Source organism: Physcomitrium patens, chromosome 2, assembly GCF_059467195.1.
Source record: "Physcomitrium patens ecotype Gransden chromosome 2, ASM5946719v1, whole genome shotgun sequence".
In the NCBI taxonomy this organism is placed as follows: Eukaryota; Viridiplantae; Streptophyta; class Bryopsida; order Funariales; family Funariaceae; genus Physcomitrium; species Physcomitrium patens.
The window spans coordinates 15,057,708-15,201,886 of NC_143411.1; the positions used below are offsets into that span (position 1 = coordinate 15,057,708).

The following is a 144,179-nucleotide window of genomic DNA, read 5'->3' on the forward strand; positions in this document are numbered from 1 at the left end:
TTCGGCGCCGCCTTGAGTCTAATATCTCTTCCACCTCAAATTCTTCATTATTATCTATTTCTATAGGAGGCGGTGGCATTTGTCTTCTTCCTTGTATATCCACTGTCTTATATGGTTCAAGAAGAGACACGTGGAATACAGGATGGATCTTCATTGACTCTGGTAGATGTAACCGATATGCAACTGGGTTGATCTGTTCAGAAACAAAAAAGGGGCCAAACCTACGATAGTCCAACTTGTCACAAGGTCGAGTAGTCTTGATATTGCGACGAAGTAGCCATACCTTATCATCCACGTTGAGTTGTGGTTGCTCCTTACGATATAGATCTGCGTTTATCTTTTGTCGTTCTTGAGCTTCTTTCAATTGCGTCTTCATTATTGCATGTAACTCTGACAACTGATTTGCCATATCTTCTGCTGCAGGATTATCAACTTTTGAAAAATCAAAAGTATCAAGTCGTGGATGATAGCCATAATTGGCAAAGAAAGGTGTTTGTTGCGTGGAAGAATGTACCGTATTATTATAAGCAAACTCTGCCAATGGCAGAAGGGTTGTCCAATCATCTTGTTGGTAGTTGATAGTACACCTTAAATATTGCTCCAAGACTTGGTTTACGAGCTCTGTTTGTCCATCAGTTTGAGGATGGAAAGCCGAAGATAGCTTTATGTCCATTTTTAAAATCTTGAAAAGGGTCCTCCAAAATCTTGACACAAATTGAGTTCCCCTATCCGATATGACATCTTTAGGTAATCCATGATAGCGATAGATATTATCAATGAAAAGCTTAGCTGTTTCTTCACCTGTGATAGATTTTGTACATGGCACAAAATGTGCCATCTTGGTGAAACGATCTACTATCACAAATATAGAATCATAAGATCTTGAGCTTGGAACATCTGTGATGAAATCCATAGAAACAGAAGACCATGGTTGCTCTGGTATAGGTAATGGCTGAAGAAGTCCGTAAGGTCGATGACGAGGAATTTTTGATCTTGAACAAATATCACATGATTGTACAAAGTCTTTGACTGACTTCCACATTTGTGGCCACCAAAAATCTCTTGATATGAATTCCAAAGTCTTATTATATCCAAAGTGCCCTGCTGCTGGAAAGTCATGATGTGCTTGAAGAACACGTAAACGTGCTTCTCCTTCTGGAACATATAGGCGTCCTTCAAAATATAATAGATTATTCTTGAACTCGAACTTAGAAGGATCATGAGACTTAAAAGAATTATTCTCGATATCATGAACAAGAGGGTTTGAGGACGTACTGGACTGGATTTGCTTGAGAAAAGTTGAATCAACCGTCAATGTTGATTTCATTGCTCGGAGATGAAATTGCTCCGGTTTCAAGAGGACCGTTCTTTGTTGTTCAAAAGCTGCATCTCTTTCTTTTGGTGCAAAATAAGAACGTCTAGACAGGGCATCGGACAAACCTTGTTGTTTTCTTGGCCGATAAGTGATAATGAACTCGAATCTTGATAAAGACATACTCCAACGAGCTTGACGACGATTCAATACGCGTGTTGACATGAAATACTCGAGGTTCTTGTGATCTGTATACACAGTGACTGGACTAGAAGCGCCTTCTAGATAATGACGCCATTCTTGAAAGGAATCCACGATCGCAAGAAGTTCTTTATCGTGGATCTCATAATTGATCTCGGCTGCTGAGAATTTTCTTGAATGAAAAGCTATCGGATGAAGTTTGTCATCTAATCCCATTTGTGATAAAACTGCACCCAAGGCAAAATCTGATGCATCTGTTTCCATAAAAAACTGCCTTGGAAAAGTCAACACGATATAAGACTGGTGCAGAGACAAACGATGTCTTCAAGGCTTCAAATGCTGCTTCCGCTTCTTGATTCCATTGGAATTTATCTTTACTAGTCAAGCGTGTAAGTGGGGCTACAACTCGTGAGAAATCTTTGATGAAGATCCGATAGTAATTGGCAAATCCCAAGAAACATTGGACATCTCTTACTATCCTTGGAATCTTCCAATCCATGATTGTTTGGACTTTCTTAGAATCCATCATGAGACCATCATTTGAAATGATATATCCTAAAAAGTCAACTTGAGTAGTGTAAAATACACACTTTTCCATCTTGGCGTACAATCTTGCATCTCTAAGTTTTTGTAATACTTGACGAACATGTATTTCATGTTCTTCGACGTTCTTAGAATAGATCAGGATATCGTCTAGATAGCAGACGACAAAATTGTCTAAGAATTCACGAAATAAATCATTCATGAGATGTTGAAAAGTAGCTGGTGCATTCGTGAGTCCAAAGGGCATGACATTATATTCGAAATGTCCATACCTGGTTCGAAACGCAGTCTTCCATTCATCTCCTTCTTTGATCCGTACTAGATTATATGCTCCTCTTAGATCTATTTTTGTATAGATCTTAGCTTGATTCAACTGGTCAACGAGTCCTGATATCAAAGGTAATGGATACCTGTTCTTGTGTCATGGACACAAAATACAGACTTGTAATCTAACAAGAAGTTCAAGAAGAAGTGGCAGAACTAGATTAAACAGATGAGTACAAGAACAACACCAGAAAGGTGAGCTAGAACTCCAAGAGATGTGTTGTCGAGACTGAAGAACTCTTCAGCCTCGACTCCTATATATACTACTGGCTTATGGTTCTAAGGAAGCGCATCAAGAAGCTTCCTAAGAACTATGAAGCTTCTCAAGCAACTACCTAAGAGCTAGGAAGCTTCTCAAGTAACTTCCTAGAATCTACTAGAATATTCTAAGAATCTTCTAGAGCCTTATAAGAGAATCTTTAGGGAATCTTCAAAGAATCTTTAGGGAATCTTTAAAGAATATTCTAAGAGAATATTCAAGGAATCTTCTGGAAGTTTCTAGAGACTTCTTTCTAGAAGGTTCTAGAAACTTATCTCTAGAAAGGTCTAAGGACTATGTCCCTAACATCACCTCCTCCTTTAGCTTCGAGGTCTCGGAGAAGCAATGTTATCGTCAATCAATACCAGCGCAAAAAAATGAAGATCTGTCGCATAACCTCTGCTATGAACTCCAATTGTTGTTCACGAGGCAAGTCATTCAATGGTCCTTGAAGCCAACGGTAGTGGCTTACGCCTTCAACTTCTGACCAAGCATGAACCTCCGTGTCTTCATTGTGAAATTGTCGTGCAAACACTCCTTCTGGCTAACCATTGTAGGCAGGCTCGACCTCAAATACAATCACCAGCGATCTGTTGCTCGGAATCCTTCGACGTCGTCGTGGTGCAGGCGGTTCTTCATCTCGCGGTCATCTTCGTGAGCTAGTTGCTTGAGATGACATGACAAGTGTAGTATCTTGGCTATCCATATTCAAAGGCTAAAACAATAAGAACAAACTTGGGCTACTAACAAAGTTCTATGCTATCTTGGAGAGAATGACTACATCAACTATGGATTTTGGTAGTGCTCTCTCCTCTTTTCTGTTTTTTGGATGAGCAAGCTTCAGTAAGAAGCTATCGTCGAACCGGCTTGGGTTTCTCAGGATATCGTCGATGAAACTCCTGTACCTTTTGCAACGCATTCGCAAGATTTTTGGCCGGCTCCCATGTTCGTTCATTAATATCGTAACCGCTCCAATGCACAAAGTATTTTAATTTATCCCGTCTTTGCCGTGAATCCAGGACCTTTTCTACCTCGTATTCTTCGTGGTTTTCTATTTCTATGCTAGGTGGTGGACATTGTACTCTTCCAGGAAAAGACGATTCTCGATAAGGCTCCAACAAAGAAACATGAAAGACAGGATGTACCTTCATAGTAGCTGGTAACTCCAAACGATACGCTACAGGATTGATCTGCTTCTGGATAACAAATGGTCCCAATCTCCGATAGTCCAATTTGTCACATGGCCGCTTGGTCTTAATATTTCGTCGAAGCAGCCAAACATTGTCTCCAATCGTGAATTTAGATGCCTGATTCCGAAATTTATTCGCGGACGCCTTGTAAGATTCTTGGGCAGTTTGCAATTGAAGCTTCAATATAGTTTGAAGTTGCGAAAGCTCCTTCACCAATCCTTCAGCTGCCGGATTGTTAATCGTTGACGAACTCCATAAGTCAAGCTTCGGATGGTATCCATAATTAGAAAAGAATGGCGTTTGTTGAGTTGACGCATGAAGGGTGTTGTTATATGCGAACTCGGCTAGCGGTAGATATGCGGCCCAATCATCTTGTTGATAGTTGATGGTGCAACGTAAATATTGCTCTAAAAGTTGATTCACCTGTTCTGTTTGGCCGTCCGTTTAAGGATGAAATGCTGAAGAAAGCTTGATATCCACCTTCAATATCTCAAAAAGAGATTTCCAAAACTTTGACACAAACTGGGTTCCTCGATCCGATACGATATCATCTGGTAGACCATGATATCGATACACATTATCAAGAAAGAGTCTTGCTGTGTCTTCGCTTGACGATGTCTTCTTGCAAGGGACAAAATGTGCCATCTTTGTAAGCCGATCTACGACAACAAAAATGCTGTCAAATGAATTCGATGGTGGTAGATCCGTAATAAAGTCCATGGAAACCGAAGACCATGGTCGGCGCGGAATAGGCAATGGCTGTAGAAGTCCATAAGGCCGATGTCGAGGATTTTTGGATCTTGAACAAATGTCACAAGATACAACAAAATCTTTCACATCCTTCCACATTTGAGGCCACCAGAAGTCGCGGGAAATAAGTTCCAAGGTCTTATTGAATCCAAAATGTCCCGCAGCTGGAAAGTCATGACGAGATTGAAGAACTCGGAGTCGTGTTGGCCCTTTTGGGATATACAACCGCTCTTCGAAATATACTAGATCTCCTTCCATCTTGAATTTATCATGACTAGCATGTTGCTTGATATCAAGGGCTAGAGAATCTTCAATGGTTGCGGCCCATACCTGGTCGAGGAAGTCAGCATCAATTGGTACAATAGCTGCGTTGAGTCTAAATTTCTCTGGCTTCAACAATATCGTGCACTGTTGATCAAATGCTGCATCTCCAGCCTTTGGCGCGAGATATGATCTCCTTGATAATGCATCGGACAACTCTTGTTGCTTCCCAGGCCGATAAGTAATAACAAAGTCGAACCTGGATAGCGACATACTCCACCGAGCTTGACGCCGATTCAAAACCCGAGTCGACATAAAATACTCCAAATTCTTGTAATCCATATATACGGTCATTGGATGTGCAGTTCCTTCGAGAAAGTGGCGCCACTCTTGGAAAGAATCTACTATAGCAAGGAGTTCCTTATCGTGGATCTCATAGTTGATCTCAGCAGCAGAGAATTTTCGAGAATAGAACGCAACTGGATGGAGCTTCTCATCTACGCCCATCTGTGAAAGTACAGCTCCCAAAGCAAAATCCGAAGCATCTGTCTCCAAATAAAAGGCCTTTGTAAAGTCCGGATGTACCAAGATTGGAGCTATAGTAAATACCATCTTCAAATCTTGGAATGCTTTTTCTGCAATAGGTCCCCATTCGAGCTTGTCCTTGCACGTTAACCGAGTGAGGGGGGCAGCAACTTGAGAATAATTCTTGATGAAGATCCGATAGTAGTTAGCAAATCCAAGAAAACATTGTACGTCCCTAACCGTCTTCGGAACTTCCCAAGACATGATTGCTTCCACCTTCTTTGGATCCATCTTCAATCCTTCCGTAGTCGCGATGAATCCCAAAAACTCCATCTCAGTTTGGTGAAATAAGCACTTCTCCAATTTGGCATAGAGTCCTCGCTCCCGTAGTTTTTTGAGTACCAGACGAACGTGCTTCTCATATTCTTCCTCGTTCTTAGAAAATATCAAAATATCATCTAGATAGATGACAACAAAATCGTCTAGATGCTCTCGAAAGATGTCATTCATCATGTGTTGAAAGACCGCTGGAGCATTAATAAGACCAAATGGCATGACATTGTATTCAAAATGGCCATACCTTGTTCGAAAAGCTGTCTTCCATTCATCTCCTTCCTTGATTCGCACAAGGTTGTAAGCTCTCCTTAGGTCAATCTTTGTAAAGATCCTTGCACGCCCAAGTTGTTCTAGAAGACCAGAGATCAAAGGCAGTGGGTAGCGATTCTTTTTTGTCACCTTGTTGAGACCTCGATAGTCCACGCACATCCGTAGTGAGCCATCTTTCTCCTTCATAAATAAGATTGGTGCCCCAGTTGGCGACTTCGAATGACGGATGAAGTTCTTGGCTAGATTCTCGTCAATGTACTTCCGCAACTCAATCAACTCCGTCTGCGACAAATTGTAGATTGGTCCAAAAGGTGGTTGTGCTCCTTCTTGCAATTCAATGGCACAGTCATAGGGTCGATGCTCTGGCAGCATATCAGCATTCTTTTTTTCAAAGACATCTTTGAATTTTTCATACTGCTTTGGAATAACCAAAGTCGGAGTTGCATCTTCTCAAGTCGGAGTTGCAAAGATGACAAGAGGTGTATTTTGCTTGGCTTCCTTCATGAATGCCCTTGCACCTATAAACAAGGATTTGTTTCTAGACTTTGTCTTGGCAGATTCTACCTTCAAGGAGTTTGTTGGAAATGTCACTTTCCGCAACTTCCAATCTATCAATGGATTATATCTATCAAGCTAAGATAGTCACAAAATGATAGAACATGAAGGGATCTTAATAACATTAAACACAATATTGCTCTCATGGTTTTCAAGACGTACCTTCAATGGTTTAGTTTCATGGATAACATTGCCCGAAGACAATGGTCGTCTATCTATGACTTCTACATAGACAGGCTTAAGTTTCTTTACAAGAGAAATATTGTGAAGCTTGGCAAACTCTTCATCTATAAAGCAAGCGGATGCACCCGAGTCTAATAAAGCATCGACTTGTAGTTCTTGAATACCCAGATGTAAAGGTACCATAAAACAATCTGAAGGTTGAGCTGAGAGAAAGGGACCTTGATTAATTTTGGATGTTGAGATGTCTAGCCGCACGGTCTCTATTGTGGCTGGGCGTCCTTGTTTTCCTGCATGCTTGTACTCCTGAGTCTTGTTATTTGAGGCTTCTGTTTCTTCCGACAATCTACAGCTTTATGGCCCGCTTCTCCGCAATATAAACACAAGTTTTGTTCAAACCGTCGCTTCCTTTCCTCAGCTGTGAGGGGTTTGAAATGTACCGCATCAATTTGCATGGGTTCAGGATCTGTGGAGTGATTCTCTGGACCTTTTGAAAATGTAACAAATGCTCCATCATTTCTCCAGCCTGATCGTCTTTCTTGTCGTAATTCAAAGAGGCGGTTGTCACAAATAATTGCCTGAGATATAAGTTCTTCTAAAGTATCCGCCTTAGGCATGGTGATCAATAAGTTCTTGACATCATCTCTCAGTCCATATCAAAATCGTGTCATGAACGCCTTATCATTCCAATCAAGATCACATGTAAGCTGTTGAAATTCTGCAGCATAGATTGCAGCAGAACGTGATCCTTGTCGCAAATTTTGTATCTTTCTTTCAGCCACTCTTTCTCGATTGCTATCTCCAAACGCAGCAGTAAGTCTCTCTATGAAAGCCTCTAGGTCGTACAATATTGGAGAATCCTTCTCCAATAGTGGAGCAAACCAAGAGCGAGCATTTCCTGATAGAAGAGTACCTATGAAAGCAACCTGGGTAAATCCATTCGGATAACGAGAAGGGCATAGGCGTAGGTAAAGCCGTACTTGTTGCACAAAACCTCGAAAGTTGGCTCTTGTTCCGTCAAACTTGTCTGGCATACTCGCTTTTGGTTCTTTCGTACTAATCCTTGAAGTATCTATAAGGGTCGTATGTGACACATGTCTTGCTTCTCTCAGTTGAATAATCTCTTGTTGTAGGCTATGAATTTCGCGTCTAGCTTCTTCGGTCACTAGATCAATTTGAGGTTCTTTACTTGAATTGCGAAGAAATGCAATCTCCTTTCGTACACTATTCATAAGAGCTTGAAGATCTGCAAGAGTTGCCACTCTATTGTCTACTTGTGGAGATGCACTGTCTATGACCTGGTCTACTTCCATATTTAGAGAATAGATGGATTAAAATTTTGAGAGAAGAAGAAATTACTATGTCTCTTGGAGAAAATTGTAGCACTACCTGTCACTAAAACCTACTCGAAGAAAAAGAAAAAAAAACACTAAACGATTTCAGTTTTAGAGGAGGGTAATCCGCAACCTCTAAAAATGCCTCAATGCTTTCGAGAAGAGGGGTAATCCGCACTCTATCAAAAAGGCAAAGCTCTGAAATCGATGTTAACAGTCTTTTCTACTAGCTATGCTAAACAAAAAGAAGGAATTAATATCAGTCCAAGAGAGGGTAATCTGCAACCCTTAGAACGCTCAAGTATCTCCAAAGAAAGGGGTAGTCTACTCTCTGCCTCAAAGAACTAAGCTCTGATATTGTGATTGAGAAAATATCAGTTTAGAGGAAGGTAATCCGCAACCCCTAAAGCGCTAGAATACCTTCAAGAAGAGGGGTAATCCGCTCTCAAACAAGAAGGATTCAGCTCTGATATTAAGATAAAGGTAGTCTCGACAAACTGTCACGGACACAAAATACAGACTTGAAATCTAACAAGAAGTTCAAGAAGAAGTGGCAGAACTAGATTAAACAGATGAGTACAAGAACAACACCAGAAAGGTGAGATAGAACTCCAAGAGATGTGTTGTCGAGACTGAAGAACTCTTCAGCCTCGACTCCTATATATACTACTGGCCTATGGTTCTAAGGAAGCGCATCAAGAAGCTTCCTAAGAACTATGAAGCTTCTTGAGCAACTACCTAAGAGCTAGAAAGCTTCTCAAGTAACTTCCTAGAATCTACTAGAATATTCTAAGAATCTTCTAGAGCCTTATAATAGAATCTTTAGGGAATCTTCAAAGAATCTTTATAGAATCTTTAAAGAATATTCTAAGAGAATATTCAAGGAATCTTTTGGAAGTTTCTAGAGACTTCTTTCTAGAAGGTTCTAGAAACTTGTCTCTAGAAAGGTCTAAGGACTATGTCCCTAACATCTTAATTGTGATCTTGTTGAGTCCTCGATAATCAACACATATTCGTAAAGATGCATCTTTTTTCTTTACGAATAGAATTGGAGCTCCTGCTGGAGATTTTGAATGGCGTATGAAATTCTTCGCTAAATTCTCGTCAATATATGTCTTGAGTTCAGCCATCTCATCTTGCGATAAACTGTAAATTGGTCCAAATGGTGGCTGAGTTCCTTCCTTGAGGTCGATTGAACAATCATATGGGCGATGCTCAGGAAGAATATCTGCATTCTTTTTCTCAAAAATGTCTTGATACTCCTCATATTGACTTGGAATGCCACTTGAAGTCTTTATGTTTTCAGAAATAGGTGCAGCATAAATAGCAAAAGTTGATCCTTCTTTTGCTGCGTGTATAAATACTTTTGCACCTATCAATACGGGTTTTACTATACTAGACTTATAATTTTTTACTTGGTTGGTAGAACTATTAATAACGCTCTGGAAAAAGTCAAGTTTACGCGAATTCCAATCTATTCGAGGGTTATATTTTTCTAGCCAGGATAAACCTAAAATAACTGGATTGGACGGGGATTTAATTATGTTAAAAGCTATGTAGCTATCATGACCATCTATTGTTACTTTTATAGGATGAGTTTTATGAGTGACATCTCCAGAAGACAATGGACGACCATCTATGACTTCTACATGTACTGGTTTAGGTTTCTGTACAAAAGGTATTTTACGACTTTTAACAAATTGTTCATCTAAAAAACATGCTGAGGCTCCCGAATCTAATAAAACAGAGGCTTTGTAATTCTTAGGTCCTAAATATAAGTCTATTATAAAACAAGAAGAGGGTTGTGAGGAGAGGATAGGACCTTCATTAGGAATTGTACAAGGTTCCAGCTGCATGGTCCCTATTGTAGCTGGACGAATCCGTTTTCCGACATGTTGTTTTCTTTGACCGTCGTACCCCTCATTTTATAGTTGCGTCGTTTCTTTGGACAATGTTGAGCAGTGTGCTTAGGTTCTCTGCAATATAAACATAATCCTTCTTGACGACGACGAATCTTTTCTTGCTCAGTTAGGGGTTTAAAACGTACCGCGTCAATTTGCATGTCTTCTACTTCCGAATGTACGTTTGGCAAAGATGTTGATGTTGCCATTGAGTAATAACGTTGAGGTTTCCGTGAATGATTTTCGGATCGAAATTTGAAAAGTCGATTATCACATTTTACCGCAAAATCGATTGCTTGACTCAAAGTTTGAGGATCAGGTAAGTTGAGCATCAATTTCTTTACTTTGTATTGCAATCCATAAAGAAATTGACTGATGAGTGCAGCCTCATCCCACTTGATGTCAATTGCAAGTTGTCAAAATTGTGAAGCATATACTGTTACTGAGCGATTTCCTTGTCGCAGAATTCGGATCTTATTTGTTGCAATACGAGTTGCATCGTGTTCACCATACATAGATCGAAACTCCGCCAAAAAAGCTTCCAAATTGTCCAATATTGGATTTCGTTGTTCAAGAAAAGACAAAAACCACGATAATGCAAAACCAGAAAGTAGAGTGCCAATAAATCTGACTTGTGATCCTAAAGTTGGATAGCTTTGCGGTTGAAGTTCAATTGCCAATTGTACTTGATTGATGAACCCTCGAAACTTTGATCTCGTACCATCAAATTTCTCGGGTAAGGCAATTCTTGGTTCTCTAGTGCTTATAGGGTGTTGTACAATTGGGGAAGGAACGTGATTTGTTGTAGATATTGAAGCAGCTCCGATCATCTCTATATCCCCACTTTTTGCTATTCTTGTTCTTTCCTGTGTTGGTGAATTGAGTTGATGCATCGCAAGCATTAACTCCCTCATTTGCTCTTGCATTTGTGCCATTGCACTCTTCATTTCAACAAGCTCTGCCATAATGACACTAAGAAGAAAAATTTGTTTGATACTGCTCAAGACAAAAGAAAAGAAAGACTTGATAACAAAGAAGATACTAAGAACAATATCAGTTTAGAAGTGGGTAATCTGCACACTTCTAATACGCTTATGTCTTGTTAAGAGAAATGGGTAATCCATTCTTACTCAAGAAAAACAAAACTCTGATATTGTAAGTGTACTCTTATCAATCTATCAAGGACAAAGACTCGATGAGGGAAATTATACACAAAAAGGCTATCTCGATATAATAAGTCAAAATATAAACAAGTAGGTATATTAAAAGGAAACTGGAATGGCTATTGCCACAAGACAAGAAACTAAAGACTCTTGAACCTGGACTAGAAGCAAGAAAGGAGTTGACAAGAGTGAAGAAGCCTTCACTCTTGTCTCTATATATACTATCTAACTAGGGGCTACGTGGCGACGTTCTATAGGACCTCCAATATGTGTTGACTTTGTAGGACACATGCCTTGACTTACAAGGCAAGTTTTTCTACGTGTGGGCCACATAGTTAGCTTGATCTTCAAGCTAACAACATGTGTGGCACATGGCCAATTTGTTGACCACGTTTCTAATCCAAAAAGTCAATTAAAGACACCTATGAAGTCAAAGCAACGTCTAGGAAGTTTCTAGGAAGCTTTTATATTAAATATTATAGAATTAACTTACTTTTATTTATTTTTACTTACTTCTACCTATTTCTATATGTAATTATTAGCTTACATGATTATGGCCGTGACACTTAATTATAAAGAAACTTTTGTTCTTGTAGTGAAATGGAGCACTATACAAATATTTTTAGATATTTTTGTATAAAACAAATCGCAAGTATATCATATGGATGTAAAAACTGTATTTCTTCTTAGAGAACTCAAAGAAAAAGTCTATATTATACAACCTCAAGGCTTTATAGTAGAAGAACAAGAATACTTAGTATTTTGATTAGACAAAGCTCTTTATAGGCTAAAACAAGCACCAAAAAAATGGTACAACAAAATTGACTCCTTTCTTAAAAATCAAGACTTTACACAAAAAAAAAAAAAAAAAAAAAAAAAAAAGATTATATCCTTATATCATTCACCATTATGAAAAAAATTCTACTTCTAGTCTTCTATGTAGATAATCTTTTATTCATAGGAAATTATATTAATTGGATTACTTGGTATACATTACAACTTGAATCAAAATTTGAGATGTTAGTACTAAAAAAATGATATGATAATCTATTTCAAGGCTGAAATAATCAAAGTACGACAAGGACTGTTCATGATACAACAAAATTATGCATTACAAGTAATTTGCTACTTCAACCTTGAAGGATGTCAATTTGTTTCTACTCCTATGGTTGAAAGACTTAAACTTACAATTGGTATGAATGAAGACACTGTTGATTCAATCTACTACCATTCTATAGTAGATAAACTTATATAATTAGGTCACTTTTGACCTAATGTTTCATATTCTATTGGAATTATTAATTGTTTTATGATGAAACCACAAGTTTCACATCAAATAACAACAAAAAGAATTCAAAGATATATTATAAGAACATTGAATTATAAAATACTCTACTACACAAATTCACCAATAAGACTATCAACTATATAGACACGGATTTGGCAGAAGATTGAACTGATGGTTAATCAATAATAGGTTTTGTTTTCAAATTAGGAGCTTGTCCAATCACTTGGCTTTCAAAGAAACAAATTATAGTTGCTTTGTCTTCATCAGAAGCAAAATACATGGACTTGTCTATAGCATCCAAAGAATAAGCATGGGTGAATAAACTCTCATGTGATTTTGTACTAAAAATTTTAAAACCAATTCCAATATTTTGTAACAATGAAGGGAGTATCAAAATAGCAATAAATATAGATATCAATCCATCTACAAAACATATAGGTACACATCATCTTTTTATAAGAGAAAAATATAAAATAATGAAATAAAATTAAATCATGTGCCTTCTTTAGAACAAGTAGCTAACATCTTCACTAAACCATTAGGATATGGCCTATTCAAAAAATTCAAATCAAGATTGAACATTATCCCTATTGAAGAAGCATAATCTTAACTACATTATTAACATCTCTTTTAAATTCAGCTATCCACTTCTTTCAAGCTTGAGACACAATTCTTTGGAATTGGAGAAGACATAATACTTGGTCACCAATTGTAGAAGACATAATACTCGGTCACCAATTGTAGAAGACATAATACTTGGTCACCAATTGTAGAACTACAAATTAATTTTGGGACTATCACTTTATGTAGAAGAGTCTCTAAAATTCAGTACAAACATGGGACAAAACTTGGAAGTGCCGATAATTGCACCAAATTGTTATCCAAAGTGCACCTTCTTTGTGATGAATATACCAAGATTCTGCAATTATCAAGACCATCTTTGCTAAGCTCCTGAAAACAAATTGATGCAGATTGCTCAAGCCCAGTAACCTCTCAAAACTCAAGAAATTCATCATCATTAATCCTCACAAAACAAACACTATGGAAAAAGAAACTCATGAGTAATAAAATATATGTGCATATAAATTGTCAAAGATGAATCACTATTATTATCTGCAAGAAGCTACCAGTTTTTAGAACTAAGGCTCTTAGAGTAATTGTAGTTCTTTTTGCAAAATCTTTTCGTAGATGATCTGGTAGTGAGGGAGGGTGTGGGAACATCCATCCCTACTTATCATCTACTCTAGATGATCATGATATGGACGAATTGAGATCCGGACTTAGTGCCGAACTCTCAGGAACTAAACTCGTACTTAAGACTGCGAGCTTACAATTGCAGAATGTAAGTAAGTTCAATATTTGGTCATGCTGAAATCTCTGTTTTATTCTTTTTCTCAAAACAATGCCACACGTGGTGGTTGGCGAATTTGTAAACGAGTATAGCAACAGTGACTTTGCATATTGGTGGAAAACGATCGATGTTTCGGTGTTTGTAGCGGTGATAAACTCTCTGGAGAAAACTATGTTGAAAGCCATTTGCATATTTAGGTTCTTTTTATTGTACATAAAGGAAGTGCGATATTCCACTCACTTTGTAAAATTTCCATGGTCGTCTTTTTTGAGGTTATCCTCACTTTGTATTTTGATCTGCTTGTTATTTCCCCCTTCCTCGTCTTCATTCTTCAAAGGGAACGCCTTAAACCTGTTTTGTTTTCCTCGCACTAACACTCCATTTGCTGTCAGTCTCATGCAAATGATGCTTGCTACTTGCACGAAGATGTATAGCTAAGAGCAGTGCATGGGTGTACAAGACGGCATCACATTGTAGGTTCATACAGTTAGGAGGATAATTTTTTTTAAAAGAAAAGAAAAGAGAAAATCTTTTTAGAAAAACACTTAGCAATTTGTAGAGAAGTACATGAAATTTCCACAGTTGAAAGCAATAATCAATTTTTCGAAATAGACAACTAGTGAAGTGAAGTGTAGATGCTCCCTAACTACTGGCCCATCCATTATTGTTCATTACAAAAATGTTAGCATTTTAGTTTGCCTTTCCAACCAACAATTCTCTCCAACAAGATCCAATCTTATGGACTAGATAAAAATTTACACCAGCAAAAACCTGGTCACATCTTATTCAAATGTTCACTCCCTGTTTTTGTTTTTGTTTTTTTTGTTTTTTTGTTTTTTTTTGTTTTTTCCCCTCTTAGGTCTGACGTGAGAATCATATATTTGTGAATGAATATGCACATAGTGTTACATACAGTGTCAACACTCTCAGTGCCAGACAGGATGTTGTGAATTTCTCCATTGTGCTTGAATACATCAGTCATTAGGCCGCTTCTGCGAATTCATAATCCAACGTCGCCAACACAGAGCAAGGGCTCTCAATAAAACTCCCTGCAACTACCGCTTCCTTCGAATTCGGGACCACATCACTCTGAATCTGTTTCCATTGTAACGTTGCCATTTTTCCATTCAGTCCGTCGCGCCAATGTATGGAGTAGAGAATGAAACACTGGATTGCGCGATGAATATTGTGTGCATATACTACATGTGTGGGAAGAGTGAGGTGAGAGGAGTGGCAAATGCTGCGTTGTTAGTCCTGATGAAACCTGAGTCTGGTTCTCATGCAAGTTCCCAGTTCCCACCCCAAATTTCCGCTTCTAATTTGTCGTGCTTCCGAGTTATTTTCCGCATTCGGACAGATTTGTTTGTGTTAAGGAATTTGTACCAGTAATTAATGACAGAATCGATAAATATTCCACTATGCCGTCGAAATGTTGTAATGTTGCACTATCCGGCAAGTACGTTCTATTCCAAGGCGTCGATCTTCTCCGCCTCGTAGAATGATTGTGCCGTAGATTACGGTAGGTGCTCGGAATCGCAGTGGTGCACCGCAGACGATCACATTTGTGCGAGGATCTCTGAGGTGTCCGTCGTTCAAGGGACGTGCACAAGTAGCTGGAAACCTAGGTTGATGTCTCGAGTTTACGTGAGTACAATTTCTTAGGGTTTTGATTGTTTCGTGCACCGTGGTTGGGAATTGTTGAATCGCATCTCCTTAGACATTTTTCGTGCTAGTAAGGCGTCGTGGGGCCACGCAATAGAGATTTGGCATGAACATGAGTGGGTGCCGTCCACTGACGCGCATAGTCCATGCAGTTTCCACGAGATGACAATCTTCCAGTGGGAGGGCAGGAATTGTGCAAAACAGGTATTCACTTTGTTGTACCAGTATATTGTTCTCAGAATTGTCAAGTTTCATTACCTTTTGCTGTAGAGTTGAGAACGATTAGGAGATTGGGTAAGAGGGGAGATGGAGTTGCACAAGTGAGCGATCGTTGGTGAGTATGTAGTGGAGTCCCTTTGAGGTGCACGATCTATTTAAACCTTGGTTTTTCTGAGCGAGGAGGTGGTGTTTCCTATCTCCCAGTCTAGTCACCTTCGCTGCGCACTTCTCTCTCTCTCTCTCTCTCTCTCTCTCTCTCTCTCTCTCTTTTCTTCTTAGACTATTGTTATTATTATTAAAGTATCTAAGATGGGCATAATCATCTTATTCGTGTGCGACTTTCAACCTTTCTTTGTAAACACCTATGTGCATTCCTTGAGCCCACGAGTTGATCATCGCAAGCAGACGTAGGGTCTCTGGCCATTTTATCATCCAAGTTTTAGAGTTTTCAAACTGCTGAGAGAGGTGCGGAATTTTACTATTGGTTTTTATCATACATGAATTTGCATACTTAGGCTTCAAAGCTCTCTTACGTTGAAATGTCTCCAACCATTCAGTTAGAATTTCAAGGAATCCTGGTTGTTGTTTCTACTGTCTAGGGTTGAGGATTTTTGGGGAACCAAGATCTTCAAGGTTCTGAAAAAGTAACTCACGATGGTTAGTTTGACGATAAACTGCAAAAGATTGTGTTGTGCTCCGGATCTGTCAGTGTGTAGATGTAGTTGGTGCGGGTTGAACATGAGGGAGGCCTTGAATTGGACGTTTGTGCCGGATTTGCATTTGTGGGTTTGTGTTCTACGCAATAGGGGGTGCTAATATTTTCTCAGAAGAGTGTGTGACTGATTGGCAATGTTGCCATGGTTGCAGCAGGTGAATTATGTGTTGGAATGTTGTTGAAGGGTAGATTAACGCCTGAAACTATCCCAAAAATTAAAATGAAAAGAAGAATTCGAAGAGAAATGTAGTCAAGAAACAACCTCTTGGACATCTGTTAATTGTCGTGCGCGTAATTTCAAAATTGGTGTTTGAAGTGGATCAGGAATTAGTGATGAAGGTTGCATGAGATGTAATTTCCCGTTTAATGAAAAGCTTGAAGGGCTCGCGAAAAAAGATTATAAAATGCAGTATGTTCGGGGCAAGGCGGTCCACGGTTACAGGGCATTGCATGACACATTCTACTCCATTAAGGTGCCCCATCTTTACTTATTTCCTCATACCACTAGTTATTCATGTTTCTTAAACAGTTTTCCATGATAAAGTGTTGCTGAAGTTGATCAATCCCTCATTTGCAAGTGTTTGTATCCATGTGTAGTGAAGGTCATGGTCTACAACTTAAAGGCATAAAGATTTTTTTGCGTGTTATTTAGACAGATGGTTTGAATTCGTGAATGTGATGGCATGATCTTCTCGACTATGATCGGCAATGTTACACTGATTCCACCTTCTGGGTTGTGTTACAAGTCCGCATTGTGTTTTCTTCTTCAGCTTTGATTCATTAAGGGTTGGTTAATTTGTGATTTGCTTCTATTTACAGATTGTTTGCCATACTCTTACGTGGCTTCAACCAAAAGCTCTTCTAGCTCAGTCAGAAAGTAATCGTGCTCCTGCTTGGTGTGCAGGCTGTATTTGAAAAGCACAACGTGGTTTTCACCATTGGAGCATCTCTGGCATCAGCGGGAGCTGCATGGGCAGGTGATCTTCCACTTCACTATTTAGCATCTCCTTAATGATATTTTAAAAAATACCTTTGTTTTAGTACTGAGAATTGAATGTACATGATAAAATTGCACGTAACTTGTGAGCTAGAAATCCTGAAGACAGTCATTTAACCAATTTGGTATGCGGAACTCACTTAACCAAGGAATTATTGAGCTTTTTAGGCAATGTGGAAAGCTCCATGTTCAGATCAAGCCGAACTCAAGTATTCCGGATCAGTTTGATTCGTGTATTTTGTGTTGGATAGGATACACGGCACGTCAATTGCATCAAAGGAAAGTGGAGGAGCGACTTAACTCTATTGAGCAAGCGGTAAGGATTTGACATTTTTGGGATGTTATAGAACATTGTCAGGCGTGGTTTCTTACCAAAGGTTGTGTCAAGCCGCTTCTCTCATTTGCCTAAATTGTTAGGGCAGGTGTGTTGTCATTTGCTTGTGAAATGTCTTGGTTAAGCATTTGTCCGTGAACCTGAATTTCATCAACCGGTGTCGCTGTAAGCTACCCTTCATATTTCCTTGAGCTTTCAACAACTTTTGCTGGGAGTCAGATGACTACAGTGCACAACTTGGAGGTGGAGCAAGTGCAGGCGATAACGAAAGGGATTGGTGTTAGCTATCCTGCTTGTGCAGCTACTGCTACTACTACTTTAGTTGTCGGGTAACAGTTTTCATTCGCATAATGCCCTTGAACCTCGAAATTAATTGACAGTGCACTCGGCTGGTAGATAGATTCTGTCATCTGATTTTGGATTAGTAAGAGCTGAGTACTAACAGGGTCTTGAACGTTGCAGGTATGCACTTGGATTTCGCGGTGGGCGTAGATATACTCTAAACAGAATACGCAAGCAACAACAGAAGCCGCTTGCCCTATCGAAGCTCAACGTGACAAAGCTGTCGAGGTTTTCTCAAGTTTTTCAAAGAGCGATTGTCCGTCCTTCCCGAGCAACTGACCCACTGCAGGCTAATTGTGATACGAAGCAGGATACCAAGCAGGAGCTCACATTGAATGCACTTGAAGCAGTGGGAGTAGTTGAAGCACCTAAACCAGTCATTAAATGATGGACCACTCCTCTTTTTGCTTTGCGACTAGCGTTTTATGTTTTAGCACCATTCTAGTTGTTAGCCTGAAAAGGCTGGTGTCCGGACGTAGTGTTTAAGAATCTTGAGTTCTCAGGTTTACTCAGGACTCGAAATATTTTTGTACAACTGAATCGTACCCATTGGTTTCTGACAGTAACGTTTGAATTATAGTTTATAGCTGTGTTTATTCCGCAGAACTGAGTGTACTTATTATAGTTTTGTAGCGATGGTAATTTATTGTTAACCGTCTAGATTTCTTAGGACGGTAGTTCAGCACTTATTTGTGAGCTGAAAACGTGAGACGGCCACTTGGAAGACATTCCTTTGATCATGTTGGCTTATACTTCAACAGATTAATATTGATTTTCTCCCCAGTATGGCAACCATGTGGATCTAGGCCTTGCACCCATCCGTCAAACGGATTATATTTTATGGCTGCCTCGTTGTTGTTGACTGTGTAATTCCACTAAATTTTGAGAGATGCAGAAGGTCATCATATGATCAATCTTCAACACCATGGAAGCAGGAAAATATTGATGTTCACGGGGTAAATGGATCCCATTAATTCTTGAGTTGCGGAGTTGATAGCATTGAGGTCATTTTGACGTTTGTAGTTTCTAATATTGTCCGAGGCAGCACGGCCCTCACGAACTGGAAATTACTAGATGAAGTAAAATTAGTCAGAAGCTGAAGCACTAGTTTCGAGAGTAACAATTGACAAATCAAAAGTCCTCCACTGTAAAAATAAGCTGACTCCCGAATCAAACCAAATGGTCAAGTGCAGATATTGTCATGATGTACAGTGCCCTGCATAATATATGAAGGGGAAGAGGACAATGAAAATGAAAATGAATGAGCAAGGGGACCTGGCTCGGTTGTGCTCCTTGCCTGGCCTTGCCGTCCAACATGTGCGAGAGAGAGAGTGCTTGTCTAGAGGGCAAGACCTCCCACTGTTCTCAAGCTCTTAGTAAGAGAGAGAGGGAGAGAGAGATATAGTGGCTCTGCTGTTTCGCAGATCCCTGATTCCTCTTGATCGTCGCTTTCCTCTTTCAGTCCTGCCCATCCTGAGCTTGTCATATCTTCTTTGAAGTCCCTTCGAGCCCCTTTTCTGTTTCCGTCCGCCTCTCCGCTCTCCTTGCTTCATCGTATTTCCTATTTCTCTGTCTGTTTTCTTCTACGTTCCCTACTGAAGGAAGTTGCTGTGGCTCTCTCGCCACTCCCAATTCGGTGATTGAATCGGATGCTTATCTCTTTTTCCGCTCCTCCATCTAGCATCTAATTTGTGGGCGTAGTTTTAGGTCATACTGCGTTTCATTGATCTGGCTTCCCCGCCCTGGTCGTCAGAAGCAGCATTTATTGGAATGCTATTCATGGCCTTTGGATGCCAGCGTTGTAGCAATACTTTGGCTTAAACGAGATTGGTGAAGTTGTCGTCACGATTTTTTTATTGCCTGGTTCAGTTCTGATGATTCTGGCTCTAACCAGGTTGAGGTGCCTTCAGAACTTTCAGCCTTTGGCAACGGAATCAATCGTAAGTCTGCTCATGTAGGCCTTTGAGCAATTAGAGAAACAGATTGAGCAATTATGCTGGAGAAGAGACGTGGTCTTTGATTGCGGATTCTTGCAGGTTTTAGCACTTCTGGTCACAACAAGGTGAAGGAAGTTCGACTGGGGAGCAGCTGTTGAAGTTTTTCATATTCAATCTTTCTTGTATCATTGGATCGTATAATTATGAGTGGTGGAGACTGGGCGGTGGAGGGAATTTGAAGTGACTGGTATATATATATATATATATATTCAAGTCGATCCGCTATGGCGCTTACATCAGCCGAGGACCTTTCAAGGGTCTATACTCTTCTACGTGATGCCCTGAGACAGGATGAGGCTACGCGCAAGCCAGCAGAAGCAACATTGGCTGCTTGTGAGGGTCGGCCTGGTTTTTGTTCATGTCTTCTGGTGAGAATAATTTCCGCTGAAGATCTTGATACATTTTTCTTCTAATTGCTTCTTTAATGCTTTGAAAGAAAGTTCAGCAGATGATCCCGTATTTTTCTTGCCTCCTTTTTTAGGGCTGATCTTAATCGCGTATAGCATTATCTAAACACGAATTTTCTTCTTCGAAAAGGTTGCTTGGTTGGTGATTTCATGCCGAATTGTCTGTCATGTTAATATTCGCAGTGCGTTTGCGGACTGTCTGGACTTCACTTGATGTGACTAATCAAATATCAGATATGGTTCTTGTATTTGTGGAGATTTGTATCCTTGAGTAATGTGGCAAATCAAATTGTGGTGTGGGGTTTATCACATGTACTTCCACTTTATTGCGTCAGAAACCCACACTTTAGGGTTTTGTGGTAAGTTGTGGGAAGAATGAAGTCATAGTTCGAAATGCTCATGCATTTGAGAGGATGTTGACCGAGTGATTCGAGGTGTCTCAGTCTGTGGTAACGTCTGCAAATACCTTGTAGCGTCTTCGTGGTCGATTCCAATTGGTTCTTTTTCAGATGTTTACTTTCACGTATCCAAATTCAGTCCTCGTGCCGGTGGGCAATGGGCAATACTCAAGGTTTTTGTTAAGTTCATTAAAAAGACATTTTAAATTCAAAATTTTCATATTTTAATATATTCTATGTTCAACTTAGATCATAACTTGAAAGCGAAAGAGAGATTTATGGTTCCGGGAAATATTTTTTGCTCTCTCCTATAAATTGTGTGTATCTTAAAGATGTAGAACCCTTGGCCTATTTTTTCGTTTGGAGTACTTCATTTATGATTCGAGGTGAATGTGAGTTTTATTTTTGGATTTCTGCCTGTCATCTTGCTGCTTCACTTTTTCAGATTTTGTAGCATCGTTAGCCGAGATTTTTCCTTTGCATGTTGGTGAATGCCTGCTCTAACTCTGTTATGATACGGCCACACTCTAATGGCAACTGTAGGAGATTATTGGTGCTAAGGATCTGGAACACCAAAGTGATGCTCGATGGCTGGCGTCAGTTTATTTCAAAAACAGTATCAACCGATATTGGAGGACTCGTCGTGATTCTCCGTGAGTGCTCACTGCTTGAACAGAATTCTATTTTCCGGAGTTCACGAATGGTATCTGAGTCGTTTACGAGATACTTTCTGCATGTTCAACTTTTCTTTAGGAATACGTATTACCTTTTGTATCTAGTAATGCCGCATATCCAAGAATCAGTGCTTATCTATTTTAGGCTTTCATGGTGTTTTTAAGTGCTGTCCCGGTGTCAGCCAGAGTCTTTGGACTAAATCTGGGCATAGTCCCGTTTCATGTCATAGGCTGCAATGCTGTCCATATGGAAAATGGCTTGACACTTTTTGGGGCTCACAGGGGCATAAGTGATGCAGAAAAACCTCATTTACGGAGCAGGCTGCTTGATTTGCTTAGAGAGGAGAATAACCAGGTCTGCTTTTTGTGAATGATTCTACATGAGTTCATCGTCCCCCCCTCCCCCCTCCTGCCCTAAGCGGGCTTCTTCTTTCTTGTGTGATGCAGTTTCTGAAGTGTACATGTTTATGTCGAACCATATCTAACCTACTGTTTGATGTGGCAGGTTGCTGTCCAATTAGCACTTCTTATTTCAAAAATTGCTCGATTTGATTACCCACGAGAATGGTACGTTGTCGTCAAGATGTTTTAATTTTTCAATTGCGGTTTGTGTTATGGTTGGCAACTATTTTTTCCCTTTTATCTTACTAAGTTATTGGATGAAACGTCTTTATTCTGCCATGCTGTAAATGCTCGTTGGTGTTTTTTCGTGTATTGTTGACTGGTATGTAGCGAAATGGGTCGCAGGCCAGAGCTATTCCCAACTTTACTGCAGAAATTGCAAATTCCCGATGTACTTGCAACTCAACGCATATATTTGGTGCTTAATCAAACTCTGAAGGAGCTTTCTACTAAACGTTTAGCAGCTGATCAACGTAATTTTGCGGAGGTATGTTACTTGAATCAGGCTTGTCACTTCCTTACATTGATTAAACTGAATACGAGTCGTATTTCTCTTGGTTGTCAGTTGCCAATTGCCAGTGAGATGCCAATGAGGAGTCCCAGTTGCATTGTTCCATTTAATTGGTCATGGTTTATGCTTATATTTTAAAAGATTTTAGATGTTCTGCTCAGCGAGGGTGCTGTAATCTTCCAGGTTTTTGATTATGCTTGGATGTTATTTTATTCCCTTGAGTGTCTTGGATTAGATTTTTGTATCTTCTTCCTCGAGCAATCTTTGTTTTGTTCATGCTTTTCTTTCTTTCTTTCTTTCTTTCTTTCTTTCTTTCTTTCTTTCTTCTTCTTCTTCTTCTTCTTTCTTTTTATTTATTTTTATAAAAGAAATATTAGTTTCTTATTATTGTCAATCAGTCATTCTCAGCATGTATCTTTTTCGTAAGTGACACACCAGCACACTGAACAGGAACATAGTTCAATGAAAGAGCATTACTTGTAGTAGTTGGAGCGACTTTCTGACTTTGGCAATTGCATCTGTCCATCGTGTTAAGTAAATGGCCATGCAAGTATATGTAAAGCATCGATTCTAGCTTGCTGTGCATTGCCTGCTTTGTATTTATGGTTTCCGTGTCGCAGGTGACAGCCCAATATTTTGAGTACACATGGCACCACTGGTGTACGGACACTCAAGTTATTCTTCAAGGTCTTCAGTCACTTGTCTCAGATCCTCAGAGTTTAATTATTGTTTCAGACCAAGATCAGGTATTCCAGCTGACATGCGAACGCTGGATGTTATGCCTGAAAGTACTTCGTCGAATGTTAATACATGGCTTTCAAAACGATGCAAAGTCTGTTCAGGTGCGCTTCACTGAAAAGTTTTGAGATTGTCAAAATGAATTTTTGATTTTGTAGAGAGATACCACCTTAGCTGTTCCAACGAAAAGGTGTTGTAGCTTTCGAACAAAACTTCTCTTATGGCATGTGATGTTTTTTCTTAAGAAAAGGAAAATGACTGTCATTTAGGGTAAGCGAGTACCTACTCATGGATGTCTTCGAATAGTTTTCACTCTTGTATTTAGATTTGTTATGTACTCATTTCCGCTCTACATGACTTGTGCAGGAAGTAGGTCCAGTGAAAGATGTTTGTCCTCCATTTTTACAAGCAGTTCAGGAACTGCTGAAGTACCGTAAGTTACACTCCTATCCCGTTGCTAGCTTAGACTATGTTTGACACGTCGATCATACCAGCTACTCGGGCAATTTACATACTATCTTGTATTTCATCGTGACCCATTCTTCGAGAGCCAGGCATGAATAAGTTTGCATTTGTTGCAGGTACTGCGTTGAAACATGGGCAGGTTTTGCATGCTTTTGTGGATAAGGCATGCTTGAAATTAATGAAGATATTTGTAGAAGTTCAATCTACTCATCCTTACTCATTCAGCAACAGGGTCGTGCTTCCGTCAGTGTTGGAGTTCTGCTACATACAGATAACAGAAGTGAAGGAGGATAATGTACCTTTTGAGCCTTTCTTGATCAAGTGTATGATCTTTGTTCAGAGTGTTATCCAATGCGGTGCTTACAGACCCAACAAGACTGGTAGGGTAGTTGGGCAGAGCACTACTACCATGGAAGAAACTAAAGCAAATTTGGCAAGACAGGCCGAAGAAATAGTAATGTCTCTATTGAACAAGCAACGCTTGGTGGTACTATGTGAAATTTTGGTTCGAAGGTACAAACATGCTTTGACCTTCCCTGGGTTGGCTTTTGTGAGCGGAAACTGCTCGAATCAAAGCCTACAGCTTCTTGTCTTTTGTTCTGATTCTCCAGTGCTTAGTGCATGTGCTTAAGGTAGTTTCATTTTTTGTAGATACTTTGTACTCACACCTGCGGACCTGGAGGAATGGGCACAAGATCCTGAATTATTCCACCATGAGCAAGATCTTGTTCAATACAAGGAGAAGATACGGCCTTGCGCTGAATCTCTATATCTATCTCTATTTGAATGTCATCGAGAGGTATATTCTGATTTTATTTCCTCCTGACATCAGATCTTACAGATTTTTTGTTTGTGTGTTGTTCCCTGGGTTGTCTTTGCCACGCAAGAAGTCTTAAAATATGCTACTCAGTCCTCTAATATGACAGTAATTTTGATGACGTTTCTGGTATTTGTCAAGTGGTAGGTGTTATATAATATGTTTTCTCGAAGTCGAGTTACGTTTTAGGCTTGACAATAATGTGTGTGTTCTCTGACGTTATCTTGCATTTATTTAGATTCATGTGCCTGGATTGATTGCAAGTACGTGTATGCTTTTTTATGTTCCCATTCCTGTTTGATTCCAATCGAAGAACACGTCTTTACTGCAGCTTTTAGCTCCGGTGGTGGTCGGGATACTCAAACAGGCCTCAGAAGCATGTCCGGCTGTTGCTGGAGCAGATGTACAAATTACACCTGCCTTGCTACTGAAAGAAACTGCATACAATGCAGTTGGGGCAGCGTACTATGATCTTCATGATTATATTGATTTCAAATCTTGGTGCGTTGATCTTCCAGAAGTGATAACCTTCCCACGTTAGAAACTGGATGTCTTTAGGACAGAATCGTATTCGTAATTTTATTTATTTATTGATTTAAAGTGTTTTTTTGATTGCGCGATTCTTTTCTTTCAATATGGATGGTCTCGCTTTTGTATTGAGGAGGGTGTCTAAGAAATGGCTCTCGGATGCTCAGGTCAGTGACTAGTCATTTCGTCCATGGTTTTTAAGAACATTTAGATTTTATGTCCTCTATTAGGGTTTTAGAAGTTGGCTTTGTCGAAGAGTATTTTCTTTTCCACATTAATTTTCAAAAGTTAGTATTGTTGAATTCTGTCCCTGCTTCAGGTGGGAAGGTGCTCTTGTTCATGAAATGAGTAATCTCCATCCAAATGGTCGAATCCTCTCGCGAAGAATTGCTTGGCTCTTGGGAAAGTGGGTGAACAAGGTTTGCATTTCATGAGCTCGTGTTTTTATGAAATTTTCTATCGCGTAATTGTTCTGATTTTGCTTTATGTTTTTCAGTTGCTTTTACTGGACTTTTTTACAACTTGAGTGTAAAGACAATACGGTAGTTTATTCTTTATTGGCGCGGGGCTGACGTGACCACTCTTCTGAGCTAGTAGTGATAAGATCAGCTGATTCTGGGTACCGGGATTATGTTTGTAATAGATCAAAGGCGAGCTAAGAAAGCCTGTTTACAGTGCTTTGATAATACTACTGGGTCATGGTGATCTAGCAGTACAGGTACGGGTTCATTTTTCCTGTCCACACTACTGTCTCATTTAAATTGGATATAAGTCGGTGGATCTTAATTTTTCTCATGCAATATTTTATGGGCACAGTTTACTTGAATGCTGATTTCCACAAGGTTTGGCATTTCAAACTGAAACGGCTATTTTATGTTGGTGTAGTTGGCAGCGTGCCACTCATTGCAAAACTTAATAGACGACGTTCATTTCTATGAAGAAGAGTTCTTGGAATATGTGCCCACGTGTTTGGGGCTTTTGATCCAGTTCATGCAAAACGCACAAGAGTTTGACTCCAAGGTCTGGCATTTTAAGTCTTGCACCATCATTTGGTCCTGTTCAACCTACCTTCCAATTCCTGCGGTGCACGGAAAAAGCATCAATATTGATGCTTAGATTTGCCACATGTACAAAATTGGATGTATATAACAACCAGCTCTTGTTCTCAACATTTGTTTTTCATTTGTTGCAGCTCCAGATTTTCAACCTTGTGTCTCTTATAATTGATCGCCTTGGTGGGAAGATTGTACCATGTGTTGATAAGATTCTAGCATTTCTGCCTCAGGTAAGATGGGGTGTTTTACATGCAGTGAAAAAATTAGCTCCTTATCGACCACTTTGCGGATTGCGGATTCTGGGACTAAATGGTTAAATTGGTCCAATCATTAACTTATTTGTCCTACAACTCTACCCCTTACCTACGCCCGGTACTGTCATTTGTTGACCCGGGCATCATGTTTCTGAAAGGATCCTCACTTAGGTTAAGTAAATTTGAATTATTGTGCATCACTAGTATCACTCTAATTATAAAGCCGTGTTCTTTTGCTTGAAAATGGCTAATCGCGAACTGATGCCGAAGCATTATCATCTATATGCTTTTTGTATGCTGTGTCGATTTGTCCGATTTCCGATGATCTTTCCCTTCCTCACCTGTATCATTCAAATGATGATTGGATTCATGCATTCCAACATAAGAGGAAAAAATACTACAATGATGTCTCTTATAATGAGTTGTGCACAGGTTTGGCAAGATTCAGAGGGACAGAGCTTGCTGCAAATTCAAGTGATGCTTGCACTTTCGCGTCTGTTGGTTGCACTTGGACCACGCTCTTCAATCTGCTACGACATCCTTTTTCCAATTTTGCAGTGTAGTACAGATGTGAATCAACCTGATGAACTTAACATGTTGGAGGATGGTATGCAGGTACACACACTGAGTTCATTTACTAGTTTTTACTATCGCGGTCTTCGTTAGCCAAAACATGCGTTGTTCTAAATTCGTTGTTCTAAATGTCTGATAAAATGTGAAGTTTATTATTGTTGTAAAATAGCCTCGGGATAACCTTATCTATAGATATCTAGGGACTGCATTCTGGGATTTGAGATACTATTTGGCAAGGCATGGAGATGTGGGATTTAGTAAATTCCAAGTGTTTTGCACAACTATGTAAAGGACATTGTGCCATCAGTCTTTCACATTCTACGATAACATGTGCTGTTCGTGAACTTCGGAAAGAGTGATTATTCCTACATACATCAATTTGTCTGTATTGAATTTCTGCGATGTTTACAGAGAAATTGACTTGCTACGTTTTCACATTACATTTCTTAATCCTGTTGCATGGAGCTGCAGTTGTGGGAAACGACATTGAGAAATGCCGCCGTCATGGTTCCTCCACTTATGAATCTATTTCCTCATCTTGTTGCTGTTATGGAGCGCAATTTTGATCATCTTCAGGTGAGCTGGTGTTCTGATCAGAGTGTTGAAGCTTTAGTCTGAATTTCTACGAAGTGATGGCTTAGTACCAGAAACCTATTTTGCTGAAATTCGTTTGGTATACTAGTCAACCGCTAGAGTGTCTTGGTTGGCTCTAGTAGTTACTTCAAATTGATTTTTTTCATATTCAAATAGTAAGTTGACCTTAAATTTGTTCAACATGCATTGTATTAATGTCTTCGTGTGGTGTTTGGTCTAAATATGTGGCTGTTGTACATGCAGGCTGCCATGAATATCATTCAGAGTTATATTCTCCTTGGAGGAGCTAACTTTGTAAGGTCGAATGCTAGTGGTGTGGTGAAAATCTTTGATGTTGTTGTTGGAAATGTGAAAGAGAAGGGAATGTTGTATACCCTCCCTGTTATCGACTCTCTTATTCAGGTGTCTTACTTATCTTCTGTTGGTATGGGTTCTGTTCAATCTGATTAAGCCAGATGCACAGCTCTTGTTCTTTGGTTTTTTATTGATTTATATTTCAGGTTTACTATTATGGATATTATTGACACTGAATTTCCTCTTGTTTTGTTGTTTGAATATGAAATATTGTGTCGATTGTGTCTGTCCATATCGTATCTGTACTGAACATAGTATAAGTGATGGTTTTGCAGTGCTTTCCTGTGGACGCACCGCCTCTTTTGGAGGGAATCCTGCAGGTATAATTTTTGATGTCTTTTTTGTGGTTGTAACGAATTAAAGCATAGAGTATAGAGTTTGTTGTTTTTCGCCATATATTTCTAAATATTCAAAAGTAACCCCTTAAACACTTGCAGCCAAGGTGTGCACTAAAATAAGGCAACCCAAGTGTATAATGGTTAAGAGTCGGGGGTTTGTTATGTTGTGGCTTGTTTTCTAGTTAGATTTTCTTATTTCTTTTTATTTCTTTTGTTTCTTATTTCATTTATTTATTTTCCCTTTTCCATGAGGAGCTGTAGAAAGACTTGAGGTTTCACTTCAAGTGCAGTCTTGCTTGCAATTTTTTGGTTATGTTTCGCGGGAATATTATTTATAGTACATTATTGATGTGCAGTTTGTAGATAAGATATTACACAAATTCCTTCTAATGTTTCCACTAGGAGAGGGTTGAGAGCTTGCTTTGTTTGAATTATCTGCATCTTACAAGTCTCGTTGGAACGCAGAAACTCTTCGTGATGGTAGCAAGTGGGCGTGATGACGCTGATCTTGTGAAGGCATCCGCAGGAGCTGTGTTAGCAAGAGTTTTTGTCCAAAACAATGCGTTCTTTGCACAATTTACATCGCAACCATCTCTTTTCCTTGCTCTACAGCAATCAGGGATGGTTGTGTCGGACCAGATTCCACTTTTTCTCTTCTTTGATGCCTGGCTTGACAAGGTAACAATAGTTTTGTGGTTTTACTCAAAATTCTTTTTGTTTCTGTTCCCAGAAACTCGATAAGTAATTATTATCTTGTGGGGTTTTCATGATCCCACATTTGCTTTCTTTTGTATGATCCATGTTCTTTCACATGATTTACAGCATACAGTGTATGATTAATAGAGCAACTCTGTTTTTCAGGTGGATTCCTTGACGAGCATGCTAAAACGGAAGTTGTGTGCTCTTGCTCTTTGCATACTGCTTACAGTTAGCCAGCCACAAGTCCTGGACAGACTTGAACAGATTCTCAGGTATGCTTTAGTACTACATAATTTGAGGATTTTCTCTGTTGGACGTGCAATAGGAACAAATCTATTACGTCCTATTTGGTTGATTGCACATTGAATCAGAATCTATAAGATAGAATCTCATCTCACAAGTTTGCTATTCTGTTACTTGTCCTATTATTTGTCATTGGGAAGGTGTCGCAGTCCCCACAATAGATAGATCTAGGTCAGTTCAAGTATGCTTCCGCATTTGGCTTACTAAGAAACAGTGGATGAGATTGGATACTGAAAGAGACCTTAAACTGGAATTTAAAAACTGACTTTTAAGTGCTTGGTTGAAAATGTACTGTGGAAGTAAGATCTATTTTAACTACTGTGAAATTCCTCATCATGTCCTTCATGAACCACACACTGTTTTATACAAAATCAAGTTCGAAGAGATTGACTCTGTATGAAGCTCTGTGAAGCTTGCGTCCAGCAAGGCTATTTATTTCCGAACTACCTAGCATTTGGTGGTGTGCTCGTCTTGATTAATGTGTGTCTGTTCAAAATATATTTTGGCAATGTCTAACTCAGATTGGCATGTTTTGACTTGCAGTGTTTGCACCAGCGTCCTTCATGAGACTGCGGAAGAAAATAACGCCAGTGCATCAAGGTGTGGTTCGAGGATTTTGTTCTTTTATTTTTGTAAAATTCTAGTGCTTGTGTTAAAAGATGGTTTATATATTACTGTAAAATTTATCTAATACGAAATTTACTATTCAAGTGAAGATTCTCATGATCCAATTTTGGTGTGGCAGTTATGACTATAGCAGTGTAGAAGACGGATCGATGGGATCCGTGGAAAGTGAAGAATCCAGGAAAAGACAGGTAACATTTTTGAGCTTTTGACATCCCGGAGCAAATCAAGGGTGTTTTATTTGCTATCGTTGATTGGTACTTATTGATTTCCTTTATTGCTGCTCTTAATTAATCTGAAGTATTGCGGTTATATCTTGACAACTAATTGTGGATTGCAATATACAGGTCATCAGTGCAGATCCAATCGTTAAAGTTCCACTTGCTCCTTTTCTGAAAGAGAAGCTACAAACTTGTGCCCAAGTTCACGGTAACGCTGCTTTCAATATGACAATGGCTAAGCTCCATCCAACCCTTCTTGATCAGCTCCAAAAGCTTATGCAATCATGACGGCCCCAAAAATAGTCAGTAGAGTTATACGTGCCATGCTGTGCCTTGCTTAGCTGGTGTATTCATCCTCATTCAGGAGAGGAAAGACAAGGGATCTCCCTCATTTATATAGAAAATTACTACGGTGCATTTTTCAACTTGTTTGAGAGGAGACTTCTGCTATCAAGACCTAAATTTTTAAAAATCTGCAGGATTCACCTTGACCAGTAAGTTTTCGTTACCGATGCCATTTTATTGAGTCACTCTGTTCTACCAATCTTTGGGAGGACCTATGTTTTTGCTATGTAATAAAAACCGACAGAAAATTCGTTGGCTTGACGAGGAACAATTTCTTCCTCTTTACTCTTGAAGATGTATGTCTGTTCCTGATGCGATTTCTCGCGTGTTGCAGGTGCATGTGCTTCTTGAGTATTGGGTAGCATTACTTCAAATTTTGTGTTTGATTCTCAAGGATCGTTTGTAGCCTTTCAGCTCCGTTTTCACTGTGGCTGAGAATATAATAGGGTTGACTGTAGTGAGCGTCAACCCATCTTGGTGAGGAGCCAATTGGGGTGTCCCTCAAGTTCTCGTCTTGAAAGTCATTTAAGAGTTTACTTGCCGAGTTTTGTCCCGTTTATTCTGAGTGCAACACAATTGTGATTGGCTTGTAGGATTAGGTTCATTTGATGGGTAGAGTCTATATGGCTGTCCATCAGATTATATTAGTGAGTTAAAATTTTGCTCGCAGCCCTTTATTAATGAAAATCATTCATCGTGACCCATAATCATTTTCTCAGAACTGGTTTCTCAAACGAAAAGCAGCCCCTATCTACATAAGCGCAGGATATATGCCGTGTACACTTGTGATACCTAGAAGAGTAGCATCCTTAATTGATTGCGTCAAAAGGATGCTATCCTTGCCTGTAAGTGGCCAGACTTGGCAAGTTGCACGGAGCATGTCCTGCGGGCACCATACTGATTATTGGTTCCGAATTGGCTATTAATTAACTTCTAATTTATACATACCACCCACCAGTATAACCTCAATGGCGTTGCCCATCGTTCTGTTCACCCAGTTCCGAATCTTGAAACTTGCACGACAAGAGTGATGCCAGCATCCAGAGTCACTGGCCAATTGGGCGTGGCGAACAAGCGACGTGGAGCCACGACGTCTTTTTGAATATAAAAATAGAACTTGAGTAAGAGCAGACAAAGGGAAACCAGTGGGATTAGCGATGGAATATTGTTCAGGGGCATGTAAGTTAAATGGACAGAAGAATAGGAAGATACTTGTGATGTGATGCACAGAGAGGGGCAGGGCGCCATAGGATGGTATATCTGAATCCGGATCTGTTGGCCGGGTGACGAGAGCATAAGGCGGGTCTGATGCGGCGGGCCCCGCTAGCTGTCTAGGCATCAGGTGCTTCATTGCTTTAGAATTCTGCTTTAGCATGGAGGTACTATTGCAGCGTGGCTCCTGTTCAGCAACTCTTGTTCGCAGCGTCGACTTCGACTTCCAGGTCTGTCTGTCCGTGTCGCCTTCACTGTGGGAATCACCCGTTGCCCCTCTTGCGGTCGATTTCCTCCCTTTCCTGCTTCTCTTTCTCAGAATTTGGTACGGAGGGAGGGAGAGAGGGCGGGATCGAGACACCATGGTGCAGACGTTAATTGATGGGGCCCTAGGGCTTGTTACCACTTTGGAGTTTTACATGCCGGCTGCATGTGAGGGGTCGAGCCCTCGTTGGTCTGGTGTGCAATCCGTGAGGGTTGTGGCAGCCGTGTCGAGTGGGGCACCAGTACAAGATGCTACGGCTGCTCCGCCGGTTCGGCGGAACTGCTATCAGCTGGCACCGAGCACGCTGACGCTGAAGGCGAGGAAGTCGCGGAAGCGGGGGGGTGGAGGCCGGAGCAATGGCGAAGGCGGCGATGGACACGATGGCGGAAATGGGAACTACGGTGGAGATGGAAGCTGGGGCGGGAGTGGCAATGGCAAGGGAGGTTGGGATTCTTGGGGGGAGAGTTGGGACGATGACATTCGGCCTTGGAAACAGGGTACGAGCGCGTTGGCTCTACTTTACCAGGCAGCATGTTGGCTTTCATTGTCAAACTGCTTGCACTATGTGTTGACACTAGCATTTCGTTGTCCAAACATGTACTCCATGTGGTTGTCGGTACTAGGTGTGTACATAACTATTTCTTTGTCCAAGTGCGTACACAATGTTCTTTCATTATTACCCTAGGATCGGGTTCGGATCTGCTGCGTTGTGTCAGGGAGACGAGGTTCTGGTTGACAAGGTCGTGTATTGTGGGAGCAGTGGTGCTCTCATGTTGGTATAATGAAACTGGTTGATTAGGTTCGTAGATGTGGATTCTCATGGTTCGTGGCTTACAGATCCTGGAAAGAGGGATCTTTTGTTCACACCGACGAGACTTCCGTCTATCAATTGTACATATTCTATGCAGGCACAGTCATGAGTTCACTTATGACTGCCTTCGACAATCCGATCGATATTGCATTCCAATGGATAGAATGAGAGGATTCCCCGATTCGTTGACATCTATTATCGGCCTTGGCCGATTTCTGTGGGTTACTAGTCGGCTGACTGTGCGTCTGAGTTTTGGAGGAGCGAAGCAATCAACATCGTTTCGGCACCGCTTTGACGGAGATTTGCGCCTTCCGAAATTACATAGCGCTTCGGGAGACTATTAATCCTTAAACGGCTACTGTTTTCGCTGATACTTTTTTGCTTTAGGATTTTTTTTTTACTGAGAACACTCTCAGTATTTTATGTGCATACTTTGTGCATTAATTAGGGTGGATTGTTCGATTGATTAGGTTGTGATCAACGACTGAAAAGTTAGGTTGTGATCAACGACTGAAAAGTACTGTCTTTTTAGACCATGTAATTATGAAAGTTGTACTGAGGCAGTTAAATGTCATATGTAATATTTTCATCGTCTCTGTATATTTGCATATCATTGTTTTCGTCACACTTTCCAAGCATTGAAATTCAGTATTTTTTTAATGAGAAGGTGTTTTAAGTTTTGTACAATTCCAGCATAGGAACTCCTGAAAACCAGGTTAGTGCATCGTTATGTTCCTATATACAGATTCACACATCTGACCTGCACATTTGTGGCGAGGTAACGCTTTGCCGCAGAGGTCACAGAACGTTTAGAGGGCACCGTTCATTTACATGTGTCTACGAATTAGTCTTTTAATTTGAGGGAATCAATTGCTCTTGTACCTTTTTAACTTCATAGTGCTAATTGTTTTTGTACATGGAGAATTTTTTTGTCTCAATGTATGTCCCTGACTGTTGTAGAATCCAATCCAGAGTTTTGATTTATCCTCAGGTCTGATTTTGAACGTATCTCACGAAGAGGTCTGTTTTTTGCTTACATTTTCACGTCAGCAGTTTCGATGCTGATACAGTAGTCTATTTTCATTTTCAGCTGAGCTTGGTTGATCATGAAGCAGCAACTAAATACCCTAGAGCTAATGTTGGCCATTCGTGGTGTCCTGTGTGTGTGATTGATGGTAAAGAATGTCGTAATTTAGGGTAAGAAGTGTGGTAAGCACTTGATAACTCACCTAATTTTAGAACCTCTCCAGTATGGCTTTTGTACATATTAGTCTTGTGCAGTTACTCGACTCTGAAGAAGAAGGTTTAGTGTGAATCATGGATATACTGGTATGGGAATATACGTAGTTTGAGAGTGTTCATCTTACAATTATTCCATGTTTGAAAGGATTGTTCTTGATTTTAATATATAAATCTCTTAATTTCTGCTTTGCTTGGTAGGGTTCCTCGATTTTGATAGCAGCTGTCAGGTATTGTTGGTGTAATCAATATCTTCTGGTACTATAGGGTATGTACGTCTACAGCGCCACATGAAAGTGATGAGTAGTTAATTGAGATACTTTAGAAGATTTATTTTTTTCCAAGATCTTACTCCAAAATCAAAATTTACGAATTATGGTTAGGAAGAATGTTCATAGATGTGTTAAAAATTTATTATGAAATCTTGCAGCGTCTGGTTTTTTGTCTTCTCTTTAAACTTAGCAAATTGAGTTTCTGTTTTTGCACTACTCATTGAGTCGTGAAGGGCTATTGACGAGATGATCAAAACATTCTCTTGCATCCCTGAGAAAATTGTAACCACATTGTACGGCATTTTGGATTGGTGCAGTAATGGGAGAAAGTGATTTGACCCAAAATAAGTTAACTTTCCTCAAGCTGAAATTACATTTAGAGTGGAGGTCAATGTAGTGCTATAGAGGTATGAGCTAATCATATGAATGTGTCTACATATTACACAGTATTTTAGTAATTTATTTTGATGTTTTATTTGGTGATAATGTTAGTAGCTTAGACAAAAATATATAAGCTTCAAAAAATTATAAAATATAGATGTTCAATGATAATTATCATGGATATAAAGTTGCACAAATTATTATACTTTTTAGGTTGTAAAAATCTTTGATATTAAAAAAAACTTATGTTTTAAAATCTTTATTGAAAATATAAAAAGTGAGGAATTTATTAGCATTTAAAAGTGTATGTGAATGACCATAAATATCTCATGTGTCTGATTTAGAATCACATAATAGAAATTTAACCCAAAAGAAGTTTTAGTGCTAATTAAGATAAACAAATAAAATAAAGTAAAATAAAAGCTTTATTTAGAATTATAAAAAATATATATATCAAATCTGATATAGAATATTATTACAAAAAATCACTTTTATTTATATAATCCAAGAAATTTGGTTGTATCTTAAATGAAATCAAGGTTCTTTGTAATGCAATTCTAAACCTTCAAAGTTACAAGATAGAATGACTATATTCCATTGTGAAGGTAAAATTCACTCTTCAGCCTAAAATTAAAAATGGCATCAATTAAGATTTGCTTATAATTGGTGGTGTAAAGCAAATGATACAATTAATAAAAAAAATGAAGAACAAGCACATAACAAATTAAGGATATGCAATCAAGTATTTACACCTTCTAAAAACTAGTCATAGTTTGTTCATAGGGTTTTTATCTAATAAAAATATGTATATATATATATATATATATATATATATATTTCTAAATAAATATTTTATTATCTTTCTAATGGCATAAAAAATATATAAATCCAAATTAATATGAATAACTTATGAAGGTTTATGAAAGAAATAAAAAAATAGAAAAATTAAGTGAACTTGTAATATCTCAAAGATAACTTGTTTAAGCAATTAAAAGCTCTAGCATCACTAAGGTTTACAAGTATTATATATAGATGTCTTTGAGTGGCCACGAGGCTTTAGTCTTATCCTCTTACCTACATCTAAGGTGCTACAACCCACATGGGACATGTGCCACCTCTATTCTTACAATTCCTATACTAGTTATTGGACTTCCTATTTTGTACTAGTAAAACCAATTCTTTTATATTTTTGACTTCACCATTGTATTCAAAAACGCCCAATTAGTATTGTGACCCTAAAAAGGCCTTCAAATCTTGCTCAAATTTTTAATAATGACCCCCCAAAGTAAAAATATTTTTATAAATATTTTAGAAAAGATACTCAAATTTTTTAAATAATTTTATATATGAATTCCAAAAATATTCATAATTTTTTTAATACTATTATTAATTTTATTATTCATAATTTTTTTAATACTATTATTAATAAAAGATCCTCAAAAATATTATTTTATTAAAATAGTATTAAAAAAAATTAATAAAAGATCCTCAAAAATATTCATAATTTTTTTTAATACTATTATTTTTTATATCTTATTGATCTATTGATAATAATAGAATAAATTTAAATTAATTAAAAAAATTATTTTTAATATTAATAACTAAAAAAATATTTGATTCTTTTTCATGCTTATTCTATCTATTAACTAATATTTATAAGTTTTTAATAAATATTACATGTAGATAAAAGACAAGTTTACATATTGGCCTCAATAACTACATTCTAATTCATACAACTAAAAAATAAGATTAAACGAACTAAAATAATTATCTCCAAGACCTACTAAGACTTCATTTTTTATGATTTTTTGATTAATAAGACTCTTATAGCTCATAAATATTTCTAAATTCTAATAAATAATCAAATAACTAAATAGTCTTATTAAACTTAATATTTTATTTCTAAAAAAACTTGAAATCTTAAACATAATAATTTTATTAATTAAGATACATTGATAAGACTTACATCTATTTATAAACTTAATAATTTTTTATTGCTCATAAAAGATCCTTAAAAAATCACCTCTCTAACATTTTATTAGTCAAATTTGGAATAATTTAAAATCATTAGGTTAATATAAAAAGATATTTTATGGTTTTAAAGTTTATTTTTTATATAATATTATAATTAATTCAATATTTTTAAATATCTTGTATTTTAATTTATTATTGAATTAAAATTAAAATATATATCTAAGAGAATGTTAAATAGACGTAAGCTTTTACTAAAACTTTTCCATCCATCCTAACCATCATAAAAATAAAAATGACCTCTACATTCATTTTTTACTATTAGATATAGAACTAATGAAAATCAACCATATTCAACATGATTATTATACTCTTTATTATGATTACCATCGTGACTAGAAGGGTCTATTTAATATATATATATATATATATATATATATACATACACAAATTTCTAATAAATTACAAGATTTTTATTTTTTTATTTTTAAGATCTATCAATTTTTTTAATATATTTAGAATTATTTGTTATAAATTTTTTCATTATTCATTATCATGTTATAATTTTATAATTTTAAAAAATAAATTAAAATTTTAGTAATAATATAAGTAAAATGTAATAGCTTATTATACACATTATTATCAAAGATATAGATTTCTAAAAATAATTTAATTAATAACTAGATTATATAATTTAATATCTTATATCTGATTTTAAAGATATATTTGAATCTTTTGTTAAAAATCTCTATATGTACGTTATTGATTAAATTTTTATATATTTATAATTTTTTATTTTAATATAAAGATTATTTTTAAAATATTTTTGAATTAGATTGGTTGAAAAAATTCAATATTTGATTATCAAACGTTATTAAAAAGAAAAAAAATCATACCTTAACCATCTAATAAAATAATCAAAATTATATTTTAATTATCTATTCATAAGAACTACATGCGATATATTTAACAAAAAATTCAGAAAATGATCAGTTAAGAAGAAAATTGTAAAATATTCATGAAATAGAATAATACAAAATGATATTAATTTTTTTTATTAAAATATAATTTAAGAATAAAATTTTACTGTGAGATTTTGCAAAATATTTGATTTATACAAAATAATTTTACTTGTGCAGTATTCAGGAATATATATATATATATACATATGTGTATTTTATAATCCTTTAAAATTTGTAAATACAGCTCAAATCTGTTTGTAGTAGACATTGATGTATTTAGTTTCCTATGCTTTTATATTGTAAAACGTAAAGTCAAGTTGGTAATTTTATGAAAGTACATCATAACAGATCGAAAATACCTTTATTTTTACTTCAAATAATTTTATAAATGGAAAATTTTATATATTGTTAATGACATATTCTATAATCTTCAATATAATTGAAATATTTATCAATAAAGAATTAAGTTATATTTATATTTATTTATTTCTATATTAGATTTTTTAATTTTTTATCGTAAATCTAATATTTTTACACCTAAAATTTTAAATAAAGTATTTATTCAATTCAATAATAAAAAATAGATAAAATATTAAAATAAATATATTTATTTTACTATAGCTATAATACTGAATGTAATAAAACAGCATAACAACAAAACTAAGAAAGGTTTTTCACATACATAAAGAATAATAATAATAATAATAATAATAATACTAAGTTTAAAATTAAACTTTTTTTTTTTTTTTTTTTTTTTTTTTTTTAAATCTATCTATCTATCTATCTATCTATCTATCTATATGTATAAATTGCTAAAATAAATTATAGATAATATTTTCCTATTATATTTATTAGTTGGTTTTTTTAATTCAAGTGATCTTTTGTTAAATGGCATAATATCAGTTTTTTTTTATTATTTTTTTTGTGGAAATATAAATATTAGAATTCCTAGTATTAAAAATTAATCTACATAATTTTAATGGTGCATAATTTTAAATCAAAAAGAACTTTAATATAATTAAAAATAAGATGATTAATAATAAAAGCCCCAAATCTAATGAAAAAATTGCACAGGTAGATTTTATAAGAATTATTTTAATGAAATTTCTAAAATTTTAAAGATAGAATTTTGATACATATTTTTCAAATTATATAAATATATTTTTCAAATCATATCTTTGAATATCATTAAATAAAAGATTTGTACTTCAATACAACTTCGATTTTTTTGGATAAAGATGGTTTTTCCATTTTTTAAATTATAATATTTACTTATTAGTCATATAGATTCTACCAAATTATTTCTAAGATTATTGTTAAGATAAATTGTAATTCTTTTAGAACATAAACAGCCTCTTATGCTTTAGAGAATAGAAAAAAATCAATGTAAAAATAAGAAAATATTAAATTCACACACCTTTGCTATTACTATCATGTACCATATACCATGTCATATAAAAGCAAACATAAGTTGATTTAAGATTTACTTGGATTGATTTTTGATCCTCTCAAAGATAATTCTTAATTGCTCAATCAACACAATATTTAGATTTATTTTTAAAAATAAAATTATATTAAAAAGTTTTTTTTTACATAAATAATAGATATCTTTGTTTAACAATATAATTAAATTAAAAAACTAAAAAAATAATAATTCTTTATTTTTTGATAAATAAAATATTAATAAGAAGAATTAAAATGGATTGATAATATTTTTTATTTTTTAATTAAATTACCTTGAATTTTTTGTAGAATATTATTAGTTTTTATCAAGAAATCTTATAGATTAGCAAATTTCTATGGTAGTATAAAAAATTCTTTGATAATTGCAATAATTGTAGAAAAAATAGTATTTTGGAGAAACTAAAAACTTACAATAGTTTAATTGCTGAATGACAAATTGTCACAAACATATGTATTTACTTCAATAATTATCTATATGATTAAGTAGAAGTAGGTAAAAATAAATTAATTCCATAATATATTTTAGAGAAGCTTTCTAAAAGCTTCGTAGATGATGCTTTGATTTTATACGTGTTTGTAGTTAATTAATAGGTTAGAAACTTGGTCAATAAGTTAATCACATATCACATGTGTTGATAGCTTATAGAACAAGCTAACTATATGGTGTACATATAGAAAACTTACCTTACTAGTTAAGATATATGTCTTGTAAAATCAACATGTGTGAGAGGTCCTATAGAACATTAATACATAGCTCCTAGTTAGATAATATATATGGAGGCAAGAGTGAAGCATTCTTCATTCTTGTCTATGCCTTTCTAGTTTTTAGTCTTGTTTCAAGACTTTCTAGTCTTCTTATCTTTGGTAATAGCCATTCTAGTTTAATATATTACTATTTTTTAATGATTTTTTAATCTTTTTGAGTAATATAAGAGTGTATTGAATTTTTATTTTTTGACATTCTTGTCTTTGACAAAATTAAATATGGCTATAGCTTGTGTAATTTTATTGTTTTAAAATAACTCAAAAAAAATATGTCATCATCCAATTTATCAAAATTAATTGATATTTTTTATTTAGAGTTTTAGATATTAAGTTTTTGTTGTTGTTGTTGTTGTTGTTTTTTTTTTTTAATCATTTTTTTATATATTTATCTTCTTGCATTAAATTCAATATCTTATCATTTTTTTTATTCTGTATATCAATTTTGAAATCTTTAAAAATCTAAGATTTAAATTTTAACTAAAAATAATCTTAAAATTGATTAAGATTGTGAATTTATATAAATTTCTTGTGATGATGTAGAATTTGAAGTTAAAATTAAGATTTATTGGATTTTAAATTTAATGATTTATATTTAGGATTCATTTAATTTTGAAAAAATTATAGTAAGATTATTAGTGCAATTTTACACTATGGCCTTTTGGTCATGTGGACCTTAGACAACTCCACTTAAAATGGGACAAAAGACCAATATAAAATTCTATTAAAACATAATAAATATGACCTTTGGCTTGTTTGCTTGATTATAAATTGAGTTTCCATTCATGCCCAAGCTAATTTCTTATCAAGCAAACAACTCCTTGGTGCCAAAATTGTCACAAAGTGTTGCCATATCAAAACTTTTGACCAAAATGTCTATTGGCCATTTGCCTCTAGTATGAAGGCCAAATGGTCATTTTTTTTGTCTATTACTAAACAATTAAATATAGTGTGAAGTAGCCTTTAGAAGTTGGATAATATTAAGGTCAATAAGATTGCAGAGCATTTACAAATACTTGTGTAATCGTATATAAAGCAAAATATGTTATGAAGGGAGAGTGAAAATGGTGCGAATTAAAGATCCTTGATGAGAGCAGGTGATCCAATATTTTAAGGAACGACCTGCAGTGAGTCCCAAAGCAACAATTGGAAGTGTGCAGGATTAGCGCATGCATGAGAGAGAGGACATGATGATGAGAGACAACATGGATTGGGCGGAGGAGGAGCCATACTTGTCCATGCTGCTGATTGTACGAGTTCTTGCTGCAACACGTAGTCGGAGTGAGTATCTGGTGAACGAGATGCCATGCTTGCAACGCCCTTCGTTGATCACTTCGTGTTGTGCTGCTCCTACTTTTAGATCCACTTTGCCAGCGAGGATGTGCTGGAAGAGAATTTGAAGGCGATATTGCACCGGATATATGGGGAGTTCATGGTGCACAGGCCATGCGTTCACATGAGGATACACAATAAGTTTATATTTTTAATTCAGATGTTTATATTTGAGACGGAGAAGCTCAACGGAACCGGAAGAATCTGCAGAGAAGCTGCAAACAGTGGAGCACAGTGGAGTAGCATAGGGAGGGATCTCTCGTAGTTGCCCATGCCACTTTTCTATCGTCATGGAGACCGTGGAGCACGACGGGAAGCGCAACGCAAATAGAGTGGACCGAGCTCCATGGCCCACAAGCTGGTTTGGTGACGTCAAACTCGGTGGGTAGGAGCCATCAGACTTCTCTTTTAGTGACTTATGCTTTGACGACACCCTTTCCGTGCGCATGACCAAGGCTAGTTTTGACCAGGAGTACAACATTCGCCCTTTCACCGTCTTTCGGTGAAGGCCAAGGTGGGATGTTCCACCCAAGATGTCCCATGTGCCGTAGACTTGCAGCAATCAATCTGAACGTTTGGCAGCATTGCAGAGCTGGATCGTCAGCATCGAATGTCACGGTTATGAAGTAACTCAATCAACCACCCAAGGGGTTTGTTGCTCTTCGAGCATGTACAATTCTGGCTTCCCTCACCTGGAGGGACCTGAGAATATTCTGCTGCTGCTCATTTGTCTTCCATTCTTGCCATCAAATGCTTGATAATGAGGCTCATGTGCAGCAGATCCACAAGCTGCCGATGCTGATATGGATGCTGCAAGGAGTACAAAAACATTAGGCTTCCAGGCACTTCTGCTGCAAGGGGCATGAAGTGTGCACTTGGTTGTTCAAGTCCGCTGCAAAATTGCTTTGTCAGATTTGGATTTGACATTAGAAATCTAGTTCCTGGGAAGTCGATTTAGGTTTAGAACGAAAATAAACCGGTGCAAAATTTTGTATATTTGGAAAGTTTTAAAACCATGGTGAAAATAAGTAACACTTTCCAAATATACAAAATTTCTCAATGTGTTATATGGATCTAAACTAGTGTAGATATTGGATTTATTTTACTTTTTGTGCCTCAAGTATCAGACTGTTATTTAGGTACTGATTATTTGAAATTATTTGAAATCAAACAATGTGGTTTGTATTGATTCATAGGAGCTCTCTTGCTTTGAATAATGGCCTTTCAATGTGAAATATTATTTTTTGAATTTAAGTGAAAGTATTTGTTTGTTATCAAATGTTAGATAGAATAGGATACTAAATTATTTAGAATTTAATCAATATTTAGCTCTATTTTTTCATTAAAAATTTTAGAAACTTTTAAATAATTTGATTTCTTTTTCCTTTTTTCTTTTTACTATGCTATTGTAAACAAAGAAGGCACTTAAGGTTTTATGCAGGATAAAAACAAAGTTTTTTCTCAAATTGAAATTTGTATGAATGATTCTTTTAATTAAAAAAAGTTTTATTAAGAATAAAAAAATATTCTAACACAAGCTTTTGGATTCTTTTAGAATTAAAAATAATGCATGAAATTAATATAATATTTTATTTAATTTTAAGATGTAAAAACAAAGATATCCAAAAATATAAAATTTAGTTTTAAAATCTAGAAGAACTTTAAAGAAAAAATAATTATATAAAAAATTATATATATTTTAACATAAAAAATGTAGATTTAAAAATAAATAAAATATCTATTACAAAGAAATCTTAATTACAATATAATTACTTTAAGAATAATCTCTTAATATGAGCTAAATCTATTATATTTTGACATAAATAGATTTTGATAAAAATGGTTGATTATAAATAATTGATTTTTTTAAGAGATCTTATAATTGTCACATAATTGTTTTTATAGACCAATACTATTATATTGAAGACTTAATACATGTAGCAATAGACAACATTTTTTTTACATTATTGTAATTCATTCTATTCCTACTATAATATATATATATATATATATATATATATATATATATATTACAGATCTTGATCTTGCCCTTATAAAAATTATATCAAAGATTTAACATCAAATTCTCTTGTTGTATTTATTAAATGTGTTTTGATTCTTCAAACATAATAATTGAATAATAATTTTATTTTAACTAAAATAACTACTACTTATTAAATATTTTTGTGGTGAGGTTCATAGGAAAGAACTACCATATAAAAACAATTTGATATAATTTTAAAAAAAAAAAAAAACTAAATGTAACAATAATTTAAAAAAATATATATGTTATAATAATATAGATTATGTATTGGAACAATGTATTTGATGTCAAAATCTCTAACTTTGATGACATCATCATCACAAGTAGTAGAATATTATTATTGCAAGATAAACAACTACTACCATCTCACAAAAAATTAAAATATTTGTAATGGTATTTTCTTTTTATTTCTATAAAAAATAAAAAATAAAATGTTTTAAGCAAAATTAGAAATTATACAGGCATACCTCAATGTTGCAAAGAGTTTCTAAATGGCCAAAAGTTTCTTAATTGAGTGGTAGGTTTAGAATGAAAATTGCATGCAAATATTATAAAAGCTGGTCTAAATATTTTAATTTAGTGACAATATTAAATGATCAGAAATTTAAGACGATTCTTTAAAATTACATGTACATTTATGTTCAATGTATCTTGATGATGAAAAATATTTTTTATTTTTATTTTTATTAATCCACGTATAATTTTTAGTCATAATTATGAAACCAATACATTTTAAAACCTCCTTATAACATGCACCAATGTTCGTAAATATAATTGATTTCTCAACTTCTTTATTATGAATAGTAAGATTTTCAATAGAATAATTTTTCAATCTTTTTATACTATATTATGATTCTTTATATATATATATATATATATATATATATATATATTAAAAAACCATTATTATTCTTATATGTTTGATAATTTTTTCAAGTATATTATATTATACAATAATATTTATAAATATAACAAACTATTTAGCTTACTTATAATATATAATATTTTTTATAAATTCAATAAAATTTCTAATCCACATTCAAGTTATATATATATATATATATATATATATATTTTGTTAAATAATTTTATTAATGACACATTAAATATTACATGTATCTTATGTAATGAATTCAATTTATATATTTGAAAATAATATTTTCATAAGAATTAAAGAATATAAGAAATAAAATTTTTATCATTTAAAATAGACAATAATTTATCAAAATTATTTAATAAGTATTTTAATTTCATAACCTATTAAATTAAATATTAAAATTTAAAAAATATAATTTATCAAAGAAGTTCAAAAAAGTTTTTAATTTTATAGTGTGATATATTAAGCATTAGAGACAAACAAGTTAAATAATTTTAATATGTTTTTCACTTACACAAATGTAATATATTATGTATTAAAGATAAGAAGTTAAGCACATAACATATGCCACAACTTATTTTCAATTCAACAAGCTTCTCAGTCTCACAATGTGATATATTAAATAATAGAAATAAAAAGTTTAATATTTAATAAATTTTATAAATTATTGAATAAAGTCAAGCAACTTGTTAATCTCAAAGTGTGATAGACCAAGTAATAAAAATTAGAAGATTAACAACTAACACATGCTATAACTTATCAAACAACTTTTTTAATCTTATGATGTAAAAAATCAGAAATATAACATTCAATGCATTCTAAAACTTATCAAACAAATTCAAGCAACTTTTCAATATCAGAATATCAAATAAGAAGTATATACAGCATACAATGCATACTACAACTTATTAAACAACTTCAAGAAACATTTCAGCATCAATGCTAGATAAGAAGTTGCATACTACAACTTATCAAACAACTTCAAGAAACATTTCAACATCAATACTAGATAAGAAGTTGCTTCTACAACTTATCAAACAACTTTAAGAAACATTTCAGCATCAATGCTAGATAAGAAGTGCATGCAACCTACAATGCATACTACAACTTATCAAACAACTTCAAGAAACATTTCAACATCACAGTATCAGATAAGAAGTGCATATAGCCTACAATGTATACTACAACTTATCAAACAAGTTCAAGAAACATTTCAGCCTCACAATATTAGATAAGAAGTGCGTCCAACATTCAATATCACAATGTTAAACAAGCTTCTCAATTTCACAATGTGATACGTCAAATATTAGAAAACAGACTCAATCACAACAAAAGAACTCAGATATCAGAAGGGCAGAACTTAAATCTTATTGCATGCTACAACTTAATAGATAGCTATCATGATAAGCTTCTGGTTTGTATAAGTAAGAATCAATCAGTGTTGTAAAAGTAAGGGTTTGACTTGTGTGTAAGTCGAAAGAAGCAATCAGCAGATCTAATAGAGGCAACTGTCAAGGGAATTATACATCATCTTTCATATTAAAGATTACTTACAGTAAAGTTCAGTACCATGAACTTCAAACAGATGTACTTGACGTTGACGTTCTGCAGAGTTGGATATACATCAGAAGCGCAAACAATCAGCATGAGTTTGTTGACAGATAGGATGTCTGCAAGTGCAGGAACTTGATACTAATTTCGAGTTGGGATGCAGACTTGCGACCTATTCAGCAGGTAGGCGTTCCAAAAATCAGAAACTCTCTGGAGATTATTAACTGGAGCTGCATAATTCACAAAGGCTAGCAACCGCTTGATATCTCTTGAGAGGCAGATTCAGGAGATACAGACCGAATCCTAGTTACTTGGTGATCCCAACAACTCAGAGGGGCCAAAGGTCGGAACTGCCGGAAGGAGTCCGATGCTTGGGGATTTGAGGAATCGTGACATCTGATATTGATGGACTACATTCCAACGCTGAGCGCACTGGCCATTTCCTGGACTGCTGATTGATCGCATATGATACATGTTGCTGACGGAGCCACTGCAATGTCGACACGACTCTGCATCAGTCCATGCCGTTGCTGCCCGTTACGAGATATTCCTGCCTTGTTCCTCGTGGTCCGCAGTGTGTGTCGCATACGGCAGCTGACTATCAGTCGAAGGAATCAGTTGCAAGTGACCACAAAGTTCCCCAAAGGCTTCTCGGTGCTGGATGCGACACGAATACGCACCTTCTTTTCTTTTGTTTTCTTTTTCCTTAAGGTAAACAGAATCTATTCCAGCAGCAGTATACTCGTACAACTACAGTCATAATGGCGATTGTCATTTATCTCACTGGTGCAATTTGCCTCGCAATCTGTTTAGCTCCATCATTGCAACCCCCTAGACCCACTAGTGATTCCGTTATTAGTTGATTGCGCCACTGCAGGGGTCACATGTACAGGATATACATGACTTGACGAGAGACAAACCATCCATGCAACAGGTCATTTTTGGAAGCAACCAGAGTGATGACATTTTCAACGAAATTGGGGTCCCATGATCGCCGGAAACGACTTGATAAAGACAGCACTACAGTCTGGAGATCATGCACATGTGGATTCACGAGTCGCTCTTGATTAAAGTGTGATTCCGGCTACAATGCTACACTCTCCGGCTACAATTTGATCTTCATTTGTTTCTTTTGATTTTTTTCCCCTAAGAGCCAAAGGCTGTCATTGCAGACGGCAACCAGTACAAAGAATGTCCAAAGAAGCGGTCACAGAGTTTTAAGGATCCTAACAAAGGCATTCTCCGCACTACTGAGAACCATTTCATGACAGTCACTTTGTGTTACAGTGTGGACTCAGCAAGACAGACTTTCTCTTTACTTCAAGCTGGCAGGTTGTACCACGTTACTGTCATTGCAACTTCTCTCTGGATGGAGAGGTAGGGCGCCCATAATTGTAAAATTCTCGCTGTCTTGGCATCAATGAGTGGGTAGTCTTTCCCAGTGTGCACGAGTTATTGTAGGAGAAAGAACAGTTTGCCACACTATTCACCCATCCTTGCTTTTGGAATGTAGTCCATCAATATCATCCTTCCAGCAGAGCTAATTCAAATTCTTTGCATCAATCTCTCCAGGGTCAAGGCGACCAAATCATTTTCATCCTGAAATCTTTGCTTATCTCATGCCACACAGAACCTTAAAAAAATTATTCAACTATTTGTTTGTGATATCTAACCATAACTGCCCAGATCTTAACTTGTATTAAAGACGAGTTTTCAACCACACATTGCAGACATTAAAAATTGTCTCCTACTTTTTAATTGCTCACTGGTCTATGTTAATAGTATGATGGGTACAAAACTCAAAGAGAACTTCAAAATTCAGAATGATTGAAAGATCAGAAATTTTTCAGAGGTATGAACGAGCTTAAAAAAGTAAACTTGTCTCATGAATAGAAAAGTGATGATTATCAGAACGATAATTCAGAAGCTGCCAACATGTTTGTTGATTTGCAAGATCACGTTATCCGGCTGAAATTATGTTCATGATAAGTATAGTTTCAAATTCTTTTAAACACTCAATTTGATATATATATATATATATATATATATATATATATGTGTGTGTGTGTGTATGTATCTATGGGACAATTCATTCTTAAAATCAATGTAATAAATGAATAAATGAATAATTTAATAAATTGATAACAAGAGCAAGTTTTGGTGGAAGGTTTTCTGTCAATGATTTATGCAACTCCAAGCACTGCACCCATAGAATCCATAGACTGAATTATAAAGAGGGTTTTTCGTAGTATCTCCTAATTAACGATGTGTTCAACATCCTATCATCTTAATTAAAATGAATGAATTTACAATTGATGTTGGAATGAATGTTGAATGGATGAATGAATATATTACATTACTTTTTATTCTTATGATCAACTTTTGTTAAGTGATATGACTTGGTAATCGGTGAGAATCGAAATAATTATGTTCGACTGTAAATAGTAATATGGTTTTAGTAGAAAGTTATATGGAAATATTTTACCGCAAATTTGCTTAAATATGCTTCGTACACATAATGTCAACATTTCTTTCTTTTCTCCCTCTTTTATCTATCTTTTTCTTTCTCTCTTTCTTCTTCGATTTCTTTATTTGTTTATTAATGCAAGTTTTCCTCATCTCTTGGGGTTCCACCCATGTGTAACCAAGATCATCCACACTGGTGCACCGCATATGGTCCATGCACGGCAGGGAGATGGAAACTATGTGTCAGCATGCTGTAAGGCTGGAAGAGGGGCCTCAACTTTAGCAACCTAGACGCCTTGGGGGCTGGAGCTACCCGACTTGAAGCTATTCTCAGCGGAGGAGGGGGAGACGATAAAGGGAGACGAGGAAAGAAGGAAGGAGAGAGCCAGAGCCAGTCTAACATTCCTTTGTCCTGGATTCATCAACAGTGCTCCCTACAGGAAAGTAGTTGGATCCTTTGACCCTTCAAAAGATGTTTTCACTCTACCTTTTCCCTTTTGTTCTGCAGTGTAACAATGCTGGGCTTTGAGTTCCAAATTTTATAAACAATTGGATGCTGTTTCACATGTTTATTCCAACAATAATCTTTTCAACAAATTCTGGATTTCTGTTCCCCTCTGTATGAGTGTCTGTACATGTGTGCATACATACTTTCCGTATCTGTGTTTTTTATATAAGGAGAAGGAATAATATTTTTAAGTGAAGATAAATTTCCTCACATCAGCAACCTGAAAAATGTGATTTGTCACAACAAGGGTAGATACACATTCAAGTGTTTGCAATAGGGACACTGTTTTTTTTATAAATATTGGAAATACAAAATGTATAACTTCGAACACATTCAATTAATTGACAGCACCATTGTACTAATGTTACTTCAGAAATTTAGTTTTGATAATTCATTATACATAGCAATAAAGATTTTGATGGAAGCTCTTGTATTTCCTTGCAAGTAAGAGTTATTATAGAAAGGTTAGTGAGTGTTAAATAAATTATCATGTTTATTGTTATTATTATTATTATTATTATTTATTTTTTTTCTTAAATTAACCTGATAATTTTACAAGAAGAAGAAGAAGATAATTACTCAAGTGCAAAGATTGAATATGGCTTACTTATGTTGGTAGTTGGATAATTCATGTCAAGGAATTCTGAAATATTGTTTCACCTTTAAGTGTTATATGTACTTTTCTAATATGGCAAGTGATTCATATGACGTCATGTGTAATAGGTGGTAAAATATTGTTGGTTACAGCTTCTAACTTACCAACATTTTACCGAGTGTTGTAATTTCCTTGTTGCTGAATTAATTTATAACTAGTTTTTCATTAATAAAATCATTTTCCCGAAATTTTCATTCAATGGAAATGACGACCAATTCACAGACTATATATATATATATATATATATGAATGATTGCATCTTAAAATATCTAGAAGACCCACATATAAATATATATAGGCTAGAAATGGACACCTTATACACAGATAGCACCATCAAAACCTGAGGGCCAAGTTGATACTAAGGACAAGTCCAAAACAAGAGGGGTTTGTCTTTTGTGTGTTCCCTCGTTTGGGATTTTCTCCCATCTGAGGGAAATGTTTCGGAATGGAAAGAAAATTTGGACGAGAGGTTTGGGATGGGGACAAGATGCACCCTTGACCCTACCTAGGCCCAGCTGGCAACTTTGCGCAGCGTAGCTTTACAAGGAAATATAGACATTATCCTTTCCAAGCGATGAGGAGGCATTCTTCTCATTAAAGCAACAGAGAAAAGTGGAAGGGAAAGAGGAAAGGGGGAAGCGGAAGTGGTGAGCGAGGAGAGCCTGAGGAAGGCCATTAGCAATCAGTGGTGGCAGCCTTCAGCGATGGTGGCGGATGACGAGATATAGTCCTTTTTCCCTTCTTGGCCCTTCTTGACCAGCCTGCGCCGCTCCTCGTGTCATCACTTCTCTTCTACTCTTGCTGCCTCTACTCTCGTCTCCACTCCCGTATTCTACACTCAGCTTTTCTTTTTCCTTTCTTCCTTTTATTTTTTTGTATTCCTTTTCCTTCTGTCTTCGCTGCTACTTGTCTTTACTGTACTCTAATCTGTAGAATCCCAAGATGTGTCTATGGTACCGTCCTCTTGATTGAGAGTTCTTCAATCATACTTCTCAGCCTGGGATGATAACTCCTCACCATCCATCAATAGCATTGTAGGATTTTGGATAATTTGAAGATAGTTTGTAGATTGGCCTTGAATCTTATTGGCTCTAATGGGTTTTCAGTTATCTGAACATAAAATGGGTACACCAAAAAATTGCAGACTATGGTTTGAATTCACTTTTGTTTAATTTGTTTTTGGGAGCATACAGATCAGAAGTTTATTACAAAAAAAATACAATACTATATGAAGGTGTCTGGTAATTATTTGGCCTACATGCCAGGAAATTGTCAGTCACTACCTATGTTGTGTCAAATTCACTCAGGAAGATTCCAGTCATGGATTGAAATTGCTGATTGAGAAAGTTTGGCGTGGAATGTATGAGGGAACTTAGGGAACCCAAGCATCGGCTGAGGAAATCAACTTTTGATTGTATAGCAACTTTTGAGTCCCTTCCTTTTATCAAACAGCCTCCAAGACAATGCAATTTCATACCATTACAATGGTGGAAGACAATCAATTTGGTGGCAAGTTAGTACTACTTAGGGCCTTCTTCCATGCATGATTGGTGGGGAAAATTGAAGCCAGAGTCTAAAATCCTTCCTCAATTTTTGATACATCATCACTTTTAGTAATAGGGCTGGTGACTTGCCCTTAACCAATTACACAAAGCAAAAATGGTAGGTTGAATACTCCACCAATGCATTGGTAGAATTTTGACTTGCAATAGTAAGTCATTAGGTCTTTTTATGGCTTTCTATGAAATGTCACTTGCCTATTTAAGAAAAAAAATTTAAACACTTTTTACTTCTTTTGAACATTGGAAAGTGTGGTTGGAGGTGAAGAAGCTTGATGTGGATGTGGAGAAATTTGGAGCTTGTAGATTTGGAACTTGTGAAGGTTAAGCTAAAAAAATAAGGTTAATTTGGATTTTTCTTTATATATTTTAATATAATTCACATATTTTAAGATATTTATGTTTGTCACATAGTGCTTGAGCTTATAGTTATTAAGTAAGATTTTTTTATTTTTTGTTTTTTAAAATTGTTGTGAATAAAATTTTAAAAACTTTATCTGTATGTAATGTTTGCAAAACTTATCTAATCTTTAAGTGTGATATCATTTTGGAAATGACACTTAATAATGAAGAGTGAAATCATAATAAGGTTTTGTTTTAATTGAATATGCAAAAGACAGTTGTGCAAGTCATAGAATCAATTAGTAAAAGTTTAGGAATGTGATTTGGTTGGTCCATTTAAGCATGTCAAGAGATGGAAAAAAAAGAAAAAAGAAAAAAAAAGAAAAAAAAAACATGTGTAAGATTGTAATGATTAACATTCTTCAAATGTTTATTGCAATTTTTTTTTTTTTTTTTTTTTTTTTTTGTAAAAAATGGATTTTCAAAGATCTTTAATTGATCTCATTTAGAATTTTCAATTAGTAAATCTTGAAATATAATCATAAGATGAGATTGAAATAGAATAAGAGAAAGCTCATAGTGGTAAAGTTGGTAGAGTTTACAAAATTAAGAGATTGTTATTAGTAGAGACTTTATTGTTGTGTTATTATAAGAAGGTGGATTTTGTGAAATATAACCCAATCAAATTACAATATGTGCAAATGACTATGGGACCAAAGTAGTGGAAAGTCATAGCAAATGGTTTGTAGAGAATGAATATGCATAGAATCTAATAACAAATTCAAGATAAATAGGAGTGATTATCACCAAACTTCAAGAAATTACATGACTATGAAAAAAAAATATCATTTAGTTAGTTGAGTTATTTTTCTATGAATCCCTTGTACAGAAAAACCATCATGTAAGATTTCTAAAGGCACCACAAGATTAAACTATCTACTTAGTAATATTGGAGTGGTTTCTTAAAACTTTGTAGTTGTCGATACTTGAAGCTATCTCCTTGACAATAGAATGACAGCACCTTTTAATAATATATTATAAAACTTCTTAGTTGATTTTTTGAATATTTTATATAGAGATATTTTTATATTTATTTTATAAATAAAATATAAATATTTTTTGATATTTTTATACTTAATAATGATATTTTATGAATTATAGATAATAGTGAATCATTTATTGATTATTCTACCAAAAAATATTGCTTATCAATGAAGGCTTCAAATGATACATCAACTTCTATGGATAAGACTAGGCTTGAATTTCTTAAAGCCATTTATAGCAGATATGATCATGAAAATATTTATCACAAAGAAATTATAGACTTAGACAAAAAAATAAAAAATTGTAATAAAAAGAATTGTGCCATCTTGATATGATGAAACTTGAATGTAAGACAATAAATAGTTTTATTGCTAAGAAGCAAGGTTATGTAAATATTCTTTTTAATTTAAATGATGCCATGAAAAGAATTAATATATTTTTTTTTGAATAAGCAATATTTGGAGTCATCATCTATGACTTACTCATTTTAAGTATGTTCTATTATATCAAGAAAATGACTACTAAGAAATAAATAATATTTTATGTATAATTTTTTAATTGGCTATTTTTTATTTTATTTTTTTGATAATATTAATGATTGATTTTCTTAAAATTTACATTTATTTTTAGTTTAAAATTAATTACTATATTTTTTTATGAAGGTCATGCAACTTAGATAATTCCAATAGTAGACTTGAAATTGCTCTTATAGAGGTAGTAAGATCACCAATTGGAACTACGGTATAATTGACAACTCATAAAATATTTGAAAAGAGTCAAACAAGCAAAATACCAAGAGAATCAACCTTGATAATTTTAAAATATAAAATAAAAGCTGATTTTTTATTTTTTTATAATTTTTTATCATTCATTTACTTATGAAATTTGAATAAGTATTTTAAGAAGTATTTATTTATATGGTTGACAAGAATAATATATTTAGATCAAAGTGTGGTCTTTATTATATCAAACCACATACAATTTATAAGTAAAAATAATTTGTGAAATAAGTGATGTAAGAAGATTTGGAAGATTTTTGTCAATTTTTTTGATTATTTGTTTTAACTATTTTACATGTTTGTGATTTAGTATATAAAGAATCTTCTACATGGACTAATTAATATTATAGGGCGACTAATAAGTATGTCTAATTTTTTTTTCATTATATTGAGAAGACTTGAAACCAAAGACACTTATAATTCTATAGATAGAATTTTTGGCAATGATGACTCAATAAGTGTGAAATTTTATAAGTAATTTATTATCACTTTAATCGAAATTATTTTTCCTTTATATTTAAAATGGCTAAAAAAATAAGATTTATTTAAAGTAAAACTTAGGTTTGAAAATATCCATGGTATACTACAATGTTGTGGTGTTTTTAATTGTTTTCATGTCCTATTTGATCTATCTTATAAGATCCAAATCAATAGATTGGTACAATTATAATCATAATTATTTTACAATAATTTAAGAAATTGTAGATCATAAAGCTTAGTTTATAGATATTTTTATGGACATCCTTGAATTAATATATGATTCTTATATACTTCTAATATCAAATCACTTCAAAGATGTAATTGTGGAAAAATCATTGAATGGAAGAAGAATAAAAATTGAAGATATTGATATTATTAAGTTGATTATAGTCAACGCAAGCTATATTGGTGATAAAAACCTAGAATGAAACTTTTTAGATTATATGATGAGTTTAACTTTAAGCACTTATCTATATATATATATATATATATATATATATGATAATTGAGCATTTATTTAGAATTTTGAAAGGAATGTGGAAGATTTTACAAAATCCTATAAAAAATCTTGACTTGAAAAGAATTCCAAGCTTGATATTGGCTTGTTGTTTGCTCTATAATATTGTCATAGATAGAAATGATCTCATTGATAAGTCTATTATTTTTTGGAGATACCACAACTTAAGATATAGAAAAAAAGTAGTGAAAAATGTACCCAAAGTAATTGTGAACAACCACAAATTGTTAAGGATATAAATCTCAAAGAAAGAAAATCCTCAATACACTCTTTTATCACTGAAGAGAACTAGAAAGTCATTCAAAAGATGATATAATATTAACTAGAAAGGCTATTGCCAAAAACAAGAAGAGTAGAAAGTCTTGAAACAAGACTAAGACTAGAAAGGCGTTGACAAGAGTGAAGAAGGCTTCACTCCTGCCTCTATATATACTATCTAACTAAGAGCTACGTGGTGATGTCCTATAGGACCTCCAACATGTGTTGACTTTGCTAGCCACATGTTTTATCTTGTAAGATAAGTTATCTATGTACACGCCACGTAGTTGGCTTGTTCTACAAGTTACTACATGGAGATAACTTGTTCCACAAGCTACTAATACATGGTTAGCTTTTTGGCCAAGTTTCTGACCTACAAACACATCTAAAGTCAAAACCACGTCTATGAAGCTTTTAAGAAGCTTTTCTAGAAGACTTTATGAAATTATTCTATATTTATCTACTTCTACTTAATCATATAAGTAATTATTGAGGTAAATATATATGTCCATGATATTATCCTCTCTTCTAGGGACGAGTTCCATGAGGAGCGGTCTTCGTATGTTAAAGAAGTCCAAAATGCGGCAAATTATATTTGTTACATACTCCAATCTTTGCTCCCTTCGAAGATGGTTGATAGGTCCTCTCAACCATGTATAGTGTCCTATACTAGGGCAAGAAGATCACCCTGTTATTTGGTCATTGTTGAGGTGTTCATAACTTCCTTCAAATAAAATATTTAGAACACCGTTAGGAGTTGTTTTCACCTCTAATAAAATTACTAAACATCGAAAGTCTCTTCCAAGGTTTTGATACCAAATACGTTGTATCTCGCCATCTATTTGAAAAAAGACATGTCGTTCTTGAGGATCTTTATCTTGATTCCATCGTCTTGAAGGTTGTAACAATCACAATGTCTCGTTTGGTAAGTCCGCAAATGAAAGCTCTTAAGTTAAATCTGCTGGTTGTTGATGCTCCATCTCATCACAAATACATAGAAGCTATACTGAAAGATAGAAGGTAGAATATTATTTTCCTTTGATCTTGATTTATAGCAAAGGTTTGCTATTCTTCATGTTAGTTTTGATGGATGTCGTTGATGAAAGACTTCAACTTTCTTTGCTACATTTACAAGATTCTTTGATGGCTCCTATGTGCATTCACTAATATCATATTTGTGCCAATGAACAAGATATTCGAACCTATTTTGGTGCCACCTTGAGTCTAAGACTTCTTCTACCTCAAACTCTTGATTATTATCCACTTCTATAGGAGGGAGGTGGCATTTGTCTTCTTTCCAAGATATTCAATGTCTTATACGGCTCCAGAAGAGACACGTGAAATACAAGGTGGATCTTCATAGACTCCAATAGATATAATCGATAGGCAACAAGATTGATTTATTCACAAATAGGAAAAGGTCCTAGCCTACGATAATCTAATTTATCACAAGGACGAGTAGTCTTGATATTACGATGAAGTAAGCATACCTTGTCACCTATATTATATTGTAGTTACTCCTTGCAATAAGCATCTACGTTGATCTTTTGTCATTCTTAAGCTTCCTGTAATTGTATCTTCATTGTTGTATGTAGCTCTGACAAGCGATTTGCTAAATCTTCTGTCGTAAGATTATTAACTTTTAAAAAGTCAAAAGTATCAAGACATGGATGATAACCATACTTGGCAAAGAAAGGTGTTTATTGAGTGGAAGAATGTACCAAATTATTATATGCAAACTTTGCCAATGGTTAAAGAATTGTCCAATCATCTTGATAATAGTTGATGGTACATTTCAAATATTGCTCTAGAACTTGATTTATCTATTCCGTTTATCCATCAGTTTCAGGATGAAAAGTTAAAAAAAGTTTTATATCCACCTTTAGAATCTTGAATAGGATTCTCTAAAATCTTGATACCAATTGAGTCCCCCTATCCAATATAATATCCTTTGGTAATCCATGATAGCAATAGATATTGTGAATGAAAAGCTTAGCTATTTCTTTACATGTGATAGATTTTGTACATAGTATAAAATATTCCATTTTGGTAAAACGATCTACTATCATGAATATAGAGTCATAAGAACCTGAGATTGGAAGACGTGTGATGAAATCCATAGAAACAAAAGACCATAGTTGTTCTGAAATGGATAATGGCTAAAGAAGTCCATAAGGTTGATGACGAGGAGTTTTTGATCTTGAGTAAACATCGTAAGATTGTACAAAATCTTTGACTGCCTTTCTCATTTGCGGCCACCAAAAATCCTTGGATATTAGTTCCAAAGTTTTATTGTACTCAAAATGTCATGTTGTTGAAAAGTCATGAAGAGCTTGAAGAACACATAATCGAGCTTCATCTTTTGGAACATATAGGCATCCTTCAAAATATAATAGATTATTCTTGAATTCAAACTTGAAAGTATCATGTGACTTAGAGGAAGTATCCTTGATATCCTAAACAAGAGGATCAAAGGATATGCTTGATTGAATTTACTTCACAAATATTGAATCAACAGTCAATGTTGAATCAATAGTCAATGTTGATTTTATAGCTCAAAGATGAAAATACTTAGGCTTCAAGAAAATTGATCTTTGTTAATCAAAAGATGCATCTTCTTCTTTTGATACAAGATAAGAACGTCTAGAAAGAGGGTCTGATAGACCTTGTTGTTTTTTGGGTCAATAAGTGATCTTGAAATTGAATTTAGATAAAGACATGCTCCAACGGGCTTGACAACAATTCAAGACACGTATTGACATGAAATACTCGAGGTTCTTATGATTTTTATATATGGTAACTGAACTTGAGGTGCCTTCTAGATAATGACGCTATTCTTGAAATGAATCTACAATTACAAGGAGTTCTTTGTAATAGATTTCATAATTAATCTTGGCTGCTAAAAATTTCCTTGAATGAAAAGCTATTGGGTGGAGTTTGTCATCTGTTCCCATTTGTGATAACACGGCACCTACAGCAAAATCTGATGTGTCTGTTTCTATAAAAAATGTCATGGAGAAGTCAACGCAATATAAGATTGGTACAAAAATAAATTCCTTTAAAGCATCAAATGATGCTTCTGTTTCTTTATTCTATTCAAGTTTGTCTTTACAAGTCAAACGTATAAGTGGAGCTGCAACTTGAGAAAAATTCTTGATGAAGATTTGATAGTATTTAACAAAGCCTAAAAAGTATTGCACATCTCGTACTGATCTTGGAATCTTCTAATCCATGATAGTTTGAACCTTCTTAGGATCCATCATAAGACCTTCGTTGGAAATGATGTATCCTAAAAATTCAACTTTAGTAGTGTGGAATATACACTTTTTCAACTTGGCATATGATCCTGCATCTCTAAGTTTCTGTAACACACAACAAATATAAAGCTCATATTCTTATGTGTTCTTAGAGTAGATTAGAATGTCATCTAAATAGCAAACAATGAAATCATCTAAAAACTCACAAAAAATATCATTCATAAGATATTGAAAAGTGGCCAGTGCATTTGTGAGTCCAAAAGGCATGACATTATATTCAAAATATCCATACTTAGTTCAAAAAGAAGTCTTCCATTCATCTCCTTTTTTGATACGAACTAAGTTGTATACTCTTCGTAGATCTATTTTGGTATAAATCTTTGCTTGATCGAGTTAGTTAAGAAGTCCTGAAATCAAAGGCAAAGGATACCTATTTTTGATGGAGATCTTATTGAGTCCTCGATAATCCATATATTCATAGAGATTCATCTTTCTTCTTCACAAATAAGATAGGAGCCCCGACTGGAGATTTAGAATGGCATATGAAGTTCTTTGCCAAATTCTCATCAATGTACTCCTTTAATATAGGTAATTCATTCTGCGATAAGCTACAGATTAGTCCGAATGGTGATTGAGTTGCTTCTTGCAGATCAATTGAACAATCATAAGGTCAATGCTTGGGGAGAATATCTATATTTTTCTTTTTAAAAACGTCTTGGTATTCTTGATATTGATTAGGAATACCACTTGACGTTGTTTCACCATTAGAAATGGGTGTAGCATATATAGCAAAAGATGATCCTTCTTTTGTAGCATGCATGAAAACTTTTGCACCTACTAATAAATGTTTGGACATATTAGACTTATGTACTTCTACTTTATTAATGCGATCTTTGATTATACTATCAAGAAAGTTAAGGTTATGAGAAATCCAATCTATTTGAAAATTATATTTTTCTACCATTGATAATCCTAAAATAACCAGATTAAAGGGAGATTTTATTACATTAGATAGTACTATACTGTTATGATCTTTAATTGCTATATCTAAAGGAATAGTTTCATGGATAACATTTCCAGAAGACAACAAACGACCATCTATGACTTCTATATATACACATTTAACTTTCTTCACTAAAGGTATTTTTTGATTTTTGGCAAAATCTTCATCTATAAAACATGTTGAGGCTCTTGAATCTAACAAGGTAAAGACTTTGTAATTATTAGGTCCTAAATATACTTCTATTATAAAATAAGGTGAGGGGTCTGAGGAGAGGATATGATCTTTATTAGGTGTTGCAAATGATTCCAGTCGCACAATCCTTATTGTAGCTGGAAAAATTCGTTTTCCGACACATTTTCTTTGGTAATTGTGCTCCTCATTTTGTAATTGCATTACTTCTTTAGACAATGTTGAGTAGTGTATTTAGCTTCTCCACAATATAAATACAACTCCTCTTGGCAACATCAAGTCTTTTCTTGCTTTATGAGAGGTTTAAAATGTATCATATCAATTTGCACTGGTTCCAACTTTGACAAATATGTTTCAGAAAACTTGAGAGATGTTGCCATTACTTGACCTGTTCCTCTTCAACCAAATCTTTATTCTTGATGTCTTTCAAATAAATGATTGTCGCATGCAATGGCTTGAGTAATAAATTGTTTCATAGATTCTACTTTTGGCATTGCTAATAACAAATCTTTGACGCTATCCTTCAACCCATATCAAAATTGGTTGATAAGTGCTTTGTTGTTCGAGTCCATGTTGCAAGCGAGATTTTAGAATTTGACAGTATATATAGTGGTTGATCGTGATGCTTGTCGTAAAGATAAAAACTTGGTCTGTATTGCTCGTTCTCAATCACTTTCTTCAAATATCGTTGTAAACACTTCTAGGAATGAATTCAAATTATAAAGGAGTCGTGAATCTTTTTCCATTAAAGGTGTAAATCAAGAGAAAGCACTTCGTGATAGTAGTGCGTCTATGAATCCAACTTGGATAAATCCATCAAGATATTGGAAAGGATGCAACTTTAGATAGAGCTTGACTTGTTGCAAAAATCTTCAAAATTTTGACCTTGTTCCATCAAACTTCTCAAGCATACTAATCTTTGTCCTTGTCATACTTGTAGAAGCAAAACTCCATGAATTTGGTTGTGACGTTGATCTATTTGCTTCTTTTAACTACACAACTTCTTGTCGTAGACTCTGAACTTCTTCTATAGGCGTAGGCATAGTACTTCCATGCTTCACATTGGAAATACGTGAGATTTCCACTCTTAGAGTGTTGACAAGCTCATGAAGATTTGTCATAGTTACAAATCTATTCTCACTTCCGTTGAGAGTAGTATCCATAAACTTTCCTTCTATAGACAACTCAAATGAATTCAAAAGTTAAATTAGAAGAGGATAATCCGGAACCTCTAAAAACAAATACCTCAAAGAGAGGTAATCTGCTCTCTTTAAGGAAAGGATTAGTGTTAGAAAATAAGATTTTTTGTTTAAAGGTAGGTAGTCCACAACCTTCAAAATATAATAATAGAAGTGGAATAATCCACTCACTTCTAAAAAAAGATAAAAATAATATGTTAGCACTCTTGTCAAACTGTGAAGGACATGAATCTCAAAGAAAGAGAATCCTCAATACACTCTTCTATCACTGAAGAGAACTAGAAAGTCCCTCAAAAGATGATGTAATATTAACTAGAATGGCTATTGCCAAAAACAAGAAGACTAGAAAGTCTTGAAATAAGACTAAGACTAGAAAGGCATTGACTAGAGTGAAGAAGGCTTCACTCTTGCCTTCATATATACTATCTAACTAAGAGCTATGTGGCGATGTCTTATAGGACCTCCAACATGTATTGACTTTGCTAGCCATATGTTTTATCTTCTAAGGCAAGTTATTTGTGTATGCACCGTATAGTTGGCTTGTTCCACAAGCTACTACACTGAGATAACTTGTTCCACAAGCTACCAATACATGGTTAGCTTTTTGGCCAAGTTTCTGACCTACAAACACATCTAAAGTCAAAACCACATCTATGAAGCTTTTAAGAAGCTTTTCTAGAAGACTTTATGAAATTATTCTATATTTACCTACTTCTACTTAATCATATAAGTAACTATTGAGATAAATGTATATGTTTGTGACACAAATGGTAATTGTAAGAAATTTGTATCAATTAGAAGCAATGGCCATTTCAATAAATAAATTTTGAAAGGGCCTAACATTGCTTGAGGTTCAAACTTTGTTTTTTAAATTGATTTTTGGACTTGTACAATTTTCTTTGCATCCTCAATTGAAACAAAATCTCATTATGATCTTGCTTTTTATTGTTAAGTGCCATTTTCGAAATAATATCACACTTGAAGATTGGATGAGTTTTGTAAAAGTTATATATGGATGAAGTTTTTAAATTCATCCATAATGATTTAAAAAATTATACTTAACAACTACAAGCTCAAGGGATATGTGACACAAAATGAAAATGTATTATAATACGTAAATTACATAAATGAGGAAAGTAAAAGTATTCTTCTTCATGAATATATTGCAAGTACGCCCCAAATCACATAGTGCTTCACTCCCTTACACATGGAAGTGCAAAATTTGAAATTGGGTGGACTTTGATTTGAGGGGATCACTGGATGTGGGTAATGTCCAAGAATAACATTGTCCTCCTATTGAGCATGGTATGGTAGGAGGCCCTTACAGGAGTGGATAGGGGAATCAGTCTGGGAAGATTTCCTGTGCCCCATTGGATCAGGGGACGACTGATCACGCACACTCTGTGCAGAGTAGCAGCCGAGGCGATTATCACCTGCCGTGTAGCACATTAGTATAGAATCAGAAGTCCTGTAACTCTACAGTAATGTGCGTAGGGTAGGGCTGTAACTTTGGGGGTCGGTGGCGGGGCACGCGCTGTTGTGCGGTGGACAGGTACTGTGTTACCTTCCCCCCACTTCCCCACCGCTGCTCCCCCCCAATCCCATGATTCATCTTGCGGATGGCGGACAAGCTCTGGAGGTTGTCTAGTGGACTAGCGTTGCCTGGTAGATGGCATGTCATCCATACCCCATCAGCAGTGGAGACGCGTTGTGCGCCGCACTAGATACAACATAATAAAATGCGGTACTTACTACCAGGTGTGGGAAGCAAAGGGGACTGTGTCCATAGTCCGTCACCGTTGCAAAGCTCTGTTGGTCGGTGTATCTGGTGATGGAGCAATTATAAACACGGCGATGCACATGACCAGACGCCAGTCAACCGTCTTTGTCATTACGGTCAACCGATCGCTGTGCGATGCCTGCAACGTCCTTTACAGAGGACGAGCAAGACCTGTCCTTGAGAGTGCTACCGTGACACATGTCATGTTACTATCGTCCATTCGGAGCACCCAGTATCATCTAATTAGCGGTCGGAGGTGTGCCTTGTTTCTCAAGCGCCAACACTCGACAAGTACAGAGTTCGCGGAGATCATAGTTAGCTTCGGTTGTTTTCGTGCTTTGTCTTTCGAACTGGTGCGAAGTGTGACTCTAGAGTTGGTTGGAGGGTGGTGGGTCAACTGCCTATATATCTAAAATCGACTAGTACGACTTGCCGGCACTCGCTTGAATGGAAAGCTTGGCCGGCACCGATACCAGTACGTGCGGATATATTTTGAGCGTATCGTAATGATTTTGAGCTACAAGGAATCAGCAGCACCACATTTAAGAATGGGTGAGAATCTATCTGGGGGCACGAGATAGAGTAAAGCAGCGAATTGGAGGACGATTGCCTCTAATTCCACGTATTGGCGCGGTAGTTTTGTTCTTTCCAGGTTGTCGTGTGAACTAAACCTTGTCTCATGGCTAGTGCAAATCAACTGGGTTATAAAATGGCAGCAATCCACCTAGATCACAGTACCCAGTAACCAGTGAGCAAAGGAGGCAGAAGTGGAACTCGAACAGGCATAATTATATGCACAGAACAAGCTGATAGAGAAGAAGGGTACGGCAAGCGAATTAATTACATCACGATAGACAACGGCAGCTAGGATGGTGGACTCGCAGGGAGAGGAGCAGCGAATGGCGCGGGCAATGCAGGAGATAGAGAAGCTGGTGCAGGAAAATGCTGTGGTTGTGTTCAGCCAGAGCGGGTGCTGCATGTGTCATGTGGTAAAGCGTCTCTTCTGCAGTCTGGGAGTGGGGCCAACTGTGCACGAACTCGATGAACGGAAGGAAGGTGGCGACATGGAGAAGGCATTGCTGCGCCTCAACAACAAAGTTGCGCTTCCTACCGTGTTTGTGGGCGGCAAACTGGTGGGGGGCGTCGATGCTGTCATGGCTGCCCACGTGAGTGGGAACCTTGTCCCCCGCTTGAAGGAAGCCGGAGCTCTTTGGCTGTAGTCTCTCCCATTTTTTCGCTCTTTTGAACTGCTGGCATAGTGTGGACTTGAGGTAACCGTCCCTGTTGAGCTCTGGCTTCCTTGTAGTGAACTCCGACACATAGTCGACGGTGGGTAGTTGCGTCTGAATACCATGAAGATTTCTCAAGTCGAATTGCACGCATGGCATGCGGTACTGTCGACGAACTCTGGAACATCTGCTCACAACTTTTTAGACGATTATTGGAAAGGAAAGTCCCTTCCAGTCTTCAGTGATTGTCGGCTACTTATTTATAACTTGTACTACGTATGCTCATCGGTAGTTGGCTATGTTCGAAACGTTTTCCTCGTCCTCCACTGCAGGTACGGACCTCCAGAAAGACAGAGATATATAGATAGATAGAATAGCCTGTATACTCGTGTGCCGTATATTAATGTATACGCTGCAGTTTGTAGTACGGTCATCGTCCGTGATCGATTGAGCGAGGAGATCATGTGCGAAAATATAGATGAGACGTGTTGGGAGTAAAATTTGTTACGCGTGACTTCTCTAGATTTCGTTCTCAACATGCCCTTCTCATGTTTTGTAAAGAGATTGAATAGATATTTGGATCAGTAAGCACTGTAACTAATTTTAAGTATAAGATCATGATCAAGAATGAGAATAATGTGGAGCAAGTGTAGGGACGTATTGTCTGCCGTCAACTTCTGAGTCGTAACATTAGCAATGAGCAACTCTGTTACAATCGTGCAGCAGTGCCAACTTCCAAGTGTACTTTGTAAGTCAAACGGGGGATTCAACTGAATGATGGATGATTGTTAATAGAAACAGTGCAGTACATCTTGGGGAGTGAGTGATTCTGAAAACCACGAGTATTTAGAATAGTTGAAGTATGAAAGAAAGACGAAGTATGAAAGTCTGTATTTCAGAGAGGATGTTTGAAAATGGTTGGTGAGATTGCTTCTCCGCAGACGGGGGAGTTTCTGGCGCAGTGTTACCATGAGAACCGACTACCGTGGACGGCATTATTTTAAATACACAAGTTCATGTGAATTCGTGTCACAACCATCTACTTCAGAATAAGTTCGCATCTTAATCGATGTTGTCAAGTAGTACCCTTCTCATTCATACAAATTGGTTGCAAAAGCGGAATAAACTCGAATCTCATCCCAGCAATCTTCCCCAACTGATCCGCAATCTCAAATTACAAGTTTCTTCGGGTCACCAGAATAATCCTACGTGAAGAAGTTTTCTTTTTATCTCAATCGTGAGGAACAAAACATGATCACTAAATCTGAAGTTTGCTCCAAACTCAAACTGTCTCAACTCTTCTAAATTCAATGGATAATCATGTTTTTGCACATGAAATTGCTACAGTAACCTGTCTTTAACCCTGATGGAAGTATATTGTAGGAGAGTTACTGTATCATAAGATCACCACCATATTTCTGGTGCACTATATTTGAGTCGATTATTTTGACAACTGATCAGGAAATAAACCCGTATTCCTCATGTGTGCTTCGAGCTCTCCTTCGAACCGTACGTGGTCTATTAAAATTAGGATGAAACGAGTCCTTCACAACCCTAAATCTATCTGAAAATTCCTAGTCTCTCGACCTTTTTCCTCCACAACAGGTCCAGAGCGAATCCTGCACAGAGCGCTGGCCCGTGTAAGACAGCTCAATATTAGTACGAAGCAGTCAGTGAGTCACACTTTCTCCCTTCTTCTTGGCGTTTGATCCACTCATTCTCTCTATAGCCACATCTATATGCTTCGAGAACTTCCCCATGGTGGGGTACTAGTCCACAAGTCTGAAAAGATTGAAAACTGGAGCTGTGATGACAACCACAATACCTGAAGCTTTCCAGAAGTCACTCCTCAGAACATAGTTTCCTCTTGAATACTACTTGACATCTTTTCACCATTAGAAATAGGTATGGCATATAAAGCAAAAAATAAACTTTTTTTTGTGGCATGCATAAAAGCTCTTGCACCTATTAATAAGGATTTGGATGTATTAGACTTATGTATTTTGATTTGACTAATGGAATTTTGGATTAAACTACCAAAAAAATTAAAATTATAAAAAATCCAATCTATTTGAAGATTATACTTTTTTAACTAAGATAATTCTAAAATAATTAGATTAGACAAAGATCTTATCACATTAAATATTACGATGTTATTATAATCTTTAATTGTTATATCTAAAGGATCAATCTCATACGTAATATCTCTAGAAGATAGCAAACGACCATCTATGACTTCTACATGTATACATTTAGTTTTTTTGACTAACAATATCTCTTATTTTTTGATAAATTCTTTATCTATAAAACAGGCTAAGGCTCCTGAATCTAATAAAGCTAAGACTTTGTGATTTTTTGGTCCTAAATAAACTTCTATTATAAAATAATGTGAGGGATCTAAAGAGTTAATAGAACCTTTACTAGGAGTTATGTAAGATTCTAGTCACATGATTCCTATTATAGCAAGAAAAACTCATTTTCTAATACCTTATCTTTTTTGGCAACTATGCTTCTCATTTTGTCATTGCGTTATTTCTTTGGATAATATTGAGCAGTATATTTAGCTTCTCCATAATATAAGCATAAGCCCGCTTCATGTCGACAAGTCTTTTTTTACTCTAAGAGAGGTTTAAAATATATGGCATCAATTTACATTAGTTCTAGCCTTGATGAATAAGTTTTTGGAAACTTAGGAGCTACTGTCATTATTTGATTTATTTCTCTTTAGCCAAATCTTTATTTTTGATGTCTTTCAAATAATTGATTATCTGTCAAGGACAAGAACTCGATGTAAAAACAATTCAGACAAGTGAGCCTTCACTCAAAAAGAGGTAATAAAATATATATAAACAAGGATATATATTGAAAGAGAAATTGGAATGGCTATTGCCAAAAGACAAGAAGCAAGAAAGGACTTGACAAGAGTGGAGAAGCCTTCACTCTTGTCTCTATATATACTATCTAACTAGGGGCTACATGGCAACGTTCTATAGGACCTCCAATATGTGTTGACTTTATAGGACACATGCCTTTACTTACAAGGCAAGTTTTTCTATGTGTGGGCCACATAGTTAGCTTGATCTTCAAGCTAACAACATGTGTGGCACATGGCCAACTTGTTAACCACGTTTCTAATCCAAAAAGTCAATTAAAGATACCTATGAAGTCAAAGCAGTGTCTATGAAGCTTCTAAGAAGCTTCCATATTAAATACTATAGAATTAACTTACTTTTACCTACTTTTACTGACTTCTACCTATTTGTATATATAATTACTAGCTTATATGATTATGTCTGTGACATTACCCCCCTTTCTAGGGACGAGTTCCACGAGGAGCGGTCATCATATATTGAGGAAATCTATGATGCGACGAAATGTATTCGCCACATATTTTGATCTTTGTTCTCTTTGAAGATGATTGATAGAGCCTCTCAACCATCGGTAGTGTCCCATACCAGGGCGGAAAGACCACCCAGTTATTTGATCATTGTTGAGGCCTTCATAACTTCCTTTGAATAGAATATTTGGAACACCATCAGGAGTTGTTCCTATGTCTAGCAGAATCACCAAACATCGGGAGTCCCTTCCCAAAACGTGATACCAAACGCGTTGTATCTCACCATCTATTCGAGGAAGAACATGTCGTTCTTGAAGATCTTCATCTCGATTACGTTGTCTTGAAGGTTGTGACAATCGTAATATCTCATCTGGTAGGTCAGTAAATAAAGGCTCTTGAGTCGAATCCACTGGTTGTTGGTTTTCCATCTCCTAAGCGTCATTACTACAAAGAAGCTACAAACAAGAATTGAAAGTAGAATGTTATCTTGCCTAGATGTTGTTTCTTTTATAAAGAAGGTTTTCATCTTGATTTTAATGGATGTCATCGATGAAAAGCTTCCACCACCTTTGCTGCATTTGCAAGTTTCTTTATTCGCTCCCATGTGCATTCACTAATACCATATCCGTGCTAATGGATAAGATATTCTAATTTATTTCGGCGTCGCCGTGAATCTAAGACTTCTTCTACTTCAAACTCTTCATTATTGTCCACTTCTATAGAAGGTGGTAGAGCTTGTCATCATCTTGGTATGTCCACTAACTTATATGGTTCAAGAAGAGACACGTGGAATACTGGATGGATTTTCATTGACTCCGATAGATGTAAACGATATGCAATTGGATTGATTTATGCAGAAATAGAAAATGATCCCAGCCTTCGATAGTCCAACTTGTTACAAGAACGAGTGGTCTTGATATTGTGACGAAGTAGCCATACCTTATCATCCAAGACGAATGATGGTTGTTCTTTTCGATAAACATCTGCATTGACCTTTTGTTGTTCTTGAGCCTCTTTTAACTGCGCCTTCATCGTTGCATGTAGCTCTGATAAATGAATTGCTAAATCTTTCGCAGCAGGATTATCAACTTTTGAAAAGTCAAAAGTATCAAGTCGTGGATGATAACCATAATTAGCAAAGAAAGTTGTTTGTTATGTAGAAGAATGTATCGTGTTATTGTAATCAAACTCTCTCAATGGCAAAAGAGTTGTCCAATCATCTTGTCGGTAATTAATGGTACATCTTAAATATTGCTCCAAAACTTGATTAACACGCTCCGTTTGTCCATCAATTTGAGGATGGAATACCGAAGATAATTTTATATCCACTTTAAGAATCTTGAAAAGAGTCCGCCAAAATCTTGATACAAATTGAGTTTCCCTATTTGATATAATATCCTTGGATAATCCATGATAGCAATAGATATTATTAAGAAAGAGCTTAGCTATTTCTTCACCTGTGATAGATTTTGTACATGGTACAAAATGTGCCATCTTGATAAAATGATCTACTATCACAAATATAGAGTCATAAGAATTTGAGATTGGAAGATCCGTGATGAAGTCCATAGAAACAAAAGACCATGGTTGTTCTGGAATGGGTAATGGCTGAAGAAGTCCAAAAGGTCGATGACGAGGAGTTTTCGATCTTGAGTAAACATCACATGATTGTACAAAAACTTTAACTGCCTTCCACATTTGAGGCCACCAAAAATCCCTAGATATCAACTCCAAAGACTTATTATATCCAAATTGTCTTGCTGTTGGGAAGTCGTGACGAGCTTGAATAACACATAAACGTGTTTCTCCTTCAGGAACATATAGGCGTCCTTCGAAATAGAGTACGTTGTTCTTGAATTCAAATTTAGAGGTATCATGAGATTTAGAAGAATTATTCTTGATATCATGAACAAGAGGGTCTGAAGACATACTTAACTGGACTTGCTTAAGAAAAGTTAAATCAACAATCAATGTTGATTTTATTGCTCGAAGATGAAATTGGTGTGGCTTCAAGAGAACCATTCTTTGTTGCTCAAAAGCTGCATCTCTTTCTTTTGGAGCAAGATAAGAATGTCTAGACAAGGCATCGGACAAACCTTGTTATTTTTCTAGCCGATAAGTGATGATGAACTCGAATCTTGATAAAGACATGCTCTAACGAGCTTGGCGATGATTTAATACGCGTACTGACATAAAATATTTGAGGTTCTTGTGTTCCGTATACATGGTGACTGGATTGGAAGTGCCTTTTAGATAATGACGCCATTCTTGAAAAGAATCCATAATTATAAGAAGTTCTTTGTCGTGGATCTCATAATTGATTTTTGTTGCTGAGAATTTTCTTGAATGAAAGGCTACTGGATGAAGTTTGTCATCAGTTCCCAATTGTGATAAAACGACACCCAGAGCAAAGTCCGATGCATCTGTTTCCATAAAGAATGCTTTGGAAAAATCAACACGATACAAGATTGGTACAGAAACAAACGCTATCTTCAAAGATTCAAAAGCAACTTTTGCTTCTTGATTCTATTGGAGTTTGTCTTTACAAGTCAAACGTGTAAGTGGAGCTACAACTTGAGAGAAGTCTTTGATGAAGATCCGATAGTAGTTGGCAAATTCCAAAAAATATTGGACATCTCTTACCGTTTTTGGGATCTTCCAGTCTATAATAGTTTGAACTTTCTTAGGATCCATCATAAGTCCATCATTTGAAATCATGTAACCTAAAAAATCGACTTGAGTAGTGTGGAATACACACTTTTCTATCTTGGCATAAAGTCCTGCATCTCTTAATTTTTCTAACACATGACAAACATGAAGTTCATGTTCTTCTGGATTCTTAGAATAGATCAAGATGTCGTCTAGATAACAGACTATAAAATCGTCCAAAAATTCTCAAAAAACATCATTCATTAGATGTTGAAAAGCTGTTGGTGCATTTGTAAGTCCAAAAGGCATGATGTTGTATTCAAAATATCCATACCTAGTTTGAAACGTATTCTTCTATTCATCTCATTCTTTGATGCGTACTAGATTGTATGCTCCCCGTAGTTCTATTTTTGTATAGATCTTGGCTTGATTCATCTGATCTAGAACTCCAGATATTAAAGGTAGTGGATACTTGTTCTTGATGGTAATCTTGTTGATTCCTCGATAATCAACACACATCCGCAATGATCCATCTTTTTTCTTCACAAATAGAATTAGAGCTCCTACCGGAGATTTAGAATGGCGTATGAAATTCTTGGCTAGATTTTCTTCAATATACTCCTTGAGTTCAGCCAACTCATTTTGTGATAAACTATAGATTGGTCCGAATGGCAGTTGTGCTCCTTCTTGAAGGTCAATTGAGCAATCATAGGAACAATGTTCCGGGAGTGTATCCGCATTTTTTTTTTCAAATACATCTTGAAATTCTTGATATTGGCTTGGAATGCGACTTGAAGTCTTTTCACTGGTAGAAACGGGTGTGGCATAAATAATATATGGTGATTCTTTCATAGCAGCATGCAAGAAAGCTTTTACACCTATAAATACGGATTTAATTGAACTGGACTTATGACTCTCTACTTGATTAACTACACTGTTAGTTATAATTTTAGAGAAAGTAAGAGTTCAGAAAATCCAATCTATTTGAGGGTTGTATTTTTCTAACCACGATAAACCTAAAATGACTGGATTAGAGGGAGATCTAATGATATTAAATATTACAAAACTATTATGACCATTGATTACTACTTGTATACGAAGGATTTTGTAAGTAATATTTCCAGAAGATAATGGACGACCATCTATGACTTCTACATGAAGAGGTTTAGTTTTCTTTATTAAAGATATGTTATGTCTTTTAGTAAATTCTTCATCTAAAAAACATACTGAGGCTCCTGAATCTAACAAGGCAGAGACTTTGTAATATTTAGGTCCTAAAATAATATTTAATGTAAAACAAGGAGAGGGCTCTGAGGAGAGAATAGGACCTTTACTAGATGTTGTGCAAGGTTCCAGCCGCACGGTCTCTATTGTACCTGGACAAATTCGTTTTCTAACATATTGTCTTCTTTTACAGCCATACTCCTCATTTTGTAATTGCGTCATTTCTTTAGACAATGTTGAGTAGTGTGCTTTGGTTCTCCACAATATAAACATAATCCTTTTTGACGACGACGAGTCTTTTCTTGCTCAGGAAGAAATTTGAAACGTACTGCATTAATTTACATATCCTCTACTTTCGAATGTATGTGTTGAAGAGGTGTTGGTATTGCCATTGAATTATAGTAACGTTGAGGTCCACTTGTACGGTTCTCAGATCGAAATTCAAAAAGGCGATTGTTACACTTCACAGCAAAGTCAATTGCTTGACTCAATGTTTGAGGATCAGGTAAGTTGAGTATTAATTTTTTTATCTCATATTGTAATCCATAGAGAAATTGGCTAATAAGTGTAGTATCATCCCACTTGATATCAGTTGCAAGTTGTCAAAATTGTGAAGCATATAACGTTACTAATCGATTACCTTGTCGTAAAATACAGATCTTATTGGTTGCAACATGAATTGCATCATGTTCTCCATATATGGATCGAAACTCCACCAAAAAAGCCTCTAGATTATCTAATATTGGATCTCGTCGTTCAAGAAAAGATGAAAACCACGATAGTACTAAACCTAAAAGAAGCGTGCTAATGAATCTAACTTGCGATCATAGAGTTGGATAGCTTTGGGGTTGAAGTTCAATCACAAATTGTACTTGATTGATAAATCCTCGAAACTTAGATCTGGTGCCATCAAACTTCTCGGGTAGGGCAATTCTTGGTTCTCTAACATTTGAAGGGCGTTCCACCATAGGAAAAAGGACATGGTTTGGTATAGATGTTGAAGCAGCTCCAACTATTTCTATATCTTTACTTCCTGCCAATCTTGTTACTCCTTGTGGTGGTAAATTGAGTTGATGCATCGCAAGCATTATCTCCCTCAATTGCTCTTGCATTTGTGCCATTGCACTCTTCATTTCAAGAAGTTCTGCCATGATAGTACTTAGAAGAGAGAAGATATCTAATATCGCTCAAGACAAATAGAAGAGAGGACTTGAGAACAAAAAAAATACTAAAGATAATATTAGTTTAGAAGAGGGTAATCCGCAACTTCTAATATGCTTATATCTAATCAAGAAAAAGAGGTAATCCACTCTTAATCAAGATTAGACAAAGCTTTGATATTGTAGGTGTACTCTTATCAATCTGTCAAGGACAAGAACTCGATGAAAAAATAATTCAGACAAGTGAGCCTTCACTCAAAGAGAGGTAACAAAATATATATAAACAAGGATGTATATTGAAAGAGAAACTGAAATGGCTATTGCTAAAAGACATGAAAACTAAAGATCCTTGAAACTAGACTAGAAGCAAGAAAGGAGTTGACAAGAGTGAAGAAGCCTTCACTCTTGTCTCTATATATACTATCTAACTAGGGGCTACGTGGCGACATTCTATAGGACCTCCAATATGTGTTGACTTTGTAGGACACATGCCTTGACTTACAAGGCAAGTTTTTCTACGTGTGGGCCACATAGTTAGCTTGATCTTTAAGCTAACAACATGTGTGGCACATGGCCAACTTATTGATCACGTTTCTAATCCAAAAAGTCAATTAAAGATACCTATGAAGTCAAAGCAACATCTATGAAGCTTCTAAGAAGCTTCCATATTAAATACTATAGAATTAACTTACTTTTATCTACTTTTACTTACTTCTACCTATTTGTATATATAATTACTAGCTTATATGATTATGTCCGTGACATTATCACATGCAATGGCTTGAGTAATAAATTCTTTCAAAGATTTTACCTTTGGTATTGTTAGTAATAAGTCTTTGACATTATCCTTCAATTCATATTAAAATTGATTGATAAAAGCTTTGTCATTCTAGTCCTTGTTTGCAAGCAAGGTTTTGGAATTTAAAAGCATATATGGTAGCTAACTGTGATCTTTGCCATAAAGATAAGAGTTTAGTCTCTATTATTCTTTTTTGATCACTTTTTGCAAATGTGAGCATAAATACTTCTAAGAATGAATTCAAATCATAAAAGAGTCACAAATCTTTTTTTATTAAAATTTCAAACTAAGAGAGAGTACTTCTTGATAAAAGTAGACCTATGAATCCAATTTGAATAAATCCATTGGAGTATTGGAAAGGATGCAATCTTAAATAGAGCTTGACTTGTTAGAAAAAGTTTTGAAATTTTGATCTTGTTCCATCAAACTTCTCAAGCATATTAATTCTTATTCCTATTATACTTATAGAAGCAAAAATTCTTGGATTTGGTTATAAGGTCGATGTACATGCTTCCTTCAATTATACAATTTCTTGCCATAGACTCTAAACTTGTTCCATAGGTATAGGCATAGTACTTCTATGATTTATATTAAAAATATGTGAGATTTCTACTCTTAGAGTATTAACAAGTTCATAAAGATCTGCAATAGTTGTAAATTTATTCTCACTTCTACTAAGAGTAGCATCCATAATCTTTCCTTCTATACACAACTCAAACAAATTCAAAAAATTAAATTAGAAGAGGGTCTCTACAACTTCTAATAAAAATTTCTACAAAGAGGAATAATCTACTATCTTTAAAAAAAAGATCAATGTTTGAAAATAAGATTTTTGGATTAAAAAAGGATTATTTGTAACCTTAAAAATATAATAATAGCAATAGGATAAATCACTCACTTCTAAAAAAAGACATAAATAATAAGTTAGCACTCTTATCTAAATTATCAAAGATATGAATCTTGAAGAAAAAAAATCTTCAATACACTCTTGTGTCACTAAAGAAAACTAAAAATTCACTCAAAGATGATATAAGATTAAATTATAATGGCTATTGCAAAAAATATGAAGACTAAAAAGTATTGAAACAAGATTAAGGATTAGGAAGGCATTGACAAGAAAAAGAAGGCTTCATTCTTGCTTCTATATATACTTTCTAACTAGAAGCTATATTTCAAAATTCTATAGGACCTGTAATATAAGTTGACTTTGCTAGCCACATGTATTAACTTGCAAGGCGAGTTATCTATATATATATATCTATATATATATATATCACATAGTTAGCTTGTTCTACAAGCTATCAATACATGGTTAACTTGTTGATTAAGTTTCTAATCTACAAACATATCTAAAATCAAAATCATATCTATGAAGCTTTTAGAAAGCTAATTTAAAAGACTTTATAAAATTAATATATATTTATCTATTTCTACCTAATGTAACTATTGAGATAAATGTATATGTTTATGGCAATTTCTTCTATTGCTTCTTGATTTATACTATGCTTCTATTGTTGTTGTTGCAATTATTGGTTATCTCTTGTAATTCTATTAAATAGCTCCCACTCCAAAAAAGAATATATACTTTATTTTTGTCCTTTGATATTTACACTTCTATTTCAATCTACATCATAATATCCATGCAAAGTAATTTTTATCACCTCTAAGGCTTAATTTGAAATATAAATAGCCTTTTAAATACTTCACAAACTTTTTGATGGTTGTCCAATAGAATACTGTAGCCTTTGGTATGTATTGACTCACAAAATTTATTACATATGCAAGATCCACCTTTGTGCCAATCATTGCATATGTAAGTGAATCCATTGCTGCTTTGTATAGAACACCTTACATTTGATCTTCAATTTTAATAAATTCTTTATTCATGAGCTTTATCAACTTCAAATTAACTTCCAAAGGTACTCCAATAGGCTTATACTCTTCTATATTAAATCATTTTAATATCTCTTTAGTGTACTTGCTTTTGCTCATTGTAATGAACTTTTTAGCACAATCTCTTACAAATTCCATTTCTAAACAATAGTGAATCTCTTCCAAATTACTCATCTCATACTCTTGTTTTAATTCTTTTTTCAATCAATCTATCATCTTTAAGATATTGATTAAGTTAATAAAATTATCAACATAAAGGATTATAATCAATATGAACTGATTTTATTCTATTATATATATAGAATATTTAATCTTACTTCTTAAAAATCTTTTATTCACAAAAAATGTATTAATATATTGGTACTATATTCTTAATGATTATTTAAGCCTATATAAGGATTGCTTCAAATTATAAATAAGATGTTTTTTACCTTCTTCATCAAATCTTTAACTAATTAAAGGTTGATTTGGTAGAAGTTAAGTTAATTTTCTTGTTCCATTATACATAAATAAATTATATATTTTTTTTAAAGCAATCTCTTATTGCATAGCATCTATGGATTTTATTGTATCATATAAATTCAATGGATTAGTAAAAAATATAACATTAGCATATTATTTAATTACTTAAAAAATTATATAATTCTTATATTATTCACCAAGTTATTTTCTATTTCTCAAATAATATCTCATTTCATTTCATAAAGATTCATCTTCATGCATCCCAAGGTCTCTTCTAAGCTTGTCTTTTCTTAAAGTTGGCTTCTTTACATTTAGTGGTTGATATTTCTTATTATAATCATCTTCAAAATCTTAGTTGTCTTCATTTTTGATTCTAACAATTATAGCTATATTTTAATCTATCTTTATTGACTTTCTATATTAATTTATATTTCTACTATCTTTTTCTTCTTTCTTTGTTGGAATTATATATTTATCCATAAATACATCATTATTTTAATTTAGATAGGTCTTCACGTATTCATAAGTACTATTATTTTCTAAAAATTCTATATCTTGATTCTAAATGATCTTCTTGGTTTCTAAACTTATTGGCTTATATATCTTAGTATCTTTATAATATCCAACAAACACATATTTTGTACCTTTTGCATCAAGTTTGGACTTCATACAATTGAGTAATTTTGCATAAGTAATATATTAAAAAATATTCATGTATGAAATACAAGGTTTTTTTTCTACTCCAAGCTTCTTGAAGAATCATTTATTTGAGTGCAATTCTAGAATACATATTTCTTGTTTACACTATAGTAACAATGGCTTCTATCTAATATTCATGCCTAAAATTTTGTGTATAAAGCATATTCCTTGCCATTTCTATAAAAATAAAATTAGCTCTTTTACGAACTTCATTTTATTATGGAGTATTAAGAATAAAGGTTTGTCTTATAATATCTTGAAATTTCAAAAATTCATCAAAATACTTTGATATATATCCATCAAAAGGAGATTCTTCTTCATCTTTGGTACATGTAAAACTTCCTTCAAGTTTTTCTTAATTACAATCTCTACTATAATGGAGCCAAATTCAATAGTTTATATCATTTTATTCTCTTTCAACCAAATTTTTGTTGATGGAATTGCTTTATAAGTATCAAATAAATATTAGTATAATATCATGTACTTAGTAGCACCCAAATCTATAATCCACTTAGATATGGCAGCCATAGAAGTTCCTTCACTTACCACAAAAACATAGTTACTTACATCAAAGTTATCACAAGCATTATTTATATTTTTTTATCTCATTTTTTAACTTTGTAGAATTTTTTTATAAAATTTATTTAATTTTTTATAAATATAGTAATTTTATATATTAATTTTAAATTTAATATATTAATAAAAATAGCTTATTTTATCTTATCTTAAAAATAGAATCAAATCATTACTTTGAATCTCATTTTTTTTAATCTTGATCATTCTATGGAGAAGTCTTAATATTATATAATTTATGGTAAATTCTTTCATGTTAATAGACTTTAATGCCACAATGAAGTAGTTTTAGGATTCCAAAAGGCTCATAAGTAATGTCAATATAATATCCTTATTGTCAACTAGCTTATCAAGAACTATTAGTTAGTTTACAAGTAATATTAACTTGTTGAGATGAGCCATGAAGTCATCTCTTTCTTCTATCTTTATTGTTAAGAACTTTATTTTTTTCCATAGAATATTATTAAGGTTTTTATTTTCATAAATGTTACAAAGAGTCTTCATGCTTCCTTTGGTCTATTGCAAGTAATAATATGCAAAAAGTTGGCAGCATCAAGTTTTTTTGTATTCATTCTAAAAACATTTATTTTACAATATTTGTACTTTTTCTTTACCTTAACATCAATATTATCACTTGGAGGTTTATTAACAGTATATCAATAAAGCTCAAAATAGTTCCATTTTTTCCTTTTAATGTTAAAAGTTGTCACTTCAATATTTCTTAATAATTCTCAAGCCTTTACCTTCACTTGAAGCCATATCTAAAGAACAAGTATACCAAAAAAAATTAAGAAAAGATAAAATAGAGCTTTCAAAATCAAGAAAAAGAAGTAGCTGCCTTAAAACTCTTAAATGTCTTTTTTGTAAGTAAAGTTGTGATTTCATTCTTAAATTACTCTGAAGTGTCATAAAAAATACTCACAAAATATCTCTTATTACTATAAAAAGATATCTTAAGAAATTTAACACATAAATAAATAATATTAATATATTAATGATACAACATAGTAAAAAAATCTTTATTTAATTACATTGTTTGTATATCTATATTATATTTTATGTGCTAAAGTTATTAAAAGATTTTTTTTATGATAAAAAGATGTGATTTATAAAAATAAACGGGATTAAAGAATAGCAAAGCTTATACAAGAGGTTTAGATTGAATACAAGACTTGTGAGAAGTCTTATTAGTAAAGTTGAGAGTGATTGAAGAATGAAATCACTAATTTATTGTAAATTAAATTAAACCTCTATTAATTGAAAGTTTATTCTAATTTACAACAAATGAATTAATTATGAAAATTTTAGAGTTTTTAGCTCTTATTTAATCTAAATTAATTCACTATTAAAACTTCTTAATTCACTCAAGTAGTCAATCAACTTCTACCATTAAATCACATATAGTAAATCATTCACAAATTGCATGTAAAAAAAAATTTCCTTTCTTAACTCTTAATTTATGTTGTTTTTTGATTTTAATTTTATTTATTTTTATTTATTTTTATTTATTTATTTTTATTTTTAATTAAAATTCATTCATTAATAAAAAATCATCCATGAATAAAAATTCATCTATGAATAATCCTTCATCTACCAAAATTCATCCAAAAATTAATTCATCCAACATCCTATTGTCCAAACCCTAATTTTAATCCTAAATTATTTAAATCCTAATTTGGTTAAATCCTAATTTAATTCATCTAAATCTAATCTACTCGTGACATCACTACCCTGGGGTCATTACCAAGCTGGAAGGAGTGCCGCGCAGGTAGATGTGCTGTGAGTTGACTCCACCTCAATCTACCATGCTCCGCCACCCTTGCTTGTCCGCCTAGTTACATAGACAAGCTGTGACTGAGATTGTCCAACGTTTACCATGAGATTCCGTGCCTTGCATTCTCTCTAAGGTTATAACTCCAACACAGTCGGTGTCAATCTATAGCAACCGTATCCTTTTTCATTGACGGCTCTAACATGTCCTTGATAGTTCTAAAGTTTCTTGCAACTCCACGTAGTTGGCTGCCTCGAAGCACAATCAATATCACCAGTAGCTCTAAAGTCACAATTCTACCACAGCACTATAGGATAATAACAACCAACACACAACTCCAAATCTGTGGCCTTCTACAAAGTCACGAAGAGAAAGAAATAACAAGGACAACAATTCCGACCACCATAATTTTAACCTCCTTTGAGCAATTGAGGAAGAAAACGGAAGAATAACAATCGACGGTGCTACCACAACCTCCAATAGAACTAGAACACAACCGGCACCAAACTGCAATTATCCACACACAGAGAAAGATCACAATGCAAGAATCTCAACAATGTGATTATTTGGTACCTTGATCAAGGTTGGATTAGTGCGACCATTTACACAACGTTGAGACACCTGCCCCCAATAGACGAGGATATATATAGAATTATCTCAAATACAATGATACTGCCACCACCCCAATGGCCACCAATATGGTGTTTTGGTGAATAAAGGTGGCCAACTCAGATTGACAACATAAGGATTAATCAATTAGTGTTCAATAATACTGGAAATTTTTGCAACCAATCACAATGAACAAAAAATAAACACACTATGGCATTCTTAGAGTTGGCAATGCATCTAGTGACATGGAAATCAACACTTGTTACAAAGAAATACTGAGCACAATTGTCGCCTACCATAAGAGGAACAAACCGTATGTCACAAAATGGATGATGACTGCTCTAGGTGGCAACATCAATCGCTTTAGGATAATCGCCATAAGAGCTTCACTAACTCATTGACCGACAGGATCCACCTTACAGACCTTCTTGATAACCACTTCAATGTGTATTTTTCGCCTTCTCAATATGACACCCCATCATATACTGCGACTCCACCCCACCAAGGACCACTCAAGAAGAAAACAAATTGGTGCAGCAGGTACCGTCGCACTACACAATGCTGCAGCACTACAATCTACCACCAAGCACCAACTGCGAGGATATCGCAATCGCCTCCATAGGCGATGCAATCTCAATGGAATCATACACGCAAATTAAAATCGGTAAAAAAACCTCTTGAACAATGCCGTCGATCTTTTTGACCAGCCGCAACTACCTTCACCGAAAAGCAAATAGAAACAAAAAAAAAAAAAAAAAAAAAAAACAAGAGGAAAGAAGGCGATCGAGGTCCAGAACTACCCCTAATCCCATCTGACTCTATCCTAAAATCCGGCCGACATTCATCCCGCCGAAAAGATTATATTTTTTCTTTACCCTGTTTTCTTTTTGCTATATTTTTCTTTGCTTTCCTCTTTTCTCCTCTTCTTCTTTTTCCTTCTTTCCTTTTCTTCTTCTCTTTTTCCCTTCTTCTCTTCATTATTTTTTCTTTTTTTTTTCTAATCTTTTGATTTTTATCTTTTAATTTAATATGTATGTATATATATATATATATATATATATATATTAAGAACTACTAATAAAATAAGTTTTTTTTTTAATTGAGTTGAATCAATCCTTCTTTTTTAGCTTCCTATGTTAATTAAGAATCTACAACAATTAGGCTATTTTCGTTTGACCATCATCTAGTATTAGCTAACTATAGGATAAAAAAACCTATTTATCTTGAAAGATTATCTTCATAAATCCTATCCTAAGGTATATATTTGCTATCAGTATTCTATTTTATATTTTTTTCTAAAAATTCTACTATTATTTTATAAAATTTATGATTTAAAGTATAATAAGAATCTTTTTTATATTAAATATCTAAATTGACTCATATTTACCTACATAGAAGGCATTTTAGGTTTCTAAGGTAATAATACCTTCTTATTGATTTTAAAAGCTCAAACTTTTATTTTCTTAATTTTTTTTTGATATATATCTTCCTTATTTGAAAAAAAAAAAAAAAAAAAAAAAAAAAACTTTAAAGTTATAATACATAGTATCAAAAGGATAGGATATAAAGAGATTATAGAATAAGATGATTCTCATTTCCAACACCTATTATTTATAAGTAGTTGCTGTCATAAAATATAACTTCTATTTTTTGACTTTTATACATATGGTCCTAAGATCCTTTGGCATCTCTTTAACCATAAAGGTATCTTATATCAATAAAAATTACTCTTACTTAATATTGAATATTTTCTAATTAATACTTTATCTTCTTAACTTTGATTTTTGGCATTAAACCTTATTTTATATCCATAGGATGTCTTTTCTATATATCTAGAATCAACTTTTAGACTATTAATAACTTATCAAAAGTAATATCTTCTATAAAATAATTTATTATATTTTTACTTTTATTTATTTATTTATTTTATCACTTCCACTTTGCTATTGGTCAAAGGCTTTTAATCCTAATGCCTTCGTTAACATATGATGTCTATTCTTTATTAATATCTTTGTTAACAAATTTATAAGTATGTCTTCTATTACTTAATATTTCATATTAATTCCTCTCATTTTAATCTTCTTTCTTATAAGTAATGTTAATTATCAATATGCTTTATTCTTGAATGATATTTTGGATTTTTTGCAAAAGCAAGATATTCTTGATTGTTATACTCTATTACAATTGTTTCTATTTGTACTATTCCAATGTCCTCGAAAAATTGTCTTCGCCATATTATTTTCATTACACCATGGCTTACTGCTATATAATCTACCTCCATTGTTGACTTTATAATTATTAGTTGTTTCTTCTAATTCTATGAAATAGCTCTTAATCCAAAAATAAAAAAAATCTTATTATTGATCTTCTATTATTTTCATTTTTAGCCCAATATATATCATAATAATCATGCAAAATAATATTATCACCTCCAAAGAACAATCTAAACTACAAAGTACTTTTAAAGTACTTCATATTTTTTTTGATGGTTGTCCAATGGATTGATTTAGCCTTTGATATATGTTGACTCACAACTTTCATTTCATATGCAAGAGTCACTCTTGTACCAACTATTGCATATATAAGTGAGCTTATTGTTGTCTTATATACAACACCTTGTATTTGACCTTCAACTTGAGTAAATTCTTAATTTGTGAGCTTTATCAACTTTAAATTAGCTTTAAATAGATTTATACTCATCTATGTAGAATCATTTGAATACTTCTTGAATATACTTACTTTGGCTCATTGTAATGGTTTTTTCAGCACAATCTCTTACAAAATCTATTCTTAAATAATAGTAAAGCTCTTTCAAATCACTCATCTTATACTTAATTTTTAACTTTTTCTTCAATTAATCTATCATCTTCAAGATAATGGTTAAGATGATCAAATCATCAACATAGAATTTATCAATACATTAATATTAAATATCACAAAGAATTTATCAATATATTAATATTATACTATTGGAGATTGCTATCAAAGACATAAACTCCAAAGAAAGATAATCTCAATACACTCTTGTGTCACTCGAAAATACTTAGAAATCACTCAAAGGTGATAATATATTGAACTAGAATGGCTTTTGCCAAAGACTAGAAAACATGACAATTCTTGAAATTAGATTAGAAATAAGAAAAGAGTTGACAAGAGTGAAGAAGGCTTCACTCTTGTCTCTATATATACTATCTAACTAGAGGCTACATGGTGACATTTTATAGGACCACCAATATGTGTTGACTTTATAGGACACATGCCTTGAGTTACAAGGCAAGTTTTTCTATGTGTAGGCCACATTGTTAGCTTGGTCTTCAAGCTAACAATATGTGGGGCACATGGCCAATTTTTTGACCACATTTCTAATCCAAAAAGTTAATTAAAGATACCTATAAAATCAAAGTAGTATCTATAAAGCTTCTAGGAAGCTTCCATATCAAATACTATAGAATTAACTTATTTTTATTTATTTTTACTTCATGTACTTATTTATATATATAATTACTATCTTACATGAGTATGTCCATGACATTATCCTCCCTTCTAGGAACGAGTTCCATGAGGAGTGGTCATCATATGTTGAAAAAATCTATGTATTGAGATACATGTATATGCTAAGGAGAAGAAAAACTTCAAAAGACATGAAAAGAAGGCTTTTGGCATAATTGCCACCAATTTGGATGAAGCCTATTTTTCTCACATCATCTCTTACAAAAGTTCAGCAATAGCATAGAAGACTCTTTGCAACATATATGAGAGTAAGAACTTGTCCAATACCATCTTCACAAGGAGGAAGTTCTTCACTTGTAAGATGGAAGAAGGTGAAGATCTCATGGATTATGTCAATAACATAAAGGCTCTTGCAAATCAATTAACAATTGTTGATAAGCCTTTAGAAGAGGGAGATATTGAAGAAAAAAGAAGTCTAAAGGCTACAAACACTTAGCATCAGCAAGTATTGTACTCTAATAGAAGTGTGGAGGAAGATAATTCTTACTTCCAACACTCTTTACTTACAGGTGGTGATTTGCTTACCAACGATGCAACTTCCATCCATTTGATATTACATCTATTTCTACCTCTTCTTAGTAAAGCCTCGGTACCACTATAATAACTTACTTTACCTCTTTACTACCTTTTTACTATTAGCAACATACTATGCTTAAATTTTATGTGGTTGTAACTTAGCAAGTACTTGCTGTTCTTCAACACTCCCATTTTGTTAATATTCAAAAGGCTTTTAATCGTAATTTCTGAATTAAGTCATGATGTCTACCCTTTACTAATGCCTTTGTAAGCACATCAACAAGCATGTCATTTGTAGCACAATACTTCATACCTATTATTCGATCTTCAATCTTCTCTTGTATGAAATGATGTTGAACATCAATGTGCTAAGTCCTTGAATGATGCTTTGGATTCTTTGCAAATACAAGACATCCTTGATTGTCACACATAATGGGAGTTGCTTCTAGTTGCACTAGACCAATGTCTTCTAAGAGTTGCCTTATCCAACAGGCCTCCATTGCACAATGATTTATTGCCATGTACTCTGCTTCCATTGTTGATATTATAATAGTAGATTCCCTCTTGCAATTCCATGAAATGGCTCCCACTTTAATGAAGAATACATATCCCATTGTGGATCTTCTATCATTTACATCTCCAGCCCAATCCGCATCACAATAACCTTGTAAGTCAATGTTCTTACCACCAAGGCATAATTTGAAGTCTTTTGTCCGTTTTAAGTACCTCAAAATTCTCTTTACTATTTTCTAATGCATTGGTCCAGCCTTAGATATGTGTTGGCTTACAACACTCAATACATATGCAAGATCCCTTCTTGTAGCCACCATTGCATACACGAGTGAGCCTACTGCTGTTTTGTATGGAATACTTTGCATCTCACCTTCAACTTGTGTAAACTCCTCATTCGTGAGCTTCATCAACTTCAAATTTGCCACCAAGGGTGTTCTAATGGACTTGCACTCCTCCATATTGAATCATTTCAATACTTCTTCAATGTACTTTGTTTGGCACATTGTAATGGTCTTGTTACCACGATCTCTTACAAATTCCACTCTCAAGCAATAGTGCAATTCTCCCAAATCACTCATCTCATATTCCTTCTCTAATTTGGCCTTCATCTAATCCATCTTTTCCATATTGTTAGCCAAGATGATCAAATCATCAACATAGAGGATTACAATCAGTAAGAACTCTCAAGATTATATCACATACAATGAATGATGAGCTTCATTCTTTATAAATCCTTCATTTAAGTTGTCAATTTATTGGTACCATGCCCTTGGTGATTGTTTCAACCCATACAAGGATTTCTTCAATTTGCAAACAAGATGTTCTTTGCCTTGTTGTACAAATCCTTGAGGTTAGTCCATATAGATGTCTTCTTGCAATTTCTCATTCAAAAAGCCGTATTCACATCCATTTGGTGTATTTCCAAATCCATTGCTGCTCCAATTGCTACAATGGTCCTTATGGTGGTGAATTTGACAATGGGTGCATAAGTCTCATTAAAATCAATTCCAGCAACTTGTGAATATCCTTCCGCAACTAATCTTGCCTTGTGCCTCACCACCACACCTATTGTATCTCTTTTAGTCCTAAATACCCATTTACAACCAACATTAGATCGATTTGGTGGAAGAGGTGCCAATTTCCATGTACCATTGTCTATAAGAGATTAATATTCTTCTTCCATAGCTTTCTCCTACTTGATTGCATCTTCATACTTCATAGCATCACACAAAGACAATGGATGAGCAAGAAGAGCAACATTTTTATTTTCTTCACTTACTTGAAGGAAGATGTGATCCTTCCACTATTTGCCACGTTGCCTTCTTTCTCTCAAAGGATATCTCCTTTCATTGATTGAAGAACATTCACATTGTTCTTTTCCAACTCTTAAACCTTGTCGTTTCTCACTCAATGGTTGGAAGTCTTCATCATTATCATCATCCCAATCTTCAACATCTTCATTTCTTTCATTGCTGGTCCTATTAATTATAAGAGCCTTCGTCTTTTCAACCTTCTTTGGCTTTTCATCTTCATCATCTTCATTGTCTTCATCTTCTTGTTTCTTTGCTGAATTCAAAGATGTGTCTACAAACACACCATTATTCCCACTTGGACACATCTCCAAGTGCTGACAAGCACTCTTGTGCTTTAAGAACACAACATCACGACTTTTGATGATCTTCTTGGTTTCCAAGCACATTAGCCTATATGCCTTAGTACCTTCACAATAACCAAGAAACACATACTTTATACCTTTTGAATCAAGTTTGGACCTCATATAATTAGGTATTTTTGCATATGCAATACAAACAAAGGTCCTTATATGGAAAATGCAAGGTTGTCTACCACTCCATGCTTCTTGTGGTATCATTGATGCAAGAGTACTTGTTGGATATCTATTTCTTGTATATATTGTATTCACCACAGCTTCCGCCCAAAATTCATAGCTAAGGTTTTGAGCATTTAACATACTCCTTGCCATCTCTACAATGGTTTGATTTGCCCTTTCAGCAACACCATTTTATTGTGGAGTGTACATAGTTGTGGTTTGTCTAGCAATTCCTTCATTCTTCAAATAAACATCAAATTTCTTAGACATGTACTCACCTCCATTGTCCGTACGTAGAACCTTGATCTTGTATTCACTTTGTTTTTTAACAAGTGCTTTAAACTCCTTAAACCTCCAAAAGCATTCACTCTTGGCTTTAAGAATATAGATCCAAATCATTCTTAAATAATCATCAATGAAAGTGAGGAAATACCTTGATCCTCCAATACTTATATTTTTCATAGGTCCACATACATCTGAATGGACAATCTCCAGCAACTTGGTAGCACATGTTGCTATACTCCTTGAAAATAAGGTCCTTTGTTGTTTGCCTTGTATGCATCCTTCACATGCAAGTTGTTTTGCATTTTGGCTTATAATTCCAAGATCTAAGCCACTTATATTAAATGGCCATGGCATTCAAATGGCCAAGGTGATGATGCCATATATTCAACTTGTCTTCATTTGATGTAAACTCAGCAAATGCAGCTACCTCCAATCCATTCATCTTCTTACAAATGAAGTAGTACAAATTTCCATCTTTCAAGCCTTTGAAAATCTTGTCTCCACTCAATGATCTTACAAAACATCCATTCATGTCAAATTAAACTTTCAAACCTTCCATTATGATTTACTCACCGAAAGAAGGTTTTGCTTCATCTTAGGTACATGAAGGACGTTTTTGAGTCTAATCCGATTGATTTGTCCATTCACAACCACCTCCACCATAATAGAGCCAATTTCAATGGCTTCACATATACCACTATCTGCCAACACCACGTTTGATGCTAGAATAGCTTCATAAGTATCAAATGAATACCTATAAGGTGTCATATGCTTGAAACAACCTGAATCCACAATCCATCTTGACATGGCAGTCATAGAGGTCCCATTTGTTGCCGTGAATACATAATCTTGTCCTCCAAACTCGTCTTGCATACTATTTACATTCTCCTTCTTCATCTTTTTGCCTTTGTAGTAATTTCGAGCAAAATGGCCTATTTTGCCACAAATAAAGCAAGATTTGACATTATCTCGTTGATTTGGATAGTTGCCCTTGCCTTGACATGAATACAATACTGAAACTTCACTTTTGTTGAGAAAAGAACTCTTTAAGTAAATGCTAATGGTCAATAGATTACAAGTGTTGTTAAGGATATCCCATAAGGTAGGGTGCTGGTCTATAGTACATTAGAGTACAAGGGGAGGCTAGTCCTAGGAGATATCCCATATGGATTGTAGCACTTGGTACCTTGGTACTACTATATAAGGAAAGGGTTGGCATGGGAAGAATAATCTCATACCACACTCTATTTCTTATAGTGCAACCTTGCTGGTCCTAACTTACTTGTGTGGAGTATGCTTTTTATGTTTCAATAGGTTATGGGCCCACATTCTCTTACCAAGTAAGTTGTTCTTGCATTTTATTTTCTTTGTTGCTTGTTTGGTGGTTGAGATCTTATGGTATAGTATTACTAGTGTTTTGTTGAAGTCATTACTCCTGGATTTGTGAATGTATGAGGTTAGTGCAAGACCTTGATAGTGTCTTTGCTGAAGTAACACTAGTATTTGAGAGTTTTATGAGAAATTGAGTCATTTTGAGTGAGGTGATGTGAGGGAGATGTTTGAAAGCCATAGAATTACATGACATAGCATTTCCCACCATTTAGACGTGATTTGGACTCAAAGTATGCAAAAAGTTGCAAAACAGCGAATTCTGAGTTTGTAGTTCAGCAATCTTTGAGTAGTCATATCTTTTGCATTACAACTCCAAATCAAGAGATTTTTGGACCTACTTGTAGCTTGAGATGGCATCTTTTGAGAGTGATAGCTTAAGAATGGTAGAAAAGTTTAGAGGTGACAACTTTCACCACTGGAAGGCCAAAATGGAGCTACTTTTGGCGTCATTGGATCTTTGGGAGATAGTATGTGAGGAGGAAGAGGCACCTGGATTAGAGGCAAGCATGAAGGAGCAAAAGGACTTCAAAAGACGAGAAAAGAAGGCTTTTGGCATAATTGCCACCAACTTAGATGAAACCAACTTTGCTCATGTCATTTCTTGCAAAGGAGCAGCAGATGCATGGAAGACTCTTTGCAATGTCTATGAGAGTAGGAATCTTTCCAATGTGCTATGGTCAAGGCAAAAGTTCTTCACTGTGAAGATGGAAAAAGGTGAAGATCTAATGGCTCATGTAAATAAGGTAAAAGTACTTGCAAACCAACTTGCTGTTGTTGACAAGCCTTTACTTGAAGAAGATGTTGTGATGACATTGCTCTCAAGCCTTCCGGACTCCTATTCCTCCCTCATTGTAGCATTGGAGTCCATTTCAAGGAAAGACCTCACTTTGGACTATGTCACGGCAAGACTAGCCCATGAAGTGACCAAAAGAAAGCAAAAGGAGTCTATTGGGGAGCAATCAGCACTATTTACAAGACCAAATAAGGCAAGTGCCCCTTTTCAACGTTATCCTCCTAAAACTTGTTACATTTGTGGAAAATCAGGCCATTATGCTAAAAATTATTTCAAGGCAAAGAGAGGAGAAAGAGAGAATGCCAACAATACTTTTCATGACCATGGAGGTGAAGACTTTGCATTCATGGCAAAACAAACTCCTTCCATGTTTGATATGAGCAAATGGATTGTGGATTCCAGATGTACCAAACACATGACTCCATACAAGTGTTCATTTAACACTTATCAACCAATTCAAGCAACCAAGGTTTGGTTAGGTGATAATTGTATGGTACAAGCCATTGGAATAGGCACCATTGTAGTAAAGGTGGAGGTGAAGGGCATAAGCAAGAGAATCACTCTCAAGGATGTGTTGCATGTGCCAAAGATGAAGAAGAACCTCCTTTCGGTGAGTAAACTTGTAACTCATGGATACAAAGTGCAATTTAACATGAATGGATGTCTTGTGAGAACCATGGAAGGCAAAGAAGTAGCAAAAGCAACTAGAAATGGCAATCTCTATATTATCAATTGCAAGAGGATCAATGGAGTGGAGGTTGCTGCCTTTGCTGAATTTCCATCAAATGAAGAGAAGATGGGCATTTGGCATCAAAGACTTGGGCATTTGAATGCCAAAAGCATGAAGGGGCTTCAATCCAAGGTAAATGGCATAGACATTGGCCATTCTACCATGAATCTTGCTTGTGAGGGATGCATTCAAGGCAAACAACATAGGACACCATTTTCTAGAGGAGTTGCAACAAGAGCAAACCAATTGCTGGAGCTTGTGCATTCGGATGTTTGTGGATCCATGAGGACACCATCTATGAGTGGTAGTGAAAAGTGGGAGATGTGTCCAAGTGGGAGTAGTGGTGTGTTTGTGGACACATCTTCAATTCCAACAAACAAACAAGAAGATGAAGAAGTGCATTCTCAAAGTGAAGAAGGAGAGGAAGTTGCCATGATAGAAGAGCCCAATACTATGAAGACTTCAATTCCAGCAAGATACAACAAGGACAATGAAGAGAATGAAGATGAAGAATACCAACAAATGAGTAAGAGAAAGCACTCCATGAGTCATACAAGGCAGCAAGAGGTGCAAGAAGGCTCATCTTCTTTGCATGAAAGAAGATATCCAACACGTGAGAGAAGACCACACGGTGAATGGTGAAAGAACAACATCTTTCCACAACAATTGGATGTAAGTGGGTACTTAGAACCAAGAGAGATGCAAACGATTGAAGGTCAACAATGGACTATGTATTCTTTGTTTGAGTGGGAGCCATATCTTCGAATAGCAATAGACAACCAAACATTGCAAGGCCTACAATAGGGGCGGAGTATTTGGTAGCAAGTCATAAAGCAATGGAGGCATTTTGGTTGAGGTTGTTATTGGAAGATATTGGACTTGTGCAATTGGAGGCTACTCCATTGAGGTGTAACAATCAAGGATGTCTTGCTTTTGCAAAGAATCCAAAGCATCATGCAAGAACTAAGTACATTGATATTCAGCATCATTTCATAAGAGAGAAGATAGAGATGGAGGTTATTGATATGATGTATTGTGAAACCAAAGACATGTTGGCTGATTTGTTGACAAAAGCCTTAGTTAGAGAAGGACACAACAAGTTGAGTAAGGCATTAGGATTGATAGCTAATTGACCAATAGCAAAGTGGGAGTGTTGAGAAAAGAACTCTTTAAGTAGTTGCTAATGGTCAATAGAGTACAAGTGTTGTTAAGGATATCCCATAAGGTAGGGTGTGTTGAAGGAAAGAACTCATTTAGTTGTTGCTAATGGTCAATAGAGTATATGAGTAATGAGGGATATCCTACAAGGTTAGTTGCTGGTCTATAGTGCCTTAGAATACAAGGAGAGGGCTGGTCCTAAGAGATATCCCATATGGGTTGTAACACATGGTACCTTGGTACTAGTATATAAGAAAAGGGTTGGCCTCGGAAGAATCATCTCATACCACATTCTATTTGTGAAGTGCAACCTTGCTGGTCCTAACTTGCTTGTGTGGAGTTTGTTTCTATGTTTCAATAGGTTATGGGCCCACACTCTCTTACCAAGTAAGTTGTTCTTGCATTATTTTCTTTGTTGCTTACTTTGGTGGTTGGGATCTTATGGTAGAGTGTTGCTAGTGTGTTGTTGAAGTCATTGCTCCTGGATTTGTGAGTATATGAGTGTTGTGCAAGACCTTGATAGTGTCTTTGCTGAAGTAACACTAGTGTTTGAAAGTTTTATGAGATAGTGAGTCTTTTTGAGTGGAGTGACGTGAGGGAGACTTATGAGAGCCATAGAATTACTTTACAATTCATTCCCCACCATTTAGACGTGATTTGGACTCATAATTTACAAAAAGTTGCAAAACAGCGAATTCTGGGTTTGTGGTTCAGCGATCTTTGAGTAGTGATATCTTCTCCATTACAACTCCAAATCAAGAGTTTTTTCGACCTACGTGTAGCTTGAGATGGCATCTTTTGAGTGTGATAGCTTGAGAATGGTTGAAAAGTTCAAAGGTGACAACTTTCACCACTGGAAGGCCAAAATGGAGCTACTTTTGGCGTCATTGGATCTTTGGGTGATTGTATGTGAGGAGGAAGAGGCACCTGGGGTAGAGGCAAGCATCAAGGAGCATAAGGAGTTCAAAAGACGAGAAAAGAAGGCTTTTGGCATAATTGCCACCAATTTAGATGAGAGCAACTTTGCTCATGTCATTTCTTGCAAAGGGGCAGCAGAGGCATGGAAGACTCTTTGCAACGTCTATGAGAGTAGAAATCTCTCCAATGTACTATGGTCAAGGCAAAAATTCTTCACCGTGAAGATGGAAGAAGGTGAAGATCTCATGGCTCATGTAAATAAGGTAAAAGCACTTGCAAACCAACTTGCTGTTATTGACAAGCCTTTACCTGAAGAAGATGTTGTGATGACATTGCTCTCAAGCCTTCCGGACTCCTATTCCTCCCTCATTGTGGCATTGGAGTCAATTTCAAGAAAAGATCTTACTTTGGACTATGTCACGGCAAGACTAGCCCATGAAGTGACCAAAAGAAAGCAAAAGGAGTCTATTGGAGAGCAATCAGCACTATTCACGAGACGAAGTAAGGCAAGTACTTCCATTCAACGTAATCTTCCCAAAACTTGTTATATTTGTGGAAAACCAGGGCATTTTGCTAGGAATTGTTTCAAGGCAAAGAGAGGAGAAAGAGAGAATGCCAATAATGCTTTTCATGACCATGGAGGTGATGACTTTGCATTCATGGCAAAACAAACTTCTTCCATGCTTGATATGAGCAAATGGATCGTGGATTCTGGATGTACCAAACACATGACTCCATACAAGTGTTCATTTAACACTTATCAACCAATTCCAGCAACTAAGGTTTGGTTAGGTGATAATGGTATGGTACAAGCCATTGGAATGGGCACCATTGTAGTGGAAGTAGTGGTCAAGGGCATAAGCAAGAGGATCACACTCAAGGATGTGTTGCATGTACCAAAGATGAAGAAGAACCTCCTTTCGGTGAGTAACCTTGTAAGTCATGGGTGCAAAGTGCAATTCAATATGAATGGATGTTTTGTGAGAACCATGGAAGGCAAAGAAGTAGCAAAAGGGATTAGAGATGGCAATCTCTATATTATCAATTGCAAGCGCATCAATGGACTAGAGGTTGCTACTTTTGCTGAATTTCCATCAAATGAAGATAAGGTGGGCATTTGGCATCAAAGACTTGGACATTTGAATGCCAAAAGCATGAAGGAGCTTCAATCCATGGTAAGTGGCTTAGACCTTGGCCATTCTACTATGAATCTATCTTGTGAAGGTTGCATTCAAGGCAAACAACATAGGACACCATTTCCTAGTGGAATTGCAACAAGAGCAAATCAATTGCTGGAGCTTGTGCATTCGGATGTTTGTGGACCCATGAAAACACCATCTATGAGTGGAGCAAGATATTTTGTCACATTTATTGATGACTTTTCAAGGAAGGTATGGATTTATATCATCAAGGCCAAAAGTGAGTGTTTTGTTAAGTTTAAGGAGTGGAAAGCACTTGTGGAGAAGCAATGTGAGCACAAGATTAAGGTGCTGCGATCGGACAATGGAGGTGAGTATTTGTCCAAAGACTTTGATGAGTTATTGAAGCATGAAGGCATTGCAAGACAAACCTCCACTCCCTATACCCCACAACAAAATGGAGTTGCTGAAAGAGTAAATCGCACCATTGTGGAGATGGCAAGGAGTATGATTCATGCTCAAAAGCTTGGATATGAGTATTGGGCGGAAGCTGTGGTAAATGCCGTATATACAAGAAATAGGTGTCCCACAAGTGCACTTGAAGGAATGACTCCCGAAGAAGCTTGGACTGGTAAGAAACCTTGTTTATCTCATATGAGGATTTTTGGATGCATTGCATATGCTAAAGTTCCAGATAGTATGAGAGGCAAACTTGATGCAAAGGGCACAAGATGTGCATTCCTTCGATATTGTGAAGGCACCAAGGCATATAGGCTCATGTGTTTAGACACCAAAAAGATCATCAAAAGTCGTGATGTAGAGTTCTTGGAGTATAAGAATGCAAGTGAAAAGTGGGAGATGTGTCCAAGTGGGAGTAGTGGTGTGTTTGTGGACACATCTTCAATTTCAGCAAATAAAGAAAAAGATGAAGAAGAGCATTCTCAAAGTGAAGATGGAAATGAAGATATCATTGAAGAAGAGCCCAACTCTATAAAGACTTCAATTCCAGCAAGATACAACAAGCACAATGAAGAGAATGAAGATGAAGAATATCAACCAATGAATGAGAGAAGGAAGTGTATGAGCCATAGAAGGCAGCAAGAGGTGCACGAAGGCTCATCTTCTTTGCATGAAAGAAGATATCCAACACGTGAAAGAAGACCACAAGGTGAATGGTGGAAGAACCACATCTTTCCACAAGTAAGTGAAGATCAGGCCAATGTTGCTCTTCTTGATGATCCATTGACTTTGTGTGATGCAATGAGGTGTGGTGATGCAATAAAGTGGGAGATTGCTATGCAAGAAGAGTACAAATCTCTTATGGACAACAAGACATGGGAGTTGACTCCACTTCCACCAAATCGTTCAGCAATTGGATGTAAGTGGGTGTTTAGAACCAAGAGAGATGCTTTAGGCAATGTTGTGAGGTACAAAGCAAGATTGGTTGCCAAAGGCTACTCACAAGTTGCTGGAGTGGATTTTAATGAGACATTTGCTCCAGTGGCCAAATTCACTACCATTAGAACTATAGTAGCAATTGGAGCATCAATAGACTTGGAGATGCATCAAATGGACGTCAAGACAGCCTTCTTGAATGGAGAATTGGAAGAAGACATCTACATGGAGCAACCTCAAGGATTTATTGATCAAGACAAACCCAACCTTGTATGCAAGTTGAAGAAGTCATTGTATGGACTCAAGCAATCACCAAGAGCATGGTATCAACGCATTGACTCATTCTTTGTGAAGGAAGGTTTTATAAGAAGTGAAGCTGACCATTCTTTGTATGTGTTGCAAGCCAAGGACTTCTTGCTGGTTGTGATCCTCTATGTAGATGATTTAATCATCTTAAGCAACACCATGGTAAAATTAGATTGGTTGAAGAAGAAATTGGAGAGAGAGTTTGAAATGAGTGATTTGGGAGAGCTTCATTATTGTTTGGGTGTGGAATTTATAAGGAATAGAGTATCAAAGACCATCACATTGAGTCAAAACAAATACATTGAAGAAGTATTGAAACGATTCAACATGCAAGATTGCAAGCCCATTGGAACTCCTTTGGAAGCTAACTTGAAGTTGATGAAGCTCACGGATGAGGAATATGCTGAAGTTGAGCATCAAATGCAAGGCATACCATACAAGGCAGCAGTAGGCTCACTCATGTATGCAATGGTGGGTACAAGGATGGATCTTGCATTTGCAGTAAGTGTTGTAAGTCAACACATGGCAAAACCAGGTCCTATGCATTGGGCAACCATCAAAAGAATCATGAGGTACTTGAAAGGCTCTTTGAACCATAAACTATGTCTTGGAGGAAATAATATTGCATTACATGGATATTGTGATGCGGATTGGGCTGGAGATACAAATGATAGAAGATCAACAACGGGCTATGTATTCTTTGTTGGAATGGGAGCCATATCTTGGAATTGTAAGAGACAACCAACCATTGCAAGGTCTACAATGGATGCGGAGTATATGGCAGCAAGTCATAGAGCAATGGAGGCAATTTGGTTGAGGTTGTTGTTGGAAGATATTGGACTTGTGCAATTGGAAGCCACTCCATTGAGATGTGACAATCAAGGATGTTTGGCTTTTGCAAAGAATCCAAAGCATCATGCAAGAACCAAGCACATTGATATTCAACACCACTTTATAAGAGAGAAGATAGAGATGGAAGTTATTGATATGATGTATTGTGAAACCAAAGACATGTTGGCTGATTTGCTAACAAAAGCCTTGGTGAAAGAGAGACACAACATATTGAGTAAGGCATTAGGATTGATAGCTAATTGACCAGTAGCAAAGTGGGAGTGTTGAAGGAAAGAACTCATTTAGTTGTTGCTAATGGTCAATAGAGTATATGAGTAATGAGGGATATCCTACAAGGTTAGTTGCTGGTCTATAGTGCCTTAGAATACAAGGAGAGGGCTGGTCCTAAGAGATATCCCATATGGGTTGTAACACATGGTACCTTGGTACTAGTATATAAGAAAAGGGTTGGCATGGGAAGAATCATCTCATACCACATTCTATTTGTGAAGTGCAACCTTGCTGGTCCTAACTTGCTTGTGTGGAGTTTGCTTTCTATGTTTCAATAGGGTGCTGGTCTATAGTACATTAGAGTACAAGGGGAGGGCTGGTACTAGGAAATATCCCATATGGATTGTAGCACTTGGTACCTTGGTACTACTATATAAGGAAAGGGTTGGCATGGGAAGAATAATCTCATACCACACTCTATTTGTTATAGTGCAACCTTGTTGGTTCTAACTTACTTGAGTGGAGTATGCTTTCTATGTTTCAATAACTTTAGGACTCCTTTTCTTTCTTTTTGGTTACTTCATAGGCAAGTCTTACTGTCACATAGTCTATTGTAAGTTCTTTTACCTTGATGGACTCCAATGCCATAATAAGGTAGTTGTAGGATTCGAGAAGGCTCATAAGCAAGGTCATGACAATATCACTTTCTTCTAAAGGCTTGTCAATAGTTTGTAGTTGGTTTGCAAGAGCCTTTACCTTATTGACATGAACCATGAGGCCTTCACCTTCTTCCATCTTGCAAGTGAAGAACTTCCTCATTGTATAAATGATGTTAGATAAGTTCTTGCTCTCATAGATGTTGCAAAGAGTCTTCCATCTTTTTGCTGGTCCTTTATTTAGAAAACAAGTACTAAGAAGACACAACACTTAGCATCAGCAAGGTTGCTCACAAAGAGAGTATGGAATAAGATATCTCTGATTTCCAACCCCCTTTACTTATAGGAGGTAGTTGCTGCCCTAAAAGTCAACGTCCATTCTTTGACTTTTACTCGCATGGCCCTAGGATCTTTTTGGCATCTCATGAGTCCCAAGAGTATCCTATGTCCAATACTAATTACTCTTACGTCTTACACACATGCTCTTAGGATCCTTTGGCATCTCAAGAACTACAAGGGTATCCTATGATACACACTAATGATTCATACTTAGTCTTCGGATATTTCTTTGTTAATACTTTATCCTTTTGACTTTGACTCTTGGTCCATGACTTCGTCCTATATCCATTGAATGCCCTTACCATATACCAAGAGTCAAACCGTTGACTACTAGCAACTTACATAACGTAATATCCTATATAAGGTAACATTTTCTACTTTTATTTTAACACTCCCACTTTGCTATTGCTCAAATACCTTTTAAGCTTAATGCCTTTGTCAACATGTGGTGTCAATCCTTTACTAATGCCTTTATCAACAAATCAACAAGCATGTCCTCCGTTGCACAATACTTCATATCAATAACTCCCATTTCAATCTTCTCTCTTATAAAGTGATGTTGAATGTCAATGTGCTTGATGTATTGGTTAAGATGATCAAATCATCAACATAGAGGATGTGAATCAATATGAACTCATTTGATTGCATCACATATAAGGAATGATCAGCCTCACTCCTTACAAATCCTTCACTTACAAAGGATGTATCAATGCATTAATACCATGTCCTTGGTGATTTCTTTAGCCCATACAAGGATTTTTTCAACTTACAAACAAGGTGTTGTTTGTCTTCTTAAATAAATCCTTGAGGTTGATTTAAGTAGATGTCTTCTTTCAAACTTCCATTCAAGAAAGCCGTCTTCACATCCATTTGATGCATCTCCAAATCCATTGCTGCCTCAATTGCCACAATGGTTCTAATAGTGGTGAATTTGGCTATGTGAGCAAATATGTCAATGAAATCTATACCAACAACTTATGAGTAGCCTTTGGCAACCAATCTAGACTTGTATCTCACAATATTGCCCATTGCACCCTTTTGGTTCTAAACACCCACTTACAACCAATTGAAGATCGATTTGGTGGAAGTTGAGTGAATTTCCATATTCCATGGAATGATTTGGATACTTCTTCCATAGCATTCTCCCACTTCAACGCATCCGTGGACTTCATTGCATCATATAAACTGAACGGACCAGCAAGAAGTGCACATTGGCATGTTCTTCACTTACTTGAAGAAAGATGTGGTCCTTCCACCATTCACCACGTGGTTTTCTTTCTCTCAAAGGATATCTCCTTTCATTTGAAGAAGACCCTTCGTCTTGCATTCCATCCTTCTTCTTCCTCAATGCTTGTCTTTTCTCACTCAAAGGTTGATATTCTTCATTTTCATCATCACCTCCAATATCTTCATTGTCCTCATTGTTGGTTCTACTAATTGAAGGCACACTATCATTTACCTTCTTTGGCTCTTGATATTGACTTCTATTTCCTCGATCCTCATTGTCATCATCATCATCTTCTTCTTCTTTCTTTGCTGAACATTAAGATGTGTCCACAAACACACCTTTACTTCTACTTGGACACTCTTTTAAGTGCTCAAAAGCACTCTTATGCTCCAAAAATTCTACATCACGACTTTTGATGATCTTCTTGGTTTCTAAACACATTAGCCTATATGCTTTGGTACCTTTGCATAAGCAATGCATTCAAAAATCCTCATATATGAAACACAAGGTTTCTTCCCACTCCAAGCTTTTTGTGGAGTCATTGATGTAAGTGCACTTGTAAGGCACATATTCCTTGTGTACACCGCATTTACCACAGCTTCCGCCCAATATTCATGCCCGAGGTTTTGTGTATGAAGCATATTCCTTGCCATCCCCACAATGGTATGATTTGCTCTTTCAGCAACTCCATTTTGTTGTGCAGTGTAAGAAGTAGAGTTTTGTCTTGCAATACCTTAAATTTTCATGAAGTCATCAAAATGCTTTGACATGTATTCACCTCCATTGTCCGTTCTCAACACTTTGATCTTGCAGTCACATTGTTTCTCTACAAGAGCCTTAAATTCCTAAAACTTTGAGAAACATTCACTCTAAGCTTTAATGATGTAAATATACATCTTTCTTGAGAAATCATCAATAAATATAACAAAGTATCTTGCTCCTCCAATTGATGGTGTTTTCATTAGGCCACAAATATCTGAATGCACAATCTCCAATAATTTTTTTGCACGTGTTGAAACTCCACTTTGTTGTTTGCCTTATATACATCCTTCACAAGTAAGTGTCATGGCATTGTCGATGAATTGACTAAGATCCAAACTACTTACCATGGATTGGAGCTCTTTCATGGTCATGGACTCTAATGCCACAATGAGGTAGTTGTAGGATTCGGGAAGGCTCATAAGCAATATCAATACAATGTTCTTATCATCAATTAGTTTGTCAACAACTGCTAGTTGATTAGCAAGTGCTTTTACCTTGTTAACATGAGCCATGAGATCATCTCCTTCTTCCATTTTTATCGTCAAGAACTTCCTTCTTGTCCAAAGGATGTTGGCAAGGTTTTTACTCTCATAGATGTTGCAAAGAGTCTTCCATGCTTCCGCTGGTCCATTGCAAGCTATAACATGTGAAAAGTTGGCATTATCAAGGTTTGTTGCAATCATCCCAAAAACCTTCCTTTCACAATGTTTGTACTCCTTCTTCACTTTGATATCACCATTGTGTCTTAGAGGGTCTTTACTTTCATCAACAATGTCCCAAAGGTCCAATGAAGCCAACAAAAGTTCTATTTTCTTTTTCCAATGGTAAAAGTTTTTACCCTTAAACTTCTCAATTACTCTCAAGCTCTCACCCTCACTTGAGGCCATGTCTAAGCAAGGGATGTGTGAAAGAAAATCAAGAAAAAAAGATATAGAACTCTCAAAATCAACAAGAAGGTGTTACTGCCTTAGAAACCCAGAATGCCCTCTTTGTAAGTAAACAAGTGATTTCACTCTTGTATCACTCTCAACTTCACATATAAGACTTCTCACAAGTCTTACACTCTATCTGAGCCTCTTGTATAAGCTTTGCCACCCTTCAATCATCCTTCTTTTCTCACAAAATACTTTTAACCTCACAAAAAATACTTCTTGTGAAAATAGAACAATCTCTTAAGAAGTTAAGTACATGAATCCACAAAGTTAGAACATCAATGATAAATTTCAGCAAAGAAATATAACACTAGAGTTCTAAAACATCATTATATGGAATCTAACATCAACAAAGATTATGAGTGCACTTAACAAAAAATAAGAACAAAATTACATCAACAACTAGATGCATAAGAAGGATTAGAAGATAACAAACTCAAACTATAGCAATAACCAAAAGATCTACTCCTTACAACAAGAAAGAGTTCAAAGTACTTCAAAACTCACAAGTAAAGATGAGTGGGCCCATAATCTATTAAGAAAACAAGTACTTAGAAGACACATTACTTAGCATAAGCAAGGTTGTACACAAAGAGAGTATGGAGTAAGATAAATCTCACTTCCAACACCCATTACTTATAGGTGGTAGTCGCTACCTTAAAAGACAACGTCCATTCTTTGACTTTTACACACATGGCCTTAGGATCCTTTTGGCATCTCATGAGTCCCAAGAGTATCCTATGTCCAATATTAATTACTCTTACGTCTTACACACATGCTCTTAGGATCCTTAGGCATCTCATGAACAACAAGAGTATCCTTTGACACACACTAATGACTCATACTTAGTCTTCGGATATTTTCTTGTGAATATTTTATCCTTTTGACTTTGACTCTTGGTCCATGACTTCGTCCTACATCGTTTGAATGCCCTTACCATATACCAAGACTCAAACCTTTGACCACTAGTAACTTACCTAAGATAATATCCTATACAAGGTAATATTTTTTACTTTTATTTTAACATCTTTTGCAAGAGATAATATGAGAGAAGTTGGCTTCATCCACATTTGTTGCAATCAACCCAAAAGCTTTCTTTTTACGATGTTTGAACTCTTTCTTCTCCTTCATATCAGCATCTTTGCTAGAAGCCTATTGAAAAAACACAACAAGCAAGATATAAGTAAGTAAAAATCAGCAAAGTTGTCCACAAGAGAAGTGAAGAATAAGATGCTTCTGACTTCCAACTTCCTTTACTTATAGGAGGAGTTTACATCTACAATGGCTGAACTTCTTCTACATCCATCCAATGAAATCCTAGCCGCCACTTAACCTAATGGCTATTTTACCTAGCCACCTCTTAAACCCTAGCCGCTATCATAAATCTAGCTGCCACTATTCTTACTTACTTTTACCTTTGCTGCCTTTGACCTTTTAGCAACTTATCTTATGTAATACTTATTTACTTTAATACTCCCACTTTTCTATTGGTCAAAGACTATTAGTCTTAGTGCCTTTTTTAACTTTTAATGCCTATCCCTCACTAGTACTTTTATAAGCAAATTAGCAAGCATCTCTTCCGTTGTACATAAATCATGTCAATCACTCTTGTTTCAATCTTCTCTCTTATGAAGTGATGTTGAATGTCAATGTGCTTGGTACTTGATTGATACTTTGGATTCTTTGCAAAAACAAGACATCCTTGGTTATCACACTTCATTAGAGTTGCTTCTATTTGAACAAGTCCAATGTCTTCTAAAAGTTGTCTTAGCCTATTGAAACATAGAAAGCATACTCCACATATTGAAACATAGAAAACATACTCCACACAAGTAAGTTAGGACCAGCAAGGTTGCACTATAACAAATAGAGTGTGGTATGAGATAATTCTTCTCATGCCAACCCTTTCCTTATATACTAGTACCAAGGTACCAAGTGCTACAATCCATATGGGATATCATCTAAGACCAGCCCTCCCCTTGTACTCTAATGTACTATAGACCATCATCCTACCTTATGGGATATCCTTAACAACACTTGTATTCTATTGACCATTAGCCACTACTTAAAGAGTTCTTTTCTCAACACTTTTCTTAACACTCCCACTTTGCTATTGGTCAATTAGCTCTCAATCCTAATGCCTTACTCATCTTGTTGTGTCCTTCTCTAATTAAGGCTTTTGTCAACAAATCAGCCAACATGTCTTTGGTTTCACAATACATCATATCAATAACCTCCATCTCTATCTTCTCTCTTATGAAATGATGCTAAATATCAATGTACTTAGTTCTTGCATGATGCTTTGGATTCTTTTCAAAAGCAAGACATCCTTGATTGTCACACCTCAATGGAGTAGCCTCCAATTGCACAAGTCCAATATCTTCCTATAACAACCTCAACCAAATTGCCTCCATTGCTTTATGACTTGCTGCCAAATACTCCGCCCCTATTTTGGACCTTGCAATGTTTGGTTGTCTCTTGCTATTCGAAGATATGGCTCCCACTCAAACAAAGAATACATAGCCCATTTTTGACCTTCAATCGTTTGCATCTCTCTTAGTTCTAAGCACCCACTTACATCCAATTGTTGTGGAAAGTTGTGGTTCTTTCACCATTCACCTTGTGGTCTTCTCTCACGTGTTGGATATCTTCTTTCATGCAAAGAAGATGAGCCTTCTTGCACCTCTTGCTGCCTTCTATGACTCATGGAGTGCTTTCTCTTACTCATTTGTTGGTATTCTTCATCTTCATTCTCTTCATTGTCCTTGTTGTATCTTGCTAGAATTGAAGTCTTCATAGTATTGGGCTCTTCTATCATGGCAACTTCCTCTTCTTCTTCACTTTGAGAATGCTCTTCTTCATCTTCTTGTTTGTTTTTTGGAATTGAAGATGTGTCCACAAACACACCACTACTCCCACTTCGACACATCTCCCACTTCTCACTACCACTCATAGATGGTGTCCTCATGGAACCACAAACATCCGAATGCACAAGCTCTAGCAATTGGTTTGCTCTTGTTGCAACTCCTCTAGGAAATGGTGTCCTATGTTGTTTGCCTTGAATGCATCCCTCACAAGCAAGATTCATGGTAGAATGGCCAAGGTCTATGCAATTTACCTTGGATTGAAGCCCCTTCATGCTTTTCGCTTTCAAATGCCCAAGTCTTTGATGCCAAATGCCCATCTTCTCTTCATTTGATGGAAATTCAGCAAAGGCAGCAACCTCCACTCCATTGATCCTCTTGCACTTGATAATATAGAGATTGCCATTTCTAGTTGCTTTTGCTACTTCTTTGCCTTCCATGGTTCTCACAAGACATCCATTCATGTTAAATTGCACTTTGTATCCATGAGTTACAAGTTTACTCACCGAAAGGAGGTTCTTCTTCATCTTTGGCACATGCAACACATCCTTGAGAGTGATTCTCTTGCTTATGCCCTTCACCTCCACCTTTACTACAATGGTGCCTATTCCAATGGCTTGTACCATACAATTATCACCTAACCAAACCTTGGTTGCTTGAATTGGTTGATAAGTGTTAAATGAACACTTGTATGGAGTCATGTGTTTGGTACATCTGGAATCCACAATCCATTTGCTCATATCAAACATGGAAGGAGTTTGTTTTGCCATGAATGCAAAGTCTTCACCTCCATGGTCATGAAAAGTATTGTTGGCATTCTCTCTTTCTCCTCTCTTTGCCTTGAAACAATTTCTAGCAAAATGGCCTGGTTTTCCACAAATGTAACAAGTTTTAGGAGGATAACGTTGAAAAGGGGCACTTGCCTTACTTGGTCTTGTATATAGTGCTGATTGCTCCCCAATAGACTCCTTTTGCTTTCTTTCAGTCACTTCATGAGCTAGTCTTCCCGTGACATAGTCCAAAGTGAGGTCTTTCCTTGAAATGGACTCCAATGCCACAATGAGGGAGGAATAGGAGTCCGGAAGGCTTGAGAGCAATGTCATCACAACATCTTCTTCAAGTAAAGGCTTGTCAACAACAGCAAGTTGGTTTGCAAGTACTTTTACCTTATTTACATGAGCGATGAGATCTTCACCTTCTTCCATCTTCACGGTGAAGAACTTTTACCTTGACCATAGCACATTGGAAAGATTCCTACTCTCATAGACATTGCAAAGAGTCTTCCATGCATCTGCTGCTCCTTTGCAAGAAATGACATGAGCAAAGTTGGTTTCATCTAAGTTGGTGGCAATTATGCCAAAAGCCTTCTTTTCTCGTCTTTTGAAGTCCTTTTGCTCCTTCATGCTTGCCTCTAATCCAGGTGCCTCTTCCTCCTCACATACTATCTCCCAAAGATCCAATGACGCCAAAAGTAGCTCCATTTTGGCCTTCCAGTGGTGAAAGTTGTCACCTCTAAACTTTTCTACCATTCTTAAGCTATCACTCTCAAAAGATGCCATTTCAAGCTACAAGTAGGTCCAAAAATCTCTTGATTTGGAGTTGTAATGCAAAAGATATGACTACTCAAAGATTGCTGAACTACAAACTCAGAATTCGCTGTTTTGCAACTTTTTGCATACTTTGAGTCCAAATCACGTCTAAATTGTGGAAAATGCTATGTCATGTAATTCTATGGCTTTCAAACATCTCCCTCACATCACCTCACTCAAAATGACTCAATTTCTCATAAAACTCTCAAATACTAGTGTTACTTCAGCAAAGACACTATCAAGGTCTTGCACTAACCTCATACACTCACAAATCCAGGAGTAATGACTTCAACAAAACACTAGTAATACTATACCATAAGATCTCAACCACCAAACAAGCAACAAAGAAAATAAAATGCAAGAACAACTTACTTGGTAAGAGAATGTGGGCCCATAACCTATTGAAACATAGAATGCATACTCCACACAAGTAAGTTAGGACCAGCAAGGTTGTACTATAAGAAATAGAGTGTGGTATGAGATAATTCTTCCCATGCCAACCCTTTCCTTATATACTAGTACCAAGGTACCAAGTGCTACAATCCATATGGGATATCTTCTAGGACCAGCCCTCCCCTTGTACTCTAATGTACTATAGACCAGCATCCTACCTTATGGGATATCCTTAACAACACTTGTACTCTATTGACCATTAGCAACTACTTAAAGAGTTCTTTTCTCAACATTTTTTTCAACACCACACAAGTAAGTTAGGACCAGCAAGGTTGCACTTCAACAAATAGAGTGTGGTATGAGATAATTCTTCCCATGCAAACCCTTTTTTTATATACTAGTACCAAAGTACCAAGTGCTACAACCCATATGGGATATCTCCTAGGACCAGCCCTCCTCTTGTACTCTAACGCACTATAGATCAGCACCTAACCTTATGAGATATCCCTAACAACACTTGTACTCTATTGACAATTAGCAACTACTTAAAGAGTACTTTCCTTCAACACTCCCACTTTGCTATTGGTCAATTAGCTATCAATCCTAATGCCTTATTCAACTTGTTGTGTCTATCTCTAACTATCGCTTTTGTCAACAAATCAGCCAACATCTCTTTGGTTTCACAATATATCATATCAATAATCCACATCTCTATCTTCTCTCTTATGAAATGATGCTAAATATCAATGTGCTTGGTTCTTGCATGATGCTTTGGATTCTTTGCAAAAGTAAGACATCCTTGATTGTCGTACCTCAATGGAGTGGCCTCCAATTGCACAAGTCCAATATCTTCCAATAACAACCTCAACCAAATTGCCTCCATTGCTCGATGACTTGATGCCATGTACTCCGTCTCCATTGTGGACCTTGCAATAGTTGGTTGTCTCTTGCAATTCTAAGATATGGCTCCCACTCCAACAAAGAATACATAGCCCGATGTTGACCTTCTATCGTTGCATCTCCAGCCCAATCTGCATCACAATATCCATGTAATGCAATATTATCTCCTCCAAGACATAGTTTGAGGTTCAAAGAGCCTTTCAAGTACCTCATGATTCTCTTGATGGTTGCCCAATGCATAGGACCTGGTTTTGCCATGTGTTGGCTTACAACACTTACCGCAAATATAAGATCCATCCTTGTGCCTACCACGAATGGCATACATGAGTGAGCCTACTGCTGCCTTGTATGGTATGCCTTGCATTTGATGCTCAACTTCAGCATATTCCTCATCCGTGAGCTTCATCAACTTCAAGTTGGCCTCCAAAGCAGTTCCAATGGCCTTATAATCTCCCATGTTGAATCGTTTCAACACTTCTTCAATGTACTTGCTTTGGCTCAATGTGATGGTCTTTGATTCTCTACTTCTTGTGAATTCCACACCCAAACAATAATGGAGCTCTCCCAAATCACTCATCTCAAACACTCTCTCTAATTTCTTCTTCAATGAATCCAATCTTACCATGGTGTTGCTTAAGATGATTAAATCATCTACATAGAGGATCACAACCAGCAAGAAGTCCTTGGCTTGTAATACATACAAAGAATGGTCAGCTTCACTCCTTACAAAACATTCCTTCACAAAGAATGAGTCAATGCGTTGTTACCATGCTCTTGGTGATTGCTTAAGTCCATACAATGACTTCTTCAAATTGCAAACAAGGTGGTGTTTGTCTTGTTCAATAAATCCTTGAGGTTACTCCATGTAGATGTGTTCTTCCAATTTTCCATTTAAGAATGTTGTCTTGACGTCCATTTGATGCATCTCAAGATCCATTGATGCTCCAATTGCTACTATGGTTCTAATGGTGTTGAACTTGGTCACTGGTGCAAATGTCTCATTAAAGTCCACTCGAGCAACTTGTTAGTAGCCTTTGGCAACCAATCTTGTCTTGTACCTCACAACATTGCCCATAGCATCTCTCTTGGTTCTAAACACCCACTTACATCCAATTGCTGATCGATTTGATAGAAGTGGAGTCAACTCCCATGTCTCATTGTCCATAAGAGATTTGTATTCTTCTTGCATGGCAATCTCCCACTTCATTGCATCACCACACCTCATTGCATCACACAAAGTCAATGGACCATCAGGAAGAGCAACATTGGCATGATCTTCACTTACTTGTGGAAAGATGTGGTTCTTCCACCATTCACCTTGTGGTCTTCTTTCACGTGTTGGATATCTTCTTTCATGTAAGGAGGATGAGCCTTCATGCAGCTCTTGCTGCCTTGTATGGCTCATGGAGTTCTTTCTCTTACTCATTGGTTGATATTCTTCATCTTCATTCTCTTCATTGGCCTTATTGTATCATGCTGGAATTGAAGTCTTCATAGTATTGGGCTCTTCTATCATGGCATCTTCCTCTCCTTCTTCACTTTGAGAATGCTCTTCTTCATCTTCTTGTTTGTTTGCTGGAATTGAAGATGTATCTACAAACACACCACTACTCCTACTTAGACACATCTTCCACTTTTCACTACCACTCTTATGGTCTAAGAACTCTACATCACGACTTTTGATGATCTTTTTTGTATCTAAATACATCAGCCTATATATGCCTTGGTGCCTTCACAATAATCAAGGAATATACATCTTGTGCCCTTTGCATCAAGTTTGCCTCTCATATTATCTGGAACCTTGACATATGCAATGCACCTAAAAATCCTCATGTGAGATATGCAAGGTTTCTTACCAATCAAAGCTTCTTGAGGAGTCATTCCATCAAGTGCACTTGTAGGACACCTATTTCTTGTATACACGGCATTTACCACAGCTTCCGCCCAATATTCATACCCAAGTTTTTGAGCATGAATCATATTCCTTGCCATCTCCACAATAGTGCGATTTACTCTTTCAGCAACTCCATTTTGTTGTGGGATGTAGGGAGTGGAGGTATGTCTTGCAATGCCTTCATGCATCAATAACTCATCAAAGTATTTCGACAAGTAATCAACTCCATTGTCCGATCACAGCATCTTAATCTTGTGCTCACATTGCTTCTCCACAAGTGCTTTTCACTCCTTAAACTTGGCAAAACACTCACTCTTGGCCTTGATGATGTAAATCCATACCTTCCTTGAGAAGTATCAATAAATGTGACAAAGTACCTTGCTCCACTCATAGATGGTTATCTCATGGGTCTAGTACTAGTATTTGAGAGTTTTATGAGAAATTGAGTCATTTTGAGTGAGGTGATGTGAGGGAGATGTTTGAAAGCCATAGAATTACATGACATAGCATTTTCCACAATTTAGACGTGATTTGGACTCAAAGTATGCAAAAAGTTGCAAAACAGCGAATTCTGAGTTTGTAGTTCAGCAATCTTTGAGTAGTCATATCTTTTGCATTACAACTCCAAATCAAGAGATTTTTGGACCTACTTGTAGCTTGAGATGGCATCTTTTGAGAGTGATAGCTTAAGAATGGTAGAAAAGTTTAGAGGTGACAACTTTCACCACTGGAAGGCCAAAATGGAGCTACTTTTGGCGTCATTGGATCTTTGGGAGATAGTATGTGAGGAGGAAGAGGCACCTGGATTAGAGGCAAGCATGAAGGAGCAAAAGGACTTCAAAAGACGAGAAAAGAAGGCTTTTGGCATAATTGCCACCAACTTAGATGAAACCAACTTTGCTCATGTCATTTCTTGCAAAGGAGCAGCAGATGCATGGAAGACTCTTTGCAATGTCTATGAGAGTAGGAATCTTTCCAATGTGCTATAGTCAAGGCAAAAGTTCTTCACTGTGAAGATGGAAAAAGGTGAAGATCTGATGACTCATGTAAATAAGATAAAAGCACTTGCAAACCAACTTGCTGTTGTTGACAAGCCTTTACTTGAAGAAGATGTTGTGATGACATTGCTCTTAAGCCTTCCGGATTCCTATTCCTCCCTCATTGTAGCATTGGAGTCCATTTCAAGGAAAGACCTCAATTTGGACTATGTCACGACAAGACTTATTGAAACATAGAAAGCATACTCCACACAAGTAAGTTAGGACCAGCAAGGTTGCACTATAACAAATAGAGTGTGGTATGAGATAATTCTTCCCATGCCAACCTTTTCCTTATATACTAGTACCAAGGTACCAAGTGCTACAATCCATATGGGATATCTTCTAGGACCAGCCCTCCCCTTGTACTCTAATGTACTATAGACCAGCACCCTACCTTATGGGATATCCTTAACAACACTTGTACTCTATTGACCATTAGCAACTACTTAAAGAGTTCTTTTCTCAACACTCCCACTTTGCTATTGGTCAATTAGCTATCAATCCTAATGCCTTACTCAACTTCTTGTGTCCTTCTCTAACTAAGGCTTTTGTCAACAAATCAGCCAACATGTCTTTTGTTTCACAATACATCATATCAATAACCTCCATCTCTATCTTCTCTCTTATGAAATGATGCTGAATATCAATGTACTTAGTTCTTGCATGATGCTTTGGATTCTTTCCAAAAGCAAGACATCCTTGATTGTTACACCTCAATGGAGTAGCCTCCAATTATACAAGTCCAATATCTTCCAATAACAACCTCAACCAAATTGCCTCCATTGCTTTATGACTTGCTGCCAAATACTCCGCCCCTATTATGGACCTTGCAATGTTTGGTTGTCTATTGCTATTCGAAGATATGGCTCCCACTCAAACAAAGAATACATAGCCCATTGTTGACCTTCAATCGTTTGCATCTCTCTTGGTTCTAAGCACTCACTTACATCCAATTGTTGTGGAAAGATGTGGTTCTTTCACCATTCACCTTGTGGTCTTCTCTCACGTGTTGGATATCTTCTTTCATGCAAAGAAGATGAGCCTTCTTGCACCTCTTGCTGCCTTGTATGACTCATGGAGTGCTTTCTCTTACTCATTTGTTGGTATTCTTCATCTTCATTCTCTTCATTGTCCTTGTTGTATCTTGCTAGAATTGAAGTCTTCATAATATTGGGCTATTGAAACATAGAAAGCAAACTCCACACAAGCAAGTTAGGACCAGCAAGGTTGCACTTCACAAATAGAATGTGGTATGAGATTATTCTTGCTTGGTTCTTGCATGATGCTTTGGATTCTTTGCAAAAGCCAAACATCCTTGATTGTCACATCTCATTGGAGTGGCTTCCAATTGCACAAGTCCAATGTCTTCCAATAACAACCTCAACCAAATTGCCTCCATTGCTCCATGACTTGCTGCCATATACTCCGCCTCCATTGTGGACCTTGCAATGGTTGGTTGTCTCTTACAATTCCAAGATATGGCTCCCATTCCAACAAAGAATACATAGCCCGTTGTTGATCTTCTATCATTTGTATCTCCAGCCCAATCCGCATCACAATATCCATGTAATGCAATGTTATTTCCTCCAAGACATAGTTTATGGTTCAAAGAGCCTTTCAAGTACCTCATGATTCTTTTGATGGTTGCCCAATGCATAGGACCTGGTTTTGCCATGTGTTGACTTACAACACTTACTGCAAATGCAAGATCCATCCTTGTACCCACCATTGCATACATGAGTGAGCCTACTGCTGCCTTGTATGGTATGCCTTGTATTTGATGCTCCACTTCAGCATATTCCTCATCCGTGAGCTTCATCAACTTCAAGTTGGCTTCCAAAGGAGTTCCAATGGGCTTGCAATCTTGCATATTGAATCGTTTCAATACTTCTTCAATGTACTTGCTTTGACTCAATGTGATGGTCTTTGATACTCTATTCCTTGTAAATTCCACACCCAAACAATAATGAAGCTCTCCCAAATGACTCATTTCAAACTCTTTCTCCAATTTCTTCTTCAACCAATCTAATTTTACCATGGTGTTGCTTAAGATGATTAAATCATCTACATAGAGGATCACAACCAGCAAGAAGTCCTTGGCTTGCAACACATACAAAGAATGGTCAGCTTCACTTCTTATAAAACCTTCCTTCACAAAGAATGAGTCAATACGTTGATACCATGCTCTTGGTGATTGCTTGAGTCCATACAATGACTTCTTCAACTTGCATACAAGGTTGGGTTTGTCTTGATCAATAAATCCTTGAGGTTGCTCCATGTAGATGTCTTCTTCCAATTCTCCATTCAAGAAGGCTGTCTTGACGTCCATTTGATGCATCTCCAAGTCTATTGATGCTCCAATTGCTACTATAGTTCTAATGGTAGTGAATTTGGCCACTGGAGCAAATGTCTCATTAAAATCCACTCCAGCAACTTGTGAGTAGCCTTTGGCAACCAATCTTGCTTTGTACCTCACAACATTGCCCATAGCATCTCTCTTGGTTTTAAACACCCACTTACATCCAATTGCTGAACGATTTGGTGGAAGTGGAGTCAACTCCCATGTCTTGTTGTCCATAAGAGATTTGTACTCTTCTTGCATAGCAATCTCCCACTTCATTGCATCACCACACCTCATTGCATCACACAAAGTCAATGGATCATCAAGAAGAGCAACATTGGCCTGATCTTCACTTACTTGTGGAAAGATGTGGTTCTTCCACCATTCACCTTGTGGTCTTCTTTCACGTGTTGGATATCTTCTCTCATGGAAAGAAGATGAGTCTTCATGCACCTCTTGCTGCCTTCTATGGCTCATACGCTTCCTCCTCTCATTCATTGGTTGATATTCTTCATCTTCATTCTCTTCATTGTGCTTGTTGTATCTTGCTGGAATTGAAGTCTTTATAGAGTTGGGCTCTTCTTCAATGATATCTTCATTTCCATCTTCACTTTGAGAATGCTCTTCTTCATCTTCTTCTTTGTTTGCTGAAATTGAAGATGTGTCCACAAACACACCACTACTCCCACTTGGACACATCTCCCACTTTTCACTTGCACTCTTATACTCCAAGAACTCTACATCACGACTTTTGATGATCTTTTTGGTGTCTAAACACATGAGCCTATATGCCTTGGTGCCTTCACAATATCCAAGGAATGCACATCTTGTGCCCTTTGCATCAAGTTTGCCTCTCATACTATCTGGAACTTTAGCATATGCAATGCATCCAAAAAATCCTCATATGAGATAAACAAGGTTTCTTACCAATCCAAGCGTCTTCGGGAGTCATTCCTTCAAGTGCACTTGTGGGACACCTATTTCTTGTATATACGGCATTTACCACAGCTTCCGCCCAATACTCATATCCAAGCTTTTGAGCATGAATCATACTCCTTGCCATCTCCACAATGGTGCGATTTGCTCTTTCAGCAACTCCATTTTGTTGTGGGGTATAGGGAGTGGAGGTTTGTCTTGCAATGCCTTCATGCTTCAATAACTCATCAAAGTCTTTGGACAAATACTCACCTCCATTGTCCGATCTGAGCACCTTAATCTTGTGCTCACATTGCTTCTCCACAAGTGCTTTCCACTCCTTAAACTTAGCAAAACACTCACTTTTGGCCTTAATGATATAAATCCATACCTTCCTTGAAAAGTCATCAATAAATGTGACAAAATATCTTGCTCCACTCATAGATGCTGTTTTCATGGGTCCACAAACATCCGAATGCACAAGCTCCAGCAATTGATTTGCTCTTGTTGCAATTCCACTAGGAAATGGTGTCCTATGTTGTTTGCCTTGAATGCAACCTTCACAAGATAGATTCATAGTAGAATGGCCAAGGTCTAAGCCACTTACCATGGATTGAAGCTCCTTCATGCTTTTGGCATTCAAATGTCCAAGTCTTTGATGCCAAATGCCCACCTTATCTTCATTTGATGGAAATTCAGCAAAAGTAGCAACCTCTAGTCCATTGATGCGCTTGCAATTGATAATATAGAGATTGCCATCTCTAATCCCTTTTGCTACTTCTTTGCCTTCCATGGTTCTCACAAAACATCCATTCATATTGAATTGCACTTTGCACCCATGACTTACAAGTTTACTCACCGAAAGGAGGTTCTTCTTCATCTTTGGCACATGCAACACATCCTTGAGTGTGATCTTCTTGCTTATGCCCTTGACCACTACTTCCACTACAATGGTGCCCATTCCAATGGCTTGTACCATACCATTATCACCTAACCAAACCTTAGTTGCTGGAATTGGTTGATAAGTGTTAAATGAACACTTGTATGGAGTCATGTATTTGGTACATCCAGAATCCACGATCCATTTGCTCATATCAAGCATGGAAGAAGTTTGTTTTGCCATGAATGCAAAGTCATCACCTCCATGGTCATGAAAAGCATTATTGGCATTCTCTCTTTCTCCTCTCTTTGCCTTGAAACAATTCCTAGCAAAATGCCCTGGTTTTCCACAAATATAACAAGTTTTGGGAAGATTACGTTGAATGGAAGTACTTGCCTTACTTGGTCTCGTGAATAGTGCTGATTGCTCTCCAATAGACTCCTTTTGCTTTCTTTTGGTCACTTCATGGGCTAGTCTTGCCGTGACATAGTCCAAAGTAAGATCTTTTCTTGAAATTGACTCCAATGCCACAATGAGGGAGGAATAGGAGTCCGGAAGGCTTGAGAGCAATGTCATCACAACATCTTCTTCAGGTAAAGGCTTGTCAATAACAGCAAGTTGGTTTGCAAGTGCTTTTACCTTATTTACATGAGCCATGAGATCTTCACCTTCTTCCATCTTCATGGTGAAGAATTTTTGCCTTGACCATAGTACATTGGAGAGATTTCTACTCTCATAGACGTTGCAAAGAGTCTTCCATGCCTCTGCTGCCCCTTTGCAAGAAATGACATGAGCAAAGTTGCTCTCATCTAAATTGGTGGCAATTATGCCAAAAGCCTTCTTTTCTCGTCTTTTGAACTCCTTATGCTCCTTGATGCTTGCTTCTACCCCAGGTGCCTCTTCGTCCTCACATACAATCTCCCAAAGATCCAATGACGCCAAAAGTAGCTCCATTTTGGCCTTCCAGTGGTGAAAGTTGTCACCTTTGAACTTTTCAACCATTCTCAAGCTATCACCCTCAAAAGATGCCATCTCAAGCTACACGTAGGTCCAAAAAACTCTTGATTTGGAGTTGTAATGGAGAAGATATCACTACTCAAAGATCGCTGAACCACAAACCCAGAATTCGCTGTTTTGCAACTTTTTGTAAATTATGAGTCCAAATCACGTCTAAATGGTGGGGAATGAATTGTAAAGTAATTCTATGGCTCTCATAAGTCTCCCTCACGTCACTCCACTCAAAATGACTCACTATCTCATGAAACTTTCAAACACTAGTGTTACTTCAGCAAAGCCACTATCAAGGTCTTGCACAAAACTCATATACTCACAAATCCAGGAGCAATGACTTCAACAACACACTAGCAACACTCTACCATAAGATCCCAACCACCAAAGTAAGCAACAAAGAAAATAATGCAAGAACAACTTACTTGGTAAGAGAATGTGGGCCCATAACCTATTGAAACATAGAAAGCAAACTCCACACAAGCAAGTTAGGACCAGCAAGGTTGCACTTCACAAATAGAATGTGGTATGAGATGATTCTTCCCATGCCAACCCTTTTCTTATATACTAGTACCAAGGTACCATGTGTTACAACCCATATGGGATATCTCTTAAGACCAGCCCTCTCCTTGTATTCTAAGGCACTATAGACCAGCAACTAATCTTGTAGGATATCCCTCATTACTCATATACTCTATTGACCATTAGCAACAACTAAATGAGTTCTTTCCTTCAACATGGGCTCTTCTATCATGGCAACTTCCTCTTCTTCTTCACTTTGAGAATGCTCTTCTTCATCTTCTTGTTTGTTTTTTGGAATTGAAGATGTGTCCACAAACACACCACTACTCCCACTTGGACACATCTCCCACTTCTCACTACCACTCATAGATGGTGTCCTCATGGAACCACAAACATCCGAATGCACAAGCTCTAGCAATTGGTTTGCTCTTGTTGCAACTCCTCTAGGAAATGGTGTCCTATGTTGTTTGCCTTGAATGCATCCCTCACAAGCAAGATTCATGGTAGAATGGCCAAGGTCTATGCAATTTACCTTGGATTGAAGCCCCTTCATGCTTTTCGCTTTCAAATGCCCAAGTCTTTGATGCCAAATGCCCATCTTCTCTTCATTTGATGGAAATTCAGCAAAAGCAGCAACCTCCACTCCATTGATCCTCTTGCACTTGATAATATAAAGATTGCCATTTCTTGTTGCTTTTGCTACTTCTTTGCCTTCCATGGTTCTCACAAGACATCCATTCATGTTAAATTGCACTTTGTACCCATGAGTTACAAGTTTACTCACCGAAAGGAGGTTCTTCTTCATCTTTGGCACATGCAATACATCCTTGAGAGTGATTCTCTTGCTTATGCCCTTCACCACCACCTCTACTACAATGGTGCCTATTCCAATGGCTTGTACCATAGAATTATCACCTAACCAAACCTTGGTTGCTTGAATTGGTTGATAAGTGTTAAATGAACACTTGTATGGAGTCATGTGTTTGGTACATCCGGAATCTACGATCCATTTGCTCATATCAAACATGGAAGGAGTTTGTTTTGCCATGAATGCAAAGTCTTCACCTCCATGGTCATGAAAAGTATTGTTGGCATTCTCTCTTTCTCCTCTCTTTGCCTTGAAACAATTTCTAGCAAAATGGCCTGGTTTTCCACAAATGTAACAAGTTTTAGAAGGATAACGTTGAAAAGGGGCACTTGCCTTATTTGGTCTTGTAAATAGTGCTGATTGCTCCCCAATAGACTCCTTTTGCTTTCTTTTGGTCACTTCATGGGCTAGTCTTCCCGTGACATAGTCCAAAGTGAGGTCTTTCCTTGAAATGGACTCCAATGCCACAATGAGAGAGGAATAGGAGTCCGGAAGGCTTGAGAGCAATGTCATCACAACATCTTCTTCAAGTAATGGCTTGTCAACAACAGCAAGTTGGTTTGCAAGTGCTTTTACCTTATTCACATGAGCGATGAGATCTTCACCTTCTTCCATCTTCACGGTGAAGAACTTTTGCCTTGACCATAGCACATTACAAAGATTCCTCCTCTCATAGACATTGCAAAGAGTCTTCCATGCATCTGCTGCTCCTTTGCAAGAAATGACATGAGCAAAGTTGGTTTTTTATCTAAGTTGGTGGCAATTATGCCAAAAGCCTTCTTCTCTCGTCTTTTGAAGTCCTTTTGCTCCTTCATACTTGCCTCTAATCCAGGTGCCTCTTCCTCCTCACATACTATCTCCAAAAGATCCAATGACGCCAAAAGTAGCTCCATTTTGGCCTTCCAGTGGTGAAAGTTGTCACCTCTAAACTTTTCTACCATTCTTAAGCTATCACTCTCAAAAGATGCCATCTCAAGCTACAAGTAGGTCCAAAAATCTCTTGATTTGGAGTTGTAATGCAAAAGATATGACTACTCAAAGATTGCTGAACTACAAACTCAGAATTCGCTGTTTTGCAACTTTTTGCATACTTTGAGTCCAAATCACGTCTAAATGGTGGGAAATGCTATGTCATGTAATTCTATGGCTTTCAAACATCTCCCTCACATCACCTCACTCAAAATGACTCAATTTCTCATAAAACTCTCAAATACTAGTGTTACTTCAGCAAAGACACTATCAAGGTCTTGCACTAACCTCATACATTCACAAATCCAGGAGTAATGACTTCAACAAAACACTAGTAATACTATACCATAAGATCTCAACCACCAAACAAGCAACAAAGAAAATAAAATGCAAGAACAACTTACTTGGTAAGAGAATGTGGGCTCATAACCTTTTGAAACATAGAATGCATACTCCACACAAGTAAGTTAGGACCAGCAAGGTTGCACTATAAGAAATAGAGTGTGGTATGAGATAATTCTTCCCATGCCAACCCTTTCCTTATATACTAGTACCAAGGTACCAAGTGGTACAATCCATATGGGATATCTCCTAGGACCAGCCCTCCCCTTGTACTCTAATGCACTATAGACCAGCACCCTACCTTATGGGATATACTTAACAACACGTGTACTCTATTGACCATTAGCAACTACCTAAAGAGTTCTTTCTCAACAGTGCAAGACCTTCATAGTGTCTTTGCTGAAGTAACACTAGTATTTGAGAGTTTTATGAGAAATTGAGTCATTTTGAGTGAGGTGATGTTAGGGAGATGTTTGAAAGCCATAGAACTACAAGAAATAGCATTTCTCACCATTTAGACGTGATTTGGACTCAAAGTATGCAAAAAGTTGCAAAACAGCGAATTTTGACTTTGTAGTTCAGCAATCTTTGAGTAGTCATATCTTTTGCATTACAACTCCAAATCAAGAGATTTTTGGACCTACTGTTGAAGGAAAGAAGTCATTTAGTTGTTTCTAATGGTCAATAGAGTATATGAGTAATGAAGGATATCCTACAAGGTTAGTTGCTGGTCTATAGTGCCTTAGAATATTGAAACATAGAAAGCATACTCCACACAAGTAAGTTAGGACCAGCAAGGTTGCACTATAACAAATAGAGTGTGGTATGAGATAATTCTTCCCATGCCAACCCTTTCCTTATATAGTAGTACCAAGGTACCAAGTGCTACAATCCATATGGGATATCTCCTAGGACCAGCCCTCCCCTTGTACTCTAATGCACTATAGACCAGCACCCTACCTTATGGGATATCCTTAACAACACTTGTACTCTATTGACCATTAGCAACTACTTAAAGAGTTCTTTTCTCAACACTCCCACTTTGCTATTGGTCAATTAGCTCTCAATCCTAATGCCTTACTCATCTTGTTGTGTCCTTCTCTAATTAAGGCTTTTGTCAACAAATCAGCCAACATGTCTTTGGTTTCACAATACATCATATCAATAACCTCCATCTCTATCTTCTCTCTTATGAAATGATGCTAAATATCAATGTACTTAGTTCTTGCATGATGCTTTGGATTCTTTTCAAAAGCAAGACATCCTTGATTGTCACACCTCAATGGAGTAGCCTCCAATTGCACAAGTCCAATATCTTCCTATAACAACCTCAACCAAATTGCCTCCATTGCTTTATGACTTGCTGCCAAATACTCCGCCCCTATTTTGGACCTTGCAATGTTTGGTTGTCTCTTGCTATTCGAAGATATGGCTCCCACTCAAACAAAGAATACATAGCCCATTTTTGACCTTCAATCGTTTGCATCTCTCTTAGTTCTAAGCACCCACTTACATCCAATTGTTGTGGAAAGTTGTGGTTCTTTCACCATTCACCTTGTGGTCTTCTCTCACGTGTTGGATATCTTCTTTCATGCAAAGAAGATGAGCCTTCTTGCACCTCTTGCTGCCTTGTATGACTCATGGAGTGCTTTCTCTTACTCATTTGTTGGTATTCTTCATCTTCATTCTCTTCATTGTCCTTGTTGTATCTTGCTGGAATTGAAGTCTTCATAGTATTGGGCTCTTCTATCTTGTCAACTTCCTCTCCTTCTTCACTTTGAGAATGCACTTCTTCATCTTCTTGTTTGTTTGTTGGAATTGAAGATGTGTCCACAAACACACCACTACTCCCACTTGGAGACATCTCCCACTTTTCACTACCACTCATAGATGGTGTCCTCATGGATCCACAAAAATCCGAATGCACAAGCTCCAGCAATTGATTTGGTCTTGTTGCAACTCCTCTAGGAAATGGTGTCCTATGTTGTTTGCCTTGAATGCATCCCTCACAAGCAAGATTCATGGTAGAATGGCCAAGGTCTATGCCATTTACCTTGGATTGAAGCCCCTTCATGCTTTTGGCATTCAAATGCCCAAGTCTTTGATACCAAATGCCCATCTTCTCTTCATTTGATGGAAATTCAGCAAAAGCAGCAACCTCCACTCTATTGATCCTCTTGCAATTGATAATATAGAGATTGCCATTCCTAGTCCCTTTTGCTACTTCTTTGCCTTCCATGGTTCTCACAAAACATCCATTCATGTTAAATTGCACTTTATACCCATGAGTTCTTCTTCATCTTTGGCACATGCAATACATCCTTGAGAGTGATTCTCTTGCTTATGCCCTTCACCACCACCTCTACTACAATGGTGCCTATTCCAATGGCTTGTACCATACAATTATCACCTAACCAAACCTTGGTTGCTTGAATAGGTTGATAAGTGTTAAATGAACACTTGTATAGAGTCATGTGTTTAGTACATCCAGAATCCACAATCCATTTGCTCATATCAAACATGGAAGGAGTTTGTTTTGCCATGAATGCAAAGTCTTCACCTCCATGGTCATGAAAAGCATTGTTGGCATTCTCTCTTTCTCCTCTCTTTGCCTTCAAACAATTTCTAGCAAAATGGCCTGGTTTTCCACAAATGTAACAAGTTTTAGGAGGATAACGTTGAAAAGAGGCACTTGCCTTACTTTGTCTTGTAAATAGTGCTGATTGCTCCCCAATAGAGTCCTTTTGCTTTCTTTTGGTCACTTCATGGGCTAGTCTTGCCGTGACATAGTCCAAAGTGAGGTCTTTCCTTGAAATGGACTCCAATGCCACAATGAGGGAGGAATAGGAGTCCGGAAGGCTTGAGAGCAATGTCATCACAACATCTTCTTCAAGTAAAGGCTTGTCAACAACAGCAAGTAAGTTTGCAAGTGCTTTTACCTTATTCACATGAGCCATGAGATCTTCACCTTCTTCCATCTTCATGGTGGAGAACTTTTGCCTTGACTATAGCACATTGGAAAGATTCCTACTCTCATAGACATTGCAAAGAGTCTTCCATGCATCTGCTGCTCCTTTGCAAGAAATGACATGAGCAAAGTTGGTTTCATCTAAGTTGGTGGCAATTATGCCAAAAGCCTTCTTCTCTCGTCTTTTGAAGTCCTTTTGCTCCTTGATGTTTGCCTCTAATCCAGGTGCCTCTTCCTCCTCACATACTATCTCCCAAAGATCCAATGACGCCAAAAGTAGCTCCATTTTGGCCTTCCAGTGGTGAAAGTTGTCACCTCTAAACTTTTCTACCATTCTTAAGCTATCACTCTCAAAAGATGCCATCTCAAGCTACAAGTAGGTCCAAAAATCTCTTGATTTGGAGTTGTAATGCAAAAGATATGACTACTCAAAGATTGCTGAACTACAAACTCAGAATTCGCTGTTTTGAAAATTTTTGCATACTTTGAGTCCAAATCACGTCTAAATGGTGGGAAATGCTATGTCATGTAATTCTATGGCTTTCAAACATCTCCCTCACATCACCTCACTCAAAATGACTCAATTTCTCATAAAACTCTCAAATACTAGTGTTACTTCAGCAAAGACACTATCAAGGTCTTGCACTAACCTCATACATTCACAAATCCAGGAGTAATGACTTCAACAAAACACTAGTAATACTATACCATAAGATCTCAACCACCAAACAAGCAACAAAGAAAATAAAATGCAAGAACAACTTACTTGGTAAGAGAATGTGGGCCCATAACCTATTGAAACATAGAAAGCATACTCCACACAAGTAAGTTAGGACCAGCAAGGTTGCACTATAAGAAATAGAGTGTGGTATGAGATAATTCTTCCCATGCCAACCCTTTCCTTATATACTAGTACCAAGGTACCAAGTGGTACAATCCATATGGGATATCTCCTAGGACCAGCCCTCTCCTTGTACTCTAATGCACTATAGACCAGCACCCTATCTTATGGGATATCCTTAACAACACGTGTACTCTATTGACCATTAGCAACTACTTAAAGAGTTCTTTTCTCAACATAGAATACAAGGAGAGGGCTGGTCCTAAGAGATATCCCATATGGGTTGTAACACATGGTACCTTGGTACTAGTATATAAGAAAAGGGTTGGCATGGGAAGAATTATCTCATACCACATTCTATTTCTGAAGTGCAACCTTGCTGGTCCTAACTTGCTTGTGTGGAGTTTGCTTTCTATGTTTCAATAGGTTTTGGGCCCACACTCTCTTACCAAGTAAGTTGTTCTTGCATTATTTCTTTGTTGCTTACTTTGGTGGTTGGGATCTTATGGTAGAGTGTTGCTAGTGTGTTGTTGAAGTCATTGCTCCTGGATTTGTGAGTATATGAGTGTCTTTGGATTTGAAGACCTTGATAGTGTCTTTGCTGAAGTAACACTAGTGTTTGAAAGTTTTATGAGATAGTGAGTCTTTTTGAGGGACGTGAGGGAGACTTATGAGAGCCATAGAATTACTTTACAATTCATTCCCCACCATTAAGACGTGATTTGGACTCAAAATTTACAAAAAGTTGCAAAACAGCGAATTCTGGGTTTGTGGTTCAACGATCTTTGAGTAGTGATTGTTGAGTAGTTGCTAATGGTCAATAGAGTAAAAGTGTTGTTAAGGATATCCCATAAGGTAGGGTGCTGGTCTATAGTACATTAGAGTACAAGGAGAGGGCTGGTCCTAGGAGATATCCCATATGGATTTTAGCACTTGGTACCTTGGTACTACTATATAAGGAAAGGGTTGGCATGGGAAGAATTATCTCATACCACACTCTATTTGTTATAGTGCAACCTTGCTGGTCCTAACTTACTTGTGTGGAGTATGCATTCTATGTTTCAAAAGGTTATGGGCCCACATTCTCTTACCAAATAAGTTGTTCTTGCATTTTATTTTCTTTGTTGCTTGTTTGGTGGTTGAGATCTTATGGTATAGTATTACTAGTGTTTTGTTGAAGTCATTACTCCTGGATTTGTGAATGTATGAGGTTAGTGCAAGACCTTGATAGTGTCTTTGCTGAAGTAACACTAGTATTTGAGAGTTTTATGAGAAATTGAGTCATTTTGAGTGAGGTGATGTGAGGGAGATGTTTGAAAGCCATAGAATTACATGACATAGCATTTCCCACCATTTAGACGTGATTTGGACTCAAAGTATGCAAAAAGTTGCAAAACAGCGAATTCTGAGTTTGTAGTTCAGCAATCTTTGAGTAGTCATATCTTTTGCATTACAACTCCAAATCAAGAGTTTTTTGGACCTACTTGTAGCTTGAGATGGCATCTTTTGAGAGTGATAGCTTAAGAATGGTAGAAAAGTTTAGAGGTGACAACTTTCACCACTGGAAGGCCAAAATGGAGCTACTTTTGGCGTCATTGGATCTTTGGGAGATAGTATGTGAGGAGGAAGAGGCACCTGGATTAGAGGCAAGTATGAAGGAGCAAAAGGACTTCAAAAGACGAGAGAAGAAGGCTTTTGGCATAATTGCCACCAACTTAGATAAAAAACCAACTTTGCTCATGTCATTTCTTGCAAAGGAGCAGCAGATGCATGGAAGACTCTTTGCAATGTCTATGAGAGTAGGAATCTTTCCAATGTGCTATGGTCAAGGCAAAAGTTCTTCACCGTGAAGATGGAAGAAGGTGAAGATCTCATCGCTCATGTAAATAAGGTAAAAGCACTTGCAAACCAACTTGCTGTTGTTGACAAGCCATTACTTGAAGAAGATGTTGTGATGACATTGCTCTCAAGCCTTCCGGACTCCTATTCCTCTCTCATTGTGGCATTGGAGTCCATTTCAAGGAAAGACCTCACTTTGGACTATGTCACGGCAAGACTAGCCCATGAAGTGACCAAAAGAAGGCAAAAGGAGTCTATTGGGGAGCAATCAGCACTATTTACAAGACCAAGTAAGGCAAGTGCCCCTTTTCAACGTTATCCTCCTAAAACTTGTTACATTTGTGGAAAACCAGGCCATTTTGCTAGAAATTGTTTCAAGGCAAAGAGAGGAGAAAGAGAGAATGCCAACAATGCTTTTCATGACCATGGAGGTGAAGACTTTGCATTCATGGCAAAACAAACTCCTTCCATGTTTGATATGAGCAAATGGATCGTGGATTCCGGATGTACCAAACACATGACTCCATACAAGTGTTCATTTACCACTTATCAACCAATTCAAGCAACCAAGGTTTGGTTAGGTGATAATTGTATGGTACAAGCCATTGGAATAGGCACCATTGCAGTAAAGGTGGAGGTGAAGGGCATAAGCAAGAGAATCACTCTCAAGGATTTGTTGCATGTGCCAAAGATGAAGAAGAACCTCCTTTCGGTGAGTAAACTTGTAACTCATGGATACAAAGTGCAATTTAACATGAATGGATGTTTTGTGAGAACCATGGAAGGCAAAGAAGTAGCAAAAGGGACTAGGAATGGCAATCTCTATATTATCAATTGTAAGAGGATCAATAGAGTGGAGGTTGCTGCCTTTGCTGAATTTCCATCAAATGAAGAGAAGATGGGCATTGTTGAAGGAAAGAACTCATTGAGTTGTTGCTAATGGTCAATAGAGTATATGAGTAATGAGGGATATCCTACAAGGTTAGTTGCTGGTCTATAGTGCCTTAGAATACAAGGAGAGGGCTGGTCCTAAGAGATATCCCATATGGGTTGTAACACATGGTACCTTGGTACTAGTATATAAGAAAAGGGTTGGCATGGGAAGAATTATCTCATACCACATTCTATTTGTGAAGTGCAACCTTGCTGGTCCTAACTTGCTTGTGTGGAGTTTGCTTTCTATGTTTCAATAGGTTATGGGCCCACACTCTCTTACCAAGTAAGTTGTTCTTGCATTATTTTCTTTGTTGCTTACTTTGGTGGTTGGGATCTTATGGTAGAGTGTTGCTAGTGTGTTGTTGAAGTCATTGCTCCTGGATTTGTGAGTATATGAGTTTTGTGCAAGACCTTGATAGTGTCTTTGCTGAAGTAACACTAGTGTTTGAAAGTTTCATGAGATAGTGAGTCATTTTGAGTGGAGTGACGTGAGGGAGACTTATGAGAGCCATAGAATTACTTTACAATTCATTCCCCACCATTTAGACGTGATTTGGACTCATAATTTACAAAAAGTTGCAAAACAGCGAATTCTGGGTTTGTGGTTCAGCGATCTTTGAGTAGTGATATCTTCTCCATTACAACTCCAAATCAAGAGTTTTTTGGACCTACGTGTAGCTTGAGATGGCATCTTTTGAGGGTGATAGCTTGAGAATGGTTGAAAAGTTCAAAGGTGACAACTTTCACCACTGGAAGGCCAAAATGGAGCTACTTTTGGCGTCATTGGATCTTTGGGAGATTGTATGTGAGGAGGAAGAGGCACCTGGGGTAGAGGCAAGCATCAAGGAGCATAAGGAGTTCAAAAGACGAGAAAAGAAGGCTTTTGGCATAATTGCCACCAATTTAGATGAGAGCAACTTTGCTCATGTCATTTCTTGCAAAGGGGCAGCAGAGGCATGGAAGACTCTTTGCAACGTCTATGAGAGTAGAAATCTCTCCAATGTACTATGGTCAAGGCAAAAATTCTTCACCGTGAAGATGGAAGAAGGTGAAGATCTCATGGCTCATGTAAATAAGGTAAAAGCACTTGCAAACCAACTTGCTGTTATTGACAAGCCTTTACCTGAAGAAGATGTTGTGATGACATTGCTCTCAAGCCTTCCGGACTCCTATTCCTCCCTCATTGTGGCATTGGAGTCCATTTCAAGGAAAGACCTCACTTTGGACTATGTCACGGCAAGACTAGCCCATGAAGTGACCAAAAGAAAGCAAAAGGAGTCTATTGGAGAGCAATCAGCACTATTCACGAGACCAAGTAAGGCAAGTACTTCCATTCAACGTAATCTTCCCAAAACTTGTTATATTTGTGGAAAACCAGGGCATTTTGCTAGGAATTGTTTCAAGGCAAAGAGAGGAGAAAGAGAGAATGCCAATAATGCTTTTCATGACCATGGAGGTGATGACTTTGCATTCATGGCAAAACAAACTTCTTCCATGCTTGATATGAGCAAATGGATCGTGGATTCTGGATGTACCAAACACATGACTCCATACAAGTGTTCATTTAATACTTATCAACCAATTCCAGCAACTAAGGTTTGGTTAGGTGATAATGGTATGGTACAAGCCATTAGAATGGGCACCATTGTAGTGGAAGTAGTGGTCAAGGGCATAAGCAAGAGGATCACACTCAAGGATGTGTTGCATGTGCCAAAGATGAAGAAGAACCTCCTTTCGGTGAGTAAACTTGTAAGTCATGGGTGCAAAGTGCAATTCAATATGAATGGATGTTTTGTGAGAACCATGGAAGGCAAAGAAGTAGCAAAAGGGATTAGAGATGGCAATCTCTATATTATCAATTGCAAGCGCATCAATGGAGTAGAGGTTGCTGCTTTTGCTGAATTTCCATCAAATGAAGATAAGGTGGGCATTTGGCATCAAAGACTTGGACATTTGAATGCCAAAAGCATGAAGGAGCTTTAATCCATGGTAAGTGGCTTAGACCTTGGCCATTCTACTATGAATCTATCTTGTGAAGGTTGCATTCAAGGCAAACAACATAGGACACCATTTCCTAGTGGAATTGCAACAAGAGCAAATCAATTGCTGGAGCTTGTGCATTCGAATGTTTGTGGACCCATGAAAACACCATCTGTGAGTGGAGCAAGATATTTTGTCACATTTATTGATGACTTTTCAAGGAAGGTATGGATTTATATCATCAAGGCCAAAAGTGAGTGTTTTGCTAAGTTTAAGGAGTGGAAAGCACTTGTGGAGAAGCAATGTGAGCACAAGATTAAGGTGCTGCGATCGGACAATGGAGGTGAGTATTTGTCCAAAGACTTTGATGAGTTATTGAAGCATGAAGGCATTGCAAGACAAACCTCCACTCCCTATACCCCACAACAAAATGGAGTTGCTGAAAGAGCAAATCGCACCATTGTGGAGATGGCAAGGAGTATGATTCATGCTCAAAAGCTTGGATATGAGTATTGGACGAAAGCTGTGGTAAATGCCGTATATACAAGAAATAGGTGTCCCACAAGTGCACTTGAAGGAATGACTCCAGAAGAAGCTTGGACTGGTAAGAAACCTTGTTTATCTCATATGAGGATTTTTGGATGCATTGCATATGCTAAAGTTCCAGATAGTATAAGAAGCAAACTTGATGCAAAGGGCACAAGATGTGCATTCCTTGGATATTGTGAAGGCACCAAGGCATATAGGCTCATGTGTTTAGACACCAAAAAGATCATCAAAAGTCGTGATGTAGAGTTCTTGGAGTATAAGAGTGCAAGTGAAAAGTGGGAGATGTGTCCAAGTGGGAGTAGTGGTGTGTTTGTGGACACATCTTCAATTTCAGCAAACAAAGAAGAAGATGAAGAAGAGCATTCTCAAAGTGAAGATGGAAATGAAGATATCATTGAAGAAGAGCCCAACTCTATAAAGACTTCAATTCCAGCAAGATACAACAAGGACAATGAAGAGAATGAAGATGAAGAATATCAACCAATGAATGAGAGAAGGAAGTGTATGAGCCATAGAAGGCAGCAAGAGGTACATGAAGGCTCATCTTCTTTCCATGAGAGAAGATATCCAACACGTGAAAGAAGACCTCAAGGTGAATGGTGGAAGAACCACATCTTTCCACAAGTAAGTGAAGATCAGGCCAATGTTGCTCTTCTTGATGATCCATTGACTTTGTGTGATGCAATGAGGTGTGGTGATGCAATGAAGTGGGAGATTGCTATGCAAGAAGAGTACAAATCTCTTATGGACAACAAGACATGGGAGTTGACTCCACTTCCACCAAATCGTTCAGCAATTGGATGTAAGTGGGTGTTTAGAACCAAGAGAGATGCTATGGGCAATGTTGTGAGGTACAAAGCAAGATTGGTTGCCAAAGGCTACGTACAAGTTGCTGGAGTAGATTTTAATGAGACATTTGCTCCAGTGGCCAAATTCACTACCATTAGAACCATAGTAGCAATTGGAGCATCAATAGACTTGGAGATGCATCAAATGGACGTCAAGACAGCCTTCTTGAATGGAGAATTGGAAGAAGACATCTACATGGAGCAACTTCAAGGATTTATTGATCAAGGCAAACCCAACCTTGTATGCAAGTTGAAGAAGTCATTGTATGGACTCAAGCAATCACCAAGAGCATGGTATCAACGCATTGACTCATTCTTTGTGAAGGAAGGTTTTATAAGAAGTGAAGCTGACCATTCTTTGTATGTGTTGCAAGCCAAGGACTTCTTGCTGGTTGTGATCCTCTATGTAGATGATTTAATCATCTTAAGCAACACCATGGTAAAATTAGATTGGTTGAAGAAGAAATTGGAGAAAGAGTTTGAAATGAGTGATTTGGGAGAGCTTCATTATTGTTTGGGTGTGGAATTTACAAGGAATAGAGTATCAAAGACCATCACATTGAGTCAAAGCAAGTACATTGAAGAAGTATTGAAACGATTCAATATGCAAGATTGCAAGCCCATTGGAACTCCTTTGGAAGCCAACTTGAAGTTGATGAAGCTCACGGATGAGGAATATGCTGAAGTGGAGCATCAAATACAAGGCATACCATACAAGGCAGCAGTAGGCTCACTCATGTATGCAATGGTGGGTACAAGGATGGATCTTGCATTTGCAGTAAGTGTTGTAAGTCAACACATGGCAAAACCAGGTCCTATGCATTGGGCAACCATCAAAAGAATCATGAGGTACTTGAAAGGCTCTTTGAACCATGAACTATGTCTTGGAGGAAATAATATTGCATTACATGGATATTGTGATGCGGATTGGGCTGGAGATACAAATGATAGAAGATCAACAACGGGCTATGTATTCTTTGTTGGAATGGGAGCCATATCTTGGAATTGTAAGAGACAACCAACCATTGCAAGGTCCACAATGGAGGCGGAGTATATGGCAGCAAGTCATGGAGCAATGGAGGCAATTTGGTTGAGGTTGTTGTTGGAAGACATTGGACTTGTGCAATTGGAAGCCACTCCATTGAGATGTGACAATCAAGGATGTTTGGCTTTTGCAAAGAATCCAAAGCATCATGCAAGAACCAAGCACATTGATATTCAACACCACTTTATAAGAGAGAAGATAGAGATGGGAGTTATTGATATGATGTATTGTGAAACCAAAGACATGTTGGCTGATTTGCTAACAAAAGCCTTGGTGAAAGAGAGACACAACATATTGAGTAAGGCATTAGGATTGATAGCTAATTGACCAATAGCAAAGTGGGAGTGTTGAAGGAAAGAACTCATTGAGTTGTTGCTAATGGTCAATAGAGTATATGAGTAATGAGGGATATCCTACAAGGTTAGTTGCTGGTCTATAGTGCCTTAGAATACAAGGAGAGGGCTGGTCCTAAGAGATATCCCATATGGGTTGTAACACATGGTACCTTGGTACTAGTATATAAGAAAAGGGTTGGCATGGGAAGAATTATCTCATACCACATTCTATTTGTGAAGTGCAACCTTGCTGGTCCTAACTTGCTTGTGTGGAGTTTGCTTTCTATGTTTCAATAGGCATTTGGCATCAAAGACTTGGGCATTTGAATGCCAAAAGCATGAAGGGGCTTCAATCCAAGGTAAATGGCATAGACCTTGGCCATTCTACGATGAATCTTGCTTGTGAGGGATGCATTCAAGGCAAACAACATAGGACACCATTTCCTAGAGGAGTTGCAACAAGAGCAAACCAATTGCTGGAGCTTGTGCATTCGGATGTTTGTGGATCCATGAGGACACCATCTATGAGTGGTAGTGAAAAGTGGGAGATGTGTCCAAGTGGGAGTAGTGGTGTGTTTGTGGACACATCTTCAATTCCAGCAAACAAACAAGAAGATGAAGAAGTGCATTCTCAAAGTGAAGAAGGAGAGGAAGTTGCCATCATAGAAGAGCCCAATACTATGAAGACTTCAATTCCAGCAAGATACAACAAGGACAATGAAGAGAATGAAGATGAAGAATACCAACAAATGAGTAAGAGAAAGCACTCCATGAGTCATACGAGGCAGCAAGAGGTGCAAGAAGGCTCATCTTCTTTGCATGAAAGAAGATATCCAACACGTGAGAGAAGACCACAAGGTGAATGGTGAAAGAACCACATCTTTCCACAACAATTGGATGTAAGTGGGTGCTTAGAACCAAGAGAGATGCAAACGGTTGAAGGTCAATTATGGGCTATGTATTCTTTGTTTGAGTGGGAGCCATATCTTCGAATAGCAATACACAACCAAACATTGCAAGGCCCACTATAGGGGCGGAGTATTTGGCAGCAAGTCATAAAGCAATGGAGGCCATTTGGTTAAGGTTGTTATTCGAAGATATTGGACTTGTGCAATTGGAGGCTACTCCATTGAGATGTGACAATCAAGGATGTCTTACTTTTGGAAAGAATCCAAAGCATCATGCAAGAACTAAGTACATTGATATTCAGCATCATTTCATAAGAGAGAAGATAGAGATGGAGGTTATTGATATGATGTATTGTGAAACCAAAGACATGTTGGCTGATTTGTTGACAAAAGCCTTAGTTAGAGAAGGACACAACAAGTTGAGTAAGGCATTAGGATTGAGAGCTAATTGACCAATAGCAAAGTGGGAGTGTTGAGAAAAGAACTCTTTAAGTAGTTGCTAATGGTCAATAGAGTACAAGTGTTGTTAAGGACATCCCATAAGGTAGGGTGCTAGTCTATAGTACATTAGAGTACAAGGGGAGGGCTGGTCCTAGGAGATATCCCATATGGATTGTAGCACTTGGTACCTTGGTACTACTATATAAGGAAAGGGTTGGCATGGGAAGAATTATCTCATACCACACTCTATTTGTTATAGTGCAACCTTGCTGGTCCTAACTTACTTGTGTGGAGTATGCTTTCTATATTTCAATAGTGATATCTTCTCCATTACAACTCCAAATCAAGAGTTTTTTGGACCTACGTGTAGCTTGAGATGGCATCTTTTGAGGGTGATAGCTTGAGAATGGTTGAAAAGTTCAAAGGTGACAACTTTCACCACTGGAAGGCCAAAATGGAGCTACTTTTGGCGTCGTTGGATCTTTGGGAGATTGTATGTGAGGAAGAAGAGGCACCTGGGGTAGAGGCAAGCATCAAGGAGCATAAGGAGTTCAAAAGACGAGAAAAGAAGGCTTTTGGCATAATTGCCACCAATTTAGATGAGAGCAACTTTGCTCATGTCATTTCTTGTAAAGGGGTAGCAGAGGCATGGAAGACTCTTTGCAACGTCTATGAGAGTAGAAATCTCTCCAATGTACTATGGTCAAGGCAAAAATTCTTTACTGTTAAGATGGAAGAAGGTGAAGATCTCATGGCTCATGTGAATAAGGTAAAAGCACTTGCAAATCAACTTGCTGTTATTGACAAGCCTTTACCTGAAGAAGATGTTGTGATGACATTGCTCTCAAGCCTTCCAGACTCCTATTCCTCCCTCATTGTGACATTGGAGTCAATTTCAAGAAAAGATCTTACTTTGGACTATGTCACGGCAAGACTAGCCCATGAAGTGACCAAAAGAAAGCAAAAGGAGTCTATTGGAGAGCAATCAGCACTATTCACGAGACCAAGTAAGGCAAGTACTTCCATTCAACGTAATCTTCCCAAAACTTGTTATATTTGTGGAAAACCAGGGTATTTTGCTAGGAATTGTTTCAAGGCAAAGAGAGGAGAAAGAGAGAATGCCAATAATGCTTTTCATGACCATGGAGGTGATGACTTTGCATTCATGGCAAAACAAACTTCTTCCATGCTTGATATTAGCAAATGGATCGTGGATTCTGGATGTACCAAACACATGACTCCATACAAGTGTTCATTTAACACTTATCAACCAATTCCAGCAACTAAGGTTTGGTTAGGTGATAATGGTATGGTACAAGCCATTGGAATGGGCACCATTGTAGTGGAAGTAGTGGTCAAGGGCATAAGCAAGAGGATCTTACTCAAGGATGTGCTGCATGTGCCAAAGATGAAGAAGAACCTCTTTTCGGTGAGTAAACTTGTAGGTCATGGTTGCAAAGTGCAATTCAATATGAATGGATGTTTTGTGAGAACCATGGAAGGCAAAGAAGTAGCAAAAGGGATTAGAGATGGCAATCTCTATATTATCAATTGCAAGTGCATCAATGGAGTAGAGGTTGCTACTTTTGCTGAATTTCCATCAAATGAAGATAAGGTGGGCATTTGGCATCAAAGACTTGGACATTTGAATGCCAAAAGCATGAAGGAGCTTCAATCCATGGTAAGTGGCTTAGACCTTGGCCATTCTACTATGAATCTATCTTGTGAAGGTTGCATTCAAGGCAAACAACATAGGACACTATTTCCTAGTGGAATTGCAACAAGAGCAAATCAATTTCTGGAGCTTGTGCATTCGGATGTTTGTGGACCCATGAAAACAGCATCTATGAGTGGAGCAAGATATTTTGTCACATTTATTGATGACTTTTTAAGGAAGGTATGGATTTATATCATCAAGGCCAAATGTGAGTGTTTTGCTAAGTTTAAGGAGTGGAAAGCACTTGTGGAGAAGCAATGTGAGCACAAGATTAAGGTGCTGCAATCGGACAATGGAGGTGAGTATTTGTCCAAAGACTTTGATGAGTTATTGAAGCATGAAGGCATTGCAAGACAAACCTCCACTCCCTACACCCCACAACAAAATGGAGTTGCTGAAAGAGCAAATCGCACCATTGTGGAGATGGCAAGGAGTATGATTCATGCTTAAAAGCTTGGATATGAGTATTGGACGAAAGCTGTGGTAAATGCCGTATATACAAGAAATAGGTGTCCCACAAGTGCACTTGAAGGAATGACTCCCGAAGAAGCTTGGACTGGTAAGAAACCTTGTTTATCTCATATGAGGATTTTTGGATGCATTGCATATGCTAAAGTTCCAGATAGTATGAGAGGCAAACTTGATGCAAAGGGCACAAGATGTGCATTCCTTGGATATTGTGAAGGCACCAAGGCATATAGGCTCATGTGTTTAGACACCAAAAAGATCATCAAAAGTCGTGATGTAGAGTTCTTGGAGTATAAGAGTGCAAGTGAAAAGTGGGAGATGTGTCCAAGTGGGAGTAGTGGTGTGTTTGTGGACACATCTTCAATTTCAGCAAATAAAGAAGAAGATGAAGAAGAGCATTCTCAAAGTGAAGATGAAAATGAAGATATCATTGAAGAAGAGCCCAACTCTATAAAGACTTCAATTCCAGCAAGATACAACAAGCACAATGAAGAGAATGAAGATGAAGAATATCAACCAATGAATGAGAGAAGGAAGTGTATGAGCCATAGAAGGCAGCAAGAGGTACATGAAGGCTCATCTTCTTTCCATGAGAGAAGATATCCAACACGTGAAAGAAGACCACAAGGTGAATGGTGGAAGAACCACATCTTTCCACAAGTAAGTGAAGATCAGGCCAATGTTGCTCTTCTTGATGATCCATTGACTTTGTGTGATGCAATGAGGTGTGGTGATGCAATGAAGTGGGAGATTGCTATGCAAGAAGAGTACAAATCTCTTATGGACAACAAGACATGGGAGTTGACTCCACTTCCACCAAATCGTTCAGCAATTGGATGTAAGTGGGTGTTTAGAATCAAGAGAGATGCTATGGGCAATGTTGTGAGGTACAAAGCAAGATTGGTTGCCAAAGGCTACTCACAAGTTGCTGGAGTGGATTTTAATGAGACATTTGCTCCAGTGGCCAAATTTACTACCATTAGAACCATAGTAGCAATTGGAGCATCAATAGACTTGGAGATGCATCAAATGGACGTCAAGACAGCCTTCTTGAATGGAGAATTGGAAGAAGACATCTACATGGAGCAACCTCAAGGATTTATTGATCAAGACAAACCCAACCTTGTATGCAAGTTGAAGAAGTCATTGTATGGACTCAAGCAATCACCAAGAGCATGGTATCAACGCATTGACTCATTCTTTGTGAAGGAAGGTTTTATAAGAAGTGAAGCTGACCATTCTTTGTATGTGTTGTAAGCCAAGGACTTCTTGCTGGTTGTGATCCTCTATGTAGATGATTTAATCATCATAACACCATGGTAAAATTAGATTGGTTGAAGAAGAAATTGGAGAAAGAGTTTGAAATGAGTCATTTGGGAGAGCTTCATTATTGTTTGGGTGTGGAATTTACAAGGAATAGAGTATCAAAGACCATCACATTGAGTCAAAGCAAGTACATTGAAGAAGTATTGAAACGATTCAATATGCAAGATTGCAAGCCCATTGGAACTCCTTTGGAAGCCAACTTGAAGTTGATGAAGCTCACGGATGAGGAATATGCTGAAGTGGAGCATCAAATGCAAGGCATACCATACAAGGCAGCAGTAGGCTCACTCATGTATGCAATGGTGGGTACAAGGATGGATCTTGCATTTGCAGTAAGTGTTGTAAGTCAACACATGGCAAAACCAGGTCCTATGCATTGGGCAACCATCAAAAGAATCATGAGGTACTTGAAAGGCTCTTTGAACCATAAACTATGTCTTGGAGGAAATAACATTGTATTACATGGATATTGTGATGCGGATTGGGCTGGAGATACAAATGATAGAAGATCAACAACGGGCTATGTATTCTTTGTTGGAATGGGAGCCATATCTTGGAATTGTAAGAGACAACCAACCATTGCAAGGTCCACAATGGAGGCGGAGTATATGGCAGCAAGTCATGGAGCAATGGAGGCAATTTGGTTGAGGTTGTTGTTGGAAGACATTGGACTTATGCAATTGGAAGCCACTCCATTGAGATGTGACAATCAAGGATGTTTGGCTTTTGCAAAGAATCCAAAGCATCATGCAAGAACCAAGCACATTGATATTCAACACCACTTTATAAGAGAGAAGATAGAGATGGGAGTTATTGATATGATGTATTGTGAAACCAAAGACATGTTGGCTGATTTGCTAACAAAAGCTTTGGTGAAAGAGAGACACAACATATTGAGTAAGGCATTAGGATTGATAGATAATTGATCAATAGCAAAGTGGGAGTGTTGAAGGAAAGAACTCATTTAGTTGTTGCTAATGGTCAATAGAGTATATGAGTAATGAGGGATATCCTACAAGGTTAGCTGCTGGTGTATAGAGCCTTAGAATACAAGGAGAGGCTGGTCCTAAGAGATATCCCATATGGGTTGTAACACATGGTACCTTGGTACTAGTATATAAGAAAAGGGTTGACATTGGAAGAATAATCTCATACCACATTCTATTTGTGAAGTGCAACCTTGCTGGTCCTAACTTGCTTGTGTGGAGTTTGCTTTCTATGTTTCAATAACATTTGCTCCAATTGCCAAATTCACTACCATTAGAACCATAGTAGCAATTGGAACATCAATAGACTTGGAGATGCATCAAATGGACGTCAAGACAGCCTTCTTGAATGGAGAATTGGAAGAAGACATTTACATGGAGCAACCTCAAGGATTTATTGATCAAGACAAACCCAACCTTGTATGCGAGTTGAAGAAGTCATTATATGGACTCAAACAATCATCGAGAGCATGGTATCAACGCATTGACTCATTCTTTGTGAAGGAAGGTTTTATAAGAAGTGAAGCTGACCATTCGTTGTATCTGTTGCAAGCCAAGGACTTCTTGCTGGTTGTGATCCTCTATGTAGATGATTTAATCATCTTAAGCAACACTATAGTAAAATTAGATTGGTTGAAGAAGAAATTGGAGAGAGAGTTTGAAATGAGTGATTTTGGAGAGCTTCATTATTATTTGGGTGTGGAATTTATAAGGAATAGAGTATCAAAGACCATCACATTCAGTCAAAACAAATACATTGAAGAAGTATTGAAACGATTCAACATGCAAGATTGCAAGCCCATTGGAACTCCTTTGGAAGCCAACTTGAAGTTGATGAAGCTCACGGATGAAGAATATGCTGAAGTGGAGCATCAAATGCAAGGCATACCATACAAGGCAGCAGTAGGCTCACTCATGTATGCAATGGTGGGTACAAGGATGGATCTTGTATTTGCAGTAAGTGTTGTAAGTCAACACATGGCAAAACCAGGTCCTATGCATTGGGCAACCATCAAAAGAATCATGAGGTACTTGAAAGGCTCTTTGAACCATAAACTATGTCTTGGAGGAAATAATATTGCATTACATGGATATTGTGATGTGGATTGGGCTGGAGATACAAATGATAGAAGATCAACAACGGGCTATATATTCTTTGTTGGAATGGGAGCCATATCTTGGAATTGTAAGAGACAACCAACCATTGCAAGGTCCACAATGGAGGCGGAGTATATGGCAGCAAGTCATGGAGCAATGGAGGCAATTTGGTTGAGGTTGTTGTTGGAAGACATTGGACTTGTGCAATTGGAAGCTATTCCATTGAGATGTGACAATCAAGGATGTTTGGCTTTTGTAAAGAATCCAAAGCATCATGCAAGAACCAAGCACATTGATATTCAACACCACTTTATAAGAGAGAAGATAGAGATGGGAGTTATTGATATGATGTATTGTGAAACCAAAGACATGTTGGCTGGTTTGCTAACAAAAGCCTTGGTGAAAGAGAGACACAACATATTGAGTAAGGCATTAGGATTGATAGCTAATTGACCAATAGCAAAGTGGGGGTGTTGAAGGAAAGAACTCATTTAGTTGTTGCTAATGGTGAATAGAGTATATGAGTAATGAGGGATATCCTACAAGGTTAGTTGCTGGTCTATAGTGCCTTAGAATACAAGGAGTGGGCTGGTCCTAAGAGATATCCCATATGGGTTGTAACACATGGTACCTTAGTACTAATATATAAGAAAAGGGTTGGCATGAGAAGAATTATCTCATACCACATTCTATTTGTGAAGTGCAACCTTGCTGGTCCTAACTTGCTTGTGTGGAGTTTGCTTTCTATGTTTTAAATCCTACTTGTAGCTTGAGATGGCATCTTTTGAGAGTGATAGCTTAAGAATGGTAGAAAAGTTAGAAGTGACAACTTTCACCACTGGAAGGCCAAAATAGAGCTACTTTTGGCATCATTGGATCTTTGGAGATAATATGTGAGGAAGAAGAGGCACCTAGATTAGAGGCAAGCATGAAGGAGCAGAAGGACTTCAAAAGAAGAGAAAAGAAGGCTTTTGGCATAATTTATTGGAATATAGAAATTAAACTCCACACAAGCAAGTTAGGACCAGCAAGGTTGCACTTCACAAATCAAGTGTGGTATGAAATAATTCTTCCCATGCCAACCCTTTCCTTATATACTAGTACCAAGGTCCCAAGTGCTACAATCCTTATGGGATATCTCTTAGGACCAGCCCTCCCCTTGTACTCTAATGCACTATAGACCAGCAACCTACCTTATGGGATATCCTTAACAACACTTGTACTCTATCGACCATTAGCAACTACTTAAAGAGTTTTTTTTTTCAACACTCCCAATTTGCTATTGGTCAATTAGCTATCAATCTTAATGCCTTACTCAACTTGTTGTGTCCTTCTCTAACTAAGACTTTTGTCAACAAATCAGCCAACATGTCTTTGGTTTCACAATACATCATATCAATAACCTCCATCTCTATTTTCTCTCATATGAAATGATGCTGAATATCAATGTACTTAGTTCTTGCATGATGCTTTGGATTCTTTCCAGAAACAAGACATCCTTGATTGTCACACCTCAATGGAGTAGCCTCCAATTACACAAGTCCAATATCTTCCAATAACAACCTCAACCAAAATGCCTCCATTGCTTTATGACTTGCTGCCAAATACTCCGCCCCTATTGTGGACCTTGTAATGTTTAGTTGTCCCTTACTTTTTGAAGGTATGGCTCCCTCCAAACAAAGAATACATAGCCCATTATTGACCTTCAATCATTTGCATCTCTCTTGGTTCTAAGCACCCACTTACATCCAATTGTTGTGGAAAGATGTGGTTCTTTCACCATTCACCTTGTGGTCTTTGCTCACGTGTTGGATATCTTCTTTCATGCAAAGAAGATGAGCCTTCTTGCACCTCTTGCTGCCTTGTATGACTCATGGAGTGCTTTCTCTTACTCATTTGTTGGTATTCTTCATCTTCATTCTCTTCATTGTCCTTGTTGTATCTTGCTAGAATTGAAGTCTTCATAGTAATTTGCTCTTCTATCATGGCAACTTCCTCTCCTTCTTCACTTTGAGAATGCTTTTCTTCATCTTCTTGTTTGTTTTTTGGAATTGAAGATGTGTCCACAAACACACCATTACTCCCACTTGGAGACATCTCCCACTTTTTACTACCACTCATAGATGGTGTCCTCATGGATCCACACACATCCGAATACACAAGCTCCAGCTATTGGTTTGCTCTTGTTACAACTCCTCTAGGAAATGGTGTCCTATGTTGTTTGCCTTGAATGCATCCCTCACAAGCAAGATTCATAGTAGAATGTACAAGGTCTTTGCCATTTACCTTGGATTGAAGCCCCTTCATGCTTTTGGCATTCAATTCCCAAGTCTTTGATGCCGAATGTCCATCTTTTCTTCATTTGATGGAAATTCAGCAAAGGCAGCAACCTCCACTCCATTGATCCTCTTGCAATTGATAATATAGAGATTGCCATTTCTAGTTGCTTTTGCTACTTCTTTGCCTTCTATGGTTCTCACAAAACATCCATTCATATTAAATTGCACTTTGTACCCGTGAGTTACAAGTTTACTCACCGAAAGGAGGTTCTTCTTCATCTTTGGTACATGCAACACATCCTTGAGAGTGATTCTATTGCTTATGCCCTTTACCACCACCTCCACTACAATGGTGCCTATTCCAATGGCTTGTACCATAGAATTATCACCTAACCAAACCTTGGTTGCTTGAATTGGTTGATAAGTGTTAAATGAACACTTGTATGGAGTCATGTGTTTGGTACATCCAGAATCCACGATCCATTTGCTCATATCAAACATGGAAGGAGTTTGTTTTGCCATGAATGCAAAGTCTTCACCTCCATGGTCATGAAAAGTATTGTTGGCATTCTCTCTTTCTCCTCTCTTTGCCTTCAAACAATTTCTAGCAGAATGGCCTGGTTTTCCACAAATGTAACAAGTTTTAGGAGGATAACGTTGAAAAGGGGCACTTGCCTTATTTGGTCTTGTAAATAGTGCTGATTGCTCCCCAATAGACTCCTTTTGCTTTCTTTTGGTCACTTCATGGGCTAGTCTTGCCGTGACATAGTCCAAAGTGAGGTCTTTCCTTGAAATGGACTCCAATGCCACAATGAGGGAGGAATAGGAGTCCGGAAGGCTTGAGAGCAATGTCATCACAACATCTTCTTCAAGTAAAGGCTTGTCAACAACAGCAAGTAAGTTTGCAAGTGCTTTTACCTTATTCACATGAGCCATGAGATCTTCACCTTCTTCCATCTTCATGGTGGAGAACTTTTGCCTTGACTATAGCACATTGGAAAGATTCCTACTCTCATAGACATTGCAAAGAGTCTTCCATGCATCTGCTGCTCCTTTGCAAGAAATGACATGAGCAAAGTTGGTTTCATCTAAGTTGGTGGCAATTATGCCAAAAGCCTTCTTCTCTCGTCTTTTGAAGTCCTTTTGCTCCTTGATGTTTGCCTCTAATCCAGGTGCCTCTTCCTCCTCACATACTATCTCCCAAAGATCCAATGACGCCAAAAGTAGCTCCATTTTAGCCTTCCAGTGGTGAAAGTTGTCACCTCTAAACTTTTCAACAACTCTTAAGCTATCACCCTTAAAAGATGCCATCTCAAGCTACAAGTAGGTCCAAAAATCTCTTGATTTGGAGTTGTAATGCAAAAGATATGACTACTCAAAGATTGCTGAACTACAAACTCAGAATTCGCTGTTTTGCAACTTTTTGTAAATTATTAGTCCAAATCACGTCTAAATGGTGGGAAATGCTATGTCATGGAATTCTATGGCTTTCAAACATCTCCCTCACATCACCTCTATTGAAACATAGAAAGGAAACTCCACACAAGCAAGTTAGGACCAGCAAGGTTGCACTTCACAAATAGAATGTGGTATGAGATGATTCTTCCCATGCCAACCCTTTTCTTATATACTAGTACCAAGGTACCATGTGTTACAACCCATATGGGATATCTCTTAGGACCAGCCCTCTCCTTGTATTCTAAGGCACTATAGACCAGCAACTAACCTTGTAGGATATCCCTCATTACTCATATACTCTATTGACCATTAGCAACAACTAAATGAGTTCTTTCCTTCAACACTCCCACTTTGCTACTGGTCAATTAGCTATCAATCCTAATGCCTTACTCAATATGTTGTGTCTCTCTTTCACCAAAGCTTTTGTTAGCAAATCAGCCAACATGTCTTTGGTTTCACAATACATCATATCAATAACTCCCATCTCTATCTTCTCTCTTATAAAGTGGTGTTGAATATCAATGTGCTTGGTTCTTGCATGATGCTTTGGATTCTTTGCAAAAGCCAAACATCCTTGATTGTCACACCTCAATGGAGTGGCCTCCAATTGCACAAGTCCAATATCTTCCAATAACAACCTCAACCAAATTGCCTCCATTGCTCCATGACTTGCTGCCATATACTCCGCCTCCATTGTGGACCTTGCAATGGTTGGTTGTCTCTTACAATTCCAAGATATGGCTCCCATTCCAACAAAGAATACATAGCCCGTTGTTGATCTTCTATCATTTGTATCTCCAGCCCAATCCGCATCACAATATCCATGTAATACAATGTTATTTCCTCCAAGACATAGTTTATGGTTCAAAGAGCCTTTCAAGTACCTCATGATTCTTTTGATGGTTGCCCAATGCATAGGACCTGGTTTTGCCATGTGTTGACTTACAACACTTACTGCAAATGCAAGATCCATCCTTGTACCCACCATTGCATACATGAGTGAGCCTACTGCTGCCTTGTATGGTATGCCTTGCATTTGATGCTCCACTTCAGCATATTCTTCATCCGTGAGCTTCATCAACTTCAAGTTGGCTTCCAAAGGAGTTCCAATGGGCTTGCAATCTTGCATATTGAATCGTTTCAATACTTCTTCAATGTACTTGCTTTGACTCAATGTGATGGTCTTTGATACTCTATTCCTTGTAAATTCCACACCCAAACAATAATGAAGCTCTCCCAAATCACTCATTTCAAACTCTTTCTCCAATTTCTTCTTCAACCAATCTAATTTTACCATGGTGTTGCTTAAGATGATTAAATCATCTACATAGAGGATCACAACCAGCAAGAAGTCCTTGGCTTGCAACACATACAAAGAATGGTCAGCTTCACTTCTTATAAAACCTTCCTTCACAAAGAATGAGTCAATGCGTTGATACCATGCTCTTGGTGATTGCTTGAGTCCATACAATGACTTCTTCAACTTGCATACAAGGTTGGGTTTGTCTTGATCAATAAATCCTTGAGGTTGCTCCATGTAGATGTCTTCTTCCAATTCTCCATTCAAGAAGGCTGTCTTGACGTCCATTTGATGCATCTCCAAGTCTATTGATGCTCCAATTGCTACTATGGTTCTAATGGTAGTAAATTTGGCCACTGGAGCAAATGTCTCATTAAAATCCACTCCAGCAACTTGTGAGTAGCCTTTGGCAACCAATCTTGCTTTGTACCTCACAACATTGCCCATAGCATCTCTCTTGGTTCTAAACACCCACTTACATCCAATTGCTGAACGATTTGGTGGAAGTGGAGTCAACTCCCATGTCTTGTTGTCCATAAGAGATTTGTACTCTTCTTGCATAGCAATCTCCCACTTCATTGCATCACCACACCTCATTGCATCACACAAAGTCAATGGATCATCAAGAAGAGCAACATTGGCCTAATCTTCACTTACTTGTGGAAAGATGTGGTTCTTCCACCATTCACCTTGTGGTCTTCTTTCACGTGTTGGATATCTTCTCTCATGGAAAGAAGATGAGCCTTCATGTACCTCTTGCTGCCTTCTATGGCTCATACACTTCCTTCTCTCATCCATTGGTTGATATTCTTCATCTTCATTCTCTTCATTGTCCTTGTTGTATCTTGCTGGAATTGAAGTCTTTATAGAGTTGGGCTCTTCTTCAATGATATCTTCATTTCCATCTTCACTTTGAGAATGCTCTTCTTCATCTTCTTCTTTGTTTGCTGAAATTGAAGATGTGTCCACAAACACACCACTACTCCCACTTGGACACATCTCCCACTTTTCACTTGCACTCTTATACTCCAAGAACTCTACATCACGACTTTTGATGATCTTTTTGGTGTCTAAACACATGAGCCTATATGCCTTGGTGCCTTCACAATATCCAAGGAATGCACATCTTGTGCCCTTTGCATCAAGTTTGCCTCTCATACTATCTGGAACTTTAGTATATGCAATGCATCCAAAAATCCTCATATGAGATAAACAAGGTTTCTTACCAGTCCAAGCTTCTTCGGGAGTCATTCCTTCAAGTGCACTTGTGGGACACCTATTTCTTGTATATACGGCATTTACCACAGCTTCCGCCCAATACTCATATCCAAGCTTTTGAGCATGAATCATACTCCTTGCCATCTCCACAATGGTGCGATTTGCTCTTTCAGCAACTCCATTTTGTTGTGGGGTATAGGGAGTGGAGGTTTGTCTTGCAATGCCTTCATGCTTCAATAACTCATCAAAGTCTTTGGACAAATACTCACCTCCATTGTCCGATCGCAGCACCTTAATCTTGTGCTCACATTGCTTCTCCACAAGTGCTTTCCACTCCTTAAACTTAGCAAAACACTCACTTTTGGCCTTGATGATATAAATCCATACCTTCCTTGAAAAGTCATCAATAAATGTGACAAAATATCTTGCTCCACTCATAGATGGTGTTTTCATGGGTCCACAAACATCAGAATGCACAAGCTCCAGCAATTGATTTGCTCTTGTTGCAATTCCACTAGGAAATGGTGTCCTATGTTGTTTGCCTTGAATGCAACCTTCACAAGATAGATTCATAGTAGAATGGCCAAGGTCTAAGCCACTTACCATGGATTGAAGCTCCTTCATGCTTTTGGCATTCAAATGTCCAAGTCTTTGATGCCAAATGCCCACCTTATCTTCATTTGATGGAAATTCAGCAAAAGCAGCAACCTCTACTCCATTGATGCGCTTGCAATTGATAATATAGAGATTGCCATCTCTGATCCCTTTTGCTACTTCTTTGCCTTCCATGGTTCTCACAAAACATCCATTCATATTGAATTGCACTTTGCACCCATGACTTACAAGTTTACTCACCGAAAGGAGGTTCTTCTTCATCTTTGGCACATGCAACACATCCTTGAGTGTGATCCTCTTGCTTATGCCCTTGACCACTACTTCCACTACAATGGTGCCTATTCCAATGGCTTGTACCATACCATTATCACCTAACCAAACCTTAGTTGCTGAAATTGGTTGATAAGTGTTAAATGAACACTTGTATGGAGTCATGTGTTTGGTACATCCAGAATCCACGATCCATTTGCTCATATCAAGCATGGAAGAAGTTTGTTTTGCCATGAATGCAAAATCATCACCTCCATGGTCATGAAAAGCATTATTGGCATTCTCTCTTTCTCCTCTCTTTGCCTTGAAACAATTCCTAGCAAAATACCCTGGTTTTCCACAAATATAACAAGTTTTGGGAAGATTATGTTGAATGGAAGTACTTGCCTTACTTGGTCTCGTGAATAGTGCTGATTGCTCTCCAATAGACTCCTTTTGCTTTCTTTTGGTCACTTCATGGGCTAGTCTTGCCGTGACATAGTCCAAAGTAAGATCTTTTCTTGAAATTGACTCCAATGCCACAATGAGGGAGGAATAGGAGTCCGGAAGGCTTGAGAGCAATGTCATCACAACATCTTCTTCAGGTAAAGGCTTGTCAATAACAGCAAGTTGGTTTGCAAGTGCTTTTACCTTATTCACATGAGCCATGAGATCTTCACCTTCTTCCATCTTCACGGTGAAGAATTTTTGCCTTGACCATAGTACATTGGAGAGATTTCTACTCTCATAGACGTTGCAAAGAGTCTTCCATGCCTCTGCTGCCCCTTTGCAAGAAATGACATGAGCAAAGTTGCTCTCATCTAAATTGGTGGCAATTATGCCAAAAGCCTTCTTTTCTCGTCTTTTGAACTCCTTATGCTCCTTGATGCTTGCCTCTACCCCAGGTGCCTCTTCCTCCTCACATACAATCTCCCAAAGATCCAATGACGCCAAAAGTAGCTCCATTTTGGCCTTCCAGTGGTGAAAGTTGTCACCTTTGAACTTTTCAACCATTCTCAAGCTATCACCCTCAAAAGATGCCATCTCAAGCTACACGTAGGTCCAAAAAACTCTTGATTTGGAGTTGTAATGGAGAAGATATCACTACTCAAAGATCGCTGAACCACAAACCCAGAATTCGCTGTATTGCAACTTTTTGTAAATTATGAGTCCAAATCACGTCTAAATAGTGGGGAATGAATTGTAAAGTAATTCTATGGCTCTCATAAGTCTCCCTCACGTCACTCCACTCAAAATGACTCACTATCTCATGAAACTTTCAAACACTAGTGTTACTTCAGCAAAGACACTATCAAGGTCTTGCACAAAACTCATATACTCACAAATCCAGGAGCAATGACTTCAACAACACACTAGCAACACTCTACCATAAGATCCCAACCACCAAAGTAAGCAACAAAGAAAATAATGCAAGAACAACTTACTTGGTAAGAGAGTGTGGGCCCATAACCTATTGAAACATAGAAAGCAAACTCCACACAAGCAAGTTAGGACCAGCAAGGTTGCACTTCACAAATAGAATGTGGTATGAGATTATTCTTCCCATGCCAACCCTTTTCTTATATACTAGTACCAAGGTACCATGTGTTACAACCCATATGGGATATCTCTTAGGACCAGCCCTCTCCTTGTATTCTAAGGCACTATAGACCAGCAACTAACCTTGTAGGATATCCCTCATTACTCATATACTCTATTGACCATTAGCAACAACTAAATGAGTTCATTCCTTCACAAGACCAGCACCCTACCTTATGGGATATCCTTAACAACACGTGTACTCTATTGACCATTAGCAATACTTAAAGAGTTCTTTTCTCAACACAAATTGCCTCCATTGCTCCATGACTTGCTGCCATATACTCCGCCTCCATTGTGGACCTTGCAATGGTTGGTTGTCTCTTACAATTCCAAGATATGGCTCCCATTCCAACAAAGAATACATAGCCCGTTGTTGATCTTCTATTATTTGTATCTCCAGCCCAATCCGCATCACAATATCCATGTAATGCAATATTATTTCCTCCAAGACATAGTTTATGGTTCAAAGAGCCTTTCAAGTACCTCATGATTCTTTTGATGGTTGCCCAATGCATAGGACCTGGTTTTGCCATGTGTTGACTTACAACACTTACTGCAAAGGCAAGATCCATCCTTGTACCCACCATTGCATACATGAGTGAGCCTACTGCTGCCTTGTATGGTATGCCTTGCATTTGATGCTCCACTTCAGCATATTCCTCATCCGTGAGCTTCATCAACTTCAAGTTAGCTTCCAAAGGAGTTCCAATGGGCTTGCAATCTTGCATGTTGAATCGTTTCAATACTTCTTCAATGTACTTGCTTTGACTCAATGTGATGGTCTTTGATACTCTATTCCTTGTAAATTCCACACCCAAACAATAATGAAGCTCTCCCAAATGACTCATTTCAAATTCTTTCTCCAATTTCTTCTTCAATCAATCTTATTTTACCATGGTGTTGCTTAAGATGATTAAATCATCTACATAGAGGATCACAACCAGCAAGAAGTCCTTGGCTTGCAACACATACAAAGAATGGTCAGCTTCACTTGTTGAAGGAAAGAACTCATTTAGTTGTTGCTAATGGTCAATAGAGTATATGAGTAATGAGGGATATCCTACAAGGTTAGTTGCTGGTCTATAGTGCCTTAGAATACAAGGAGAGGGCTGGTCCTAAGAGATATCCCATATGGGTTGTAACACATGGTACCTTGGTACTAGTATATAAGAAAAGGGTTGGCATGGGAAGAATAATCTCATACCACATTCTATTTGTGAAGTGCAACCTTGCTGGTCCTAACTTGCTTGTGTGGAATTTGCTTTCTATGTTTCAATAGAAATGACATGAGCAAAATTGCTCTCAACTAAATTGGTGGAAATTATGCCAAAAGACTTCTTTTCTCGTCTTTTGAACTCCTTATGCTCCTTGATGCTTGCCTCTACCCCAGGTGCCTCTTCCTCCTCACATACAATCTCCCAAAGATCCAATGACGCCAAAAGTAGCTCCATTTTGGCCTTCCAGTGGTGAAAGTTGTCACCTTTGAACTTTTCAACCATTCTCAAGATATCACCCTCAAAAGATGCCATCTCAAGCTACACGTAGGTCCAAAAAACTCTTGATTTGGAGTTGTAATGGAGAGGATATCACTACTCAAAGATCGCTGAACCACAAACCCAGAATTCGCTGTTTTGCAACTTTTTGTAAATTATGAGTCCAAATCACGTCTAAATGGTGGGGAATGAATTGTAAAAAAATTCTATAGCTCTCATAAGTCTCCCTCACGTCACTCCACTCAAAATGACTCACTATCTCATAAAACTTTCAAATACTAGTGTTACTTCAGCAAAGACACTATCAAGGTCTTGCACAAAACTCATATACTCACTAATCCAGGAGCAATGACTTCAACAACACACTAGCAACACTCTACAATAAGATCCCAACCACCAAAGTAAGCTACAAAGAAATAATGCAATAACAACTTACTTGGTAAGAGAGTGTGGGCCCATAACCTATTGAAACATAGAAAGCAAACTCCACACAAGCAAGTTAGGACCAGCAAGGTTGCACTTCACAAATAGAATGTGGTATGAGATGATTCTTCCCATGCCAACCCTTTTCTTATATACTAGTACCAAGGTACCATGTATTACAACCCATATGGGATATCTCTTAGGACCAGCCTCTCCTTGTATTCTAAGGCTCTATAGACCAGCAACTAACCTTGTAGGATATCCCTCATTACTCATATACTCTATTGACCATTAGCAACAACTAAATGAGTTTTTTCCTTCAACAGCAATCAGCACTATTTACAAGACCAAGTAAGGCAAATGTCCCTTCTCAACGTAATCCATCGTTTGTGGAAAATCAGGGCACTTTGCTAGAAATTGTTTCAAGGCTAAGAGAGGAGAAAGAAAGAATGCCAACAATGCTTTTGATGACCATGGAGGTGAAGACTTTGCATTTATGGCAAAAGAAACTCCCTCCATGCTTGATATGAGCAAATAGATTGTGGATTCTGGATGTACTAAACACATGACTCCATACAAGTGTTCATTTAACACTTATCAACCAATTCCAGCCACCAAGGTTTGGTTAGGTGATAATGGTGTGCTACAAGCCATTGGAATGGGTACTATTATAGTAGAGGTGGTAGTGAAGGGCACAAGCCAGAGGATCACAGTCAAGGAAGTGTTGCATGTGCCAAAGATGAAGAAGAACCTCCTTTCGGTGAGTAAACTTGTAACTCATGGATGTAGAGTGCAATTTGATATGAATGGGTGTTTTGTGAGAACCATGGAAGGCAAAGAAGTAGCAAAAAGGAACTAGGGATTGAAATCTCTATATTATCAATTGCAAGAAGATCAATGGAGTGGAGGTTGCTGCATTTGCTGAATTTCCATCAAATATAGACAAGGTGGGCATTTGGCATCAAAGACTCGGGCATTTGAATGCCAAAAGCATGAAGGAGCTTCAATCTATGGTAAGTGGCTTAGACCTTGGCCATTCTACTATGAATTTTGCTTGTGAGGGATGCATTCAAGGTAAACAACATAGGACATCATTTCCTAGCAGAGTTGCATCAAGAACAAACCAATTACTGGACCTTGTGCATTCGGATGTTTGTGGACCTATGAGGACACCATCTATGAGTGGAGCAAGATACTTTGTCACATTTATTGGTGACTTCTCAAGGAAGGTATGGATTTACATCATCAAGGCCAAAAGTGAGTGTTTTGCCAAGTTTAAGGAGTGGAAAGTACTTGTGGAGAAGCAATATGAGCACAAGATTAAGGTGCTCAGATCGGACAATGGAGTTGAGTATTTGTCTCATCACTTTAATGAAT

General features: G+C 36.8%; 5 protein-coding genes and 2 long non-coding RNA genes across 24 annotated transcripts; 5 read left to right on the forward strand and 2 right to left on the reverse strand.

The window, feature by feature from the left end:
* The first annotated feature begins 14,956 nt into the window (after positions 1-14,956).
* On the forward strand, positions 14,957-18,807 carry LOC112277200 (uncharacterized). Of its 12 annotated transcripts, none has more exons than XM_024509283.3 (6): positions 14,957-15,609; positions 16,664-16,812; positions 17,244-17,316; positions 17,588-17,652; positions 17,890-17,999; positions 18,133-18,807. In XM_024509283.3, exons 1-6 carry the CDS (start codon positions 15,552-15,554, stop codon positions 18,398-18,400), a joined length of 723 nt encoding a protein of 240 aa, XP_024365051.1. In that variant the 5' UTR covers positions 14,957-15,551; the 3' UTR covers positions 18,401-18,807. The 12 variants fall into 12 exon arrangements, with proteins under 12 accessions (XP_024365051.1, XP_024365165.1, XP_090103767.1 ...); XM_024509397.3 differs by having other exon boundaries at positions 14,995-15,609; positions 16,714-16,812; XM_090247641.1 differs by having other exon boundaries at positions 15,092-15,609; positions 16,495-16,812.
* A 475-nt stretch (positions 18,808-19,282) lies between these two features.
* Positions 19,283-31,016, forward strand: LOC112277181 (uncharacterized). Of its 5 annotated transcripts, XR_002968293.3 has the most exons (25): positions 19,578-19,952; positions 20,049-20,377; positions 21,358-21,467; positions 21,771-21,843; positions 21,994-22,055; positions 22,236-22,377; positions 23,022-23,243; positions 23,506-23,572; positions 23,721-24,117; positions 24,256-24,403; positions 24,753-24,922; positions 25,269-25,368; positions 25,593-25,667; positions 25,835-25,969; positions 26,142-26,234; positions 26,691-26,873; positions 27,303-27,407; positions 27,669-27,827; positions 28,055-28,099; positions 28,583-28,795; positions 28,979-29,088; positions 29,663-29,719; positions 29,865-29,934; positions 30,091-30,458; positions 30,644-31,016. XR_002968293.3 is itself a non-coding variant. In XM_024509245.3 (23 exons), exons 1-23 carry the CDS (start codon positions 20,234-20,236, stop codon positions 30,250-30,252), a joined length of 3,042 nt encoding a protein of 1,013 aa, XP_024365013.1. In that variant the 5' UTR covers positions 19,367-20,233; the 3' UTR covers positions 30,253-30,602. The 5 variants fall into 5 exon arrangements, 1 of the variants encoding a protein (XP_024365013.1); XR_002968292.3 differs by having other exon boundaries at positions 19,283-20,377; XR_016500955.1 differs by having other exon boundaries at positions 19,403-20,377; positions 27,669-27,849.
* Positions 31,017-31,580: 564 nt separating this feature from the next.
* On the forward strand, positions 31,581-34,586 carry LOC112277317 (uncharacterized). Of its 2 annotated transcripts, none has more exons than XM_073540801.2 (2): positions 31,581-32,283; positions 34,426-34,586. In XM_073540801.2, exons 1-2 carry the CDS (start codon positions 31,683-31,685, stop codon positions 34,503-34,505), a joined length of 681 nt encoding a protein of 226 aa, XP_073396902.1. In that variant the 5' UTR covers positions 31,581-31,682; the 3' UTR covers positions 34,506-34,586. The 2 variants fall into 2 exon arrangements, with proteins under 2 accessions (XP_073396902.1, XP_090103788.1); XM_090247662.1 differs by lacking the exon at positions 34,426-34,586 and adding an exon at positions 32,624-33,191 and having other exon boundaries at positions 31,588-32,283.
* A 10,660-nt stretch (positions 34,587-45,246) lies between these two features.
* Positions 45,247-45,830, reverse strand: LOC149989757 (uncharacterized). The gene is made up of 2 exons (XR_016500986.1): positions 45,750-45,830; positions 45,247-45,624 (listed from the first exon to the last, which is right to left on the reverse strand). It is a non-coding gene; the product is annotated as an uncharacterized LOC149989757 (long non-coding RNA).
* An 87-nt stretch (positions 45,831-45,917) lies between these two features.
* Positions 45,918-47,371, forward strand: LOC112273697 (uncharacterized). 2 transcript variants are annotated; one of them, XM_073532070.2, is made up of 2 exons: positions 45,918-46,163; positions 46,330-47,371. In XM_073532070.2, the coding sequence occupies exons 1-2, from the start codon at positions 45,918-45,920 to the stop codon at positions 46,441-46,443; spliced, it is 360 nt and encodes a 119-aa protein (XP_073388171.1). In that variant the 3' UTR covers positions 46,444-47,371. The 2 variants fall into 2 exon arrangements, with proteins under 2 accessions (XP_073388171.1, XP_073388173.1); XM_073532072.2 differs by having other exon boundaries at positions 46,387-47,371.
* A 14,112-nt stretch (positions 47,372-61,483) lies between these two features.
* Positions 61,484-63,354, forward strand: LOC112276256 (glutaredoxin-C1). Its single transcript, XM_024507402.3, has one exon. The coding sequence runs from the start codon at positions 62,358-62,360 to the stop codon at positions 62,706-62,708; it is 351 nt and encodes a 116-aa protein (XP_024363170.1). The 5' UTR covers positions 61,484-62,357; the 3' UTR covers positions 62,709-63,354.
* Positions 63,355-77,086: 13,732 nt separating this feature from the next.
* LOC149989758 (uncharacterized) lies at positions 77,087-78,652 on the reverse strand. The gene is made up of 2 exons (XR_016501881.1): positions 78,190-78,652; positions 77,087-77,956 (listed from the first exon to the last, which is right to left on the reverse strand). It is a non-coding gene; the product is annotated as an uncharacterized LOC149989758 (long non-coding RNA).
* Between the last annotated feature and the right edge of the window lie 65,527 nt (positions 78,653-144,179).

Excerpts from the sequence above, each read along its gene's own strand:
- LOC112277200 (XM_024509274.3), top strand. The coding sequence starts at position 15,934 with ATGGGCATAATCATCTTATTCGTGTGCGACTTTCAACCTTTCTTTGTA. Across the intron at positions 17,317-17,587 it reads AGCGGGAGCTGCATGGGCAG|GATACACGGCACGTCAATTG; the intron begins GTGATCTTCCAC and ends TGTGTTGGATAG. Across the intron at positions 17,653-17,889 it reads TTAACTCTATTGAGCAAGCG|ATGACTACAGTGCACAACTT; the intron begins GTAAGGATTTGA and ends GCTGGGAGTCAG.
- LOC112277181 (XM_024509245.3), top strand. The coding sequence starts at position 20,234 with ATGGCGCTTACATCAGCCGAGGACCTTTCAAGGGTCTATACTCTTCTA. Across the intron at positions 20,378-21,357 it reads GTTTTTGTTCATGTCTTCTG|GAGATTATTGGTGCTAAGGA; the intron begins GTGAGAATAATT and ends TGGCAACTGTAG. Across the intron at positions 24,118-24,255 it reads TGTGAAATTTTGGTTCGAAG|ATACTTTGTACTCACACCTG; the intron begins GTACAAACATGC and ends CATTTTTTGTAG.
- LOC112277317 (XM_090247662.1), top strand. The coding sequence starts at position 31,683 with ATGGAGGTACTATTGCAGCGTGGCTCCTGTTCAGCAACTCTTGTTCGC. Across the intron at positions 32,284-32,623 it reads CATTCGGCCTTGGAAACAGG|ATCCTGGAAAGAGGGATCTT; the intron begins GTACGAGCGCGT and ends CGTGGCTTACAG.
- LOC112273697 (XM_073532070.2), top strand. The coding sequence starts at position 45,918 with ATGATACATGTTGCTGACGGAGCCACTGCAATGTCGACACGACTCTGC. Across the intron at positions 46,164-46,329 it reads TTGTTTTCTTTTTCCTTAAG|GGGTCACATGTACAGGATAT; the intron begins GTAAACAGAATC and ends GCGCCACTGCAG.
- LOC112276256 (XM_024507402.3), top strand. The coding sequence starts at position 62,358 with ATGGTGGACTCGCAGGGAGAGGAGCAGCGAATGGCGCGGGCAATGCAG.